The sequence below is a fragment of the Sander vitreus genome, chromosome 10, assembly GCF_031162955.1.
Source record: "Sander vitreus isolate 19-12246 chromosome 10, sanVit1, whole genome shotgun sequence".
In the NCBI taxonomy this organism is placed as follows: domain Eukaryota; kingdom Metazoa; phylum Chordata; class Actinopteri; order Perciformes; family Percidae; genus Sander; species Sander vitreus.
The window spans coordinates 23,514,193-23,658,371 of record NC_135864.1 but is presented as its reverse complement, the minus strand read 5'-3'; the positions used below and the strand labels follow the sequence as shown (position 1 = coordinate 23,658,371).

Sequence of the window (144,179 nt, the reverse complement as noted above, 5' to 3'; positions counted from 1 at the left end):
TGTTGTCCTGTTATTGGTCTTGTGCGTGTGGCCCATGAGGATCCTTGACGCAGACGTGCACATCCATCATTGGCTACCACCTGGGCTGTTGGTCCGGGTCTGGAAGCCGTGGTTCATTTCAGCACACTGTGCCAGTGTGGGACATGAGGAACATGTTTGTGTCACACATGAAATGCACAATGTCCAACACCCGGGAGACAACAGTGTACAACAGACCATGTACCAGCCAGAAGACCACCAGGAGCAGCTCCATATGTTGCACCCAGCCGTGGGTCTTCTCCCTCCCGAGAAGGGCCATCAGGGCCTTATATGGCAGGTGTTCAAACTGCATGTCTGTGGATGGATCTGCGTAGATCTGCACAAAGGGGAGATGCATGTCAATGTAACAGCTATTTAATGCAATCATAGTAGTCATAGCATCTAGTAGTATAGTAGTATATATAGTATAGTAATCGTAGTAAAGAGTGGACAGGAGGGTGAGCATGAGAAACATTTCTCATTGTGTCAACCATTTTGCTTTCACATGTGACGTTGTTTTCATTTCCATTCCGAACCTAGTAATTAACTAATATTTTCCAGAATTTGTCCAAGTTTATAGCCTGCATAAAACAACACGGTGAGAACCCATGGGGCAACGTATCCAGAGATTGTGGACGCTTTTTGTAGTCCATCTCCATAACATTGTAGTTTCACCATGGCTGTCCCACATCAGTAACATCCACCGTCGCATGATTACATCATCTAGTGGAAGGGCAGTCAGATTCTCTGAGCGCTGAATTCTGTCTATCTATCTGTCCTTGACCTCATTTTCATCAGGGTTAAGGAAAAGTGGTTAGTAGAGGACATAGGAGGTACTTCTTATGACTGTTTTGAACGCAGCCTTTGTACTTTACATTGCGTCATAATGTTTTGTTACCTTAAACAATTTAATGTGCGGACAACCTCTCCTTTTCTCTGTACAGCATGCTGCTTTTTTACTGCGTCTTTATCCAGCTGGGGTTGCACGTGCGCTGTCCATTCTATGCAGCAAACTTTGTGAGACCAACATTAGGTCTATTTCACCTTTAAAAAGCCCAAGTAAGTTTTAACTTGGTTCATAATTCAGTACGTTAGCTAAGTTAAGTAAAACATTCACAAACAGCAGAGGCTTGAAGGATTGAAAGGTTGAGGACGACTTCACCACATAGAGGAATTTTGTCTCTGTGTGTTGAGCTGCCTGTCCCAGGATAAAGTACAGGTGTCTGGCACGGATGGAGGACTGCTGCTTTGTCAGCGCCACAAACAATATTTTCAGACAGCAAAATGCTGCATTATACAGAAGCTTATAGGGAAAGCAAAATGCTGCCGCCATACTGCTGACTTTGATTTTCAGCTGAGCAATTTGTTTTAGTTACAGGCCGTGTCTGTCCACACACACACACACACACACACACACGCATTCATGCTCACCTGATAGAAGCCGGAACTGAGAAATAAAAAGTGAGCCTTTACTTTCAATATGTTGAGAAGACATTTTTAATCTTGTATCCAAAACATTGCATCCGTAATTAGATCATATGGTTAGGCTTATATGATCATATGATCATAAGCATTAGTTTAGCACAAAGACCTAGAGCCAGCTCTGTGGATAAGTGAATAAATACAGCTTCAAACAACTTCAATGCTGTCTTATTTACAGTACATGTTGTATTTTATGTATTGAACATAAATATACGAAATATATATGTAAAACCTTTTTTCAGAGCAGTTAGCCAGCCAGTTTGAACAGGATTTTAAAAGCGCTGTCTGCATCGTGGTTTTCAGGTTTGAATGCTGTCAAATGAGGCTTGGATGGATTGGGCAGTAGCTTCTTAGATAGCAATGTAAAATAAGTTGTCGGGCAGTATATTTTTGGTGTCATTATGTTATGTGAGCAGTTTTCCTCCCGGCTGCATCTAGTCTCTGTGCTATGCTAGGCTAAACACACCTTCACATCTTACTGAACACACAGATAAAATGAATATCAGAGTTGTCAACTCTCACTTCCACCTTCAGTCTCACGCTCTCACGCTGCCCAAACAATTCTCACGCCAAAACCCTGCGACAGCAACAGAGACAGGCGAACGTATTATGATCACAATCTATCTGGTATTGTACTGGTCAAACCAAGCAAACGTATTATGGTTACGTACCGTAACCCCTGATTCTACAAATACAACGATTTGGTCTACGATTAGGATGCCTTGCCCTGCGTATTCAGGCAATAGCCTTAAATCTTAGACCCAAGCTCCTGCCTAATGTATAAGATGTATACTTTTTATGAACCCTGATGGTGAATTAAGTCAGAAAATGTGTATGTGATTAAGTGCATGTGATTTAGTCCATCATTTAGTGAGAATAACAAATAAATTGATAGACAGAATAAAAATGTTATTCCTTAATTAAAGCATTATTTTGAAAAAGGTATGTTGCAAATATGCGGTGGTGAGTAGAGACTGTCAAGAGTGAGAGTATTGCAGCCAACACATTCTCACTCCCATCGCGTAAAATACGGATGCTTGGTCATGTGCCTTTGGCGTTTGCTATTCACGCTAAAAGTCTCCTTTAGCGTCGGGACTCTTGATGTCACTTTTCACGCCCTGGGTCGGGATGTACGTTTTAACTGACATGCAGCACAAGAACGGGACAGTCAGGTTTAGAAAAGATGGTGGGTTGGGTTACAAAATGTACATTTCAGTTACACGCGAGACAAGAACGGGACACGCTTGAAGTGGAAAAAAAAGGTGCCGGTACTCTCTTGCATTGGCAAATCATTATGACATTTGAGATTTCTACAGTGAAAAACAAAACTTGGAGATATTGCTGGTACAACAACAATTTATTATTTATTAACAACATAAATGTATGTATTTATTTAAACAAGTCGTGTGTGTGTGTGTGTGTGTGTGTGTGTGTGTGTGTGTCAGTCATTCTCTTGACAGCTTTACTCCCCTCTCTGTCTGGCCAGCAAGTGATGGGATGCTGCTACATGTTTTGCAGCCCCGTTTGTTATCTTTAAAAACAAGCCAGCTGTTCGTGGAGCAAAAATACATAATTTGGTCCCTAGACCAACAGTCAGGCCATCCATGTGTTTTGTTACTCACGTTATTGTTGACGTCGGTGTAATTGACTAAGGGAACGTTAAGGTTGGCAGCTGCAGACTCCTCATTAACGCTAGCTGTTCCGCTCACATCAACATTAACGTTAGTTTGAAGCTCATGAATCGTACCTGATGTTTCTGGTTGGACTTTGACCTCTGTTGACGTGTCTGGCTCTGGCACATGCATTCTTTTAGTACCTCTCTGAAGCCAGGTTAACATAACGACTTACAAACTCGACACACTTCTTTTTAGTTTCTAGGTTTTCAGCAGTGAAAAATCTGTTACGGTTAGGCAGCAGGCATCAGACAGCTTTTCCGAACTAGCGTCCGTGGCTAAACGAACTTAGCCGACTGCTTGCCTTTACGTGATTCGTCAAGATCTGAGGTAAGTCACGTAGTGCCCTCTGGGTAGTGTAGTTTATTTAACGTTAGGGTCAATCTCTCTGACACTGACGCTTTCTCTGTCAGTGGTAGAGTACCGGCTACATGCGAGAAGTAGCGGTATGCAAGAAAATGTGCAGGTACGCTTATGAGTAAAATGTAGAAGTGCCGGTACTGTGTACCGGTGAGTACCGGCCCACTTCGAGCACTGATACTACGTCATCTTACAGCGCCAGGGTCGAGCTGCTGCTCTGCCCGGAGCGTTTCATACAGACGCTAAAGGCAGATTTTTGTGTTGGTATCTGACGCTGAGAGACACTGACCAAGCATCAGCATTTCACAAGTTGGGAGTGAGAACGGGTTGTTGCAGCAGGTGTCTATCCAAACTTGGAGGTAATTTGCTCCATAATTGAAAAATGATCATCTTACCTTACGAACTGTGATGAGTAAAATGTTTTCAGAATCCTTCAGCCTTTAGTAAATATTCTTCTCAGTCAGTTCAGAAAAAACAAAAAACAAAAGAAAATCATCATCTTACCTTACAAACCTTGAAGAGTGAAATATGTTCAGAATCTTTCATCCATTTCTAAATATTCTTGGTTGAAAATCTGGAACGCAGCCCAGTTTCAGTGTTAAGAATAAAAAGAAATTGTGAAAAAAATAGTTCATTCTTCATGAAGCCGTTATCACATATGATCTCCGGAGTTTGCCTTTCACAGCTGTAGCGCAGAACAGGAGATTGTGGGTGGATCCCAAGTCTCTTATTTGATATCTCCTCGCTTGAAACGGAAGTTGTACTGTCTCAAAGCTCTGATTCCTGCCCCGAGAAGCAAGGATGGAGGAGGGATCTCTGAGGAGCTATGGGCGAGGACGGATCTCTGAGGAGCTATGAGCGAGGATACAGAGAGTAGCCTTTCTTGAAGCTATGCAGCTGAAAGCCGTTGATAACTCCGCCCATACAGCTGACGAATTAACGTGACGATTCAGAGGAAAGGATGTCTCATCCCTCTTAACACACATTTCCTTGTTTTCTATCTCCTCACAGGATTTCCTTGTGTCCTTTCCATGCTTCCTCGGTGGGACGGAATAAGACGAGGAAGGGAAGGGAAGCAAGTGAAGGAAACGTAGATGCAATTTAAATACCTGGGACGTACCTTGTGTCAGACGCGTTTTCAATTCCTGGATATCCTCTGTTTGGTTTCGGCGGGGGTGGCGCCTTGGTAGAGTGTGCAGGAGGCAGGACATGACTCAGCAGATTACACCGCGGTCCCGGAGCAGCTCCTAATTTTGTCACAAACAACTCTCGCCGTTCCTTGAATCTGTCTGAAGATTTCAGCGTCGGCCCTTACCGACAGAAGTTCTTGAATCTCGTCAACTCTCCAGTTAGACATTTCCGTTGTCATCGTCGTGTAAATCACCCTTCTTCTTCACCGTCGGAAGTTTGTTATCTTCTACTTTTGCGCCAGCTGCCTGATAGAAACGTCATCAACACGCCCACTCGCTGACTGTGAACTCAAAGTCGGACATTACACAGACTTTGTACTTTGGAGCTGGCAGGGTAAAGACCGTTTAATGTCCGCTCCATCTTATTCACACATTTGCGTTCTCAACTCTCACTCTCTCCGTGCTGTTTGCTTGTTGAGTTGATTGTAAAGGCAGGACTACCGTCTTTATTTTTGTTTCAGAGCTGTAAGTAACTTTTGCAGTACTATAAGAGAGGACAAAATAAGCTAGGCTTGTAGTTCCTGACTATGAAATGGGGGTCAGTGGGCCGAGGTTTAAGAGTCGCGGTTCGTTACTGAGATATTGGTAGTCGGTACACAAAATCTCCATGAATGCATTCATCATGCAGCTTTCAGCTCACCACTGAGTCAGTGTAACGTGTGGTGTGAACTGGAAGGTGTACTGCTGTTCATTCAACTCCCCGACACATCTGCACATCAAGGCTCACAGCGCTCCCACCACCCGGCTTCAGCTGGTAAAAAAGTCAGCTTACTCATGTTTCAAATGTTTTATTCTGTACCGTCTGTGCTTGACAGTTGTGTGTGTTCCAGTTTCAAAACACTCCTTACTTCTTAAAGGGTTTAGTTCCACATGGATATAGAGTTAGGGTTAATCATTTCTAATCTAATCATTTAATGATTGTGTGTTAAATTAACTAGAATTGTGAAAAAGTCGGAGAGATAGATAAAGATGGAAAAAGAAAAGCTAGTTATAAAAATACTTAATTTTCTTTCTAAAATACAAAATACACACAAAAAACATACTTCCTGATCAAAATAGTTTAACTGTTGCACAATTCAAACATCATAGCAAAAAGTATACAATAAAAAACTAGATGGATATGTGCAAGGCAACAAGGAAGTTGTGGGGGGCTTATACAAGAAGCTTCTCAATATGAGAGGTATTTCAAGTTTTAGTGCTCGGCAGAGCCTCCACATCCCAACATTTCTAAACTCAGCACAGTTCACTGGCTGCCTGGAAGGTAGGAGATCAATCCACAAACATATGGTATGGTTTGTAGAATGGTTGGCGGTAAATAGGCCATTTAAAGTTTATGAGCACAAAATATGGAAAAACACAAGCATGGTCCTTCAACACATTGCAGATGGTGGTGTGTCCAGCCAGTGCAGAACTTTGCTACAGGGAAACTTTACTTCTGTGAAGACCAACAGAGCAATAGGGACCCTACATGCAACCTTATTGAGTATGCACAATAAACCACAATAGCAATGCAGGATAAGGACCTTAGAGTTGTCCAGCAATTAAGCATTGTGCCGTAGAGTTAAGGAACTTTCAAGAGACAGATTAACAAAATAAAGTTGCAGAGTTGATGCAGCAGAGGGAAATCCTGCCTTTTCAGAGCCTGGTATGACTGAAGATTAAAAAAACAGGATCCTACACTTACCATAATGCAACTCTATTGCATCTTTGGTTAGACTGCGACTGTGTTAACTTTTTGATGTGTAGTTTTGTCATGGTCTGTCATGTGCCTTTACCTATTTACAATAGTCATGTGACTACTTACTTACCCAAACTGACCATGTGACTACTTGCCAAGACATAAAAGAGACGTATCTTGGCAAGTTCATGATCAGCCCCAACATGTTCTCACTCCCAAGTCGTGGTTTGTTACATAACTTAAGTGACATACTTCAGTTAAAATATTCAAGATTGACTTTTGGTTTCCCATGAACAGCAGTCCCCTGGGCGCAAGTCCTGTTTGTTTGACCCATCCGTCCACCCCAACCTCGTCCTTATGCAGACTTTGTTATGCTACATCCACTGATATCCTCCTGAGAGGCAGCCCTGCATGTTGAAAACCGATGCTAAAGGGGAACAAAGTGAGTTACAAAGGGGCACCAAGGAGTCCTGACCGAGTGTTGGAAGTGAGAACGTGTTGACTGCTCCCACAATGCAACTCAATAGCCTCTTTCATTAAGCCCTCCTTGGTATTAGTATTCCTAAAGTGTCACTTACTTAAATGCATATTGTTTTGGAATTGAAATGGCATTAAGAAACACTTTACTAGATTGACACACTGTTAAGTGAAGCAGATATAGACAGGTTTTAAATAGTGCTTTCACACCCTAATAGTTGCATCTTGGCGCAGATCTGCATGTTTCAGTTAAGCCTTTTTTCATTAGCAGTCGCAACAGAGAAGGTGGTAAATGTCTTTTGATTTTATGAAGAGCATGAACACATTCATGTGGCCTTGAAAAGCCTGCAGAGTGGAAACACCGTGACAAAACAGGCCCCAAGGGACCGTTTCAGGTGATCCGTGTAAGTGATGCAAGTGTATAGATAATGTGTGTGTGTGTGTGTGTATGTGTATGTGTATGTAACTGTTGGTTTTCCTGTTTGTCTATGTGTTCTAGGTATTCAGTGTATTCTATCAACAGCTATTCACATAAATGTTTGCCATAGGATTAGGAATTAATTAGTAACTGTATAGTAGAAAGTGCTGCTGGAAAGTACATTTCCTCTAGAACTGTACTTTAAGCTGCTATAGTTGATTTTTCAAATAACAATGGACCAAATGACAATATGAAAACAATGTGAAATGGGCCACTTGAGTGATAAAAAGTACAGACAACTTCCAGCTGAATCTGCAGCTCCCCTCATCTCTACAGAATTTTAGTAAACAATTCAGCCATAGCCTGTTAAAATAATGGATGAAGCTTCCAGGCCTGAACAGTGAAGTCAAAGCCGAAACTCCTTTAAGCTGCATTCTATCTAATTTCCAGCAGGGGGTATACAAAAAATACAGGCTAAATCAGGAGATGCTTTAGGATCTGTCAATCAGGACAGAGGCTTAGCAATGCTAACCATGCTTACACTGGGGACATTAAATTAGCCGTGAACTTGTTTTTGGCTGTTGTCCGTGATTTAATCTTAAACTTTAACCCTCTCACTGTGTTTTCACTTCAGCAAAGTTGATTGGAATTGTTTAGCATTTGGTAGCACCTTGCCAACCAAAGCTAGCTAGCATTAGCTGATAACTTAAGGTAAAGTCTGCTGATTTTCTGTACTGCTGTACATGCAGATGAATGGCTCCAGTACCCGGAGGTCTGTGCTTATCCACTGGTAATTCTCCGCTAAACGACTCGCGTCAGAAGGGTTGAAAACTTTCCCTCTCTAGCATTTAGCGTAGCGGCATTGCAACCATAAGCAACACTGGCTTAGCTCTGTCTTCCTCCCAAGCTTCACCCTCTCGTCAAATATCATCACAACCCGTTGCAAAAAAAACCAAAATGGTGGCCGTATCGCCAAACTCAATGCTTCAAAACAACAGTCGGAAAACCAATGGGTGATGTCACGAATGCTACATACTAGTGTTGTTTTTGGCGGCCTGTTTTAATTTTAGTTTTAGTCTAGTCTTTGTGTCAAGCTGTCATTTTAGTTTTTATTAGTTTTAGTCACGTTCATACTCTTTTTAGTCTAGTCAAGTTTCAGTCGACTAAAAGTCTGAGCATCTGACGAAAACTGATGACATTTTAGTCTAGTTTTAGTCGACGGAAATTGATGACATTTAGTCTAGTTTTAGTCAATGAAAATTGTATTTTAGTCTCTTTTTAGTAATGCAATTCTATTTAATCCAGTCAATATAAGTACCTAGTAGTATAGACAACACCAAAATGTTGGCCAACAAGGGATGCTTAGTACACACGGAGTCAGTCAGGTAGGAACTAAGAACCCACACACTCTCTCACACAAACAAATACACACACACATACACACACACACACACACACACACACACACACACACACACACACACACACACACACACACGTTTGTCTCAGTCGTTTTCAGCTCCAGTGGCTAAAGTCTAAAGCTAACGTTAAAATGAGACACATTAACCACAGCCTCATGAGTTGACATTAGCTTTTTAAAATAGAAAGTAATGTTACGTTAATGTCTTGACTTACCTCAATTTCATTATGGAATGACTTGAGATGTCTCTTAAGGTTCATGGTGTTTTCTCCTGTGATTTTGTGGCTGCATTTCTACCCATTTTTTTCCACAACACATTCCGTTTTCTTTTCCACTTCTATGTAATGAAAGTTTTTCCAAATGCCATTTATTGTTTTACTCCCAAAGACGAACTCTGGCTGCCCGGCCACAGTCCCAGCGTTCTCTGTGTCAGACTTAATTTTATTTGTTGTCGTTTACGCTCGTCTCACTCTCTAACTCACCACTGCATCTTCTAAATTAAATAATGCCGCGACAGGGCTTGAGAAATGTTATAACGAAATAACGTTATAACATTTTGTCTCGTCTCATTTTGGTCAACGAAAATGAAGAGACATTTTAGCATAGTTTTTATTTTGTAAACCACATTTAGTCTTGTTTTTATTCGTCAACAATATTGCATTATACATTTAATTATAGTCATCGTCAAATGACCAGCATTTACGTTGCGTCTCGTCTTGTTTTCGTCACGTGATAAAGGTTCGTTGACGACAATATTTAGTCATAATTTTCGTTGACGAAAACAACACTATTATTATTATTATTATTATTAAAAAATAGTTAGTTAAATAACAAGATATGATGTATTAAAAATAGTTAGTTAAATAACAAGATATGTGTATGTATATATATATATATATATATATATGGCATTCTGTTTAGGAAATTATTATATATGTGAAGTTTGAATATAATGAATGAAACTTATTCAGAATATATTGAATGAAAGTCTGAATATATTGAATGAACCTTGAATATATTGAATGAAAGTCTGAATATATTGAATGAACGTCTGAATATATTGAATGAACCTCGAATATATATTGAATGAAAGTCTGAATATATTGAATGAAAGTCTTAATATATTGAATGAAAGTCTTAATATATTGAATGAAAGGCGTGTTGATGTTAGCCTGAAGAAAGGGACCTGCCTGACCAAATAGGTTCCTTTCATTTGGTCTTACATGATGAAAAAGTGAATAAACTTCTTCATTGGGAAAACGGTACTGGTACCACCACTGGTTACCAGTGTTTTGGCCCGTACATGCATTCGCCAGTGTGTTAATAATCTCTTCATTGCTCAAAATTGCTGACACTAGATTTCTTGCTGATTCGCTCATAGTGTCACACTTAGGTTAGGTTAGAATTAATAAGACAATGATGTCAGATTCCATTTCAACTTTCATTCAATATATTCAAGGTTCATTTAATATATTCAGACTTTCATTCAATATATTCAAACTTTACATACACTCACCTAAAGGATTATTAGGAACACCCTACTAATACCGTGTTTGACCCCCTTTCGCCTTCAGAACTGCCTTAATTCTTTGTGGCATTGATTCAACAAGGTGCTGGAAGCATTCTCTAGAAATGTTGGCCCATATTGATAGGATAGCATCTTGCAGTTGATGGAGATTTGTAGGATGCACATCCAGGGCACGAAGCTCCCATTCCACCACATCCCAAAGATGTTCTATTGGGTTGAGATCTGGTGACTGTGGGGGCCATTTTAGTACAGTGAACTCATTGTCATGGTCAAGAAACCAATTTAAAATGATTCGAGCTTTGTGACATGGTGCATTATCCTGCTGGAAGTAGCCATCAGAGGATGCGTACATGGTGGTCATAAAGGGATGGACATGGTCAGAAACAATGCTCAGATAGGCTGTGGCATTTAAACGATGCCCAATTGGTACTAAGGGGCCTAAAGTGTGCCAAGAAAACATCCCCCACACCATTACACCACCACCAGCCTGCAAAGTGGTAACAAGGCATGACGGATCCATGTCCTCATTCTGTTTACGCCAAATTCTGACTCTACCATCTGAATGTCTCAACAGAAAGTGAGACTCATCAGACCAGGCAACATTTTTTCCAGTCTTCAACTGTCCAGTTTTGGTGAGCTCATGCAAATTGTAGCCTCATTTTCCTATTTTTAGTGGAGATGAGTGGTACCCGGTGGGGTCTTCTGCTGGTGTAGCCCATCCGCCTCAAGGTTGTGCGTGTTGTGGCTTCACAAATGCTTTGCTGCATACCTCGGTTGTAACGAGTGGTTATTTGAGTCAAAGTTGATCTTCTATCAGCTGGAATCAGTTGGCCCATTCTCCTCTGACCTCTAGCATCAACAAGGCATTTTCGCCCACAAGACTGCCGGATACTGGATATTTTTCCTTTTTCAGACCATTCTTTGTAAACCCTAGAAATGGTATTTTCCTTTTCATAGTTTTATTTAGTTTCTGTCTACTTTTTTTACATGGAATCTGGTGGCTTTAGCGAAAGCATTTTCACGGATGTTTTTTGTTAGAAAAAGTTTCTTACTCTTTAAAAGAAAGGTTGACCTGCTTAAAAATCCTTTCCATAATGTTGTCAGACACTTAGAATATTAATCTGAGTCTGTCAGTGGTAAAACGAGCACTTTTGTGAAGGTAAATACAAGCTGCACAATTGTCCTATTAACTTACATTGTAGCTTGTTTTGCCGCTGCCGACTGCAGTGACCTTGCTTAATAATGGACCAATGTCAAAGATTATTGTTCCCATCAGTCACTTAGACACAAAAACATAGGAAAATAGGGTTAAAGGTAAAAAAAATAAAAAAATAAAATAAAATCCCGGTAGTTACTTTTTAAATCCATGTGCTTATGTGAGAACTGTCAAGAAAGCAATAACCTAAGCTCGTGACATCATGCATTTCAGCAACTGGGAAGTGCTCATCTTTAACTTCCTGTAATGGGAATGTGTTGCGTTGTGTAGATTGACATTGTGATCATCATCTTTACCTACATTTGATCAAATATTTATAAACTAACGTAACAGCGGTCAGAAGGTCATCAGATCACTTCTGCTGCACAATTAGCTGGTCATGTTCCTGTGAGGTATCTGTGCTGGTATCTGTGTTTCATTATGTATTTATAACACTATGATAGTATCTGCTAATATTAAAACTCAGTGTCACAGTGAAGACTCATCTGGTTTTAGTTACACACAGTCCAGTGTTATTATTGTATACCAAAGCTATTCCAAGTAAAATATACATTATGTTAGATAGCTTAGGTATAGATAGATTAATTCATCTAAATCAGATTCCAGATTTGTTTCTGACGACTGCAAATAAAGTTAATAATTCAATAAGCTGCATCATCATGCTGATAAGAGCTGTTTGAACTTTTCCCTGTGTAAATAGTTACTTCACCACACAGTAAACCTACGTTTTCTACAAATTGTCTTTATAGTCTCATCTCTGTGGTGTCAGGTTGTTCAATTCATTTCAATATTATGTACAGTGTCAGAATGAGAATAACGTGTATGTCATCTGCATAGCTGTGGTAGGAAAAGCCATGTCAGTGGAAAACAGAGCCAAATGACTGGTGTACAAAGAGAAGAGGAGGGGACCCAGAACAGAACCCTGAGGGACCCCAGCAGTGAGGCTAGGATCAAACACCAATCCTCTCCAAGTGACCCAGTACAAATGTAAAAAGTGTACAAATATTCAACGGACATTTCTTTCCACAATGTTCCTGTTACTCTCCACAGGACACACTGCAACTACTGTATGAAAAAAGAAGAAGACACACTGTCTTTGGTAGAAAGAAGTTCAGTGAGTTTCCAGAAAGAGATGTGGCTGTTGAACTTTTTTTTCTTTACTTTTAGCAGCACAAATCATTACATTTTATGAAATCATATTGTATTGAGATGCAGGCAGAAGTCTCAGTCGATAACCTGTGTGAATAAAACCAGAACGATCTGCACCGCAGGGGATTTATTTGACCCAGGCCTTTCAATGATAATGTAACATTCAGAATAACTGCCACGTGTGTAACTTAATGTGTGAAGGAAATAAAAGTATTAATACTATAGAGCTGACATAATGTGCTCTCTGAGCAGAGTGCTGCAGAACACAACAGCTGAAAGAGCTTCACACTGAAGATGGAGACACTTTCAAAAATAATAGGCTCTGAGAGAACGATCACTACTTTAACACCAACTCATAAGTAAACGCTTGACACAGTCAAACCCATTTGTATCACTTTGCGGAGCAGCTATATGTTTCAGCCTGCACTGCTTTGTGAGGCACCAAGGCCTGTAAAACGGGTCTAATTCAAAGGCCAGACACACACTCGCTGGCACATCCACTCATCAACTATCCAGCACTCACACAGCTCTTGGGGGAAATTACAAGGCTGTCACACAATGGACTGGTGTTTGTGTGTGTGTGTGTGTGTGTGTGTGTGTGTGTGTGTGTATGCTCACTGGTGGCAATGAAAACCTTTTGATGTGAACCTGTGGCAGAGCATCTTGGCAACGACCTGAAAAGAGCAGGAATTAAAAGCCCCCCCCTCCACACACACACACACACACACACACACACAGAGAGAGCCACGTAAATCCAACCTCTCTATATTTACTCCATGGGGACCCTCGGATGGTCAATAAAAATGCCCCAAGACCTTGATGCAGATCTGGTTGTCCTGAAAGCGGCCCGGGCTGCTTATCTGCTGCGTGGAGATAGGCTACAGTAATTCACTTAGATACAGATCCTTCAGATAGACTCCTCTGCTGGGAACACAACAACAACAAGACAGACATGGCAGGAGGAAACACCATATTCCCAACTCAATATCCTCCCCCTCTTCTTCCCTCCTTCCTTCTTCTTCTCGTCTATCTTTTCATCGAAGTTCCTCTCCGTCGCCTTTTTAAAATACCTTCCCCCTCCCTCACTCTCTCTTCTCTCCCTCCTCCTCCTCTTCCCTCTCATCTGCAACTTTCCTTCTCCCCGCTCTTTTTGGCACAATGAACCACGCAGAGCACATCCTGCAGCTAAGGCATTATCTAAAAAAAAAATCCATAAAAGTCATCAGTGGTTTTGTTGTTTTTCATTTCTGAACCCGCTGCTTCAGCGAGCTGTACCCCCCGATGAAGCCGGAGAGAGAGAAAGGGGGTCAGCTGATCAGTAAACCTTCAGAGCAATGCTAGGGCTACGTCTTCACAAACACACGCAAATGCACACGCACATGCACACGCTCTTGGATCTCGGTACAGTCAGGGTTTCGCACAGCTTGCTTTTAATTCTGTCCTAATTAACAGCAGTTTGCAGCTCAGCACACATTTCACTCACTGTATTTGTGAGGACTTCAGTGATGGAAGAAGTACTCTTTATTTAAGTAAAAGTACCAATATGAATATACTTGGTTATAAGTGAAAGTCCTTTGTTCAAAATCCTACTTATGTAAAAGTACAGTATTATCAGCTAAATGTGCTTAAAGTATCAAAGTAAAAGTACTTGTTCTGCTGAAAAATATGTTATTAGTATGATATGACATTATTAGACATTATTACAGTATTAGTCAATACTGGTGCATCAGCAACATTATACTGTTATAGCTGGTCAAGGTGGAGCTACTTTAGGAGAAAGTGAAAACTGTGATGTCAAGCATTTCTCTATAACAGTAAATATAAGCCACAAACAAACAAAAATTCCTTTAAAAAAATCCTTATTATTTATTAAGAGTCAACATGCAGTAATAACTCATCAGGACTGTGTGGGAGTGGTTCGATTAGATTTGATTGAAAGTTGCATTTGATTGAAATCAGCAACAGGCTGAAAAAAACGGTATAGTTACCCTTTAATGTAATAGTAGTTAGTAGTAGTAGTATTTTCATTTCTTGCTAAAAGCACATATTCACTACTAGTTATGTGCTTTGCTTTCACACCACACCTGACTGAGAGCTTCCTCTTTTAGCCTTCTTGGTGTTGTTTAGTCTGCACAGGCATCTGATTTGACTGCTTAGGTACCAGCCTAAAATAACCCTTGAAGACGTATCACAACCCGATCAAAGAGACAGGAAGCTTGTCTTGTAAGTCACAAACTTTGGACCCACGGTGCTTACATCACCTGACTTTAGCAATGCGTGCTGAACTGTGATGGAAGGTTGTGATCAAGAAGTTAGTGACACACTCTCACCCTCTCTCCTCCTCTGTCAGCACGCTGTGCTATCCTGCATTTCTCTGCAACACTTACACTCTTTCTCTGTGTGTATGTGTCTGTGTGTGTGTGTGTGTGTGTGTGTGTGTGTGTGTGTGTGTGTGGGTGTGTGTCGAGTTGTTTGGGGTTAGCTCATCATCATCGTCATGAACGCTGCAGTACATTCTCCACTGGCAGGATGTGAAAAAAGTTTCATGAGCGTCTTGCGTCGTCTTCCTCAGAGTCAAATTAGTTTGTGAAAATCTGTCAGTCTGTCGCTAAGAAGTGTCAGCTGCTTAGTGACAGCAGATCCTCAGCCGCAGGGCCGTGTCTGACACACACACACACACACACACACACACACACACACACACACACACACACACACACACACACACACACCCTTGTGCAAACACACACACATACACAGACCAAAACTGTCAGAAACACACGATTTGCCATGAACCCACTTCAGATTGTGTGTGTGTGTGTGTGTGTGTGTGTGTGTGTGTGTGTGTGTGTGTGTGTGTGTACATGTGTATACTGTATGCTTCTCACCCTCCCCCCCCCCTCACACACACACACACAGCTGTGCTCTCTGCCTCCCTCGCCTCAACATCAGCAGGGGTGATCTGTCTTTCCCGGTCTCACCTGAGGGCGAGCTGCGAGCGCCGGCAATCTGTCCCCTGTCACTCTCCATCACTTTTCAATCCTCATTCCCTCCGATACACACGAACCAGAGCCGGCTGCGACAACTCTTTAAAGACTTTGAAATCAACTTGAGTCATCTGACTGCAGTTCAACAGCTGCTCACTAATGGAGGGACCTTGATGATGGGGGTTCCCAGCCCTGCATGCTCTCCATCTTTTTCCTCTTCTTTGTTGTGTTAGTATCTCATTTTTAACTGGATAACAAACTGTGAGGAATTGTGGGTGTCTGAATGGTAAACCCAAGCCTAGATTGTATTGATGTCGAATGTTTTTCTCCTTTTGAAACGTTTTTAAGCCTCTGATCAAGAAAATAAAATTGTTTTTGAAGTATTTTGTGGAAACAGCTGGTCTTAGCGCTTACGAACATCACCACGTCCATAGATTATTAGGCATTGATAATTCAACAACATCAAAATAGGTATCGTAAAAAATGAATTCTATTGACAGGTAACTGTTTGATACAACACAATGAAAAGCAAATCACTAGTTCAAATTGTAATCCCTGCTCCTTCGCACAATAACTTGTTATTGTATCTACTTTTTTTGACTTCGCAAAATTGGAATTCTTATATCAAGATAGACAAGACAAGACAAGAAAGCTCCTCGCAATGCATGGAGGGTTTCAGCCCAAGTCCTGAGATATACACCAAGCAGAAAGAGGGTGGCGGAGGACTAGTGAGGGTCAGCGCCACTGTCCAGGATGAAACAACGAAAGATCCAGGAGTACATCAGGAAGACAGCTCCAACTGATGACCTGCTGAGTGAATATCTCAGGCAGCAGAAACCCAGTGATGAGGAGGAACCATCAGGGAAGGACAAGCCCCTGCACAGCACGTGCCACCAACAGATAGAAGAAGTAGCCAATATCAATAAATCATTCCAGTGGCTGGAAAAGGCTGGACTGAAAGATAGCACAGAGGCACTAATCATGGCATCACAAGAAGAAGCGCTGAGCACACGATCAATAGAGGCCGGGGTCTACCGTAGCAGACAGGACCCCAGGTGCAAGCTGGGTAAAGATGCCCCTGAGGTAGTCCAGCACATTACAGACGGGTGTAAGCAAATGGCTGGCATAGTGTACAGAAGTGTCAGGGTTAAAGTGGGAGGCTCCTCCAAAGGTGGCAGAGCTAAGATCGTGTGGGACTTCCAGATCCAGACTGATAAAATGGTGAGGGCTAACCAACCGCACAGTGTGGTGGTCTACAAACAGCATAAGAAGGCACTTGTGATAGATGTAGCAATCCCAAGCGACAGCAACATCTAGAAGAAGGAACATGAGAAGCTTGCAAAATACCAAGGGCTTAGAGAGGAGTTAGAGAAGATGTGGAAAAGGAAGGCAACAGTGGTTCCAGTGGTAATTGGAGCACTCGGAGCTGCGACCCACAAACTGGGACAGTGGCTCCAGCTAATTCCAGGAACAACATCTGAGATATCTGTCCAAAAGAGTGCAGTCCTCGGAACAGCTAATATGCTGGCAGAGCCCTCAGGCACCCAGGACCTCTGGTAGAGGACCCGAGCTGGGAGGAAGGAAAAGGACTGCCCAGGATGGGAGGAATGGGGAATTTCTTCTTCTTCTTTTTTTCATACATTCAACCTTTAATCCTATAACCAAATGGCAACCTCCAGTGCTGAAAAAAATGAAGCTTTGTTTGTTTGAAAACGTTGTATTGGATGTTTCTGTCTAATGGAGCTCAGCGCAAATTCTTTCAGGAAGACTTCTAAATAACTTCAATCACCACTAGCTCTTCCTAAAACTATTCTGCTGTTAAGAGGCGTTCACTTTTCAGTAAACCAACCAGAATTGGCCACGAAATGCGTGATCCAATCACAGCATGACATCCTGCTTTAAATGTCTTCTCTCCTTGCTATCAGCTGTCTTTTCAGGCAAACGTGCAACCCTCCTCCTCCCCTTCCACCTCTGGTCATCTTCACCCACGGCAGATGGCTCCTTCGTTCGGTCTCCGGGTTCTTTCTCCACCATCACCAGTGTCTAGGCTCCATCGGGGTGAATATGTCTTGGCTTCTCTACCCCTGTAAAATATTTTTTGGAGTCTAATCCCCAAAGACTCACACTCACTGTACATTTCATATTATCCATATGTACAATAAATCTTTGCGTATCTGCAACGAAGTCTCTCCTGATTGAAATACTCACCTGAGTTTGAAAAAGACAAGGCATTATGTATTTCCCTTTATTAAATGTCTGTTATGAAAAAAAATATTTGAGTCAGACTCATCAAGGCCGTTAATTACAGCCCCTAATTGATGGCCAAATATTGCTCAAACAGATAGGACTGCATCTGTATTTCTAGTAAAGTAAGACATAATTTCATTTGACAGAAGGCTGCAGCTATTCAAAATACAGTGTTGTGATCATTTGCATCGTACAACAGTTTTGAATTGCTTTAGAAGGTTTAAAGTGATGATAGGAAAGAAATGATTTGAAAAGAAAGATTGTCTGACCGTACTTTTCCATCAGGATACGAAGGAGAAGCTCAGATGGACGGAGCAGAGGTTACACATGGAGGTAGGGCTTTACGTTCTGCTGCTGCACATATGCAGCTGTGGTTTGAACAGTAACAGTATGCTTTCTATATTCAGTGTTATACATAATGACTGTCAGCTTTAAATACACTTGACAGAGACATTCCAATGAAACCCTGCTTTTCACTGATCTAATTAGGAACCCTCCAGTTGGTTTCAGGAAAAGGCAAATTGGCTTTTCTTTCCTTTTGTAATGAAATTAGTTAAATCTTTTAAAATACAATTAGGCTACAGCAACAGCAGTTATGAGGTTGTGCACACAAACACAACATGTTTTTTTTTCTTTCAGTTTCCCTTTATTACTGATGCCACTGGCTTATCTTACAATGTAGCGACATGAAGATACATGTAGGCTACTCCTTCTCTTTGCTCTCTGACTTCACAGTACTTCCCTTAGCTCCTTTAGTTTAACAGATCTTTCTACCTTCATTTAGCCACCCGCCCCACCTATTTGTTTGCCACTCTGTATCGAGACACATCTTGCTCAGACTGCTCTGTTCACTTGGAAATGATAAGCTCAATGAATCCACTCAGGGAACCTGCAAGGTTCATTTTAAAGGGTAACTGCTGTTTTTTTTTCAACCTGGAGCCTATTTTCTTATGTTTTTGTGTCTAAGTGACTGATGGGAACAACAATCCTTGGCATTGGTCCAGTATTAAGCGAGATCGCTGCAGTCGGCAGTGGCGAAACAAGCTACAATGTAAGTTAATAGGGCAATTGTGCAGCTTGTATTTACCTTCACAAATGTGCTTCTCAGATTAATAATAGAGATAATAATAACTGCGATGGAAATTAAGCATGCCTGCGGCAAGAAATTGAGACCGACTCAACTTTTGGAGAAACGCAACCCCACGTCACGCTGTGGTTGCCAATCATGTAACCGGAGATCAGACAGTGAGAGTCCCGTACAGGAAACAGGAAACATCACTGCCTCTATCGCTGCCACAAGAAAGTTTTAAAACACCAAACACAAGCTCTGAACTGCCCGGGAGTTTGTGTAAAAGCTGAATGTTTCCTGCAACAACAAAGCCCTATGTCTCACTCCTCTCTTCTCTTTCGCTCTCTCTCCTGTGAAATAACGCTGCCTTTGAGTGCGGTCGGAAACGTCAAAATCTATAAACGATCTGACGGAAAACAGTAATTGTGAAATATAAAGTCTATTTGTGCTTTGGAACAGGATGTCATACGAATGGGCCACACAACCCTGCGACAAATCGCCGGATCGCTTTTCGTGGTGTGAATGCCCACTCATCTGCAGGTCTTGCACGCTCAGTGTCGTGTTCCCAGAAAGCTAGTGGTGATGGCACAGCAGACTCTCAGATAGAAGTGTTCAGTATATGTTCGACAAATCTTTAACAGACAACCTTCTAACTGAAGTGACTCTACGTTGGCCGACCAGGGTAAACGTACAGCCCAAAACACTTCCATTCGACATCCAGAAACGACTCAAAGTAATAAAAAAAACACACACAAACCCCAAAAGCACATGCAACAAAAAAACACAGTATGCAAGAGCAATCGGTGTCCCTCTGGCTTCTATTAACCCACTGGATTAATGTGGTTTGACTTCCTATCATAGGCGGCACAATGGACGGGCTTGGGGTGTGCTGTAGCTACCCCTAGGATTCCTATAGCACCCCCAAGAAACTGCTGTGGTTTATTTATAAAAAAATATTTTTGTTAATGTGTAAATACCATAAGTTATATTTGAAAGATTAATAAATACGTTCATAAAACAAACCGATGTTTAGACTAAAAAACATGAAGCAATCACAGGTGATGATATTCGGCCAATGGGTGCAGCACACATTAAACTTTTGACCTTATTTCAGCAGTAACGTACTCACACAGAAGAAAAAGAGTGCAATATTTGGAGCCGTTAGGATTAGCGAAGTGAGTGTAACGTTAGTAAGAGTTGTTTTTTTCGTTTCTTTTTCTCTAAAACTCCCTAAACTTTAACGTGTGGAGACTTTATCCAAACCTGTAAATGAGACGAAGAAAAGCGGCCGGAGGAAGATGACCTGACCGCGGCTGTGATTGCTGCTGAGGATGCTTAACGTCACCCTGCTGCACATGACATTAGACCAGGGGATCGCACAGCCAGGCCACAGTGTCTGAGTCAGCTGATAGGGGTCCATGCAAGAACGTTACTCTTATCTCTGTCTCGTAGAAGAACATTACAGTAAACATGTGTTTTACAGTACTGTGAATAAATGGATCACCGAATCCAAAGTTATACAGCACACTGGACTTTGGTTTATTTTGAGGCCAGAAAACGTGTTCAAGTGCATTCCTCTACTCTTATACTTATTCTCTACGCTATATGAGAGGTGCAGTAATGATAGTTTAAACCTGGCTTGTTGGCTGGTATTTGAAATATGTTTGGTGGGCTAATCAGAGTTTTATGGTGCTGTTGTATCGGCAACTTTAGTGCATAAAAAACATAAATAAATCCCTCTATCCCTCTTGTTTGCTCACGTAGTAAACCGTGGCGCGCGTTAGGCTATGTGTGTCAAGGGAAACTCTAAATTTCAGAGCACCCTCACTGAAACGTCGAGCAACCCCAGAGCACCATCAAAAGAAAATCTCTGGCACCGCCACTGCTTCCTATACATACACATACTGCTCTAAACCACATTTACTTTAAACCTTGTGTTGTCTTTGGGTCAAATTTGACTCATTTTCAAAGTTTTGGATCAGCGATATGGGTTTCTTTCAACTAAATTGCCCAAACATAACTTGGATGCGTATGTACGTTGTATGGGCGGCCTTAGAACATTCTCTACAGGTAAAATGAATGATTACTTCCATTGAGTTTTAGGTGTTTTATTCAATTATATAGCATTCCAAAAAAAATCTTTAAATGGTTTCAAAACCGTATCCTGACTTAACGTTGACATAAACCAGTCTGTGATTATCCCTCAACATCCTCTAATCTTAACTCAAAGTCAAAATAATTCATAATTTCTAACTCTCTAACTTTCTAACTCAAAAATTAGGTATAATGTCATTTAACTTAGGTTTATTGACCATGAATTTAAAAAAAGCATTGAAAAAAGTGACAAAAACATTTAAAAAGCGTCAAAAGCATTGAAAAAAGCGTCGACCAAAACATTTGAAAAAACATACACAAAAGTTCTTTTTCAATTTTACCCGGAACGACAACAAGTTCCTGGTCGGTGGGAAGACAGCACAAGGGTTAAGGTATTTGGTAGCCGAGATCCCTGAATTCATTTACCCATTTAGTGGTCCCCTAATACTGCTATGTGAAGTCTCTTTATATAGGCCTTAGTGGTCCCCTAATACTGTATCTGAAGTCTCTTTTATATAGGCCTTAGTGGTCCCCTAATACTGTATCTGAAATCTCTTTATATAGGCCTTAGTGGTCCCCCTAATACTGTATCTGAAGTCTCTTTTATATAGACCTTAGTGGTCCCCTAATACTGTATCTGAAGTCTCTTTTATATAGACCTTAGTGGTCCCCTAATACTGTATCTGAAGTCTCTTTTATATAGGCCTTAGTGGTCCCCTAATACTGTATCTGAAGTCTCTTTTATATAGACCTTAGTGGTCCCCTAATACTGTATCTGAAGTCTCTTTCCCGAAATTCAGCCTTGGTGCAGAATTACAGCCACTAGAGCCAGTCCCACAATGAGGATGTGCCATTTCTGTGTCTGTAGCTTTAAATGCTATTGAGGAGGAGAGAGGGGGGGCAAGGTGGAGAGTGGGGGTGTAGCCTTGACCAACTGCCATGCTTTGCTCGTTTGCAAGCCATGATGTCTCTCTCTCTCTCATGGGTGGGCCAAATTCTCTGGGCGGGCAAAGCAGAGAAAGGGGAGGTAACCTTTCCCCTTATGACGTCATAAAGGGAAGATTCCAGATCGGCCCATCTGAGCTTTAATTTTCTCAAAGGCAGAGCAGGATACCCAGGGCTCGGTTTACACCTATCGCCATTTCTAGCCACTGGGGGACCATAGGCAGGCTGGGGGAACTCATATTAATGTAAAAAAACCTCATAAAGTGACATTTTCATGCCATGGGACCTTTAAAAAGGCAAATCCCAAACCCCTTAAAACCTCTTTTAATTAACACAATTAATTACAAAATGTTTCAAGCATTTCAAATGAATGTGTAAAGAAACACCCTAGTGTGGGAAGGTTTTAGTGTGAGTTCAGGGATAAATTAAGGATAAATAATCATAAGTGACAAAAGGCCAGCAGTGAGTGCTTTCGTACATCTTTGGTTAGCTACCATATGACAGCGCTAATCCCCTTTTCTAGGTCTTCTTATCTGAAAATGGCAGAAAAAGACTAAACCTAAAAAGGGAAATGAGTATCCTTTAAAAATACAACCCAAGCTACAGATCCAGAGCTGTGTCCATGCTGCGCAGCTGCTCTGTCCCTGAGCTGTGTTGGTGATCCGTGTGACAGACGGAGGCTAATTCATCCAGGTGATAAGACGTGTCATTGGCTCTTTGTGCTCTGCGCCCGGCGCTACTGTGCTTAATTTGACCTGCTGCATGTCGCCAGGCACGCTGGTCAATATTAGCTCGGCAGCCACTGACTCAAAAGGACATATTTGTTCACCCAGCACCCCCCCCTCCACCACAGAAAACAAACAAACACACACACACACACACACACACACACACACACACACACAGAGTGGTGATAGCAGCAGGGAACAGTCACTCAGCGACAGCTGAGCACTGCAGAGCCACACGTTTGATAAAGGAGAAGTCTTGGTTTTATGCTTCACATGGTGCTGACAAGTGTTTTGTTTCTCTAGATTATTTTACAGTTTTTTACAATCCCTTTGCTACTAATTTCAGAACCTTGATGTCATTTTTCAAAACTCTAGACACAAAACTCAAAACGGTCATCACTTGTAACACCGGCTGTCCAATGTTCAAAACATTGCATTGTGCATTCATATCTTTAAAGAAATATTGGTTAAAAAAACAAATTTATTGTGAAATACCATTGAAACGTTACTTTAGATCACCCACACACAAGCTACCCATAGTTTCACTGGGTCATCTTTCGTACAATCATTGAATATTATAGTACAAAATAGGTGATACAAGTTTCATTATGGTACTACATATAAATATATCCCTGTAAAAGTACTGCAGTAGTAGAGAGAATACTACAGACCAATGTGGTACGAGTATATATATATATATATATTTACTGTATTTAACCTTTATTTACAGTATCCAGGTAAGTCGATTTAGAACAAATTCTCATTTGCAACGACGACCTGTCACATTCACACAGTTCCACATTCATACCTGGAAGCTGTCCAGTACAACCACAGTCTGATCTGCTGGCCACTGAGCAGTATAAATATATATATATATATATATATATATATATATATATATATATATATATATATATATATATATATATATATATATTTATATATATATATTTATATATACAGTACTTTATATATAAAGTATATACCTCAATCATCATAGTGGCAGAATTGGACAAGCAATTCCAAGGGCCTGCATCCATTACAGTGCAGTACTGTCAATACTGTAACTAGTCTGAAAAGGTGGTACATGGGACCATAGGAACAGTGTCTGATAAACAGTAGTACATTACAGTAAAGAATGATGATGAAATATTACATCCATAGATAATGTAGTCTAATTGGTGACAATGAATCTCGTTATCTTGAAACTCTCATGATCTAAACATGGAATATTGTTATAATATTGGAAATATGTCTGTTTCCATACAACTATGCATTAAGAGTAATGCAACAGTTACTTATCATTTTGAGCAGCTGTATCAATTGATAGTTAGATCATTGTAATGAAATTAATAGACAATCATCTGAAATGTAATGTGTGAATTGCCTTTTGAAATTAAGTAGTACTTTGATGTTAAGTTGTGTCATATTGAACAGGTGATCTTTGTTAAATGTAGTGTATCCAAGCAATTGAAAAAAGTGTTAGAGTTATGAAAAATGTGTATTTTGATCATTGGTTGTGAGTTTTGTGTCTAGAGTTTTGAAAAATGACGTCAAGGTTCTGAAATTAGTAGCAAAGTGATTGTAAAAAACTGTAAATACTACTTCATGCCAACATTCTGCATTACAGTAAGATAGGCACTTGTTGCTGCGTCAGTTCTCTATGATTTGTAAAAGTGCATCCATCAAACAAAACAAAAATCTTAAAAAAACAAAACAAATCTTCGATATATGTCCCCATGAATACACACATTACAGTTAATAGAACCAAGGAAACTATTTACACATTATGCATTGTATCACTGTTTAATTTTCCTCAGCAGCATTAGAAATGATGCTGCGATGCAGGACATTTAAATGTCTCTCAGAGGAAATATTTGTTAATCCCATAGTCCCTCTCTGAATGCTGCCCTGAAAACAATGAAATTAAAATCCCATTGTTTCTTAAACATTCAAAGTATCAAGCCACATCCTTTGAATCTCCCTCCTAAATACTGTATGTACCATCTTGATGCAGATGTTTAAACTATCCCTAACCCAATATCAAGTGAAAAGACCTTCAGGTCTTTGCATAATATATGTCATATATACTGTAGTCCGATTGGAGATGTCTGTCCCTTTAAACAGGATCCACGGTGCTGTTACCTTTGCATTTCACTCACAGAGCTAGTGATTAGGTGATTGCTGTTCTTAGCACTGATTCTAGGTCTTACAGTAATGTTATTTCAACTCCCGCCGCTCCGTCAGTGTTCTAAGTACTGTTAGGAGTCTAGCGAGCGTTCCTAGATCCAGATGTGCTAGTGGCACATGACTCAGACAGCAACAGGTAGTCATGTGACCTCAGCAGTCACTGAGGAGTGCTGAGCTCACAGATCAGACTCCAGCTGTTTCTGTCTGGCTGTTCAGGATCAGCACACACTATCTGAAACTGTAATAAACAATGCTGACGTGTCACAGTCCCCTGGAATAACTCTTTGGATTATCACAACTTGATCCATTCGGACCAATAAAATGAGGAAAGCCTAGAATATTGCTGTGTGGTTAAATGATTTATTCCATTGCTGTAAAGTGTGCAGTGAGCCAACAGGAAGTGTAGTGCACATGCTCTGTGGAGCTAAAGCGCAGAAGCCAAGTCAAGGAAGTCCGTTGAGACTTTTTCGGCACAAACGTCCAGCGAGCAACTTTTCATGGAAATAAATGGGATGCCAGGACCGGGGGGTCCTCAGAGTCAATGCAGGGGGGCCTCTAATTGTTAAAGGTTTTTTTTTAAAAATGAAAAAGTCTTAAAGGACAAATCCAGCGCAAAATGAACCTAGGGGTTAATAACACATGCGTACCGAGTCGACCGTTTTCTGGGATATGTTTTCATGCTAATCGAATGTGACCCGTTTTAGCGCAAACCGCTAATTAGCTTATAACGCTAGTCGTCGGGGCACGGGATAAAGTAAAAAGAAATCACTATTTCTATACCACTAACAAGGCTCAAAATAGCACCACACTTCCACGGTAGCATAATGAGGGTCCCTACATGTAAACCGAAGCATTGAGAACTTTGTAAGTGTACAGACAGTTTATTAAAAAGATAGATTATAAAGACAGTACCGTTCACGTATACAGTTTGTTGTTCGACTGGTCACAAGCAACGAACGCTGTGCAACCAGTAACCTGTAACATAGCTCAAGCATGGTGTTCGTTGTGACTGTTTTCCCAAGATGGCGCCCGCCTGTGTATGTGAACGGTACTGTCTTTATAAACTATCTTTTTAATAAACTGTCTGTACACTTACAAAGTTCTCAATGCTTCGGTTCACATTCGATTAGCATGAAAACATAGCCCAGAGAACGGTCGACTCGGTACACGTGTTATTAACCCCTAGGTTAATTTTGCCCCAGATTTGTCCTTTAACATGAATCCAACATATTTTTACCAAATATAAATCCCCACTGCTTACTGGCCTATAGGTAAGGTAGTCACTAAGGCCATCCACAGATACAGTTCATCCTAACGATTCACTGTTTAACATTAAAACATGATTTATAAAACCATGCCAACAATTATCAGGCTATTTTAATAGCTTAGTATTCCATGCAAAATATGTGTAAAGGCTTTAAGCCGCCCTACACGTTATTGTAGGCCCAGTTTAATATGCAACTTCATTCTATACAATATCAGTAGTAGGGGGTCCCTGCTCCATCTCTCTTTCAGTTAAGGGGTCCTTGGCTTAAAAAAAACGTTGCCTTAATACATCCATGGTTTGAATGAAAGTTATATAATCCTGTGTGAAGCACATCATTTAATTCTTGTATAGATGGAAAAGCCTCTAAATCAGCATTTTGACCATAATGGGACACTCTTTACTGAATCTCAGCATAATAATATATAATATAACATTTAATAACATAAAAATCAAAATAATATTGCTAGAATTATTTCAAAAACATGTCAGCAATAAGGAATCAGTCAAACTTAAAAAAAAATGAAAGGTCCAACAATAGCTGATCCCTCCACACTGTGAATTCAAAGGTTCAAAATGACTTTGTGTTTGTCGTTACAGGTTGTGTGTGTGTGTGTGTGTGTGTGTGTGTTTGAGTGTCTCAGTTTATACATGAGGATTGTCGGTGGGCGGGCGGGGGTGGGCTGTGTGAGTGTTTCAGCTCATATCCTGTTTGTTTCGACTCTGCAGCTCTATGAGGGCAGTAAGGTAGCGCCTCACTGGCTTTAGATTGTTTGTCATTTGGCATCTCAAGTGGAACTAACAAGCCTATAAAATGGTAACGAGAGGAAGACGGGAGGAGGCGGAGAGCAACCTGGAGAGGAGAGAGAGACATTCAGAGGCGGAGGGAGGATAAGAAGATGAAGGAGGAAAGAGGTGGAGGAGTAGAGACAAAGGGTACGAGAGAAGATGAGAGGTGTAGTGTTGAGAGATAAGGTTGAGTGGGAGAAATTTTATGTGCAATTGTTTGTGAGATTTGGTAACAATTTGTGGTCGTTTCATGCTGTTGTGGATCTGCAACCCCTCCTCTCTGATCCTTTCCCTTCTACGCCCGAGCACCACTGACAGGATGCAGCTGGTGTGCTGAAGCCAACGCTCAAAGAGTTGCCAGAGTTTCACTGTCAAAGAAACACCTTCTAAGAACTCTCCCTCTGGAGCAGGGGTCAGCAACCTTAGGCACATGTGCCACCATTGGCACTGGGTCGCTTAACCAATGGCACACTAGCAACAAGTGTGCAAGAGTTTTTTTTGGAAATGTTGAAGTGTCCTCTCATCCGCATGCCAAATGACGTCTTCCACAGGCTTTGGCAAGAGCACAGCCTATTATGTAGTTTGATTGACTTTTCCCCCATCCACATTCCGCAAAGACCTAGACCTGCTTTTGTTTGGTTAGTACTTGTTGCATCCTTCACAGAATGCGGCGCAAAGGAAAAAGAATCTGCCTGAGCGGGCCCAGTAGATGATGGCAGGCTTAATGCTGATATGGCCCACTGATTAACAAGAACATTTTAAAATGGAACTTCATATTAAAAAGGTTGCCGACCTGTGCTCTGGAGGGTCAGGTACCCTTCCCCAGACCGCCAAGACGTCAGCTCCTGTCTTCTCTTTAAGACTAGACTCTACTACTACTGCTACCTACTCACAGAAAAAAAAAGTAATGATCATGGGTTGGCATGCATAAATGCAAAGTGATTGATGTTAACATCAATCACTTGGGGGCAGTGGAAACATATTATGACAAATGATCACCTTATTAGTTGATCTGGCGAACTTGTTAGCAAACACTTACAGTCACAGATCAACATTATCATTTATCATTGATTTGGAGATGGGTTAGTGTCCACCTGATGAATGTCAGTCTAATAGTCTCTGTTTCAGCTCTGGTTTTGGTCTCCACCATCTTGTGAGGGAAATCTCTGTCTCTTGAGCTGCTCAATGCTCCACTATGTTCACCAGCTCGTCTCTGACTGTGTCTGTCTGCTCTCTGGAAACAGCTGCCTGCTGCAGCCAAAAGCGACACTATGCGAGCGCTGAGAGTAAACCAGAACAGTAGCGCTGCAGCCGCACGAATAAACACTGAGCTGAAACACTTTATAAAGCTCTCCTTAGAGATGAGGGGAGCTGCAGATTCTGCTGATAGTTCTCTGTAGGTCCCTCACTACCAAAGACACCTTTCACATTGTTACATTATTTTAATGTTGCCATGATTCAAGATGTAAATACTGTCATTTGTATGCATCCAGCTCATGACTGTCATGAGAAAATGATAACTAGTAAAAAATATATAAAAAATATGTAAATATATATATATATATATATATATATATATATATATATATATATATATATATATATATAGTATATTTCCCACATGATAAATGCTGAAACCTGAAAAATTAGAATGGAAATAAATTGCACATTGTACATTGTTATTATATATTATTATATTATAATAATTATAAATATATTGATTATAGCCGCTTTAAGTTCATTGGCATTGGATGTCTTGGGTCCAGCAGATGAGGAGGAGGAGTTGGACCATGAGCATGACCCTGTCAATATGACTGTTGGGTCCAGAGGGAAGACATCTCCTGGAGCCAGCTAACACCACTCTTCGACCCTTGAACCTCCGGTACGAATCTCTTATGACACTTTAAGGATTCCTTTATGGAAACCAAGAAAGATTGGCTCACGACGCACAGCAAGACCAGAGAATCTGCTTTAGGGGTCAAGAGACATCCAGATGCTGCAGGATGTGAAGCGTGTGTGGTGGCCATTAAACCACTTCTTAGTCTATATTCACGACGGTCCACTTCCGGGATTGCTCCGTTGCCGCCGGATTTCCCTCTTTTCAGCCGGATGTCCGTCACCTTCCTCTTTCTTTGTGTTGGCGTTCTAAACTCCGGTGGATTTCTGAGGACTATGGTTAACTGCTCCTCAGATCTCTGCAGGGTAAATCCAGACAGCTAGCTAGACTATCTGTCCAATCTGAGTTTTCTGTTGCACGACTAAAACAACCTTTGAACGTACACATTCCACCAAAACAAGTTCCTTCCCGAGGCTATTTTGCAGCGGAACCACGGCCAAGACGATTGTGATTGGTTTAAAGAAATGCCAATAAACCAGAGCAAGTTTTTCTCCCATCCCGGAATGCTGTGTGGACTAGCCAGACCCTCCGCCACAGTGTTGTGGAGGAAGGTCTGGCAAACCGAGACTAACCACTTCTTAAATACCTCTCCGACAATGGCATCAGAAACCCCCTCCATGATACACAAGGATTGGACCTGCACTGCAACATATCAGTTTAACAAATTGTCCTCATACCTAAACGACAGAATGAGTCGATTTCCAACACTTTCTCACACCCATCTTGTAAAATATGGACGCTTGGTCAGGTGCCTTTGTCGTTCTTATTGACACTAAAATTCTCCTTTAGCGCTTTAAGTAAACGCGCTTGATCAGGACTATTGCCGTCCCTTTAGCGCTATAAGTAAACGCGCTTGGTCGGGACTATTGCCGTCCCTTTTGACGCAGTTATGTTAAGGAAAAGGTCGTGGGTGGGCTTATGGTTCCATGACACACGGGAACTACAGGACGGTTGGGTTTAGGAAAGGGTCGTGGGTGGGCATACGGTTCTGTGAAGGAGGAAAGAAAAAAAACGACTATAGCAAGCGTGACAAGCGGGACGCAAACCCCGCTCTCCTGGGTGAAAGTCCTGTGTTTGACCCATCCACCACCCTAACCAACCTCCTTACGCAGAAATTCGCCCTTATGTACTACTCGCTAAAGCCTATCTAACTGCTGCTCTGCCGGGTGCGTTACACAAACACGCTGAAAGACGCATTTTTTGTCGCATCAGACGCTGACAGCCACTATCCAAACGTCGTTATTTTACGAGTTTGGAATGAGAACCGGTTGCGATTTCCAATGATTCCCAAAACGACATATATGGGCGTTCTTTGTACTGCCGCACAGTGGCCGTTTTTAACTTGTTACTGTAACACGTGACCGCGGTGCCAGTTCGGATCATGTGACCATTTAACATAATGGCCGTTGTTTTTAACTTTGTGAAATGGAACTAGTTAAGTTTAGGCAACAAAAAAACGGAGGGTTAGGAAATCACCAGGGATTGGCTTTAATATGTCAAAAAAGTGGTCTAGGCTGGAATTGAATAGTCCTATTTGGATGTCATAATTATACTGTGTTGTGACATATCTACAATCTCCCATCCCCTGCATTGTGAACTAAACAACAGCAAAAGAAAGAAACATTTGTCAAACAATGCAAATGGTTCAGGTAAAGAATAAAGCTGCTCCAGCAACTCAGCGACGTGTCAAGCCATGAACACTTCTCACAGGTACAATTAGGACTTGTGAGCAATTTTTAAAAAAATCACTTCCTGTTTGTGTCACAAACCTTCCTGCTGCTGACTTTGTCACAGCCAAAATGCTTGAGTGTGACAGAACTACAGGAATGTTCACAGTCTGCAATATGAAGCTGTTATGAAGCTGCCTTACACTGTCAAGAACGAGTCAATTATTGTAATTAATGCATTTAGATTACATGCTGTCGGCTGAATGATTCTTGCTCGCTTTTACATGTCCTGTGGCGTAAAGCATTTAAACTCACAAACACGATGAAGTGGACTGTAAATTATGGCGAGCATTTCTTTGTTTGGCATGAAGCTTAGCAGGGTAAAATACTGAGGACTATCCTAACACACTTCTTTTCACGTTAGACTAGATTTAAAAAAGGCCTGAAAAATATGTTTCTGGCAACTGGTCAACATAAGAAATCTCAGGAAGAGAACAGCTTTAGAAAAAAAAGCAGCTGTAAGATATTCATATTGAGAAATATTTGAGAACCTATTTATATGCTTGGCAATGATGATCATGATTGGTCATGATTGGTTAAAATAATGTTTTTTGGTTAATTCTTTCACCAATAAATTAACATTTCTTGTCATAGCATGTCATGACTAACTTCCGGGCCTGAACAGTGAACCCAAAGCTGAAGCTCCTTAAAGCTGCATTCTATCTAATTTCCAGCAGGGGGCGACTCCAATGGCTCCAGAAAGAAGTCTGTTTCTATAGAAGTCAATGAGAAAATGAGCCTACTTCACACTTGATTTATTACCTCAGTAAACATTTTCATAATGAGTTTATGGTCTCAATCAGGGTTTAAAATAGAGGATAAAGCAGGGGATGCTTTAGGACCTGTCAATCAGGACAGAGGCTTAACAATGCTATCCATGCTAACACTGTGGACATTAAAATAGACCTGAACTTGTTTTTGGCTGTTGTCTGTGTTTTCATCTCTCATTGTGTTTTTTTTTACTCAAGCAAAGTTTATTGGAACATTTTGGTTGCCTAAAAATTTCTTTTTTAGTGTTTGGTAGCATCTTGTCAACCAAAGCTAGCTAGCTACCGCTAGCGTTAGCTGGTAACTTAAGAGAAAGTCTGCAGATTTTCTGTTCTGCCGTACATGCAGATGAATGGCGCCAGTACCTGGAGGTCTGTATTTACCCGCCAGTAAAACTCTGCTGGATGACTCGCGTCAGAAGGGTTGAAAATCAGCAACTTTCCCTCTCTAGCATTCAGCTTAGCACAGCATCATTGAAACCACAGAGACACTGGCTTGGCAGCATCATCCTCCTGTCCTGCCCATTCGTCCAAATATGGTCACTTCTGGCTCCAAAATACCAAGATGGTGACGGCCAAAATGCAAACTGCTGGCTTCAAAACGGCAGTCCACAAACCAATGGGTGACTTCACTGATGCTACATCCATTATATTTACAGTCTGTGGTCAAAGTAACTCGAGAATTTATATAAATGGTCAGAAATCCCTCCGAAATACCACATTAAGACATCAAGACATCGAGGAACACCACAGAAAACCCCATGCTGTGATTTGAATGAAACACTTTTGACATTTGGAGATTTCTGCGAGAATTGCATTTTTCAGCATATCTGAGAGCCAGGAAAGGTACATGTAGAGGTTAAGGAGTGATGGGCTTATGAATACATTTTGAATTTATGCAAGATTCTTAACTTTAGGAGCACATATCTGCATCTCTGTATGTCCTGTGGCCTACTTCGGCTATCCTTGCCTACAGTATAAAACCACTTGCCGACACGTGACCAAAGTTCCGTTCTGAGGTCTATTTATGACTCCGGAGCAGGTTCAATTTCCTGAAGGTCATTAATGAAGTAGAAATCCTTGGAAGTGCTGCTAATTGAACCTGTAGTTCAGAATATGTTATCACAGATATTAAGGTAGAAGTTTAGACTGATTGTGGTGCTGCTGAACCCAAAAAGTCTGAGCATAATTATTTGACTGAACTCCATCAAAGTGCTATTTTTTTTTCATAAAATTTCAGCAATGTTTACATTGGCCTGTCATAGACCCAGACAAAAAGAACCAGACAAAGCCTCCAAAATGAATGTGAAAAAAAAGAAAATCAACAGTGTATTTGATGTTGATAACTTTATTCGGCTTATTGTCTGCAGCAGAAGCATCATCTATTTGATCAGTATCATCAAACAGAAGGCTTGAGAAGGAGCAGCAAACAAGAAGCTGTGTCACAGCAGAGGAGGAAGATCCCTGTTGGGAACATTTGTTTAGAAGTTTTGAGTGGGTGGCATGTTTTATAGATAAACCACATGAAATAACTGAATATCAGCGCACACGTTGCATAACTTGTCTTTCAGTGACCCGACTGCTAGCTCATAGATGTGGGGAATTTTACATCACTTTGATATCAAATTTTTCCATTCAGGCTTATTGAGTTGCAGTCACTCCAGCAGCAATCACTGTAACAAGCTGCCATAGTCTGGATCCAGCCCAATGAACCGCTCTTCTCCCATTAAAGCCATATTTGTTTGCTTATCAAGAAAAAAAAAAAGGATGAATTCAGTAATACATGGACTGTGGTTTCCATTCAGCTAGCAATTCAAGCTACATCTCTGTAATTAGGCTGTATCCTGTAATGGGACCAATGGTTTGTCAGCAACAGCCTGAGAGATGAACAATGACGGATTGGATAGTCTGATTACGTCATGGTTAACATGTGTTAATATGTGTAACAGGTAATGAATAGTTAAAGGTAGTGATGGTGAGATGAAGCCTCATGAAGCATTGAAGCTTTTTGGCAAATTGGTTCGCAAAAGGGTTAATTTCTCACAACACCACCTGTTGGTGTAAAACAGGCACATATTTTACAGATGATCTATGTGATCTGTGATACACTGTGTCAGAGATGGTTTTTGACTGTATTTTGCACCGGTAGAGACTTAGAAATAACGATGGAGAAAACATGAATTTCCACATAATCCATTTATATCAATATACTGTGCCATTTTTTGTGGTGTACTATCATTATAATAACTGTATAATAAACGGATATCCTTGAGATGAATGCGGCTATCAAACGTCATGATATAATAATAGCGGGAGGGGCAATATTAGTATTCTACAACTGGAAAGTGGCAGTGCTTTAACCAGGCAGAGGGCGGTGAATGGGCGCGTGTAGATCATAGATGTAGAATAAAACCGTGTAGATTGGAACCACTTTCCGAACCAGTCACGTGGTACGGACGGGCAGCAACGCTTCTGATGTCATCAATATCGTCATTTGTCTAAAACAGTACAAGCCTTGCTACACGCTTCACGGACAACTTCCGGGATTTCTCGACGCACGCTTCTTAGCCTCAGCACAGAATCGCTAGTTAAAGGGCCTTTCAGACCAAATGCTGTTCAAGTCAAAGCACTCAAATTACATTCATTTCTTTTTTTAAACGTTTTTCTGTCCTGAAGTTTTAATGTGTCGCAACATTTCAGTTTATTTGGTGTTACAGTCAGAATAGTGACATGATACAAACTGCTTACATAACTGCTTACGTAGCCTTTGTGTTTTACACGTGGAGTAGGCCCATAATGACAAGGAGGCTATCCCTGCTTCACTTTCATTTACTTCACTCAGAACTACTGTAAGCCTGCCCAACGGCACATGATCCCACAAGCAATGTCCAAAATGTATTACTGTGTGCTCTTCATTCTTTCTTATTGTCTTCAAATGGGGTGATCCTTTAGGGGCCAGTGTACTACATCCAAACTGCTTGCTGGATGGTGGAATAGATTTGGAAACTCCCTCATCACTTGCCTGCTCTAAAAATGTTTTATATTATGTCTTTACTTATGTTGCTTGCTTGTAATTGCATTTGGTAATACACCATAGAACTACTATTTCAGAGAGCTTTTCAGTGACTATTTATTCATCAGCAGTGTCATTTGCGGAAGGTTTATTTAAGGACCGGAGACAAGTTAAATATAGTCTGTGAAATCTTTTCACCATCCGAAGCTATGCTTGCTCGGCAGTTAAAAATGAGATTGTTTGAGGACAGCAACATCGTCATCATTTATAAATATGACAAATACATTAAAATAATTGCATAAAATAAATTGCAGATGATTGCATTATTTGTGTCAGTGGTTACTTTGCTGTACTGTGAGTATTCAAGCAACGTACATGGCAATGTTGTTTCAGAGACACAACTAGGCCAATGGCACGAGGTAAACCGGCACATTTACACTGATTACGCTGACTGGATTTCAGCAGAAACTTTAGCTAAGGACAGGACAGCTTACTGTGTGTCAGGAAACTTAAAATCACTCAATATCTGACTTTTACTTATGCACAACTAAACTTCACCCACCCTGTACACTCCAAAGACATTTTCACTGAGCTTGCACACATTATTTTTCTGCCTTATCTAGGAGAAAGCAAAAATTAAATAAATACAAAAAAGTTGGGAGGATGGCCCAACATTCTAGTAACATATTGTGCCAATTTTTTCAATGTATTTGAACGATCAATTTCTTAATTCATGAGGAAAGTTTAATAGCTTTGTTGTCATCTTGTGCAAAACTTGCAACACAAAGAAGCAGGGCAGTTGCCGTAATGAGCTAAGCACATTCATTTAAATCACTGTCCATTTAACTAAAACTGAAATGAAGCAAAAATTGAATAAGATAGAATGCAGGATTAAGGAGCCTCAGCATACGTCCACTTCTTTTATACGTATATGTTCATTCATATGTGTTCACTATATTAGTTTAGCTTGTTAGTATGCTAACTGTTTAGCCGAGACTGATGGGACTGTCACTAGTTTTGCAGGTTATTGGTCACAAATCAGTATTGGACAAATTGAAATCTGACCTGATGATGGCGCTCGATCAAAAATCACAGGATCCCCAAAGTTATACTGATGATTCCGTGCAGAAGGTGAATGTCTCAACTAAATGTCTGGTGTAATTCGTGTTGCCTTTATGTTGTATAGAGCCAGTTTGGCAGTAGACCTCCATAGAGGAGCCAGATGTGGTCACAAAGAGACTCATGGTGCCAGTGTAGAGCCTCTATTGTGATGTCACAGTGGTTGTTGGTAGTTGTGATGTCAGTGCTGTTCACCATATGTCTCTCCCTGGAGAGGAGGCTCTCCACTGATTAGCAGAGCAGCTTGTTGCCCAACAGGCCATGAGGTTGGATGACCTCTGGGGGTGAAGAGCCATGTAATCTACTTGATGGGACAAGGTTGTAACACTTCTGTGTGTGTGTGTGTGTGTGTGTGTGTGTGTGTGTGTGTGTGTGTGTGTGTGTCATTAAAATGGACTCACTGATTGCAGTTTGCATTTTGTAAGTGGAGCTGAAAAAGCTGTAAATACATGAGCAAAAGCATTCTGCTGTCATTGTGGCTGTGACCTCCCTGGCTCTGCTGTCTATGATCTCATGCTTATGATTCTGTGCAATAACAAAGATAGTTTGTCTGAAATTATGATTTTATTATCTTGTTTCTCCTGCTGTTAGTTGTTACTGAGACTAATCTAACACTCAGGCATTAGCATTTTGCAGATGCTCAGCCATTAAACTGTGTGCCATCTCCGCTGCGTCCATCACCAATTATAGAAATTGCATGTGAGGAAATTTAAGCACACAGAGTGTGTGTATTTGGGTGAGTGTTGATGCATGTGTACTTGCGCTTTGCCTATGTGTTAATGCTCTTTATGGTTGGCCAGCCATTAAAGTGTCTCCTCCAACTCCTCTCTCCTCCATTTATACAATCATCCAGTCCAGCAGTGCACACACACAGCTCCGCTCGACACCTGCAGACCTGCACTGAATCCAGACACCATGCACTCCCAGCACTGAAACCACTGCTGAGCAATAGGCACATACAAAATACACATAACACAACACACATGAAGAAACATCTTCACCAATTTGACGACACATGCGCAGCATTTAGAAAACAAGGCTCACGACACAAAAAAACTGTTTCCAGGGGAGACTAAAATGTGACGCACATGGCTGAAACGCTTGGTGTTTGTGGCTTATGAAGTTATTGAAGTTGGCTATCTGTCATTGTGATGCCATGATTCAGATATTATCAGTGATGTCCAAATGAAGCGTCATGAAGCATTTCCTTTATTTTCTGAGCCCATTATCTATTAGTGGGCTCAGAAAATAAAGAAAATGGTTCCCAACGCTTCATTTGGATATCACTAGATATTATAATACTGTAATAATAAGCAAAAGGCTTAACAGCAGATATCTGCAATAATATCTGAATCATGCCATCACAATGTGATGCCAATGTATCCAGATAAAAAAATCAGAAAATGCAAAGATGAAGAAGCATTTCATCATGCAATTTCAAAAAAAAAAAATGAATATACTCATTCAGATGAATATAATAACTGCTTATCTTGTAGGAAACGTAGACTGACACACTGATTTTGTTGTGGTGTAACACATTCTATAGTGTCCGAACCATTACACATGCTATGCCAATAAACTGCTGGGAGGCAGCCAGATTCTTAAAAAAAATCTATAAAATCTCTGGGTTAATGGCAACACACTATAATTATAGGGAATGCAAAATAGCTGGGGTTCTATTAATAAAAGTGAGAATGAGTATTGCTACTGGTGCAGATTTCAAAAGAAGAAAAAAAATCAACCTAAAATATGGGACTACTCGGTTATGAAGATAGTAGGGCTGTTCATCCCTTATACTGTCCCTAAAGGTGATACTGATGATGATGATGATGATGATGATGATGATGATGATGATGTTGACGATGATGGCATGAGAAGAGAGACAGGCAGAGAGACAGACAGAGAGAGAGAGGGCGAGAGAGAGAGAGAGAGAGAGGAGGGATATCGCCAGTTACTAGCCCCAGCCGGCCAGCCAGCCTCCTCTGCCTGTCAACGGGATGATCGCACCATGTACCGGGACCCCGTTCCTTCCCAACGGAGCCGCGTCGTGATGACTGACCGCGGGCACAGCTGCAGCCCGGTGACTCTACACATTTCCTCCGTCCAGTAGCTGATTTCTCCGGCGCGGCGGCGCGGTGTGGAGCCGGAGCCTTGGCGCACGCATCCACGCTCTCACGCACTCACAGGCTGCCTCTGTGGCGCGCACTTTGCTCCGACACATTCTTTCGAGACGTCTCCGATCTCGGTCCTTTCTTACCTTCTGGGGATTTTGAAAACTTGAGCGACTTTACCGTCGCAGGCAGAGAACAAAAGGCGAGCGGACGGACAGCGTCGGTGCGGTGAATGTAGTCTGCAGCGGGGCGCACAGCGGTGCTGCTGGACCGGCCGAGGACGCACCAAGTCCCGTCCCACTTCCCCGTTTCACCCCCGGTGTCCCGAACACGGCCAACATGATTGTCCTCGGGATTGTGCTTGCTCTTTTCGTCTCAGGTACGTTCAGTAAATTGACTGATTACATTAAAAAGGAAAACAGGCTTTCACCACTCAGTGTTTGTCTCTAGATGGCCCCTGGCTCGCAAGTTGGATAGAGATGAGGATGGAGAGTCACACAAAGTAAAGAGCCTCTGTTTTGTCATCCCTCCATCACTCCGAGGTGCTTTTTCTGGCTCGTTTGGTCAATTTTCCGGTCTTAGAGCCACGGGGATAAAAATAAGTGTGTTTTTATTTCCTCCCAACCTTTCAGCAGAGTAAAAAAATAAAAATAAAAACGTCTCATATGGCTGTTATTGACTATTTCAAATATAATTTGTATCTCAACAATAACTCGTTTTTCGGCTGCGGTGCTGTGTCTCAGCAGGCTACGCCCTTCCAGCTGCACGCAAACTTTCCAACATGCGGACTGAAAGCTGTCAGACCCTCAGAGAGACATATATAGAAGCTCCAACAGTTCCTCTGATCGGTTTTTATTTTTAATTTTACATATCCAATGTTTGAAAGTGTAGAAGAATATATCGTGTAAGAATAAAATGTCCTGTAGCCTGAGATGGTCTCGCTCTCTCTCTTGGCTGGCATGTGTAAGATAAGACATTTGCAGAATTACTGGAGCAAAGTGCTCTTGATAAACAATTTTGAACAGAATACACCTAATAAAATATCTTATAGTAACAGACAAATCTTTGGGCTATGATTGTATTACTTGCAATATCATTTATACTAAAGGTTGTTATAATTGAACTGAGCGAATCCTGAGTATTGATTTTCTGGTCAACCAGTCAATGAGCACAAAACGTAAAAGGGGAGCTTGAAGTGACCAAGTGGAGTCAGAAAGACTCTTAACTTTTGAGCCAGAGCAGAATCGGTCACATCAAATCCTTCAAAAGTGAACTTGTTTTAAAATCAGTTTGTAGTGCTGAAATAATCTCTCTTTTTTTTATATATCATATGGTGTCCAATTTGCAGATGAAACAAGGAGTTTAAACAGAGTTGGACCAGAACACAGATAGTTAGATTGATAGATAGATAGATTTGTTTTCACAGTCTGTTTCATGCACATGGCAATATACACGGACAAATACATCAACAGATAACATAAAGACAGGCACAAGACACATAGAAACAAGCACATTTACAACAACGATACCGTATCTATGCAAAGTCAGCGAGATAGTTTAGCAGACATGCAGCCCTGAATGCACCTCGGTCAGTGTGATGATCCGGGTCTCTTTATTTCAGCTGTATTTAAGCAGCTTGTCTTCCAGCAAACTAAGGAGAAAATTGGGTTTCGGGTATGAAGTTGACTGATTTTAGAGTTGCCTACAGGTTAGACACCCTATCAGATGCTCAGAGAGGTTTTCCTTGGTTATTGTAAATAGAGGAGCTGTACAGAAAATGTATCAATTTACAGTGAATTAAATTACTTACTCTGGACTGATAGTAGACCTTTTTTTTTTCCAAATATATTCCGTTCATTTCATTTTTTTTTCATTTATTGAATGAAGACGATCCATCCTGTTAGAGTCGTGACTATTATGATGGCGAGAGGATGCTTGAATTGCTCCTTTATGTATTCAAATAGATATATAATATGATAATAGCAGCTGAAAATGATTTTTAAAGATTGAAATCACCTTAATGCCATGAAAAGTTGTGTTAAATGGTTTCTTACATACACACACGCACACACACACACACACACACACACACACGCACACACACACACACACACACACACTGAAACACTTCGCTTACCAATCTCAAACCAAATGTAGAATGAACCTTTCTTACAATTCTGAATACACGGTGTTGTTTGACATCCATGCTGCTGGTAGATGATCACTTTGTAACTCAGTGTGTGTGGTGTGAGCGTGGAACTGTTACCTCTCTTCCTTTGTCTCTGTGTGTGTTTAGTGTTCAGGAGCCTGTGTGGCCGCTCAAAGCTTGTAACTTTACAGCTCCATAAACGTACTCGGAGAGAACGTCTCTGTTGTTTACAGCACAATAGTGAGCCATGTTGTGGTGATAAATGGCTGAGTGTGTTCAGAGTCACGGACAGGTGTCAAGGGAGTTTTAGCCAAAGAGCTAATGTGGCATTTTAACGAGTGTCCATGGCTCTTTTTTTGTTTTTGTTAAGATTTCTTTTGTGTGTGTGGCATTTTTATGCCTTTATTTTGACAGGACAGCATAGACATGAAACGGGAGAGGAGGAATGACATGCAGCAAAGGGCCGCAGGGCGGAACTGAACCCGCGGCCGCTGCGTCGAGGACTGAGCCTCTGTACATGGGCGCACACTCTACCAGGTGAGCTGCCCAGGCGCCCAGTCCATGGCTCTTTATCAGACATGGGGACTCGAGTACGGGACGCGGACTGGAGTCACACTTGAGTCGCACACACGATGTTGTCCTCAAAAGATTTCGGACAACATCGTCGACTCGGACTCGAGGTGCGGGACTCGTGAACAATCCTAATTTTTAGGAAATGTCTTGATGAACTGAATGTTCTTCCCCTTCCTGCGTAATTATGTGGTATTAAGATAGTAGATAAAGGATTCTGGCTCAACCACATCTGATTTCATCAGGTACCTGAAAACACACCCTGATAGGATAGCAATCATGTTTAGCTCAGCATTGGCCATGTAACGTTAGCTTGCTTTGTGCTTTAGCCTCGACCTACGGAGGTAAACTCCGACTGACGTTCGCTAGATGTTATGAAGAGATGAATGAGCGTTTGTTTGTTTGCCAAACTTGTGGTAGTCGATTTACGTAATCATTTAGGTTTATTGTTGATCATATAACACTACAGTTTTATTTAGTTCACGTTACACTGGGTGTGAGAGTCTGGGGGATGTGATGACTTACAGTAGTTCATAGGCTGTCATTAGTTGTAGACGCAGTGCATATTACATGGTTGTGCTCTGTAGGCTTCCTGATACCCTGAGTACCTCAATATTTGGTCTGTACTGTACTGTACGTTCATGTTACAAGGCAAGTACAGTTATTAACTTATAAGTAAAACATTCTTGGTGGGGTTTTTTGTCATATTGCAATAGCCTGTTTACACTGATTATATCCAACAACTAGCTGATTCTGTATGCTAATAGATAAAGGAGTCATAATAACATTTTACATGCATTGAATTCCTTAAATACAGTATAGCTATGCAGTGTTCTGAGCAGCCTGGATTGAACGCAGCAGGTAATACAACACTCATTATAACCACCAGGGACCTGAGACTTGACTTGGACTCTGACTATGACTTCATTAGGTTACATATTACAGATAGTAGGTACGGGTCACTGTATAGAAGCAGATTGATCCAAGCTGGACTAGGAAACAAAGAGTGGTGCGTTGTTCTCTGACGTTTGGAGAGATCGTGACTGAGCAGAAGGAAAACAAACTGCTAAATACTTGTTACCGAAAATCACAATGGTCAGAATAATGTGGATGAACCATGAGTGTGAAGGGCCAGGTCATTGGGCCAGACACCTTTATGTCACCTACAATAAAGAAGTTAAGGCCTGAAGATGGGAGATTGGTCAACACATTCTACACAATGTGGGTAGGAACGGAGGTTTGTGAGAGACACACGTATCAAACAGAATTCATTGGCACGGTGGATCAGTTGTTAGCACTTCTGCCTCACAGCAAGTTGGCACTGCAGACTTTGATCCCCGGTCTGGGCAGAGTTGGATCCCCAGTCCGGACAGGGCCTTTCTGTGTGGAGTTTGCATGTTCTCCCTGTGTTTGCTCTGGTTTCCGCCGGCTGCTTTGGTTTCCTCCCACAAATAAAGACATGCATGCTAGGTTACTAGGACTACAGTTGAAAATGAACCGTCTGGCTAACACTGGCACATTTACAGAAATGTTGATTAATGTGCATAGTCCTTATAAAATCAATACATTGTAATCTTTAATCAATGTCCACGTTAAATGTAAGAGTACACACAGAGAGATGTGCCAGCTCGTGGCGCTCCGATCGAACTTTGGTCTTGTCTGGTTGTGAGGCTTCATCAGGGCAAGCCTAGTCTCGCTAGTTCCTCCACAGCGCTGCGGAGGAAGGTCTGGCTAGTGCACACAGCATTCCAGGATGGGAGAAAAACGTGCTCTGGTTTATTGGCATTTCTTTAAACCAATCACAATCGTCTTGGGCGGTGCTAAGCTCCATACAGAGCCACGGTCCCTCTGCTAAATAGCCTCGGGAAGGAACTTGTTTTGGTGGAACGTGTACGTTCAAAAGTTGTTTTAGTCGTGCAACAGAAAACTCAGATTGGACAGATAGTCTAGCTAGCTGTCTGGATTTACCCTGCAGAGATCTGAGGAGCAGTTAACCATAGTCCTCAGAAATCCACCGGAGTTTAGAACGCAACACAACACACATCCAGGCGGAACGTCGTGGATATAGACTAGGGCACGCCCAAATCTAGCTGCTGCTGCTGGAGGAGTCACCTGACGTAGCTTAAAGGTGGAGTCTAACAGGATGACTTTCATTTTCAGTTGGACATCACACGCCAAAACTGTGTTGCTCACTCTTATACAGCATGTGCTCAGACTCAGGTTGGTGGCAGATTGAGGTGTGTTTAAACAATCTGACTCACCTCTAAATTCCAACGGGTGGAAGCTGCTCTCTGCTTAAAATTCGCCCTAGGCCTATTTCTTTTACGGAGCCGGAAGGGGGGCGTTCAACAGGCCGGGCATGTAAGTGCTACGGCTAGAGCATCTGGTCATTTTTTTAAATAAACTGTGCAGACCCGATCGTCACATCACTACAAAATGTTAACAACTGAAAAGCCATACATATTTGATCCAATCTTTGATTGTCAACTGGACTAGATGGAAGAAACCATCAAACTGTGTAGATTACTTAGTTTTATGGCAGAAGCACAAATCCGCGCCTGGTCCCGGTAATATAGTTGGTAGATTACTGTGACAGTAAATATACTATAAAGATGCATCAGTTTCAAAGCATATTTATGTGTTTATTTTCTTCCTAAACACACATGTGGGTATGTATTATCAAGTGCTCATTTGTCCATATCAGCTGAGCAGCTCCCAGCCCCTCAGCAGACGTTCCCTTGGTTGGGAATGCGTGGATTCTGTCCCTGCTGTAGCAGCACTAATGAAATTCCCTCACAGTTGTTTTTCTGTGAGGCCGGTTTGTGCTGCAGCACGACCCGCTGTGTTCATTAGCCTGTTAATGGTTGTCCAGCTTGTAGTGACACCGTAATGTTGAGTGACAGGCTCATATATCTCACTGTCTCTCTGCCTCAGGTTTACCCCCCCCCCTCTCCCTCAAGGCTTTCAGATTGTGTCTGATTTTCCTTTTTTTTTTTCAATCTCAATCTAAATTCCCCCTCCGATTCAGTGGCGCGTCAGAATAAATTGTTCTCGTCGTTCAATGAGGAAGTGCAGTCAACCGACGCCGGTGTGCAAACACATTTGGAGCAGCGGGGGTTGACGTCTTATCTGTGCGTAGGCAGGTGTGCATGTTTGTGTGTGTATTTTCAGGGATGGGAGGGTGCGTGACAGACGCCACTACTGGCTGTTTGAAGACTCACTGATACTGATCCTTTGGACTGGTGGTGCCCACAGGAATATTTACCTTCTCCCTGAGATCTCATACAGTTCCCCCCTTACCCGTCTCACTCAGCGTCCCACTCACACTCAGTGTTCGGGTCTTACATACAATACTATTCTCAGCCAAAGTTAGAATAGTTATATACTTATATAGTAATAATAATAATAATAATAATAATAGTTAATTTTTTTGTCCGCGTTCCTCTCACTGCTTTGAAGTGGATGGGACTCTGTATGTATTTCCATGCACCAATCAGCATTTAGCAACATTTCAGCAATCAAATGGAGTCATTGGAATGGTAATATGACTTTTTTCGAGTTGAATGGTGGTCGTCTTGCTCCCTCCTAGCGCCTGTGAGCATCAGGAAGTATCGCGTGATATCAGGTCTCGCGATGTATCGAATTGCTTCACGGCACTGCACAGTTTGAGTGAGTGAGTTTTTCACACCATATCGTCATGGCTGAGCTGGCAAAAAACATGCAGAAAGCTAGGAAAGAATTCTCGGAGGAACAGAGAAAGAGGAAACGGCAGACGGAGTCAGACACGAGTAAACATAGGAGCTGCCAAATATCTATTCAGAAGCTGTAGGGGGAGCTCTATAGAGAGACCTGCGAGCAAAAACCGAGAAAACAGCGAAGAAATGGCCAAAAACTGAATAGCGCCTCTTTAAATTCAGAAACATCCTCCTGTCCCACAAACTCATCAGTATCAGCTGCTTCTAGCTCTTCATTGAAACTGTATGATCTTTATGTTGAGGGAAACCTGAGGAATGGCTTCACAATGTTATGCACATGGACACATTTCTCCCAAATTCAGCAGACATATTTGGTATCTTTGGAATATCATTGATCAGTGTTTGTTATCCTTTGCCAGACAGAAAAAAGCTCAGACACAGGCATTCTGTTTCAACACAAGTCAGGTGACACAGGATGAAGACAAGGCCTGCGTAGGGACGACGTCACGGTGATGGACGGGTCAAACAAACACGGGCCTTTCCCCCAGGAGACTGTTCGTGTAAAACCAAGAATCAATGGTGACTCTTTTTAACTTATGTACGTAACACGCTTATTCTGCTGGCACGTAATATGGTGTAAAGAGGTCGCGGCCATTTCATATTTTTCTTTTTACCTTCAGAGCAGAGAACTGGTCCAGAGCCACAGACGACGTTCAACAGCTGTTTACACAGGTTGAGTCACAATGAACTCAGTGCATGGAATGCTCCTTTACATAAAAAGAAACATTGCTGGCTGATGTATTGATACATATGTAATATTGGTCTAACTTTTGAAAGTACCTCATCTACACACACACACACACACACACACACACACACACACACACACACACACACACACACACACACACACACACACACACACACACACACACACACACACACACACACACACACACACACACACACACACACACAGGTGTCAGGTGTTTGAAAGTGTATCTCACTGTGCTCACATATTGCTGATGATTCCACAGCTCTGCAGGTGGTGTGCTTTGAACAACAGAAGGCAGAAACAGACAGAGAGCTAGAGACAGAGAGAGAGACACAGACAGAGAGAGAGAGAGAGAGAGAGAGAGAGAGACAGAGATTGTCTTATCTGTATTGATCTCCAGTGACAGACGATGACGTCTATGAAGAGCAATGAGGCCAGAGAAATGAGCATCATAAACCTGCTTTGATGATGAGTGTAAAAAGCTGCTCGGAAGCTTGAGTAAGAGAGAATGAGAGAGAGAGAGAGAAAGAGAATGAGAGAGAGAGAGAGAGAGCGAGAGAGAGAGAGAGATGGAGAGGATTAGAAGTGATGTGGATGAGCTTGGTGAAAGGAGTGAGAAATTCATCTTCCTTCTTCTGTCACATTTAATGAAAAATGAGCAGCTCACCTGGCCTCCGTCCACCTGGTTACATCTAATACGGGTGGAGAGGTGTGTGTGTGTGTGTGTGTGTGTGTGTGTGTGTGTGTGTGTGTGTGTGTGTGTGTGTGTGTGTGTGTGTGTGTGTGTGTGTTCTTCTCAAAGGGAATGGTGTATCCAAGGGGGTAGTTTGGAGGTCTTCTGTGTGTTTTGTTGATAACTGGGATTTGGAACTCAAACACAGGAGCGGCAGATGGTGTGTTGGCTTCTGCTTCTGTGGCTGAGTGTGTGTGGCTGAGTGTGTGTGTGTGTGTGTGTGTCAAGTGTGTGAAGGCGTTAGATTGAGTGCTGTATGCGTGTGTGTTAGTGTGTCTGACAGCAGACAGCGGTCCCTGAAGGAGCTCAGAGCCAGGGCTGATCCCAGGTCAGTTGCGGCATGACCTCAGGCCCATCTGCTCTTATGATGACAGATGTGTCAGAGACTGGCTTCAGATCTGTGGCTGCACCCACAATCCCACAGGCGGTTGGCAGGAGGACCCCTCCCACACATTTAGTTGGGTTCTTCAAATCCTAAATATGTTGGGAAAGAATCAAATGTGTTTCTACTCTTTACTTTTGCTCTGACAGTAGGACGGAGTAAGAGTCAAAGTCGGAAAAACCGAACCATGTGATATTCCAAACCTTCTGCGGTTGATAAACGCATGGCACGTCCATGGAATTGTTTTTTTCTAATGCCTTTATTCATATTTCAGCGATAATACAGCCCGGATGTTGTATGTGGTTTGGATATTGTCGGAATTGGCAGAATCTTTGCTTTTGCGTCCTTTCATTACATTACATGTCATTTTGCTGACGCTTTTATCCAAAGCAACTTACAGTTGCTACATATGTCAGAGGCTGCACGCCTCTGGAGCAACTAGGGATTAAGTGTCTTGCTCATTGGTTGATGTATCACAGTGGGAATTGAACCCAGATCTCCCACACCAGGTCAGAAGACGTTTGCCCCTTCACGATCCCCCCCTTGCACCACTACAGCCGTCTAAGCCTTTGAGACAGGCATTGGCGTCCTGTTGCGTCTCTGGAATATGGGTTCATATGTGTGAACGGAGCGTTACAGTCTGTCTTAAAGCCTGACATGACAACCCCCCAACAGTTATCCTCAGGGCCTCTTCTGACTCTCTCTCTCTCTTCCAGCCTTTTAACGGACCACAGTCCCACTCTGCACCAACACAAGGACTGGAGGCAGCAGCTGCTTTAGTGCACCAGGACATGGCAGGAGTTCCTTTTGGAAAGTGGGAGGCATTCATCACTGTCTCACACCTTTGCAACCATGCGGACATTATCCATTATTTTTGCTCTGATCACAATTACACTAATTATGGCTCCTCTGTTAGGTCAGTTCTTCAGTGAGGGAAATGGGAATGTGGAGCGTAATGATTCAAAGCCTCTGAGTGGCTGTGAAATGTGCAGGTGACACGCTGACTTCTCTTCTCTTCTCAAATTATTGTGGTTAATTTCGTATTCGGGTATAAAGTGGCAGAGAGGAGAACCGAAGCGCAGCTCATATCCCTGATTTTCTGCTGCTGCTCCACATGCTGCTCCCACATATTTTTATTATTAGATTGGTTGACCTACCCTGGTGCTGCAGAACTAATTTGACCAATATGACGACGGTTTTGCTCTGATAAAAGGTCACCCAGACCCCAATGATTGACTCTCAACTTAAGCTGTTACTAAGGAAGGAGAATAGGGAGCGTTAGATGTCCTCTGATCACACTCTGCTGCAAGGCATACTGGGTCATGTTAGTTTCTCTATGGCTGTCCAACATCTGTAATGCAATAAAACAAGTTGATATTGCTTGTTTTGTCCTTATGTTTTCTAAAGAAACCCAAGATGATGACTCAACGCACCCCATTAGCTGTGATTTTGAGTTAGAATTGACATTAGGGGTGTCACTTCTCTAATACGGAGAAGTATCATCACGCACAGCTTTGTCAGTTTACCAGAATCTGGTTCAAACCGAAGAAAAAATAATTTGTTGATGAGAGAAGAAGGAGAGAGATTTTTACGTTGGGAACAATTTTTGCTGTTTTTAGAAGCTCGAGAAAAAGCAGTGGACCTTGACTTAGGATCAATTTGTCAAACTATGATGTTATTTCTTGTTATTAATGCAAACATAATCCATGCAACCTAATTCTTGAAATACACTGTAGAACTGACATAGTTGTGTCCATTGCAGTGGCTTCTTGACGTTACTTCTGAAATGCAGCCTGTTGAGTTAAAACTTGTTTTATTTTCAGCCTTTTAGCATAGTTGCTTGTTTCCTCCATTTATTACTTCATCAAAACAGTCCAAATGTACTTTTTAGAGCACACATGTCAAACTCAAGGGCCACGGGCCGAACCAGGCCCCTCGCAGATTCTAATCTGGCCCGCATATCAATTTAGGTTCACAATAACTTTATTGTAAATAAACCCCAACAAACAGGAAACTGTTTTTCAGACTACAATTACGCGACCCTCAGAGCAGAATTTGCCGACTTTGAGACTCAGAAATTCCCCCAGAAGCAGAGAGTTTTCATATTCAGGCTGTTAAACAGGTTGCTGTGAGTCGGCCTACTTTTTAAAATTTGATCTTTGTTTTGCTTGATTTGCTGAAATCTATGATGGTTAAGGAACTTTTTAGCTGACTTTTGTAGGGCTTTATGTCAACAACAATGCGACAAAAGTCGAAAAAAACGTCATTCTGTAATACAGTCAAAGACATTTTACTTTTCTCAATAAAAGCATGTCAATAAACTATACATCTCTCTCTGGCCCTTGATGTGATTCTCATTTTCCAGAGTGGCCCTTAGTGAAGTTGGGTTTGACGCCCCTGTTTTAGAGCTTTGAACTGCATCTCCTTCATCCGCTGAGGAAGACTCTGCTGACTCGCTTGAGTGAAAAGCAGATGACAATTTGTGTTTGAAACTCCATTTGCTGATGAAACCGTGAAAAAAGCTAGTCTGTGGACCTTGAGTCGGGATCATTTTGTTATTTATATCCCTAGTTTATTGACATGAAGTAGATAATAATAATAAGAGATCAGATTGACGTGAAGAAGGAGCCACAGCCTGTTGAGTTATACTTTGGAATTTTTATTTGCTCAGACTTTTACATTCTGTCACGTTAAAATGGTTTAAATTTTAAATGTAAAGTGACCATTCTAAACAACAGGAAATAGATAAACACACACACACACACACACACACACACACACACAGCTTTACAGTAAAGTGCTAATTAATAATTAAACTAGCTTCCTGTTCCTTTGCTGTTTACCGCAGTCCCAAAATGTTGACTCCATCCATCTGAAAGTGACGTGTGATTTTTAAGTCACAGTGCGTGTTATTATGTCTTTAGTCTCTTTGATGCAAACACTGCTCACTATACTTTTCTTTGTTGGATGTTCAATGTGCGTTTGTATCGATGGCTGTCTGTCCATTCCACCCAACAGGAACTCCTCTCTTTGTTCCAAACCAACCAACAATGTGAAACGCATCACTTCCACTCCATCGCACCATTTCCTCACCGCTGGATCTGAGTCTTTCTGTGGCAAATATAAGAGATAGATCTTTGTGACGATCAGAGCAGTGTGTTGTGACCAGGTCAGGCAGTGACACTGTGCAGGTGTAATAATAGAAGGGGATTAGCTGCCGTGGTGCTTTGTGCTGTGAACTAATCCAGCAGCTTTCACAATAAATCCAACCCTGTGACACTTGCTGTAAAATACACTGCATCTCTGTGTGTTTATGGAGATTATATTTCCATGTGAAGATGATATATTGATACTGAAGTGCGTCATTGTTAGACAATGAGCTGGTGTACCTGTGATAGTACCCTCAGGTGGTGCTGTGTTCACCTCTGTATCACACTTTATTGCTCCCAAGTTCATCTGTCTGTCCATCTGTCCTTCACACGTAATGTATCAGAGTGCTGAGAGATTCGTTGCGGGGAAACTCTATGTAATTTCCTTTTTTTCAGATTTGCACTGACCCAAAGAGGAGACTACAATTACTGGATCTAAAGATAAGATGAGATCATCTTTTATTGGTCCCACGGCGGGGACATTCGTAGAGTTAGCAATAACAAGAGGCAGCAGTAAAAAGACAAGATATACTAACTAAGTAAAGAGTAAAACGCAAAATATCAGTAGTAGACTGAACGGTTGAATTGTTGCACATAGGAAATATTGATATTGCACAGTTCATATACATTTTATATGGATGGCTGTCTGTTAGTTTAATGGATAGAGGGGCATCCTGGGACAGAGTTGGCCTTCTTCATTAGTCTGTTCAGTAAAAGATGGCATATAACTTTTGTCAGGTGTGTGTTTTAGTGACATTTCTCAATGTGTGTTCGGAATGAACACTAAGCAAATTTGGACTTTGTATTATTTTGGAGTATTGGACTTCTAAGTGTTTGAATTTGCTACGGTAGCAGCTGCACAGACGCTAGCTGTAGTGTGAGTGAGAGGAAATGAAACGTCTCATTTGCCTCAAACTCTGGAACACTTGGTCAGAGACGTGACCTGCACTCTCTGGATCGAGTCCATGGCAAACAACCCAACGTGTTTCATCAAAGACTCTTGTGTGTATCACACAGTGGCCATGTGCAGCAGATGGCACACTCTATGTTCATTGTTTTCAATGGGAAAACAATGAGAAACTGATGGAGAGTGCTGCCTGCCGCCTGCAGACACGCTGTGTGTTCTTCCCTTCTGCTGTCTACAGGTGACAAACAGTTTTATTGGAAAATCTACCAAAATGGAGGCACGTACATTTATTTATCCACATGCACTCCTTGTTCTCCTCCAGAGAAGATACATCAGTGAAGAGCTTCTTCCTCTGACTGAATATGTAATCTGGGACGAAAAAGGCTTACTGCCAACGTTAGCTTTAGCCATAGTCCCCCCCCACAATATTTAGAAGAGGCAAAATTTAAACCGTAAACCCTAAAAGAGGTAACTGTTCAGGGGGCTAAGAACATGTATATATCCTTACTTGTAAATATGTTTCCCAACGATTTCAGAAACCCCTATAGTGGACCGTAACATCCTAACCTCTTTCTCTTTCTCCGTGAAATGAAGCTGCCTTCAAGTGCGCTCGGAAATGTCCACATCTATAAACGATCTGACGCAAAACAGGAACTGTAAAATATAAAGTCTACTAGTGCTGCATTGGGGGGGTTAGAGAACACAACAGGGGTGCAGAAAAAAAAAATTGTTGCAGAAAAATCACCAGAATGAAGGAAATTAAGTGTTGTGCCCCCCCCCCACCCCAATGTTGAAACAAAACCTACACCCTTGGCTTTAGCTAGGAGAAGTTCATTTCCATGCTTGGCCCTTTGGATTGGCAACATGCACACTGGGGCTCAGACTTCCTGCGGGAACACCTCTTGAGAAACTCCTAAAGGGGCCTACGACTACAATTACTAGGCAACAGCAACGCTGGCTACCTTATTCATTTCAGTGGGACTCACTTTGGTTCAGTGGGGGTCGGTCACACAGACTGTGACTGTGTTTGCCTCTGTAGCATTCATTTGCTTCTCACTTCACAAGCATTCAGATGGAAAGGAAATTATAGAACGTAAGAGCTCATTCAGATTACATGATCAGATGTAACAATGCAAATGACTGAGCGTACTCAGTGGGATAGTGTGTGATTCACTCCATTTGTCTGGATAGGAATGGTACTTATGGTGTTATATATAGGTTGTTTTTGCAGTGGATGTACAGCACATGGTTCCTGTACTTTCCTCAGTGTATTCCAACCGTAACGGCCAGCAGACAGTGGCGGCTGTCTGCACTGACATAGCCAGAGTCACTCGTCTGTGTAGCATAGAATGAAGCTGATTTGATTAGTGTCACAATATAGAAATATAAATGTCAAAGTATTACATGATCTATCGCGGATACATATCCATAAATGAATAACAGTAGGTCTTTTTTTTTCTTCTGGGTTAGATATGTTGGAAATGAACATTTTTATATTTTCCTTTACTGTTAAAATGAAAAACGAGACCTATAACGTGTTCATTAGTGAGCTGTGGACGTGTTGGTATCTCTGGACAGAGCCAGGCTAGCTGTTTCCTACTGTGTCCAGTCTTTATGCTAAGCTAAGTTAACCAGCTACTGGCCCTAGGTTCATGTTCACTCTACAGATATGAAGGAGGTTTGAATCTTTTCATCCAACTCTCGGCAATAAAGCGAATAAGCATATTTCTTCAAATGTCAAATTCCTTTAACAATCCAAGGGAAATGACACAACCGTGTTCATGCTGTCACTGGATGGTTTTAATTGTCCACCCATTTTACACATCAGAGTGTCTGCAGGTGTCGAGTTCTACTGCAAATGTGACAGAGGGAGCTGTGAGACGTCTGATAAATGTCCACAGTGATGTCACCTGAGTCAGCATCAGCCTGTCTGAAGACTGCAGGTTTGAAAGTGAAACAGGTGTGGAGTTGATCTCTGTAGCTCCTTTAGTCATTTGGTATGATGTTTGCTTTTCTGTCCTTTTTTTTTAATTATTATTATTAGTTATAAAAAAAAATCATTTTTAATTTATTCTGAATGCCAGATGCATATTTTTGAAGCCTTATTTCAAAATGTCACCTGAACCGTGCATTCAGTTTAGCAACCTATACCCACAGTTGATGAACGTGTTGACTCGGCTGAGCAGCTGATCTCAGTACTGTTTCTTTATTCAAACCACTGCAGAAGTGAGGTTATTGGACTTTTTTCGCGAAATCAAAAACACATTTTGCCGTTTGTCTAAAAGTGCACTGGTGTGTGTGTGTGTGTGTGTGTGTGTGTGTGTGTGTGTGTGTGCTTCTGGCAGGCAGTATGTGTGTGAGCCGAGCTTGTCATGAACCCACAGGACCATTGGGTTTAAAGGGGAAAAAGCAGCGTTTCCTGTGCAGCAGAGATGGAAGTGATTGTCCGAGTTTGATGATGCCACGCTGAGCGCTTGCTCTGGTGTGTGGACAAAGTGAGTTGTGGCGGAGTGTCGGGATGCGGCGCTCCACAAAGGCTGTTTGTTCAACCAACAATGTTTTATGTATGTGGTTAGCTCTTCATCAGCACACTCAGTATTCAATTTACATACTGTCTACTGATCCGGCACTGAATGTTAAGCTGTTTATGCTCTCTCAGCCACTTTATTCTGACACCGAGACGCGCATGTGAGTATGTGTGTGGAAGTCTATGCGAGTATGTGTGTGTGTGTGTGTGTGTGTGTGTGTGTGTGTGTGTGTGTGTGTGTGTCTTAGACAGATTGCTTTGCCCCCCCCCCCTGTGGTTGTGCAGTATTGTGTTCTGGTAGTAATGATGGGTTCTGTGCCTCCCAGTCTCCCTCCCAGCAGGACACACACATAAAAGCGTCCTTATCAGGGCAGACATGCATGTGTGTGTGTGTGTGTGTGTGTGTGTGTGTGTGTGTGTGTGTGTGTGTGTGCCTGTGTTTTTTGTGTGTGTGTGCATATGTGCCCATCTATGTGTGATTCTAAGAACATCATTTTCAGGCGGTGCATGCTGATTGTGCCCCATGCTGTGCGCGTGTCCAACCCATCACGGTTCGCATTGGTTCGCTCACTCTCTGTCTCTGCCTCTATCTCTCTCGCCCTCTCCTTTGCTCCCACCTCTCCATTTTTCCATCCATCTCTCCGTTCCCCTATTTCTCCTCCCCGTATGACATTTCTGCTGTCCTCACACAACTCCTCTGCACTTCCCCTGTGCGTAGCAGCGATTGGATTTTACCAGGGGAGCCTCTCATTTCTGCGGTTGCAAATCGAAACAGCCACTCTTCAGAAAACAACAGCTCCTCTTAGAGAAACTTTATGTTCCACACAATCCTAAAGGCTGTGTGTAATGAATAAAAACTAGCTTAGAACGACGTCCACGGCTGAATATCTTGGCTGAAGAGTATCTATTGTAGTTTGCTACAAAAGAAAAGGAAATAGAAAGGTTTACAATTGGATAAGTGGAAGCCCTCAGTCTGGCCCTCAGTGTTCTCTGACCTGTTTGGCAACTCTGATGTGGAACAACAATCACAGCCAGAATTCTTAAAAAGGAGAGTCTCGGTCTGCTTCCAATCAAAGATTGAATGAAGCTCTATCAGAGCATGAATTCATTCCTAAACTACTTACTGCAATCTCATCATAAGAATAGAAACTGTAAAGGAAGTAATCTCGTAAGATTTAAGATGTTAGACCACCTTTTTATTGAATTACACCCTGAGCGAGACCACCTTTGAGAAAAAATAAATAAATAAAAATAAAAAAGAACTGACATGAAAAGACCAACGCTGTCTCCCAACATTCCTAAGCCCATTCATTTCTACTGAAAACGTCAATCTTTAACATGCGTATAGGATGTGTTTTGGTGGCCTGGGAAAATAATCAAATGTGTGCACTTGCGACTTACAATGACTTACCAAGATACGTAACATCTACAAGTGTATGCACTATACAGGATTTACCCTATTATACTTTATCAACAGGAATTAATAGGTCAAACTGCCACCCACAAATAGTCCTTAAACAAAGCATCAGGCTGTCAAGCTGCCAAAATCTGCTACTACCTGTTCTGTAAGATTTAGGACTGAAGCTGGAGACGTTTGTAGACAGCAGAGATCACAACAAGAAAGATGGAAAAATGACTTTAGAAGAGAATGTTGGGGAGTTTGATGGACATGGACGGCACTCAAATATAATGCTTGTACATTTTTATGGGAGCTATATTTATTTCTGTGCTCACAAAGTAATCGTTTAACTAAAAACGCAGAGGTTTCAGTTTCTCAGAGAAAGTGCTGTAGTGGAGTCAATGGGTTTAGGAATGTGCATCATATAACGCATCATTTGTTCAGAAAAGAAATGCTGAATAGGGATCGACCGAAACTGGTTCTTCAAGGCTGATACCGAATAAAACCGATACTTGGAACCAATATGCATTTACAGTGAGTAAGTCAAAATTACGATTTTGGAATGCCACAAACTCCAACACAAAACTTTGTTTAAATGCTTTAAGCCATTATTTAATAAATGAGAAACTTTCAACATAATACCCAGTAACTGTCATGGGGAAAAACAGCGAGGCTTGGACCCAGAATACAGAATTTATTACCAAAACTACAACAAAAAGTAATACCAAAAAGCAAGCAGGCCAGGAAGAAAAACCACAGGAGCACGACACGAGCACCACACGAACAGGCACGACAGAACACGACACCACAATCCAAGACAGCACAGAACAGAACAATGATCCGACAAGACACAAGACAAGAAAACACAGAGACTAAATACACAGGACAACGAGGTAAAACAAGGGACAGGTGACACAAGGGATAGGAACAGGTGTAACACATCAGGGCCAACACGGTCTCACGGCAGTTTGTGTAATTGTCACGTTATTTTTAATCTATTGATTTGTGTACAACAACACGTTTATCTCGTTTTTTTTCGTGGTGCCCAGCACGAAATGGGAACCATGAAAGGACGCCTCACACGGCGGGAGACGGCCGCGGGGGACGCACGACAATAATGGGATGGCGGAGGTTGGGTTTAGGACAAACACAACCGGGAAAGGACGCCTCACACGCCGGGAGGTGGCCGTGCGACAATAACGGGACGGTTGTGATTAGGAAAACAACGGGGAATCAAAACGCCACACGCGGGACGCGATCCCCGGTCTCCTGAGTGAAAGTCCTGTATTATTTGACCCATCCACCACCCCGACCAACCTCCCTACGCGGATTTTTGGCTTTTCAATCTACTCACTACCGTAGTCGTGCTGTGATCATGACATATGCTTCCCATTGAAATACATTTCATATCAACATAGCATTTTCGTGCTGGCCACCACGAACAAAAACGAGAAAAACGTCCCCGTGAACACGAATCAATATATTAAATAACGTGACCATTTCACGAACTGACGTGAGACTGGGTTGTCAGGGCGGGGCAGACAATGAAAAAGGCGGAAAACAGAAGGCAGGATGAAAACAAGACAAGACAAGGGAGAAAACAGAATACTACAAAATAAAACAGGAAACACTACACAGACACTCACAATCGTGACAGAGAGTCAAATAGTGTTGTGGACATGAAGTCAGACTCAGTGGTGAGTGAAACCGATGCAGAGGGACAGACACAGAGCTGTAGCCAAGCCAAAGTAGGGCACTTTTTAATTCATTGACTTTATCGGTTATCAGGCAAATAATCAGCCAGGGCCGATAATCGGTCTATCCCTAATGCTGAATGAGCAACTGCATACAGAGCGGCCGTGACGTCATCGAATGAATAAACACAGTAAAGTACAGTTTAACCTGCTGTCAGTAGCCAGGATTTTATTGGATCGCCACCCGTGGGTCCATGCAGCGCTGCTGATGCAAGATGACATCACCAAAACCATCCAATGAATGAGTTGACTGTCAGTCCTTGTGACTTCATGTTTGCTCCTCTTGGTTCATTTGTAAGTTAATGTGATGCACACATTAGTATAGTATTGTAGGGCACCATAAAAGGTTACACGTTATTTTAGGCCTAGTTTAATATGCAACTCAATACAATATATGTAGTAGGGAGTCCCTGTTCATCCTCGTTCAGGTTAGGGGTCTTTGAAGAACCCTGTTCTAGAACGTCATATGTCACAAAGACCACTTGCTGGTGTGACCATGAAGGCCTAGACACCGGGTTTTCTAGATATGTTGCCCGCCCCCTCCCTAGACTTTAAACTAGTCTCTCTCTGTCTCTTCTGTCCTCTCCTAGGTGTGTTGCCAGCCTCAGCACCGGTCTTCCCCTTCCCTCCCTCCCCCACTGACTGCGTTGAAGCACATCGAGTGTGCTCCGCCGACCTCCGCTGTGAGGCATTGTACCGGGGCCTGGAGCGGTGTGCGGACGAAGCAGAGGTGTCCCCGCTGGGGGAGCAGGCGGCTGCAGAGTGTGTGGAGAGACAGGACGCGTTGCTGAATAAACACCCCGCTCTCCTGGCCTGCAAGTGCCAGCGTGGCTTCCGCAAGGAGGAGCAGTGCCTGCGCGTATACTGGAGGGTTCGCCTGCTGCCAGGTCAGTCACGCCTCAGCTTCAATGGTGGAAGAAGTATTCAGATCATTCACTTAATGAAACGTACTAATACCACAATGCAAAAATACTCTGTTACAAGTAATAGTCCTGCATTAAACATTTTACGTAAAAGTATATAAGTGTTAAGTAAAAGTATATAAGTATCATCAGGAAAATGCAAGTAACGTATTAAAAGTAAAAGTACTCAATGCAGAAAAATCCTCCTATTTTAGAAAGTGTAAAAGGTCCAAACAGTTGTGTGTTTAATGGTCTAATCATTTCAGCTTGTAAGCCGTTATATTGTTGGCTAGTTTCATTTATAATAAAACATCAGATTTTATAAACTACATGTGTTTTGGGCGCAGACACTTTAATGTGTAAAGTAACTAGTAACTAGTAACTTAGCTGTCAGATGAATGTAGTGGAGAAAAGTCGAAGTAGAACGTGACATGAAAAGAAAAGACTCAAGTAAAGTACAAGTATGGACTGAAGTATAATACTGGAATAAATTAAGTACTTACATACCACCACTGCTCAGCTTTACGGAGCTTTTTAGCATCTTTCAGCTCAGTGTTTTGGTTTAACGGCCTGTAACTTTTGTTGCTCAGGTACTCTGTCTATCTGCTCAGGTACTCTGTCCTCTACCTTCTCAGGTACTCTGACCTCTACCTGCTCAGGTACTCTGTCCTCTACCTGCTCAGGTACTCTGTCTTCTACCTGCTCAGGTACTCTGTCCTCTACCTGTTCAGGTACTCTGTCCTCTACCTGCTCAGGTACTCTGTCCTCTACCTGCTCAGGTGTTTTGTCTTCTACCTGCTCAGGTACTCTGTCTTCTACCTGCTCAGGTACTCTGTCCTCTACTTGCTCAGGTACTCTGTCTTCTACCTGCTCAGGTACTCTGTCCTCTACCTGCTCAGGTACTCTGTCTTCTACCTGCTCAGGTACTCTGTCTCTACCTGCTCAGGTACTCTGTCCTCTACCTGATCAGGTACTCTGTCCTCTACCTGCTCAGGTACTCTGTCCTCCAAAACAGCAGACAGACAGTCAGAGAGCAGCTGGTGAACACAGCGGAGCATCCAGCAGCTACAGAGAACAGATATTTCCCTCAGGAGTTGGTGGAGACTAGAAACTGCTAAAAGAGAGAATATTGAACTGAGCTTCATCAGATGGACCCAAACATAACTAATGTTGCTCTTTGTCGGCTGAATGTGTGAATAGTTAACTGTTTGCTAACAAGTTAGCCAACTCACACCAACTCCAACATGTGCACAATGGAAAAAAACAAACATTATTAACAGTATCAATGCAGCTTTAACGACGAGACACTGAAATAATCCATCTGGGCTTCTTTTTTATTTTTTTAAATCCCATATAAAAATACCAAAACCAATAATGTGTTACTCCATTGTTCGTTTGTGGCTCTCAGTCCCAAACCTCATATTTAAAAAGGGTTCAGTGATTAAAAACCCTCATACAGATGCATTTGTTGATTAATCCACATTGGTGCTCTAGTGAGTACTTGTTGCAGCAGGACAGTGTGTGAGGGATTGAGTCAAAGTAAACTACAGTGTGTGTGTGTGTGTGTGTGTGTGTGTGTGTGTGTGTGTGTCACCCAGTGCAACGGTGTATCCGCTGAACAGAAAATATCTGTTTGTAGGATCGATTTAATATTTTGTTGGTTTCGCTCACGTTTGTTGACAATAAGAAACGTCATTCTCCATCGCTGTAAATATCTAAAGTTGGTGTCCCCTCATTTGAAAAGACGCCTTGTGCACATTATATAGAAAACTATCTGCACAGGTGTACTGAGGAGCTCCAGACGCTGTTTGTTGCGCTTATAGAGAGAAACATCCTGCATCAGATGAGAAAACCAACCTGTGATCGTTTTTATAGCAGCACAGGAGCTAAACACTTTAATGCAGACCTGCTTCATTTCTACGTTAGCCATAAAATGTGTCATGATCCCAAACGGGCCTCATGTAGAAGTGAGGTCCAGGCAGAAGACCTTACTATGAACACACACACACACACACACACACACACACACACACACACACACACACACACACACACACACACACACACACACACACACACACACACACAGTAAGTAAGCTAACAGCAGCCAGCGGACTGGTCCTCCCCTGTGGCCTATTAGTCAGCGGAGCATTAGTGTAATTACACACTCTTCAGTTTCTAACGCTGCTAGGCTGCTCTAGCGTGTCATTACCATAAATATATCGGCTAGAATAGGATTTACATACATAAACACTTTACATGCCATTACATTCTTCATTGAGTTTGAACTTTTCAGTGTGTTTGAATCATTTGAAGCAACAAACGGCTCTCACACGGCTCAATCAAGACTCATGGTGATTTGGGGCTTGGCCCACCGACAGAGGTACTGTAGTGTTGTTTTCATGATGTATGAGATTGATATTTTCATCTTGTTCTCTGAACTTCTTTTTAAATGAGAAATGAAACAAACTGAAGACTAAAGCAACCCTGCGCTGCAGTCATTATTGACCTTTAGCATCCACACACACATAACACACAGCACTATGCAATGGTAAAACTGTCCACTATCTCGGAAGTTTCATTAAATAATAAGCGTAAAATGTTATCCAAGATTAATTACGTTGCCCACCTGAATATGTAGACTGGCTCTGATTTCAGAATACTGGATGATAGAGGAGGCTGGCCATTTGGGCTGTTTTTAGCTACATTAGTGGTGATAAATCCTAACAGCGTTGGTGATCCTCCTCACTCTTCATCTCAACACACATTGGATGGATTGGCATGAAATCTGCTGCTGATATTGTCCGCAGATTTTCCCCACAGGATGAAATCTAACCACTGGACAAGAAACCCACCAACACCTACCAACATATGTCCTCTCTGTCTGCAGTGTGGGAGGTTACAATCAGCATTCATTCCCAGGAACACAATGGCTCTGCAGTAGTAACGGCTCCAGCTCAGTGATGGAAACATCCGGGTGGAAATGCTAATTTTCGTCCCTTATGCAGTGCAATGCTACGACACTTGTCACCTCGGTCGGTAACTTCTTCTGACCCTCACCCCTTTATTCCACTAGGCGCGTCTCACAGCCACTCTAGACAATGCCTGTGATTCCAGCTCAATGGTGTTTTAAGCCCCCAAAGTGTCCTTCCAGGCAGTGCTGCGATCGTTGACCTCAAGGCACCTAACCCTAACCTGAACCTTAGGGCGATGGCACAACTGTTTTATATGCACATTTTAAACTCCGTGGCTCTCAAAATGTTCAGAGCATGGGCCTGGAGAGCAACACAGCCTGGACCACGGCTCAGCGTCGGGCGGCAGAGAGGCAGTGGATCAATTTTTTAAAAACCATAGACCCCACGGGTCTAAATGAAAAATACTGAAATGGATCCACTTCTCTTTTTAATCTAAGTTTTACAGGGTATTTTTTTTAGAACTAATGACCTCCCACTGCTCTGGTTTCATCTCTCCTCAGGTTTTATCTGGACCTCCTCTGAAGCGCATCATACCCAACCCTTGCATGCTTTCTTTTCTTTTCCTTGTTTTTCCTTTGTTTTCTATTTTATATGACTTATTTTATTGCTTTAATCCATATTCATGATTAATAATAACTGTATTTGTTGCATGCTTCTCAGATTTTATTATTCTTTCCTTTTGGGGGTTAATTCCTACCTGCAAAGGGGGTCCTACCTAATATGTTAATGTTTTACATTTTTTCTAATAAATATTTTAAAGATGCCTTGGTTGTCCTTTATAACTTTTATTCTGCCTTATCTATATTTTAATAATTTGATTGTGCTTCTTTCTTTATTACTAATATTTATTATTATTATTATTATTATTATTATTATTATAATTATTATTTATTATTACACATTGAATTACTTGCCTCAAGATTTTAACATGATAATACACATGCCATTAGTTGTATACATTTTACTAACAGTGTGGTTTTATTCTATGATGTATTTTAAATTATTTATGGTTATTTATTGTGTGGCACTTTTTACTTTTTAAAGCACTTTTAAACACAGCATTTATTACAAATTTTTAATGGTATGTGTATTTTTTACCTCAAGGGCAAGTAATTCAGACAGTATTTTAGACCTTTTAAATGTTTTTATTTTATTGTTAATAATATGTCTTTAATATTGGGTTATAATTTGTTTTGTATTGTGATGCCGGGCTATTTATTTGCATAACTCTCTATATATATATATTTTATTTATTTCAATTATTTGTTTTGTAATGTCTCCAGAAGAGAGACCAGGGCAGGTGTGGAGGTGACCTATTTAAAGTTTTAATCTCCTGCTGTCAGTCCTGTCCATTGGTTCTTTTAACCTGCTTTTAATATCTGGCCTTCTTTTAAACAGCTTTTATATAACCAAACCCGTTTTTTTAAGGAGGTTTTTAAGTGTTTTAATGACACCAGTGGTCCCCTTGTGCCCGTGCCCCTTGCGGCGCCCATCCCGGGCATTGCGTTTTAACCCAAACCTAACCCTAACCATAACCGTAACCATTGCCTAATCAACTTCAAGGCAGCGCTGCGACTGTTGACTTCAGGGCACCTAACCCTAACCTTAACCCTAACCATAACCATAACCATAACCATAACCATTGCCTAATCCTAGTGCCTTCCAGGCAGCGCTGCTGGAAGAAGACGTTGGTGGCTTAAAACACCGATAAACGTGATTCCACCGGCAGTGACGCAGTGCGGCTCAGAAGTGGAGAACAATACCCGCTAGGTCTATTTTTGACGGAGCAAAGCAGCGTTCAGACATCGTTCCTTATTGTTTTGCACTGAGTTTGAAAGAGAGACTGAATAAGGAACCGATACAAAAAAGAAGTAACCACTGTAACGTTGTCACTGGCCTCCATGCTGCTTTCTGTGTACTAAACCTGTTTTCTGGCATGTTCGTGACGTCAAACTTGACTCCAGAAATAAACAGAACGGCAAGCTTTTCCACTGGCAATGGGAAAGGAGGCTATCGCCTATTCTTACTGGGTTTTCCCGCGTTCCAAAAACCTGTATATACTCGCTAGTTTGGGTGGAAAAGGGTTTAAGAAGGCTAACATTTCTGAATGTGCAAAGGTTAGGGTGGTTTTACTTCACGGAGTCCTCTACACAGCAGGGGTTTCAGGGGGAGGCCTTCATCTTTCATCAGGTTTTTTTTAAGTAAATATGATTTCAATACAGTGAACTGTTAAAATGCACTGACAACTTCATTTAGACATGGAATAGAAGGTTGATCACAGAATCATTTCCACAGAGCAGCATGATAGTGGGGCCAGTTATCAATTAGTTATGACTGCATTATAATTTTGGGTGCTTTGAATGTTCTGTACATGTTGATGTTGCAGATGACTCATGTTTACACCCATGATCTTCATATAATTGCAGGATTTTCCACCACTTTCATATCTCTTTCCTGTATCACGTTTATTTACTCTTCTGTGAGTCATTGCATACTCGTACCTCCATAAAGTCTTATCTTTAATACTTGTTTTCAGGGACATTACCAACCAGAGACAGCGGCTTACATTAAAAACTGGGTCTCATTTTTATTTTCTGCAGTTTTAGCTAAATACTTGCCCGTTCATAGTCGTACATCTTGTCCATTGCTGTGTATATTACAGTCAATCATAATCTATTTACTCAGAGGTTTGAATTGTGTCTCGAAATCTTGAGCACAGTTTTAGACGGGTTTAGATTTTTAAGCAGCTACCTTGTTTCCCTCAGGACAGCCTGGTCTCACAGAATTCCGTGAAATTATCACGAACTGTTAACACCGCATTACGTGGTGGTGGCACGGAATGTGTGAAAATTCCGCGTGTCCACCACGGAAAACAATGCCAATGTAAAGTCAATGAGAAGCATTAAGAGCGACTATGGTAGCGAGTAGTATGAAAGCCCGAAAATCCGCATAGGGAGGTTGGTTGGGGTGGTGGATGGGTCAACCACAGGACTTTACCCAGGAGACCGGGGATTGTGTCTCGCGTGTCATGTTTCCTAAACCCAACCGTAACTGTCCCATTCTTTTTTCCTAAACCCAACCATCCCGTTGTTGTCCTGCGTGTCATGGAAGCGTAAGCCCACCCATGACCTTTTCCTTAACTTAAGGAGCCATGTTCATTTCACGGAATTCTTCCATGTACCCATCACGGATTTTTTTGCGATTCCGTGAAACTGCCACAGATTTTGAGTTAAGGGGCCGTGTTCATTTCACGGAATTCTGTGAGATCAGGTTGCTCGGGAAGTTCTGTTTTAGGAGAGTAAGTAGTTGTTGTGCTGTGCCACAGAGATTTAGTTGTTCTCCAATTATTTAAGCAACAACTTTTCAAAAATGACCTTCCAGTGGTAGTTTGGACAATACCTTTTTTTTTATTTACCGGCTTCAGAGTGAACTTATTACACCATTTCTTTCACTGTAGAAAACGTTTCAAATCATTGTAATGGCCTCATTCCAGATATTACATTCATAACCTCCTGCCAGTGCATTTCAGGAGGCCACATGGAGTTTGATTGAGAACATTGTCTACATTTGTCCATTTCATTGAGCTACTGTGAGTCACATGGTAAGTAATCACTCAGTTGTTTGCCAATGTTTGTGTGTTCCTTTTCTCCAGGGGAGGACGAGCTGGAAATGTCTCCCTATGACGACACAATGATGGATACTCGCATGGCTTCCTTAGTTGCAGGTAAAACACACACACACACACACACACACACACACACACACACACACACACACACACACACACACAGTTTGTCCATTGGACGTTCATACTGGTGGTGCTGGGTAACCTGGGACTTTCCAACATGCTAATATTTTCTGATTGTCCTGAAACAGTTGATGTGTTAGCTAGCAGCTTGTTCAGTTGTGGGGCCAGGAAATATTAGTTATTAGGTTCTCAGATGGATGATTTAAGCCATGGGCTGGATATGAACACTGCAGACCACTAAGCTACCTGGTTGCCTACAATCAGTCCATTTCTTTTGCCCCGGGATGAATCATCATGTTTGTGACTCTCTCATCCACCGCATGGCCAAAGTTTCTTTGACCACATGGTGATCATTTTGGTCAACATCTGGCCTTTTCTCTGACTTCTTTTTTGGGTATCCATAAAGTTGACCAGATCGTTGAACCCCGTTTCCATTTTGGTGAGTTGATGAGTTTTTCTTTACCACCGTCCTCAGGACAAAGTCAATTCTACAGTTTATTCCCAATACTGGTAAGGTTCCCGAGATATCTGGAGGCCTCTGCCAGGCATCTGCGGATGGAACCAGGACTTATTTATGTTCGTCACCTCAGTTACAGTTGTTTTGAATGATTTGGTAATGCAACTATGTGGTACAATTTCAAAACTCTTAGTACAAAACTCCAACCTCATCACACTTGTAACACAGCCAGTCTTTTATTCAAAACTACCATTGTGCATTCATTTGGATTGTAAACATCTCTCGCCGCACGAGCATTGATTTTTGTGTGAAATGTCATGACAACACATGGTTTAATCAACAGAACACAACATAATATCTTTTCAGTTTAGTCATTTTAACTACCAGTGAATCCAGTGACTAACAATGCAAGATTTCACATCATCACTAGAAGTGGTGAAAGTAATACGCTACAGTAGTGTGAAATACAGATTTCACATTAGGTAATACACTTACATTACCCAGCCTTTACAGAATCTAACATTTACATAATATCTATCCTATGTGTAATCAAGTTATGATAAATGAAGCCATCCTCTACAAACATTTGGCCAAATGTGTTTTTACAGTATTTACAGTAACTTCTCTGGCCTCACTGTTGTTGAGGATACTGCTGGGGGATCCTTCTCTTCCTAATTCTTGCTGTCTGTCCTGCTCCATGTTGAAGGAACCCCCCCCTTTACTTTAATAGGGCGACCAATTGTGGTTACCACTAGCTGAAATCTTTTAGCAATAATAAGTAAGTAAGCAACGGTTGGGTTTAGGAAAATAAAAACAGGAGGGTTGGGTTTATTAAAAGAAGAAAGCGACGGTTGGGTTTAGGAAACGTGACACACGGGACACGATTCCCGGTCTCCTGGGTGAAAGTCCTGTATTGTTTGACCCATCCACCACCCCAACCAACCTCTCTATGCAGATTTTCGGGCTTTCATACTACTTCCTACCATAATCGCTCTTAATGCTACGTCATCTTCTCATTGAGAATCGTACTGTGATCACAAAAGAAGCTTCCCATTTGAATACATTATTTTTAAAAACGTGCTGACCATCACGAAAAAAACGAGATAAATGTGTTCGTGTACACGAATCAAATAGATTAAATTACGTGACCATTTCACGAACTGCCGTGAGACTGGGTTGAAGATGTTCATACATACACATATGTTATATAGCTGACAAACCAATTTAAAATCTATAGGTTTAACAAACGCTTCTGTGATTAACTATTACTGTTAGAGCAGCTGGATTAAATGTTGGTGAAATGTGTTAATGCAAATCAGAAGAGAAGCATATCAAAGGTATTGTGAGCGTTACATTGTAAAGAGTAACAAGAGAGTTACTTCACATGAAAGGTTTTGTCTTTGATGACACACTGATTAGGTGCGGTGAAAAAGTCATTGTGTTATTCTGTGTGTTGTACTTAGTCAATGGAATATGTGATTACATGTTTGAAAAAACGAGCCATCTTGATGATCTGCTTTGAGTTTTGTAGTAAGAGTTGTGAGGTTTTACCACCTGCTTGCGATAATAGTACCAAAGTGATAAAACTACCTGTAACTTAAGAGGATCTTCTTCTAGGATTGCTTCTGTTACCCAGTCTGCAAAAGGTGAATTTATACCTACTGTATAGCACCCCATTGTGGTGTTAGAATACCATTCTATACTTTATTCCCTTTTGTTCAGTTTATTTTAGTTACTGTGTGTGAGATACTTCCCTCTAATCTTCTTTGGGTCCAGTGTATTGTATGGAGGAAGCATGATGATCATCAATAAAGTGAGAGGCTATAGTTTTTAAGAAAAACAAATTTGAAACAGCTCACACACAAACACTGAGTATACATCGTACTTTAAGATGTTCTTTTGGAGCAACTATTGGACGAGGCTTGGCACCTCAGTTTCCCTCTTCACAACTCTCTGCACACACAGGTGTTTTGTGTTTGGCTAACTGGACTCTCCCCCCCCCCCCCCCCCCAGCCTCATCTTACATGCAGCTGGATGGTGAGAACCAGTGTCTGAAGGCGGCACAGGACTGTGGCCTGTACGAGAAGTGTGGCTCTCTGCGATCAGAGTACGTGCTTGCCTGTACCAAACGGGCTCCCGGGACTAACCGGTGCAACCAGCACAAGTGCCACCGGGCCCTGCGGCGCTTCCTGGAGCGGGTGCCTGAGGAGTACAGCTTGGGAGTCCTGTTCTGCCCCTGCACCAACACCCTGTGTGGGGAGAGGAGGAGGAAAACCATCGTCCCATCCTGCTCCTACCAGGAGATGGAGGGGCTGCAACCCAACTGCCTCCACCAGCAGAGCTTCTGCCGCCGGGACGACCTCTGCAGGTTAGACAAGCAGCCACACAATTGGGTTTTAATCATAAAATCAAATTAAATGACACGGGGCAGTTTGATTAGTTATCTTACAGTTGACAGCAAAGGTATGTAACATTGCACGGTATGTGTCTGTGCTTCTGCATACATAAACAGACAAGCATACATATTAAACATGAATAGAAAATAAGCAATGAATACAGAAAAACAAATATATACATACAAAATAACTGCTGTATATCCTGAACCCAAAAACAGTTGATATCCTGTTTTTGGGTCGGACATTAAGATATTTGCTCTGGTTAACATCATCCAGCCACTGAACGCCTTTGACCACAGATACATGTGAACAGAGTTTTTGGATCAGGTGTACATGACTAAACTGTAAGTGGAGTTCATCTCTGGTCACAGCAGTGTCTGCGGAATAGGCAGTGCTGGATACTTGAGGACACATGAGGCTAATGTTGAGGCTAATGGAGAGCTACCTCAGGGGGCAAGCTAATGTTTCAGACCTGCCGCACAAGAACAAATAGTTTAGAATGTTACAGTCTAGATTGTTATAAAATAATTAAATCATAATATTAATTATTTTCTAACACCATTTGTGGAGCAGTTAAAATTCTCGTTTTACTCTCAATTTACTTTTCTACTGTGAGTGAATTTATGGATTTATATTGCATGCAATGAATAGACTTCACCTAAATTTCACTCATGCTTGTATGATGGGATTTTTATGATGATGATTGCTCATGAAATCTAGTTGTGAAAACAGGGATACTTGAAACAAATTGAAGGATATAACAAATCGGCACAAAATGGCAAGCTGGTATTTGCCCTTGTGAATGCATATACGTCCCCCAGTCTTATATACATAAAAAAGCTGAAGGAGCAGTGCGTCTAAAGCAAAAGTATCAAGCAGAAAGTAATGATGAAAGGACAGAGAAAAGGCAATATGTACAAGCACTAAAATGGGCCAGTACTTCTTTAAACAACATTGGTGTTGGACTGAAGCCCTACGAAAACCCACATTTACACACACACACACACACACACACCCAACACACACACCCAGATGTCCTGCCCACTTCTTATGTTTGATGTTTGTTGAGTTGTTTTCTGTGTCGTTGCCAGGTCCAGACTGGCTGATTTCCTCAATAACTGCCAGCCGTCTCCTGCGACGGTCAGCGGCTGCCTGAAAGACTCAGCAGGCCTGTGCCTCCGAGCCTACGCTGGACTCATCGGTACGGGATGGGGGGGGGCAGTTGGGAAAGGAGGAATGATGAGCATGACATGAAATAGAAGACTGCATTTTACCTCCACCAGAGTTTTGGCATGTTATCCAGTTTGTCTGTAGGACATTTAGAACTCGTAATTCAGTCCCCTGAAATTTGACAAAGCCTTGGGCATTTGACCCTTGTGTTGTCTTCCCGTCGACCATGCAAGTTCAACATTTTTTAATCAAATCTTTTTTTGCAACCTTTTTTGTAACACTTGTTACTTTTCCCGACGTTTTGTCACTTTTTTAAAACTTTTTTGATGTTTTTGTCGAATTTTTTCCTGCATTTTTTAAGCTTTTTCAGACATTTTTTAAGCTTTTTTCAAATGCTATAAAATTGAATAAAACACCGAAATTCAATGAAACTAGTGAACTGATCATTCATTTTACTTGCGCAGAGTGTTGAATGGAACCATCCACCTTACTTTTTTCGACAATTTGGTTGAAAGAAACCCACATTTCTGACATAGAAACTTTTTGAAAATGGGTCAAATAACCCGAGAACAACAGGAGGCTTAAACTATGGATTATAATTAGGCAGTCATTTTGATTTCTGATCAACATCTGAAAACTGGGCACCATGACCAAGTAGATCAAAGAAAACATAATGGTAACCAATCGAAAAGCCAAGATGGCAGCATGAAAACATTGTTTTAAAGGACAGAATAGTGATCACAACTGATGGCCGTGCTCCACTCTAACCCCACGGTCACTGTCACATTCAACCAGGAATTAAAGCATGATGCTGTTGGAGCCCACTGGCTGATTTACTGTAGACCAGGCTACTGCCGTGCGCCACTGAGGGCATGTAGTATCAAGAACCGATAATAATTTATAATGGAGTAAACCACCAACAAAGCTCAAGTTCTAAGTCCTTTCTGTTTATTTCAATCCATTTCTTCATGTTGTCGTCCACCAATCAATGAATAGCTGCATGGAAGATATTCATGTTAATCATGTATCATCAAATTATCAAAATGGTAAGGCTGGACTAATCAGTCTATCATCACTAAGTCTAGCTCTTGTGCTACCCGCTGAGCTACTAGGCTACTAAGGTATGTCAACAATACATCCACAATAACCGTGGTCATGTTAGCTAACGAGTTAACAAGTTAAACCAGGGCCAGATCATTACATGGAGGTTGTGTAATTTGTATTTAGTGTATTTGGACTTCAAGCTAGATTTTATTTCACTGTTTTTCCCAATTCTTTTATGTCATTAATAAACGTCCATACCATCAATGATACTTGTTGCTGTAAGACACAACATGGGGATGCTGATAAAGAAATGTACTCAAATGAAGAGAAAAGACGAAGTTTGGGTTAAATCTAAAATGTGCGTCATGAGTGACAGCTGTATGAATCCAACAGCAAAAAAGAAAGGTTGAATAATTATATATTAATGTCCTAAGACTCTCTCAAACAGAGCTAATAATGCACAAATCTCCAAATAAGATGTACATAATGGAGTGGAGTGGGTGGGTGGAAGGATAGATGGCCGGAACAGGGGAGTGATGGGTGGAGAGGCAGAAAGAGTGTGAGCGAGGTGATCACACAGCAGAAGAGGAGGAGAAAAAGCAGCAGCGAGATAGACGCAAGATAGACGCATGGCAGCTGACACAGATGTGGATAGAGAGGCACCGAGTGGCTTTCTGCTCGCTCTGACAATGATGGATGACTTCTCTATCAGGATCATAGCTTTCTTAAAGGAACAACTTGCACAATACATATTTACAAAAGGGTAGCTGCCAGAGGTAATCAAATGAATGAAATGTGAATGCAGTGAATGTTTTCCTGAAGGAAAAACTACTGGTAGGATTTCTTTTTATTTGGTGCCCTACAGGTGAGTTTGTGTCATCTCTGTTTGTGTACGGACTAAACTAATGAGATCAAACATGTTAGTATGTGAGCTTTATGTTGGCCGGTGTATTTTCTAACTTTGGACAGAGCCAAGCTGCTTGTTCCCTCTGCTGCCAGTGTTTATGCTCACACATGAGAGGAATTTACTCATCTCCCCACTTGGAAAAAACAGTATTTACCAAATTGTGGAACTGTTTCTTTAAGATGTAAAAGTGGGGTGTTTTGTGAGTGTGTCGCACTCAGCCATGGTGTTTGCTACCTCAGCTTCATCCAGGCTTCAACGTATTGTCCAAATTTGGGCTTTCTGCCTTTAAAAGTTGCCAGGTTGGCACTGAGCAGAAAAACACCAAAATGTCCCTTCAGCTCCCCGAGGAAAAGTCAGAGTCTGCATCAAGTTTTTCTACAGGCTGTGTTTCTGCTTTGTTTGAATCCTCTGTCTGTGCCGTGCCATAAAGCTAGCTGATTTCCTCCCAAATTGCTCAAAGTAAAAAGCAAAGTAGTAGCCAGGAGAGGCATCCAGGCTTTTTGGCCAAATTTGTTTTTTGGAGATCGTGTTAACATCTCTGAAATACTGTGATAAACATTAACATTTAAAGTAAAGCATGTATGTGCTTTGACTTGTCCAAAGCTAACATGTGCCCTCTCTGACCCTCTGACCTGCAGGTACCATCATGACACCCAACTACATCAGCAATGGCTCTGCAGACGTGTCGCTGTGGTGTAACTGTGAAGGCAGCGGCAACCAGTGGCAGGACTGTCTGAGACTGCAGCGCATGTTCACCCACAACAGCTGCCTGCGTGAGTGCACACGGCTACATCTTTGCTACACCTCCGCTACACCTCTGCTACACCTCTGCTACACCTCTGCTACAGTGGTGTAGTCTAATGTATTGTAGTGGGTATACTGTACCTTATATACAGTGGGGAGAACAAGTATTTGACACACTGCCGATTTTGCAGGTTTTCCCACTTACAAAGCATGTAGAGGTCTGTAATTTGTATCATAGGTACTCTTCAACTGTGAGTGACGGAATCTAAAACAAAAAATCCAGAAAATCACATTGTATGATTTTTAAGTAATTAATTTGCATTTTATTGCATGACATAAGTATTTGATACATCAGAAAAGCAGAACTTAATATTTGGTATAGAAACCTTTGTTTGCAATTACAGAGATCATACGTTTCCTGTAGTTCTTGACCAGGTTTGCACACACTGCACCCACTCCTCCATACAGACCTTCTCCAGATCCTTCAGGTTTCGGGGCTGTCGCTGGGCAATACGGACTTTCAGCTCCCTCCAAAGATTTTCTATTGGGTTCAGGTCTGGAGACAGGCTAGGCCACTCCAGGACCTTGAGATGCTTCTTATGGAGCCACTCCTTAGCTGTGTGTTTCGGGTCGTTGTCATGCTGGAAGACCCAGCCACGATCCATCTTCAATGCTCTTACTGAGGAAAGGAGGTTGTTGGCCAAGATCTTGCAATACATGGCCCCATCCATCCTCCCCTCAATACGGTGCAGTCGTCCTGTCCCCTTTGCAGAAAAGTACTCATCCTTCTTCTTCCTCCAAACACAGCGAGTGGAGTTTAGACCAAAAAGCTCTATTTTTGTCTCATCAGACTACATGACCTTCTCCCATTCCTCCTCTGGATTATCCAGATGGTCATTGGCAATCTTCAGACGGGCCTGGACATGCACTGGCTTGAGCAGGGGGACCTTGCGTGCGCTGCAGGATTTTAATCCATGACGGCGCAGTGTGTTACTAATGGTTTTCTTTGAGACTGTGGTCCCAGCTCTCTTCAGGTCATTGACCAGGTCCTGCCGTGTGGTTCTGGGCTGATCCCTCACCTTCCTCATGATCATTGATGCCCCATGAGGTGAGATCTTGCATGGAGCCCCAGACCGAGGGAGATTGACCGTCATCTTGAACTTCTTCCATTTTCTAATATTTGCACCAACAGTTGTTGCCTTGTTGCCAAGCTGCTTGCCTATTGTCCTGTAGCCCATCCCAGCCTTGTGCAGGTCTACAATTTTATCCCTGATGTCCTTACACAGCTCTCTGGTCTTGGCCATTGTGGAGAGGTTGGAGTCTGTTTGATTGAGTGTGTGGACAGGTGTCTTTTATACAGGTAACAAGTTCAAACAGGTGCAGTTAATACAGGTAATGAGTGGAGAACAGGAGGGCTTCTTCTTATATATATATCAAAGTGTGGGGTCTGGGTGTCCTCCCCCCAGGGTTATTTTGAGTGTCAAAGACTTCATTTCCTGCATTCTGATACACTTTTATGTACCAATTTATGGTGGGAATACCTTTATTTATCCTATGAGAAAGAAAACACAGATGACATTCAAAATATATCAAAAATATAATGGAATATAAAGCAGTAAGCAGACTTTCACATCAGTGACCTAAGCCTGGATCACAAAACTTGACCCCAAAGCAACGAGGGCAAAATACAACAGGCTACTTATATTTGTCCTCCCTAGTGCTCAGGTACTTTCCTCATTTTTTAGTGTAAACACTTAATCTTGCAAACCGTATTGTAAGACATTTTTTTTCAAATACTGCTTTCGCCATCTCACAAGCCCATTCTTGCATTGAAGATCTGACCAGTTTGATTTATTTATGTATTTATTGGCCCTTCAAAGTGAACAGATTCAGTGATCACAATTTGATCAGATTTTAAGAGAGTTTATTACTTTTTTGATTGCAATGTAAGAAGTATTTGCAGTTGATGTTGTGTCCAGCAGGAAAATGAAACCGCTTTGCTCTGGCTTAGCCCTGGGCCCCGAGAGGCCACCTAAGCCCTTGGTTCATAGTGTGTCAGTTTGATTGTGGTAATTGGAATTATTGCACATTTGTTTTGGAGTATGCATTAGGACAATAAATCTGCATTAAATCAAATGACCACATAATCATGTATCCACGACCCTGGGCCAGGAAGTATTTCAGGAGAGGAGAACTGGTGGCTGTCTAAAATCCAATTTAAATGCCATGGGGACTCTTCTATATGTGTACTGCACTGGTTGGATACTTGTGTACACTGATTCACATAGACTGGGAAGAGCGGGGACTCAATAAGGGCCCTCGCTCATTTCTATCGTTGCTGTTTTTATTGTGAAGTTATTAAAATGTCCGGTGGAAATCAGACATAAAAAGCCACATTGCACTGAGGAGGTTAACCTTTGGACATGAATCTAATAATAGAAACAGAACTACAAAGTAAAAAGTGCAAGTGTTTGAGTCTTCAGCAACAAATGTGATGAGAAATAATGGATACGACACATGGCACATGTTCATTCTGTTGGTCGATGTAAAAAGGGAGTGAGTTGATGTGTGGTTAGCCTAGCTTAGCATAACAACTCGCAGCCTGGCTCTGCCCAACATTCAAAAATACACCCAACACCTTTACAGCTCACACATTTTCTATTCTGTCTACTATTTTAGAGGGCAGAGTTCTGTGCTGGAACTATTTTGTGGCAAAAACCAGCTGGGCACTGTGATTGTGCGTAGCTTACCACAGTCTTGTTATTACTGAGGTCTCCAGATTTGGTGTGCTCAGCAATAGTATCTGGCAATGCACACTGCAGCCTGAGACAGTGCGACAAAGGCGCTGCATGGATGATTAACCGTTGTTCCTAAGTTTTTTCATCTGTTAGTGTAGACATAGTCTCGCATTGCCAGACCTTCCTCCACAGTGCTGTGGAGGAGGGTCTGGCTAGTCCACAAGCATTCCGGGATGGGAGAATAACGTGCTCTGGTTTATTGGAAATTCTTTAAACCAATCACAATCGTCATGGGCGGTGCTAAGCGCTGGACGGAGCCACCGTCCCTCTGCTAAATAGACTCTGCAAGGAACTTGTTTTGGTGGAAACGTGTGTACATTTAAAAGTTGTTTTAGTCGTGCAACAGAAAACTCAGACTGGACAGATAGTCTAGCTAGCTGTTTGGATTTACCCTGCAGAGATCTGAGGAGCAGTTAACCATAGTCCGGCCGAAATTAATGAAATGGAAGTGGAACTTCGTGGATATAGACTAGTGTAAATATTAAATAAAAGAGAAATACCATGGTAATCAGAGAGATTTAGAGCTGATGGTAGCTGTGGTAGCTGTTTCCCCCTGGTTCCAGTCTTTATGCTAAGCTAACCGCAGTCGCGTGAGCTGTAGTTCCAAGACAACCTGTAGGGGGACCAAAGTGGGAAAAGTTACATAGTGTTGCTTTAAAGACGTTTCCTAAGGAATTAGCTTAAGTTAATTTTGTGCAACCAATTTTTCTAATTAAGAATATCCTAAAATGTAAATCATTTTTTGATAACTATATAACTGTTTATGGTTTCAATTCAATTTTATTTATAGTATCAAATCATAGCAAGAGGTATCTCAGTACACTTTAGATATAGAGTAGGTCTAGACCACACTAGACACAACAATCCCCCCCCAGAGCAAGTATTTGGTGCCACAGTGGCGAGGAAAAACTTCCTTTAAACAGACAGAAACCTCAGAAATAACCAGGCAATTGGTGGGCGGTGAGGCACAGAGACACTGATACAGATATAGAGAAATATGATTCATAATCGTCATAGTGTCATTTTATGACGAACAGTGGGCGTTGGCAGGGTGCCAAGCAGGACCACGGCGGCAGCTGCAACCATGATTAAGGAGCCACCCCAATCCAAGGAAAATTTCATGACATGTTACTTTCCCATAATGTCCTGTATGTGCTGTCAGATGCTTTATACAGTACCTCAGAGCACTTTGGGGATTACTTGGAATTTCGATCACATTCAAGGGTAGACACTGCATTTTGATAGGGAAACTATTGATTGGGAAACTATCCACCAAACATGAGGGCATTTTGGATATCTGTTTGTATCACTCCATAAATCAGAAAATACTGTCAACAGCCATACAATAAAAATCTATTTTCTGCATGTTTTTATGAATAAATGTTATATAAATCAGGCTGTGAGTGATATCTGAGTGTGTTAAAAGCTTCAGTTAGGGAAAAGATTTCAACTGACAGATATCAGCATGAAACTTCCCCAGCTAACATGTATAATGTTTTTTATTACAAGTTTCCTTAAATTGTATGTTTATATTATGCAAATGAGGCATTATCTAATGCTAACTTTTGGTGAATTTAGGAGAAAATCTACACATCTACATTATGGAAGATAAAGAGCCCAAAACCTTAAAATTGAAGACCACCAACACTGCTATCCACATTGGTTTTGTAAACCCTGTTTTAAATAATTTAAATCATCATTTTAAATGAAAACAGAATGAATGTGTCACCATCAAAGATACTCTGAGGAACAGCTCAAAGGTATAAAAAAAAATGAAGAAATGTATCGGACAGAATGCCTGCTGGATGTGTCTGGGTGGCTGCTTCCTGCAGCGCTGTTCCCAGCATGAACCCAACTCTACCTCCTTATACATATGTCAGCTACATGCTTCAGCCTCAGCATTCACACCAGCCTGACAGTGTGTATCTGTAGCTTCAGGTAAGGCCCTCCAGCTGTCACTCGATCACAGCAGCTGTCAATACGGCTGTCAATACACACTGAGTCTGTATGTCCAAACACTAAAGCGTGGATCGATGCGTCGATGCACTTCCCATAAAGCTTGGTCATTTATCAAGCTGCCGACAGCTCAAACAATAAAGCTGCCAAATAGATATGTAGGTTTACGCCCACTAGATGCACACACGCACGCACACACACGCAGGCATGCACACACAAACGCACGCACACACACACACACACACACACACACACACACACACACACACACACACACACACATACACACACACACACACACACACACAGAGGCAGTGATGGGGGCTGTGTCTCCTCTGTGCAGGTAACTCTATCAGCTGGATGGGGAGTCCCGGCTCCCTGCCGGCAGACATCACCCCCCCACCTGCTCCCAGGCCCTCCCCGCTGGTTCAGGAGAATGAGCTGCTGAGCAACAACCACCTGCCTGAACACAACAACATCGTGAGTACACGCTCATCGCTTCCACACTTTAAATTACTTTTCAGACTTCTATCCCCCGGCCTTTTCTATTATCTTTGCTTTGGGCTCATCTTGTCACTGTCACATAGTGTGCTGTTTATTTATTGTGTTGGTTTTATCTCCATTGCTGGCGCTTTTTGTCTGTTTCATTATTTTACCGTTACAGTTCACTTTTGGTTTGTGACAACACGATGGAGTTTACAGATATTCTTTGTTTGCCACGTCTTTCAAATTTTAAAATGTGTCGATTAAATGTAATACCAATAATCTACCATGTGTCCTCTGTCCCACAATTATAGCTTTGATATTTAGATTAATATATATATATATATATATATATGTGTGTGTAGTATTCATTTATATTTATAATCTTTACTTGGGCATCTGCAGCACGCCAGAGACTTTACATTGGGGTGACCTCACAGGTTTTAAAATTGATTTGCTCAGCTCGAGGGGAGTTTTTTTTTAAGTATAAAAGAAAATAGAAATATAAAAGCTGTGTAGAAAAACTGGGAATGTTATGAGGGAATTTGCAAGTTTTAAAGAGTGAAATGTATTTATTTTCAATGATGAGTTGAGTAATAGTTTTGATTGATCTGGCTGTCACTGTTGACATCCTCATGAGGCGATCAAACCTCTCATCAGTGGTAGAAGAACACAATAGTGAGTCAGCAGAGGAGCAGGAGTTATCAGAGCACTTTGACAAGCCTTTGAAAGATTCTCCAGAGGGTTCCATCCAACAGGAGCAGTGTTTTCAGGCCCAGATGATGGGAGCCTTATGAATCCAGTTTAAGTTATTCACAACTAAAAACAGCGGTAACCTGGGCAATGCCTGATATAGAAATATAACAATGGTTTGACATGTTCACAATCTTTCAACAACAGCTGAGAGAAGACCAAACTGGTCATCCAAACACACAGTGCAAATGAAAACTGGAGCGTCACTGATATTTACTTGAAACACATTTTACGTCTTACAATCAGGGCCCAAGTCACCTGTGAAGACCTGGTAAAAGACTCTAAAACTAGAGGATTCTAGTTTCATAGCGCTTCACTGTCATTAACGACATGACATTTCATACATCCCAACTGTTTCCATCAACATACACTACCGGTCAAAAGTTTGGGGTCACTTTCCATTCCACTCCATTACAGACAGAATACCAGCTGAGATAAGTTATATTATTTTTTTAATCAGGGCAGCAGTTTTCAGATTACATTATGTGCTTACATAATTGCATAAGGGTTCTCGACTGTTGTAGAAAGAAGTGGCTGATCGTTAATGCAATATCTACATTGTACATTATCAGCAACCATTCATCTGATGTTCCAAAGGCACATTCTGTTTACTAATCTGATATCATTTTAAAAGGCTAACTGAGAAAACATTGGAGAACCCTTTAGCAATTATGTAAGCACATAATGTAATCTGTAAACTGCTGCCCTGGTTAAAAAAAACAATGCAACTGATCTCAGCTGGTATTCTGTCTATAATGGAGTGGAATGGAAATTTCCAAGTGACCCCAAACTTTTGGCCGGTAGTGTATATAACTGTTTAGTGTCGACATTCAGAAAGGAGCATATACTGCATCCAACAGCTGAGTAAAAGCAAAGACAACACTGGACAATACAATAGGCATGGTTATGGTCAATGAAGCACACAAAGCGACTGCAGAACTCCCACAACAACAGGAATTATTTAGATATTTGCATGTCATTCAATGCATTGCTTCATTTTTCTGTGAAGTTTAAACATATGACTAATGCTAATTAGACCTCTGCTCTCTGTACATGGTGCTGAAAAAACAGATCACTGCTCTCTTTAAGTTCTGCATGACACCCAAACAACAGGCGTCGTGAATGTGAAAGAGAGCTATATGTCTGTTCAAATAGTTAGTAGTAATAGCATAGTAGGTCCTTGACGTCATGTCACATTGGCATACCTGGGCTTTTGCTGAGACAATAGTGCTGGCTTTACCGCCCCGACACGAGGACCCAGCGGCCACAGCTGTTTGTTCTGCAGCATTGTAGGCCTGCCTCATTCTCTCGTTTTCATTTATTTATCCTGCACATCATTTCATTGATTAAGTTTGCTTACTGACCATTTACCGTTACTATGACAACAGGTGATGCTAGCTCCAATAGCTTAGCTCAAAACCTTATGAACAATACAATTGTAACTGTTAGTGATGTTCAAATGAAGCTTCGCGAACCACTGTCTTTATTTTCTGAACTCACTAGATGGCGCTCTCTGTTGAAAACACACTGAATTGCCATTCCTTTAACCTTTTTCTTTGAACAGAGAGCGCCATCTAGTGAGCTCAGAAAATAAAGACAGTGGTTCGCGAAGCTTCATTTGACCATCACTAGTAACACACAGTGCAATGTGAATGGAAAACCACTGCTATCAACTCCACTACTAGAGATCTTAACCGTTGTGTACATGTCAGATTAAAAAAATTAAGACAAAATAAAAGCTTAAATTCAAATAGCTCACCTTACTGTACTGTGTCAACAGTTAACTTCATGTAATATTGTATGATAAGTTTTCTTTTGCAGGGTGCAAATGTTTCACCAAACAAGTTCCTTCCTTCCTGAGACTATTTAGCAGAGCCACCGTCGCTGCGTCCAGAGCTTAGCACTGCCCAAGACGATTGTGACTGGTTTCAAGAAATGCAAAAAAAAAAAAAAAAATCCCTCCTATCCTCTCCTATCCCAGAATGTATTTGTGGAGTAGCCAGACCACCCTCCGCAACGATTTGGAGATAGATCTGGCAGTGTGCCACTATAGTCGGGGGAAATTGTACCATTGTTGAGTAGAGTACAGAGGGGGGAATGAATTTGCATGCACAGCTTCGCAGTCTGAAAACCTCTAGACGTTGTTTTTTTACACATCATATTCAGATTGAGCCAGCTTAGGTTTGAAAATGTTCCAATCTCAATCAATTTTAAAAATGTATTTCTATAGCACATTTCGTACAAGTTAATATAACACAATGTGCAAAAAACTAAAATATATCTAAAATATATACAAAACATGTATAGAACATGCACACACACTGACACACACGCACACACACACACACACAAACCAAGGATTAACATTGAACAGCGACAAACTCAGTTATTCATAGACTTTTGTAAGAAGCAGGTTTTTTTAATATTATTTTTTGGGGCTTTTCCCTTTATTCGATAGTGACAGTGGATAGACAGGAAAGGGAGAGAGAAAGAGAGGGGATGACCCGCAGCAAAGGGCCACAGGTCGGACTCGAAACCGGGCCGTTGCAAAGGACTCAGCCTACATGGGGCGCACGCTCTTGCTGGGTGAGCTAGAGGTCACACCAGAAGCAGGGTTTTTAGCCTGTTTTTAAAAGTGTTCAGTGTGGAAGCCTCTCTCATTTCCACTGGCAGGGTGTTCCATATCATTGGGGCATAGACACAGAAAGCAGCCTCTCTCAAACAAGTGATCCTTTAATTCATAATCTAGAGACGTGTTCCTGCTATTTGGTTCCTAGCAGGGGAGTGGCGAGGAGATCAGGGTCAGACCTTCAACCAAACAAATGTTCCAACAGTCCTGACCAGCCAATCAGACTCCACACAGCCTGTAGCACGCAGACCAGTCCTGGCCCTGCAGTGTTCTGATTTCCGTCCTGTTGGACCGTGTCAGAGTCTGCCAGCTCCGTAATGTGCAGACAGCAGACACGCAGACATGCTGAAATCTGCTGTCAACACATATGTTCTGAGAGCTGCATAGCTCCTGGCTGCCCTTGTCCAACACTGACCATTAAGTGTGGTCCAATCCAATCGCTGTCCTGGCTACTGTAATCCTGGCCAGACCACAATCTGCCATGGCTGTGGCTCCCTCGCTCCCAGCATGCCTCGCTGCCAGAGATAATCTGGGCCGCCAGACAAGAGGGGATTCCAACTCTCTCTCCTCCTCAGTTGCCCTCCGCTCTCTCTCTCTCTCTCTCTCCCTCTCTCTCACTGTGTCCATCTGTGGCTCTCTCCCAGTGAGCGGATTAGATGAGGTGTTGGTTGGAAGCAGTGCATCAGTCAGGCTTCATTAGTGGGAATTTATTCATGCCCGTATGTGCCCCCCTTTCTCTTCCTTCCCCAAATCTCCCACTTCCCTTCCTCCGTCCGTTCCTTACTTTCTCCATCCTACCTTTTTATTTTTTTTATTTGACTCATTAATTCCTTTCTTTCTGTTCTTGTTTCATTCAGTCTTGCATCCTCTAGCCTCAACACCCCCCGCATCTCCTCAGCTGTTGTCTTGTCTCTCTGAGGAGCTTCAGCTTGTTTATCTCGAGTCAATTTTCCAGAATTTGGAAGTTTTCATTTCACAATGCTGAGTACCACCCAGGCCGCAAAACAAAAGTCACATTCAGAAATACAGATGACTGCTCTTAGTTTCCCATGTTAGATTTTAACAAGGAATGCAGTCAAACATGTAGCGCGGTGGGATTTTATTGTGATTGTGAATACCAGTAGTTTGTTCATTTTCCCATTTGGAGACATTTGTTTTCGTTTTACTGCCAGTGTGCTTTCCAGTCAGTTGGAGAACACATGCAAATTACATCATTTAGAGTATAAAAAACAACAATGGCCTTTTTGGTTAAGTTACAGTAATTCTTTGAGATGTGAAGACAATCTCTGATCCAGTCACATTTACATTGCAGTATTCTGTTTACATTAACATAGATAGATAGATAGATAGATAGATAGTCTATATTGCCCACTGGGGAACTTAGTTTTCACAGATCAGTATCTACTGATCGCATATTAATACCTACAACGAAATACAGTACTAACAGCTCTATGTATTCTTATTAGAGCAACTGAACATGACAACTCCCAACGCATTAGCAATATCCAACGTACTGTAACAACACTGTATATAATACATATGTTTAAGTTCCCTGGACAAGTGCTGTTCCTTAAAATACCCCAAGTCTGTCTTCTTCACTCCAATTATCTTCAAAGAAATATTAACAATGTGCTTCAGGCTTGTTCTGCCCACCACCAATGTGTTCTAAAAGTAGCAGATCAAAGGAAAGGGCACACGACTCTCAGCACAGGATAGTCACTCAGAATAACTGCAGAAAAGTTTAAGCTTTTGAAAGAAGGTGCTCTTAATTTTAACATCCCATTTTAAATGATTGTCAAACATTGCACACCATACATATTAGAATGGGTTTCAATACTAATGAACAAAGTTATTTTCACGTCACTTTACAAAAGTGAGAAGAGCCAACCCAGAATGGGTTTGTGTGCCCTGAAGGGGAGCAAGACAACAGCCGTGTTTACGGCGACTGCAACTGTCAGACTAGATGATGAAAAGTTCAAAATAAGTCAAAAAATGTCAGTCACAAAATGGCAACAACATGAAATGAGCAGGTATCGGAGGCATTATTTCAACCAAATGACAGAGTGCCATATTGTTATCGGTAGAAGAACAATCTGCACACAAAAACCCAGCACGGGCCTTGGGCTCCTCCAGATGTTGGTGCATATCATTGAACCGGAACATCTGGGCGTCCTCACCATTCATCAGCAATAACACTGCAGTGAATCATATTCATCAACAGCTTTGAAGTTTTAAATGACGACTTCAAAGGGCTCACACATGATACGTTTGACATCATGTTTAATAGCAAGACAGACATTTTAATGTGCGTACTTTTAGGAAAATACATGATCACACACTGACATGTAATAAAACACATGACATCTGTGGGTATATCCACCATTTCACTGGAAAACAACAGCAAAGTGGTCTCAGTCTCAGCCAGAAAATCGCCAAACTGGAACAAAGAATATCCATCCTTTATAGGGTTAATCTCCCCATTCTCCCCCCCAAGCTCACAATTCAACCCAAGCAAATCCAAACAGCTCTGGCTCGAGCATAGTTGCTCCACAACGTATCAAATCCAGACCGAACTTCCCGACCTCATCGGCTAAGTTCGGCTGGCATCCAGGCTAGTCCCGCGTGTCACTGAAACGTACATTTTGTAACCCCACCCACCATCTTTTCCTAAAACGAACTGTAACATTCTTGTGCCACATGTCAGTTAAACCTATGTCCCGACCCGGAGCACCAAAAAGTGACACAAAGAGTCCCGACTAAATGTGTGTCTAAATATGACGCTAAAGAAGACTTTTGGCGTCAATAACAAACGTCAAAGGCACCTGACCAAGTGTCGCTTTTTGACGCCATGGGAGGGGGAATGTGTTGGCTCAGACCCAGCTCCTTCCCAGGTCGGAGGACCCTCAAGCAAACTAGGTGCTAGACCGAAGGCTCCCGTTAGCTCGTGGGCCACCGTCCGTAAGAGCAAACCTTTGTCAAAAGTCCTTTGTTTTAATGTAAGCTATCTTTCATAATGATAATATACTTTCCATACAAATTACAAATTACTAACTAAAAACAAAAAACAAATTGCATGTACATATCGTACTTATTGCTCCTTTTAGCATGATACTTTATTCTCTTCCTTCTGGTGGTTTTAATATTGAGTTAAGGGTATGTTGAGGGTCAAATCAACTTTGCTTAGGGATCCCAACAATACTTTGACTCGCCATAAAGAATGGCTTCACACCATGCACCATGAATCGCTTTTAATAGTATAAAGTATTATTGTTAAGAATTTATGATGAATCGGTTGAATCTCTGCTCACAGTGTCTCCGAGAGATTCATTTACACCACCTACATTTAATTCAATTGGTTTCTCCTTTTAATTTTTAATAAAAGTTCATTTTAAATTCAGATTAATTAATACAAATTCTGTTTGGTCAAATTCAGCCTCAAACCTTAATTTCAAATTCTAAAATACAAATGAATTACCAATTTTTAACCAATTTCTAATTTAGCTTTTTTTTTTTACTTTTTTATTAACATGAAACATTTCTCATGCAAGTTCAATTTTCCAAAATGATGTAATGCAAATTTTAAATTACCAAATTTGATTTAAGTGTCTGGCACAAATATCTGCCCAAACAATTCAATCTTGTTTTTCACTATTTACCATCTGAGAGTTTGGGTCAACACTTCCGTACCGTTGTTAGACGCTTGTATCAAGGGATGTCTCTATCGGAGTGGGAAGTATCGGATCGGAGCCGATATTGGCACATCTAACCGATCGGGGATCAACAGTCAACCCGATCACCTTACTTTGATAATTTACGTCTTTCAATTCTGAAACATTCTAAGTAGAAGTTGATTTTATGTCAGTTTTACAAAAAATGCTAGCAGCACTAAGTGCAATGTATTAAGCTGAAGACATCTTTTGTTACTTTGTTAACTTAGTTATTTTTGGAAACAAAAAAAAAAGTGCTATTATCTAGGCATCGGAACGGGTGCCTAGATATCGGAACGGGACTTGGTTTCGGCAGATATTCAATTTGTTTTCAAAAAAGGGATATCGGGAAATATATGTAACTGCTGTTTTGTTTTTTTAGCATTTTTAATTGTGAAAAGGTGTAAATTGAGAAATGTTTTACTAACAGCGTCTTCTCCCTGTCAGCTGGTTGAGAGTGAGGAAGAGGAGGAACTGACCCAGACAGAGGAGGAGGGGAATGAGGGGGGCCAGTTTGACGTCATCCCGCTGTACTCGGAGAGGGCTACCGTCTCCAACCTGGGCTCCCCGGGGACAGCCGGGGCTGCATCCGTAACCGCCGGCCCTCCTAACGCCGTACTACTGCTCCTGCTTCTGTTGGCCTCGCTCAGCTGGGGCTAGAACCCAGGACGTAAAGAAGACACACACATATACACACACACACACACACACACACACACACACACACACGTTCACGTATGATGGACCTGCCAACAATCCTGGACTGATCGCTGTAAAATCATAGGACACAGTGAAGAAATGGACTTCACATTTTGTCAGTAGCATCCTCTTGATTCCTCACTTCTGTCCTTGCTTCCTTCCTTTCCTCTTTTGAAAATGGCACTTTGTACAGCATAATGTGATTGCAGCTGCAGCGGTGTATTAACAAAAGGCCTAGTCATGGTAGGTGTCATATGCAGCCATCCACCAATGAGGATAACGTAGCAGCTCCTGTCACAGGCTCAGAACAATGTTCATTTGCGTGGCTTGCTCAGTTGTTAGCAGACAGACAAACAGGCCAAGGTGTGTGTTATATTGGCTTGTCATATCATACACATATTAACTGCTGCGGCTGAGTAGAAAAAAAAAACTGCTCACATCAGCCTCCTAATCATCAGAAGTGAATATATATTTCTGACAGCAATGATATCTCCCAAAGAAACAAACTGGTGCCAAAATGGCTGCAATTGCTGACAATTCAACACAATAAAACACATAATATTAAACCCGACGCAAGTATTAAAAAAAGAGCTGCATAGCTTGCGCAGTTAATGTGTGTTTTAACTTGATAGCAAAAGGCTACAATATGTACCATAGTAACAGTAGTACAGTGCAGTCGGACTTTGTTTTTTTAACTCAATGACTACGTTTACATGCACAATATTCTTTTTTTTGCCCTTATTCTAAAATGAAACTATTCCGACTAAGTTGTGACATGTCTAATGAAAGTAAATATGCCACTAATTTTCCCGTTCATATGCAGCTGTGGAAAATAGGATTTTTCAAAGTGTTCCAGCAGTGGAAAACTTTGAAACCAGCTTCTAGAAAAGGTCGGCTCATGTCCAAAAACCTGTTGATATCCAGGCCTTTGATAAAGTTTAAAAGTAGCTGTGTTTCTCCTTCTTTTCTTTTGGCCGTGCATCTCTACCGCAGCCCTGCAAACTGTTGGCTGATTGGTTTGTGTACAGTAACCATAGCAACGCACAGAGCTCACCGTAAGCTGTAAACAGGCAAGAGGCCGTAAACTGTCACAAACTGCAGTAAAAACCCTGACTGAGACACAGATTCTGAATGCGCTGTATACATGTCCAAAGAATGCTTCTAAAACCTGAATAATACTGACAGATCTTAATCTTAATCAGAAAATGCTATATTCAGAAAAAGGCCTTATTCTGAATATCCAAACCGAATATGCTGTTTACATGACCTGAATCAAATTCGGAATATTGTCATATTCTGAATATTATTAGAAATATTAGTGTGGATGTAAATTTACTCATTGATGGATGATGATTTGTCCCACTGGTTGCAACCAACCTGTCTCTGGGTCAACCTAACAATGACTGAAGGGAGAATGGGCATTGATATATGATGCATCAGTCTAACTTCATCAAGGTGATGAATGGAGTGATGCTGCCATCCCTGTTCTACAGCCATGGCCAATGACAAATCACACTCTCATTGTTTAATGAACATCAAGTGCCAAGTGGGTGATGTGTGTGTTTGTGCGCGCGTGCAGGGATCAGGCAGAGAGACTGTAGAGAAAATTGGGTAAAGCTTTTTGTTATAATTTGAGTTCCCAACAACGTCAGCATAGCCACACACACACACACACACACACACACACACACACACACACACATTTGCACACATACTTCCTGCCATATATTGAGCCGATGCAGCTCTTTCTTGCTTTATTGCTCTATCCCCGTCCCTATCTCCCTCCCCGGTGACTCGGGCTCAGGACCCGAGCTGCCACAGGCAGCGATATGAATAAAGCCGTCATAATAAAAACAATACAGCAGAAACAATATGAGCTCTAAAACGGCAGAACAAATCAAATAGCTCCCCAGCAGGCGAAAAAACACGCGCGCTACTTCTGACACCGACACAGAGACAAAATGAAAAGACTTCGATAAGGAGTGGGAGTGAGAGATGAATGGAAGAGAAATTAGGTAAAAGAATAAGGCCAAGTCCCCGTGTGGTCTTTGTGTGTTTGATGTTTTACTTGTTTTTAGCACGGAGGCTGATAATCAGTCCCTGCCAACATCTCTTTATCAACTGACAGGCTCCTCGGGGGGAGTGTTCGTGTGTGTGTGTGTGTGTGTGTGTGTGTGTGTGTGTGTGTGTGTGTGTGCGTGCGTGCGTGCGTGCGTGCGTGTGTGTGTGTGTGTGTGTGTGTTGGGTATCAGGCAGTGATAGAAATGCGCTATAGCGAGAAGAGAAAAGACCCTGGAGCACAAACAGCAGAGAGAATCACCGGCTCCGATTCTCTGTGTCTTATAAATCTTTTGCTGACACTCATTTCTTTTCTTTCTCTTTCCAATTTCTTGGAATTTGGAAAATCAACTTCCATGTAGAGGGGCGCCTGTGATGGTGGAGGGCAAGAGACAGAGGAGGGAAACGATGAGAGAGAGAGAGAGAGAGAGAGAGAGAGAGAGAGAGAGAGAGAGAGAGAGAGAGAGAGAGAGAGAGAGAGAGAGAGAGAGAGAGAGAGAGAGAGAGAGAGAGAGAGAGAGAGGGAGAGAGAGAGAGAGAGAGAGAGAGAGAGAGAGAGAGAGAGAGAGAGAGAGAGAGAGAGAGAGAGAGAGAGAGAGAGAGAGAGAGAGAATGGAAAAGAAAGCATGATGAGATGAAACAAATAGGAAAAAAAGAAGCGAGGAGGCATGAAGGACGTCAAAGTAGGACATAGATATATAAGAAAGCTGCAAGGAGAAGATGATGAAAGAACAGGAAGAAGGAAAGGACAGAGACAGAAAAGAGGCCGAACCAAAGGATGAAAAAACAAAAGAGAGGAAAGAGAGGGATGGAAAGAGGAAGGAAGGAAGGAGATGAGAGGGAAAAGTAGAGGAGGGGCAGAAGAGAGGCAGAAACAAAAGAGCAATAAGAGAAAAGGAAGAATTCATGGAAGGAAACCAAGAGAAAGTGAGGGGAATGAAAGGATGAAAGAAGGATAAATAAGGAGCAGAGAGAAAGAGGAGGAAAATGAGAAACAGGAAAAAGGAGAGGAAAAGGAGGTTTTCTTTGAAGCCACGGAGGAAACAAACTGCAGAGAGAGAGAGAGGTGACAGGTGTGCAGTGTACTATGACCTCTCTTTCTCTTTTTCTCTGTCACACACACACACACACACACACACACACACCTGTCTGACAAAGTGTCTGTCACTCAGTAAAACAGAGATAGAGAGCGAGTGAATACACTTCTTTGAACATTTGGCAGTAAATACTGATGTTCTGTGAGGAGGAGTTTTAACTAAGCAACAAACAGCAACCAGGCACTGCAGTCTAACACCAGACGCTGATTACAATGAAACGTTCATTCATAGTAATGACAAAGTCAAACATCTCTGTTTCTCACTCACTAAGCTTTACAGAGAGCGCTCCTGCACACAAGAGACACATCGAGCACCTTCAAATATCCGACCGAAGTCATTTGCTCTCTTATGAAATGGATAAATTGAAATTCTATATATATATATATATATATATATATCCCATGATGTTCAGACCAGAATTAACAGTGAGTGTATCCCATAACAAGTGTTGTGTGTGTATCATAAACACACATCAGTGCGTCTTTGCATTCACATGTACCTTCCTCACCATGAACACACACTCTGTAGCCAGCCAGGCTGTTCTCATGAACCATTCCTGCATAGAGCTACCGAAAGTAATGCACTGTAATGTGTATGTAATCAATTTATTTATTCCTGTCTGCCCCACTTTAACTGCCGCTGTAAGGCAGAGACTGCTAGTGGCCGTACTACTTATGACCGGAGAGCGAAAAAACTGCAGGGAGGAGGTCAGGGGGGTGGGCTGAGTCCTAAAACACAGGACGTTCAATAGTGTGGGGGGGTGGAGTACATGTCCCGGGAGTACTACAGTACTTAAAGGGTAATTTCGGTTGATCACTGTGAGATCAATGTTGTTGTCAGAACACTTTTAATTACAATCTGAGCCGGGCGGGCTTTACACAATGATGATAGCGCAGCGATGTTGAAGCGTCATCTCCTTCATCGCTCTGATTGGTTTTAGGTCTATACAATTGCGCCCAGAGGCATTTGAGGGGCGTCCTTGGTGACGCCCCTTTGGAAATGGACTGTGAATGAACCTTCCCCAGACCCGAGTGGGTCTGGTGTCAACCAGGTTAGTCGGTGGCAAAAAAAAAACATTTTTAGTGGACAAAAATCAAGGATACACAATTGCCCCATTAGGTTACATTGCAGCTTGGTTAGTCTCGCATTGCCAGGCTAGTCCAAACAGCATTCCTGGATGGGAGAAAAAGGTGCTCTGGTTTATTGGCATTTCGTTAAACCAATCACAATCGTCTTGGGCTGTTCTTAGCCCTGTACGGAGCCACGGTGCAAAAATAGCTGCAGAATAGCCTCAGGAAGGAACTTGTTTTGGTGGAACACGTGTACGTTCAAAGGTTGTTTTAGTCGTGCAACAGAAAACTCAGATTGGACAGATAGTCTAGCTAGCTGTCTGGATTTACCCTGCAGAGATCTGAGGAGCAGTTAACCATAGTCCTCAGAAATCCACCGGAGTTTAGAACGCCAACACAAAGAAAGAGGAAGGTGACGGATATCCGGCTGAAATGAGTGAAATACGAATTTCCAGCGGCAACAGAACAATAAAACAAAAAAAACTGGCTTTTCCTTTTTTCTCAGTCCCACCAGGACTAAGGACTAGGGGTGTAACAATACATCAATCTCGATCGATATATCGATAAAATGTCCCACGATCCAATGTTGTCGATACAAAGTGAAAATATCGATACATATCGTCTGTAAGATGCCCCTTTATTTTAGATTCCCACTTTTATATTTGAGACGTTTTTAACTTTAAATGTCTAGAAGAGCTCAGCAATAACAATTGTCAAATCATATTTTAGTCTGTTTTTTGAGTTGATATAAATGTAACTGTGTTAAAGTGATAAACTGTGTTATCTGATATCGTCTCATTTTGATCACAGGCCGCTGAATTGAATAGAATCGACATCGTATTGTGACAGACTTTAAGATATCAGTATCGTTGTCCAAAGAATCAATATAGCATCGCATCGTGATAAAACTTGTGATTTACACCTCTACTAAGGACTGTTGCCTAAACTACCTACATTTGCTACAGCTTTTGTGAGAATTATTATTGTGAGCTCACTAATATTCATAAGTGATTAGTTTTATAGACATCATTAGCTAGTTTCAAGTCAGCAGTCTGGGCTGAGACATAAAATGGTGACTCAGTGGAGGAAACAAAACAGTTTGGTGAGTGTGCTCAGGAGAGTGGTCAGGGATGATGATGCCTGAGGTCAGCTTGCTTTGGCTGATTGAACCACTTTGTGGTGGATTCCAGTACCTTGCTCAAGGGAAGTAACGGTGTGATGACAGTATAAAGAATCTCCTGGCGACTGGGCTCTGTCTGTAACGGTGAGCACAGTGCAGTACTTGATGATGACTCTGACCTCAGAATCTCTCCTCCCTGCATTATATAGAACTAGATAGCCAGGTCAGAACCCCCAAGCACCCCCGCCTCCTCCCAGCCAATAGCGGGGGTTAATTGAGATCAGCAGGGGAGGGCCTTTCACCAGGACCCGTTGTTCGTTTTAATTGTTGTCTCGGCTGTTTGTCGTCAGGCCGACACCCGGTGGCAGGACGACAAGAGGGATGGACAGAGCGAGAACGGGAGACAGCGGAGGGAGAGAGAAGAGGGAGTGGATACCCATGATTTACATTAATATGTGCTGAAATAAACAAGCAGAGAAGTCATGCGTTAAATCAACTCAGAGAGAGAGAGAGAGAGAGAGAGAGAGAGAGAGAGAGAGAGAGAGCCTGCAGGGTAATAGAGGAATACAGAAGGATGATGTGTGTGTGTGTGTGTGTGTGTGTGTGTGTGTGCTTGGAAAGAAGCATTCTTTTTATTGTTCTATTACCATGCAGTAGAGCTACACCCGAAAGCGTGCACACACACACACACACACACACACACACACACACACACACACACACACAGCATGTCACATTTGAGCGTCTGCTTTCTCTCTCCAGTATTTTAGTATTCTAATCCATCATTGGCCTGACACGGGGATGCTGTCTCTCCCCATGCTGCTGCACATACACAGCATCCAAACGGAAGATAAAGGCAGAGCAGGGGAAAACAAACTCCACAGCAGGGAGAGCTTTATCCAGGGAGATAAAGCCGTTGAATAAAGCGGCGACGGAGAGATATAGAGGAAGTTTAAGAGATGGAAAAGAGAGGGGGAAAGAGAGGAAGGAGCAGAAGAAGAAAACGAGGGGGAAGGGGATGGAAATGCGAGTGGGAGAAGCAGAGAAGGAGAGGAAACCGAAGGCAGAGAAGAGGAGAGAAGAGGAAGACCAGGGGTTGGTGGGATGGGCGAGCAAGCAAGAGATAGAAACAGAGAGATGTGTGTGTGTGTGTGTGTGTGTGTGTGTGTGTGTGTGTGTGTGTGTGTGTGTGTGTGTGCGTGCATGCGTGCGTGTGTGTTGCTGTGTGTCGCAGCTGAAGCCTGAATCTCCCTGTTCCATTTCACACTCTGTAGGTCCTGACGCATCGGCCCACACGTACAGACACACACACACACACACACACACACACACACACACACACACATACACACAAACAAACACACAAACACACATTTTTCAGTCATGCACGCAGATAAACAAAAATCTGCACAGTCAGTCTAAACTAAAAGTCCTGCAGCTTTTGCCCTCGACTCTTTCAGGCTCCTTGGATCCCTGCTTTCGATCTAATACACTGGATGCAAGAAATATGAAAGAAAAAGTCCGCTCCAAAACATGTAAATCATTTTTAAAACAGCTCTGATATGAAGCATTTAACTTGATGCCTCTTCGCAGATATTTGCACCAATGGCCATCTGATAGAGTGAGGAGTCAGTCAGAGAAGCGCAGCGGTGAGTCAGGTCGAGAAGCAGCTGATACAGAAACTAAAAACATTTACAACAGGATGTACTGAGTGGAACGCTTCATATTTGGCTCCAGTGGTACAGTATCAATCTAACAGACAGATGCATGCTTTAAGATATTTGTCTCTGAGATTCCAGCATTCAGCCCAGTACAATAAAGGGGAATACCAGTCTGATTGTACCAATGAAAAATGACATTTAAAGTGTCTATTGAGAGGAAAAACCTGATCATTTTGGATAATTGTCTGAGGTTACTGCATGACAGATATCTGAAAACATGAGGAAATAAACCTATAATAGGACATTATTCCTGAAATGTCAGATATATTGCCATAACAGTGACCCTAATACCAACTTATTTATTTAATTTATTTTGGTAATTTTCTGTTTCAGATCAGAAGTTGTTACTGTGTGTTACCATTTTATGTGAAGGAGCTGCTTGACAGTTGAACCTGTATTCACTTTCTGCTGTCATTCAGGCTGTTAGCCTAACTTAGCAAGAGACTGCATGCTAGCTTCACTGAACCAACACACACTTGTGAATGACTCATTATTATCACATGTGGTGTTTATGGAACCCTCACTCTAAGAAATATCTGTGTATTAACAGTTGTATGGCTGTATTTGTTTTTAACAGAAATTGTCCATAGAATGTGATTCACAGTTGTATTCCTGGTTATTTACATTTCGAATTGCATTATGGGACCTTTATCTGTGCTCCGACAACATTTGGCAGCCTTGGAGGCGAAAGCAACACAATTTCATCCGTCTGCATTTCAGCAGTAAGTTATTGGATTAGCCAGCATCAAAAGTGCAAAAAAAAAAAGCATTGAATGCATCAAAAGCATAAAAAAGCGCCAAAAGGGTAAAGAAAAAACAACTGTTGAAAAGAGCATCAAAATAAGCTTGAAATTATTCGAAGAACAGATTTCTTTTTTTCGAACTTTACTGAGCAGCTTTGTATGAGATAGGTTAAGATAACAGAAAATGTTCTGTGTTCTAACTGAAGCTACACACAAAATGTACGTTGTTTTAATCACAGGGACAAAGTCTGGGTAATGAGCTGCCAGAACTTTTTCTGTTCTTTTACGGATTTATTTCTTAGAGTGTGAAAGTGCTATCAACAGGTGAGCATCTCTAAAGTGCCGTCGTCATGGTGGGGTTTGTTACAGTTTATTGTCATCTCTATTGACCTGTTGAGCATGCTAACACATGCTAACACCACCTGGGGCTCCACAGAGATACTGGACTGTTTCATAAGCAGTCATTGGACAAAGACAGCTATTCTCCCCAGCTTGGTCTTTGAACTCGGCACAGAAACTATCACGGGGCACGCACACTCTCCACTGAATGAAGTAAGACCACTTTTGCTTAACAGTGACCACTTCATCCACAAGCAGCATTCGTGGGATAATGCTAATTGCTAAAACATACTGTAGTGTAACAGGACACGCACTGAGTCAGTAATGTCAGTTACACAGCGATAGCTATATAAAGTTAGCTAACGTCAACTAACATCGGCCACTATAAGCTTCTGCTCAGACAGATCAAGTGAGGCTGTAGCAGCACATCCCCCTGATAGGACTGAAGTGAGCGAGGGTGTATTTTTGTCTCATAAATTACATTTTTCATTGTATGAGGAAGAAGGTATTAAGTGGTCTTTCAAAAGGACAGACGGCTTTAAGTCTGTTAACATGAGAGAATGAAAAGACATGTGGTCAGACAGGAACCTCTGTCATTTTGGAGATGAACCACACTTCCTGACTAAAATCTTCATCACTTATTATATTATATTTATTATATTGGTCAAGAACTCTGAAAGACCATCAACAAGAGCTTCTTTCTGTTTCACCTCTTTATGTTCAGTTTGAAGCAGCAGTATCTTTTGTTAAACGGTGTCTTAATGTGTGATGTCTCGTCATTTGACAGTTCATTGTCAATGTTTTCTATTACTCCCAACTCCCATTTGAGAATATTATAACTGTCTCATTGGTACTCACTCTGACTGGGATCCATTTAATATCTAGTGGATGGATTGTTCAGGACATCTTGGAGCTTCCTCTCGGACCCCCCAGGGACCCCCCAGGGACTCCTGGCCTCTTTGAGAACCACTTTACTGCATCGCACATCAAATGATGTTTCCCATGTTTCTGCACAGTGAGCTTGTATCCAGCTGAATGTTTTTCTCCAGCCGACACGGATGCAGACGCCTGTCACAGTCGGCATGCGTTGCCATGGTTACCCTGGTCTCACCCAGGTTGCTGCACCCTGGGTGATCCCCAAATGGTAAATGGAGCTGAATAATCATCGTAAATGTGATTCTTTTCAATACACCAACACCTGGTGAGGGTGCGTCGGCCATTTTGATGCTTTTTTTCCTCCCCTGCTTGACTGATTGACTGAGCACCCCAGCCCCCCCCCCTTCCACCCACCTCCCCCGCCTCTTATCCCGGCAGGTGCATGGCTGAATGGGACATCATCGCCATGGAGATTGAGGCGATGACACTCGCGCGCACACACACACACACACACACACACACACGCACACGCACACACACACACACACAGAGTCACAGACTGGGAAATGAGAGTGGCTTTCATGGCCGCGGATGCTCAGTCTGACTGGATGGAAAGTTGTCTGTCGCGGGGCAGATTGAGCTGTCACTCGAAGGGAAGTCTGCTCTGCACACATGGACGGGTCTCTCTTCCTCTCTCATTCTGTCAAACGTAAACCTTTCCTTTGGGTCATTCCAAAGTAAAGCCAGGAGACAAGCAGCCGCAGGTGGAGATAAATGCACTCCATTTAAAGACGCTGACCAAGGCTGAACCCCACACACACACACACACACACACACACACACACACACACACACACTTCCTGTCTGTAGCATGTCCGTGTACAGTGCCAGAGTGAGGGAGTCAAATCACCACAGCCCCCCTGCCCCCCCCACTCTATCATGTCGGTGTGTGGTCCTTTGGTCCTGTGCTTTCTGCCTGTCGGAGTGTTGAAGTCCACTCCCTCACACACACAAATCTACGTAAATAGAGACGGGCGGTTGATTGGTTTAACACTGTGTAGATGACACACTCTGTCTCTCTGGGGCCATATATGGGGCCCCGCATTAACTATTTCTGTTTCTGATCAGTGATTGACATGTTGCCCTGCTGAATGTGCCCCGAGGGGAACACTCCATGCCTCTGCTGTGTTCACCTGTGAATAATAAAATAAATGTACGAGCTGACATTTCCTTACCTAGACTCCTAGTGTGTCTCTTCTTCTCTAAAGCAGTGAACAGTAAGGAGCTGAGGGATTGAAGTTGCGGCAGATGTGACAACGTGGTTTGACATTACCAGTACCTTTTTTCTTATAAGCACCGGTATAAGGTCTCTAAATAGAGTGTAATTTGGTATAATATATTGTCTAGATATAGCATATTTTGAGTTTAAAACGGCAATATATGCGTTTCTAGTTACAGCTTAATTTAGGTGTATAGTTTCTTATCAGCGTCTAACTGTTTGTTTTCTGTTTAATAAAGACCAACTCATTTCTTATTTTGGTCTAATTTGATACGGAGTAAGGCTTATTATATCTTATTTATGTACTAATTACAGCATAATTTAGGCATTTGGCCTTTATTTAGGATATAACTGTTTGTGTTCCGTCTAAGAAAATGGACATTATTTCTACTTTTGGTCTAATTTGAGACAAAGTACGGCTTTTTTATGTACCGGAAAATAAAGTGTGACCGAAACTTTATTATTCATCACATACAATTGTACAGTACAATGTAGTGAAATTGAATCTCTGCATTTAACCCATCCTTAACATTAGGAGCAGTGGACAGCTACATACAGCGTCAGGGACACTTTGAGTGGTGGCCAGGTGAGGCCAGGATCAAACCGCCAATCTTATGGTTGAGGGCCTCTGATCCACACCCACCCAGTTAATCACGCACCCCCCTGGACTTATTTTCATAACACATGATCAGTGTGAAATTCTAATTAGGATAAACAGGAAAACATGCTTCAATGTCTATATGAACACAAACTTGTACAAACGTATCTTTATTAAGTACTAATAATAAAAAAAAAAGTAATCATATATTCACCCCCTTCGAGTCAGTTTGAGAGCACTTGTCTTGCTCACTCAACTCAAGGTCCTTTTACTATTTCTTCATACTTCAGCTGGAAGAGTTCAATTGTCATGGAACAATTTTGGAAATAGTTTTATCAACAAAACAATCTCAACTCAAGCAGTCTACAAAAACATAAAAAAAATGTCAAATCGATGCAGCAGAATCAGAGATATAGTCTTTTTCCCCCACACTTTTCTCTTGTCACAGCCTGTGTCTAATAAGCCTGGACTACATTTGGACGAAACGGCATATTAATGACTTTATGTATCATGCTGTATTGGCCTCTTTTCCATGCTACAGAGTTAGTGTGGGTTTAAAGTTGAGACAACAACACAGATATGGAGGATTTTAATTTCTGCCTACTTTCCCAGATGAGTGTGTACAGAGACATCCCGATACAAGGTAGGTATAATAATGGGCAGGGTCATGATCCCTCACCAGTGTTGGGAAGGATACTTTCAAAACGTATTCCGTTACAGAGTACAGAATACCTGCCCAAAAATGTAATTTGTACCGTATTCGTTACGTTACTCAATCTGAGTAACGTATTCTGAATACTTGGATTACTTCCACATTGAATTGCATTTTATAAATGTAGGAATGCGGCCATCACATACAGCTTACTAAACAGGCTTATTCTGGTGTGTTCTTCTGTTCCAACTGGCTGAATGTGTACCTAAACAAGCAGATAGGTTTTTGTATTTGTAGTCCCGAACTGCATACTACAAAAATCTAACCGCAGTCTAAGCTACCATGAGCTAATTTTAGCTAATGTTAGCTAACATGTCAAACGGGGCTAGTCTTTCCACGGCTCTGGGGCTAGTAAATCAGCATGTAGGAGAATGTAAAGTCGCACGTCAACTATAAAATAGCAAGGTGACCAGTAAAACTACAACAGACGACTACCCTTGGCTAAAAATAACTTACTTTAAGATGCTTCTTCAGGTTGGAGGTGGAGTAATTTGGACGCTGAAAGGAAGTTGGTTGCTGGCAAGAAGTTGACTGCAGTGCACAGTTATATTTCGTTCTCTCTTCTCTTTCTTTAATGTGAAATGCTGTTTGAATTTCCAAGATAGAAACGCATTCCTGCCCTGGCTCTGTTGTGCCGGTTCCAGCTCCATCTCTACCTCTATCAGTGATCACGCAAATAGCAAATTTTTTTGTTTTCATATTGGGGCTTCTGGGAAATGCATGGAGTTGCGAGAGTGAATAAACCCGTGAAACAGAGAAGTATCGTCATGTAATCCATTGATTTCAACAATGTAACTGTATTCTAAATACCAACTATTTAAATTGTAACTGTAACGGAATACAGTTACTCATAATTTGTATTCTGAATACGTAATGCCGGTACATGTATTCCGTTACTCCCCAACACTGTCCCTCACATCCAGGTATGTTTTATGGGCAAACAGAAGTTTCTTGACTTACCTCAGTCCAACTGGGCACCTCTTTTACTGAAGAATCCTACACTGAAGGCAAACATATGACAGAACCTGCTGACAGGGCTGGACAGGGGTAAAAAATCAGCCCTGGACCCAGACCAGCCCGCCACAATCAGCCGTACACCAACTGTCCTTGCACTCCCCTTCAACACACAACACGGTCTTCGGCAGTTCGTGAAATTGTCACGTTATTTTTAATCTATTGATTCGTGTACAACAACACGTTCATCTCGTTTTTTTCGTGGTGGCCAGCACGAAATGGGAACCATCTATACGGAGGTTGAGTTTAGGAAAAGATGAACGGGGAAAGCAAACATCACACCCTGGGACACGATCCGCGGTCTCTGGGGGACACGCGACAACAACGGGACGGCAGAGGTTGGGTTTAGGAAAAAGAAAACAGGGAAAGGACGCCTCACACACTGGGAGACGGCCGCGACAATAATGGGACGGTTCTGATTAGGAAAACAACAACGGGGAAACAAAACGCTAAACACGGGACACGATCCCCGGTCTCCAGGGTGAAAGTCCTGTATTGTTTGACCCATCCACCACCCCAACCAACCTCCTTACGCGGATTTTTGGCATTTCATACTACTCACTACCGTAGTTGTGCTGTGATCACGACATATGCTTCCCATTGAAATACATTAATTTACATTTTCGTGCTGGCCACCACGAAAAAACCGAGAAAAACGTCCCTGTGAACATGAATAATAGATTAAATAACGTGACCATTTCACAAACTGCCGTGAGACTGGGTTGCAACACATGTACGTACCAGCAGGGTTTAAAATAAGCCAAATGCTGGTAGAATATGCAAGTGGCTGGCAGATTTGCTTCAGTCACCATCCAAAAAACCATCACCGGGAACCATCACCTTATCGTGGTGGAGAGGTTTGTGTGTCCCTATGAACCTGAGGGCTGTGTTGTCTGGAGCTTTGTGCTCCTGGTAGGGTCTCCCAAGGCAAAGTGGTCTCAGGTGAGGGGCCAGACAAAGAATGGTTCAAAAATCCTATGAAAAATCGAGGAAGGGATGAAGTGACCCTGCCCGGAGGAAGCCCGGGGCCCCCGTCTGGAGCCAGGCCCAGATGGAGGGCTCGTCAGCGAGCGTCTGGTGGCCGGGTTTGCCACGGAGCCCGGCCGGGCACAGCCCGAAAAAGCTACGTGGCGGACATCTCTCCATCCCATGGGCCCACCACCTGTGGGAGGAACCGCTGGGGTCGGGTGCGCTGCCACATGGGTGGCAGTGAAGGTCAGGGGCCTCGACGGACCAGACCCGGGCAGCAGAGGCTGGCTCTGGGGACGTGGAATGTCACCTCTCTGTGGGGGAAGGAGCCGGAACTTGTGCGGGAGGTGGAGTGCTACCGGTTAGATCTGGTGGGGCTTACCTCTACGCACTGTCTTGGTTCTGGAACCATACTCCTGGATAGGGGTTGGGACTCTTTTCTTCTCCGGAGTTGCCCAGGGTGTGAGGCGCCGGGCGGGTGTGGGGATACTCACAAGCCCCCGGCTGAGCGCCGCTACGTTGGAGTTTAACCCAGTGGACGAGAGGGTAGCCTCCCTACGCCTGCGAGTTGTGGGGGGGAAAACTCTGACTGTTGTTTGTGCATATGCACCAAACAAGAGTTCAGAGTATTCGGCCTTCTTGGAGACCTTGAGTGGAGTCCTGCATGGGGCTCCAGTCGGGGACTCCATAGTTCTGCTGGGGCACTTCAACGCGCACGTGGGTAATGATGGAGACACATGGAGAGGCGTGATTGGGAGGAACGGCCTCCCTGATCTAAACCAGAGTGGTTGTTTGTTGTTGGACTTCTGTGCTAGTCATGGATTGTCTATAACGAACACCATGTTCGAACATAGGGATGCTCATAAGTGTACTTGGTACCAGAGCACCCTAGGCCAAAGGTCAATGATCGATTTTATAATTGTTTCATCTGATCTGAGGCCATATGTTTTGGACACTCGGGTGAAGAGAGGGGCGGAGCTGTCAACCGATCACCATCTGGTGGTGAGTTGGGTCAGGGGGTGAGGGGAAGACTCTGGACAGACCTGGTAAGCCCAAACGGGTAGTGCGGGTAAATTGGGAACGTCTGAGGAGGCCCCTGTCCGACAGACTTTCAACTCACACCTCCGGGCGGAGCTTTTCGTGCATCCCTGTGGAGGCTGGGGGCATTGAACCCGAGTGGACAATGTTCAAAGTTTCCATTGCTGAAGCTGCGGTGAGGAGCTGTGGTCTTAGGGTCTTAGGTGCCTCAAGGGGCGGTAACCCACGAACACCGTGGTGGACACCGGTGGTCAGGGAAGCCGTCCGACTGAAGAAGGAGTCTTTCCGGGATATGTTATCCCAGACGACTCCGGAGGCAGCTGCAAGGTACCGAAGGGCTCGAAGGGCTGCAGCCTCTGCCGTGAAAGAGGCAAAGCAGCGTGTGTGGGAGAAGTTCGGAGAAGACATGGAGAAGGACTTTCGGTCGGCACCAAGGTACTTCTGGAAAACCGTTCGCCACCTCAGGAGGGGGGAAGCGGGGAACCATCCAAGCTGTGTACAGTAAGGATGGGACGCTGTTGACCTCAACTGAGGAGGTAATAGGGCGGTGGAAGGAGCACTTTGAGGAACTCCTAAATCCGACTAATACGCCTCTATGGTAGAGGCAGAGCTGGAGGATGAGGGGGGGGATTGGCATCAATTTCCCTGGTGGAGGTTGCTGAGGTAGTTAAACAACTCCACAGTGGCAAAGCCCCAGGAATTGATGAGATCCGTCCCAGAAATGCTTAAAGCTCTGGGTGTGGAAGGGGTTGTCTTGGTTGACACGCCTCTTCAACATTGCATGGAAGTCTGGGACGGTGCCTAAGGAGTGGCAGACCGGGGTGGTGGTTCCCTTTTTAAAAAAGGGGGGACCAGAGGGTGTGTGCCACTACAGGGGTATCACACTTCTCAGCCTCCCCGGTAAAGTCTACTCCAAGGTGCTGGAAAGGAGGGTTCGGTCGATAGTCGAATCTCAGGTTGAAGAGGAACAATGCGGATTCCGCCCTGGTCGTGGAACAACGGACCAGATCTTTACTCGCAAGGATCCTGGAGGGAGCCTGGGAGTATGCCCAACCAGTCTACATGTGTTTTGTGGATCTGGAGAAGGCGTATGACCGGGTGCCCCGGGAGATACTGTGGGAGGTGCTGCGGAGTACGGGGTGAGGGGGTCCCTTCTCAGGGCCATCCACTCTCTGTACGACCAAAGCGAGAGCTGTGTCCGGGTTCTCGGCAGTAAGTCGGACTCGCTTTCAGGTGAGAGTTGGCCTCCGCCAGGGCTGCGCTTTGTCACCAATCCTGTTTGTAGTATTTATGGACAGGATATCGAGGCGTAGTCGGGGTGGAGAGGGGTTGCAGTTCGGTGGGCTGGGGATCTCATCGCTGCTTTTTGCAGATGATGTGGTCCTGATGGCATCATCGGCCTGTGACCTTCAGCACTCACTGGATCGGTTCGCAGCCGAGTGTGAAGCGGCTGGGATGAGGATCAGCACCTCTAAATCGGAGGCCATGGTTCTCAGCAGGAAACCGATGGAGTGCCTTCTCCAGGTAGGGAATGAGTCCTTACCCCAAGTGAAGGAGTTCAAGTACCTTGGGGGTCTTGTTCGTGAGTGAGGGGACAATGGAGCGGGAGATTGGTCGGAGAATCGGCACAGCAGGTGCGGTATTACATTCAATTTATCGCACCGTTAGACGAAAAGAGAGCTGAGCCAGAAGGCAAAGCTCTCAATCTACCGGTCAGTTTTTGTTCCTACCCTCACCTATGGTCATGAAGGCTGGGTCATGACCGAAAGAACAAGATCCAGGGTACAAGCGGCCGAAATGGGTTTCCTCAGGAGGGTAGCTGGCGTCTCCCTTAGAGATAGGGTGAGAAGCTCAGTTATCCGTGAGGAGCTCGGAGTAGAGCCGCTGCTCCTTTGCGTCAAAAGGAGCCAGTTGAGGTGGTTCGGGCATCTGGTAAGGATGCCCCCTGGGCGCCTCCCTAGGGAGGTGTTCCAGGCACGTCCAGCTGGGAGGAGGCCTCGGGGGAGACCCAGGACTAGGTGGAGGGATTATATCTCTAACCTGGCCTGGGAACGCCTCGGGATCCCCCAGTCGGAGCTGGTTAATGTGGCCCGGGAAAGGGAAGTTTGGGGTCCCCTGCTGGAGCTGCTACCCCTGCGACCCGACCCCGGATAAGCGGATGAAGATGGATGGATGGCTGGACCATCCAAAAAACAATGGTAATCTATTGAGTGGCTGGGAAAATTTGAACGTTCACTAGCCATTTGGCTGGTGGACAAAAAGTTAATTTTGAACCCTGCATACCAGCCGATACCAGCCCCTAATACTGTCACTTAGCTGAGTGGTAAGTAAGATAGGATGATAGTGTACGTGACGTGAGTCAAAAAGGCTGCCACGATCTTGATGGTCAAATGGCTAAAGCTTGAGGCTGGAGCATGGCTGTCCCGATGTCTTGTAACGTTATAGTAAACAGGTGAAAAGTCTGTAAGTTAAACTAAAGTGTTGTGTTATATTGCAATGTGGATCAATCAGAAAACTCTAGTATTATATTTGCAAGTGCCTTAGCTTGCTAATACATAACTAACATTAGCATAGAAACAGCTAACTTGTCCTCTCTGGTAGACAAAGGGTGCTAAAATAATCGTTTTATATGCTTAAATCTCATGTTTTTAGCTAGCTACCGGAGTTATTTTCGCCATCGGTGGGGGTGGGACTTAAATGCACTCTTTGTCTACGGTATAGGTTGGAGGTGGGCCGGAGTAGGATGTGATTGGCCAGTGTTCAGATGAGAGACAAACCAGTGGGGCAATCATGTGATCTCTCTCCTGTCTGTGGGCCGGTCAGCCAAAGACCAAGGATGTGAATGGCCAGTATTCACATGAAAGACACGCAAATGGGCCAATCATATGATCCCTCCTCTTTCTCTATGGGCCGATCAAAAAAATTTAAAATATAAAGCTTTCGACCAGTGTGCAGCACATGCAGTCCACACAAATAGACTGGCCCACAGGGAATTCTCCCGGTAATCCCAATGGCCAATCCATGCCTGCCTGCTGATGTGTCTACAGACAGATATCTGCAGATACATTTAAAATAAAAGCTAATAAAAAAGCTAAATTGTTGTCAGACGATCGCCACTAAGTTCTGAGATTCTTTTGCTCTCAGCGGACACCAAAATCTTTGTCCCGTTTTCTCCAGATTCTGCATTTGTATGCAGATATCTGTTCATAATAAAGTCATTGACCAAACTGAGTCGGGCTGCTGAACTTTGACAATGCATATGTCACATAAAGCACTGTATGAACGGTTTCATGTGAAAAGCTTGTATCTCCAAATTGTGGTGATTTTACTGCTTGCACATGAGCTAGAGAAAGATTGTTTCTGGGAAAACTGCTCAGCCCCATAAAAATGATGTGTTTTTCTGCACTTACTGAAAAGCTGAAAACATGTAAATACAAGGACTTCAGCGAACAAAAGCGATATATTACACCTGTGGGATAATGAGATTGACACACTAACTGTTGCTTTGAACATGTTGGTGCATACAGATGGATGACGAGGAGTAAACATTGCTATGCATCTGAAAGAGGCTGCGTTAATCAAGTTTCCTAACGGAGGAGTGATATTCACACTCGCTGGGGGTGTGGGGGGGAGGCATTTGCACGAACATATGGCCATAGTAATAAGCATGCACATACATAATGATGCACTCGTACTACATGCAGGGATCGCTATAATTTGAATCGACTTTCAGGCAGATTGATTTTCCTTCAGGCAGTAGTTTTAAGTACAGGACAGATTGCAGCCTGCACAAATGGCCTGATACAGCAAGATCCAAGCCTCAGCAACAATACCTTCATTCCCGCATTCAGCTCACTAAAACGTCTGCTTCTGAGAAACTGAGAAAAACACTGCGGAGCTGTTTATGCAACTTCATACAACTGCTGTGAAATATTTGTCCTGCAGCATCTATTTACCGGCTAAAACCTGCAAGATAATATTGGCCTGGCGTAGTAAACACAAAATATGGTAAAATTGTATAGGCTATGTGTTAAATTCTGTCTGCTCGCCTTCTCATCATCCTGCTTGCCAGTCAAACTGTGATGAGAATGAGTCCACGGGTGTTTTTAATAGAGCCTGTCAGTGTGGGACTGATGAGAACACACTGATATCTGAAAACTCATTTAATGTTGGCACAAAGGAAAACAAGCGTGCATGAACACACACACACACACACACACACACACACACACACACACACACACACACTGACACACACACTCACACACTCACACACACACACACACACACACACACACACTCACACACCCATGCACACACACACACACACACACACACACACACACACACACACACACACACACACATACACAAACACATTGCTATACTTGAAAGGACCTGTCATTGATCACATTCCCTCCCTAAACTGCCTTCAGCCATTGAAGTCTTATGTTGGTGGCTACAGTCTGGTCTGAGCACTCTCTACTACTGTTTCAACATGAACCTTTATCCAGTGATTGGCAGCCAAAGTTACTCAAGCTTGCTTGCATTTGAATATCTGCTGATTCAGAAACTAACCTGAGCACTAAGGACACTCTATACAGCTGAAATCACAATTAGTCATCCCCATATTATTAAACATTATTATTACAGCATCATTTTCAACGACACAGCTTCTCAGTTTGGTACTTTTAGTTTGTTGTTTTTGGCCTCAAAGGTATTTCATCTTTAGTGTTGATTTTGGTATTCTAATGTTTGGTTGCTGTAATAAATCTCAAATGGGAATTTATATAAAACGCACTTGTTATATGTGTATATATATATATATATATATATATATATATTGTGTGTGTAATATTATGTATTTATATTTTATCAGTGCGCACATACCTAAATATATATTTCTGTTGATCAACCTTACCGAGGATATTTTAAGTTGTAAGTTGAACATTGAGAAACTTCGATAAACTTTCATTTCCCACAGAATTGGGACAGGCAGGAAAAAAGAATTTTTTTCATTTTCTGTAAATTTCTTTCAGTAATAAATATGTCACATGGATTTTGTTTATATTTGTATCTCTTATTAAAAAGAAATTGGGCCTTTCGAGATGGATCAACGTGTTGTTAGCACTGGTGAGGAATAAGGAAGCCACAAATTAGCATCTAACCTAGTAAATGATTCAGCTGTGTTTATCATGAAACCAAATAATATGAAACATTCATTTCTCCCTTTTGGGTTCAGATATGTTCTCAAAAGAGAACACATGTAATGTATGAAGCTAAATGTATCTGTAGCAGAGAAAAACACTCAGTTAGACTTGAATTGATACATTATGTTAAAAGCTGCTAAGCATTCAGCCCAGAGATACTGACCTCATCCTCTATTAATTCCCATTTGCTACATTGAGCAGCGGTTGTGTTACGGCGAGAGCAACACAGTAACTAAATGTTCTGTCTCATCAAAAGAGAATTACTTTGAAGTGTTGTGGCAAATTTGCACACTCTTCTGCACAAGGACACTGGTGTCCAGCTTTGTCAGATGGCTGCACTTTGATAGGGGAAGAACAAGGGGTGAAATGATTGGTCATCACCGCACCAGCTGCTAATGTATTCTGACTAATCCCATACTGTTTGTAACTCTGCTGCAGTTATGCTGTGCACCCCAGGCCACGAATCACTTGCCACACCCCATGCTCTTGTGCTGTGCGCCATCGGTTGACAGTGAAAGAGCCTCAGGTGTTTAATAGCTTTCATAAAGTGGGTCTTGGTTGAATCACTATTGTGTTGTAGCAATTTGTGATGAAAAGAAGAAAAGTGAGCATTTATTTATATGTCATGGGTTATTAACTTGACTTTAAAGCCTAAAGACCAAATGCCAGACAGGCTTTTAGACAGGCTAATACATCGCCATTGCATGGTTCTAAAACCTGAACAGTCCTTACGAAGATAGAAAAACCTGAATACACACACACACTGAGCTCAGTGTGAGGTCCATTGTAAGGCCTATTAAATAATCAGACGGGTTTCTTCCCCACTGGCAAAAATCAGAACCAATCGCCTGTTTCTCAGCAAACTATTGTGTGTGTGTGACAGAAAGAGAGGTAAACATTCAAGTGTGTAGCTGTGCACGCACAAATCCAGACATCAGTTGTTTGTGTGTGTGTGTGTGTGTGTGTGTGTGTGTGGGGGGGGTGCGCACGCACTGCGTCTCCTCTATTGCTGCCATTCAGTCTCTGAGGAGCAGCTCCAGAATTAGTGCTGTGTATTTCCAGCCTCCATGGCTCATCTCTCACCAGTGACCCTGTTTGAATCCAGGTCTCAGCTTCTCTCACCTCCATCCCTTTGATCTCATACCCCCCTCATATCTCCCCCCACACACACACACACACATATCTCTCATTCATTCCCACTCTTTCAATCTTTCAATCCATTCTGTGCCCCATTCCTCTATTCCTCTTCTCCTGGTACAGTTTGACTGATAGCATTTATTTTCAAGGTTGACAATGATACTTCAACACTGACAATGCAAAAAGCTTCTATCCATCTATGTAAAATAACACAAATGGGTTATGGGAATAAGCCTATTCTTCTATATTTGTGATGTGGACTTCTTTGGACTTACAGTATATGGACTGTTTCTTGTTGGCATACTGTGGGAAAATACAGTTCTGAGTCATTAATTCCAACCCTATTGTTTGACACTAGCTATGTTTCCATCCACACGTTTTTATCCGAATTAAGTGATATTGAATGAAAAATGCCTTATGGAAACAATAAAATTCGATTGAATTTCATTTCACTCAAAAGAAATACGTTCAGTCTCATAGGATTTTATCTTGATCGATATACGGCTTATGCGATAAACGCTGATGGAAACGTTATTTGCCGAATAAATAATGAATTGCGATTAAGTTTTAGGTCATTTTATGGTTGCAACCCGCCACAAAACGAAGAAGAAGAAGTTTTAGTTAATTTCCGCCCAGTATTTCCGCTCTGTTTGCACATAAGTTTGTGTCAACAAAGACAGATGGAAGTGGACGAACAAGGAGACGCACTACCGGGAGTGCCGACACAAATGTCCCTTATGATGCAACGATTGTCTACCGCAGCCTGTAGTACGATTGATGGCCAGCCCTTTCTATTGACAAAATCCCTGTAGCCTTCAGCAGGGGGTCTAATCGGGACGTGAGTCCCGTCTATTGCGCCATACACCTGTGGCACAAGGTGTGCTCTGGAGTTACGCAGCAAGATATAATGCGCCTCATCCACTCCAGGTAGGTATATATACCTTCGCATCATCCTCGTTTGTATGGCATTGCACACGGCATAAACACACCGGTGCACGGTGGGTTTTGCTGACTCTGCGCATGTAGCCAGTTTGTAGAGCGCAATGGCGATACGCTCCTCGGTTTGAACCGGAGGGCGATAGCTTGCGACATCTGGGAAAAGGGACGGGCCAAAAAAATTACACAACAGGTCAAATGTTGTCTTGGTCATCTTGGTCATCCGAAAATGCTTCAACCAAAGGATTTCCGTGAAGTGTCTCTGAACCACGATCTCCCAGAACTGTTTGGAGCGCTGTCGTTCCGACACCACAGGCCGCCTCCGTTGTCATCGGGCATTTACGTGCATCTGCATCATCATAGCAATGTGTTGATAGCGTCGTTGTTTTCTTATTATAGCTTGATATGTCGCTATCAGCTGGCACATAAGCACTATTACAACTTGTGCAATGTTGATCATTTGTTGGTAGATGGCGCGATCCATTTTGTCTAGCAAAACTTTGGTCGCAAATGAATGGAAACACCTTAAAATGTCTAAAATCAATACGATATAACAATTTGATTGCAAAACAGCATGTGATTATTACGCTCATTACGCACAGGTTTTTATCTGCTTTAAAGCCGTTGGATGGAAGCACACTTTCATCAGCTTTATTCGCATGAGTTTTTTTACCGAACTTTAGATAATTCAATTGACAAGTGGATGGACACTTAGCTTATGTTTACATGCACACAATATTCCGGGTTTTGCCCTCATTCGGAATCAGACAATACTCTGACTAAGAAGAAGATTTTGTCAGTATTCCAGCGGTGTTGGACTTGATGGAGTGTGTGAACACAGCCTCCTTCTTTCTTTCCTTCAACCACCTTCTGTAAAAGGTCGCAATGCGATGTTTGTGCATATCCAAAACCTGTTGGTCTTTCATAATGTTTAAAAGTAGCTGTATTTTCCTTCCCACCAGAGATGTGGGCTTTTCTTTTTTTGGCATTCATCTCCAACCATCCATCCATCCATCTATCTTCATCCTCTCATCCAGGGTCGGGTCGCTGGGGCAGCAGCTCCAGCAGGGGACCCCAAACTTCCCTTTCCAGAGCCACATTAGCCAGCTCTGACTGGGGGATCCCGAGGCGTTCCCAGGCCAGGGCGGAGATATAATCGCTCCACCTAGTCCTGGCTTTTCCCACCCAAGGCTTGCAAACTGTTGGCTGGTTGGTTTGTGTACAATTACCATACCAACGTCAACATTTAAAAAAAAATCTTACTTCATACAATATCTTGGCAAAGACTGTACACTGTAAGCCTGGATAAGTTGAATTTACTTTAAACAATTGAGGAAACCGGTTGCCCTAAAAAATTAAGTAATGTGTAATGAAAATTTGAATGCATTTAACTTAAATGCTTGAAAGGGTGGAATTGTTATTTTAAGTTCAAAACACTACTCACTTACAATCTTTTGTAATATCAATTGCCTTGTCACATGAACTTGAGTTTGAATGAATTTAAACTCAAACAACATGAAAAACATGAATTTAAGTTAAAGTGACTAAACCTTTTTTGTATTCACTGAATGTGCTAAACTAGAACATTTAAATTGAGGCAAATATGCAATACACAAAAGTCATTCTTTTTCTGTTTTATTTGAAAACAGCATGAAGTTACAGGTTGGAGCCCCCCTGCTTTAACAACCTTGAATCATAAGCCTTAAACTGTGGCAAAATGTCTGTCATTCATGTCCTGAACATTACATAAAACTTGAAGTTTTTAGTCACAATCATGCCTCTATCTTAAACACACTTTTTGTGCTCAAGCATGTGTACATCATTATCACAAGAAATCACATTAAAACTGTATTATAGCTTACACTCCTGGTAGGGAAACATTTTTTAGTTGAATATTCCCATTTACATGACTAAACATGACTAAAATATCTACTTTATATATCTTTAAAATCCAAAATGCACCAAGACATTTAGCCATTTAGGCTTGTTGGCAGTAGCTTCAGAAGGGGATCTCCCATCAATGTAAGTTTATTTGTTCATAACATGCAATTTTGTCAAGTCAAACAGGTCCCCGCATACCAAATATTTTGCAGACTATTAGCAGGACTGGAGGAGCGTTACAAGTAATATTTGGCAAAAATCATCACAGATGAACTGAAAAAAAGAAAGAAGACTTGTCAGTAGTAATGGCCAAATGAAGCTTCATGAGGCTTTGCGAATCATTGTATTTATTTTCTAAGCCCCTAGATGGCACTCTTAGTTTAAAGAAAAAAGGCTCGAGGAATGGCAATTCAGTGTGCTTTCAACCCTTTTTGAACAGAGAGCGCCATCTAGTGGACTCAGAAAATAAAGAACACCCTCCAGTCCTACAGATACAGTCTGCTGAACTATCAGTAAGCGGGTACCTGTTGACAAAATTGCATGTTTTGAACAATTTAACTTACAGTGACGGGTGATGCCCGTTCTAAACCTACTGCCAATAGCCTAAATGGCAGAAGTCTTGGTGCATTTTGGATTTTCAGTTCGTAATGCAACTAAAATATCCAACTCATTTGAATTAAATGTAATCAAAGCCTGTCTGTCATGGACTCTTGTGCAAAACCATAAGACACATGTATATATACACAACACAAAAGTCCAACATTACAAACTGGGGCAAACAAATCTGGAGCAGTAGTAAAGCCATTTAGAACCCTGTTTTACACTTCCAGCTCACTTCTACCCAGTTTGAGCATTACCTACTGAATAAAGTTGAAAGTGTTATTCATGCACATGGGGTAGTCCAGGTGCAGGGCATAGATCAGTCCGAAACAGTCCGAAAAAGACACTTTACTGTCACCGGTTGAAACTAATGTTAATAAGTTAGTTGATTAATGGAGCAACCAGAATCTAACAAGCGCACTCAGAACTCCCATTTCAGTTAAAGACCCAAAAACATTTTCACAACTTCCAACTGGTGACAGTAAAGTAAAACAAACAAAGTGGGCAATGTAAAAGGATTCATACAACCTTAGTTATGGTGAGCAAGTTTCTAAATCTTTTCAATAGGACTGGGACTGAAAGTGGGTAAGCTTGTTTGGCAATAAAATAGAGACTTAATGGAGGCCCTTAAGGAAACACTGAATGCTGATCAAATAATAAAAAACAAAAAAAATTATTAACTTACAGAGCATGTCTTGAAGAAGGCAGAAGAATCATCCGCCAAGAGGAGAGGCAGTCCCCGAAGACATAGGCACCTGATGTGTGTTGGCTCAGTGGTCTGGAAGATAGTGGACACAAGAGTAAAACACATCTTGCTAAGGTTAATCGCATTTATTTATCAAATAAATTCCAGAAATTCCCCACAATGTTTATGTACAAGAGGACAAAGGGAGAGGAAAATGGAGAGGACAGAAAAGAAAATTAGGATATGAAGAGAGGAAAGGAGAAGATTAAGGAAGGGAGATGAGATGGGAAGATAAGGATAGAGAGCAAAGAAGAAAGAAAAGACATGAAAGAAAAAAGAGATGAACAGAGAGAGGAAAGAGAGGTAGTAGACTAATGTAGTCAAACCCACCTTTGTCTGACATAGCACAGCCAAAAGCTGGCCGGTCAGGCCATTATTTTTCCTAAAGAGGTCCATCATCCTTGGAGAGAAACGGTCAAGTTCATCAAAGAAATTGTATTGCAGACTTTTCCCCACCACTCTGGTGAACTCGTAACACACCTGAAACAAAACATAACAAAAACGAACCTTTGAGAGAAGGCACAATATAAATCAGTGGGTGCACGCGTGCTTGCCATAGGTGCGCTCCGGTACGTAACTAGCTAAACAAATAGCACTACAACCCTGGTCATTGTGGCAACTTATTCTTCCTGGGCAGGCCTCCCAAGTAGAACCTAGGCTAAGAAAAAAAACAATACAACGTGGTCGCTAACGCTCCTCTTCCAGCCTAGTGCATGTCCCTCGTTCGCAGCGGCGTGGAGGTTCAAGTCGGGCCGTGTCGCCAAGACGCTACAGGTCAAAAATGTCCCGATAAACTGGTTAAAATGACGGTTTTCCATGCTCACAAACAAGGCAATTTAGCTGACGTTGGCTAATTATCTGACCCCTACTCACCACATCCCCTTGAATCCACACACAAACACGGAAACATTAACTTGTCTGACTCCTCAGCAGCTAGCGATAGCTAAACAATGGACAACGGGAGGGCGAGATCAAAGCTAACGATACTTACCGTCTCTGGCGAGTGTTAGCAGCAACTTGACTGTCTGGCGGGCGGCGGCAAAGTGACAGCTTCTCAGCAAAAAGCGGATTGCAGCAAAGTAACGGCTTTCACGTTCCCATCGTGCATCGCATGAAACAGCGGAGCGTCTTCACGGTGGCTCATGAGTACTGTAGTAGTGGTGTTTTTAGACATACGGAAATAACAGAAAAATGTTATTTCTCTGAGACTAAATTGACATTTAGGCTATGGAAGTTATGGCCCTAACATAACCATACTTTTAGTAATATAATTTATTTATCCACAAAACTCCTGTGAATTTGTGTTAATAAATAAAACTAGCCTATTGCCTAATATCTCTGTTGTTACGTAAAACTCTAAATAGGAACAATAGCCTGAGTCCAGATCTTGTGGAATCATTGCAACTTTATGTAGCCTAGATAAAGAGATGGTCATGACTAAAACTTGGGAATTTTAAGCCATTTCGCTTAAAGTTATTCACAGACTCAACTAGGTCTACAAATTGGTATAACATTCTTACATTTGCTAGTAATGCAATCAAAACTTAATCGATTTGAATCATGTAAGTACATTATATTTGAAATGTTTGATTAGATATGAAATCCGGGTTTACAGTGTATAGTTAAGCTTTGGAAGATTAGTTATGACAAATACACCATGGTTAAGGTATTAGGCAACTACAAGATTTGGCAAAGATTAGGGAAAGATCACGATTAAGGTTGATAAAAAGGCCAGTGATAATTACATGGCTTTATTGGATGTTGGTACTGTCACCAATTCTGATCGTGATTGTCATGAACAGAATCTCTAAGTACAGCTGAGCAGTAAAGACTTTGTTGACAGCAGGATTTCATCTCTGCTTTTTGGAGATGATAGAGTCCTGCTGGACTCATCAAACTGTACCCTCACAATTCAGCTGAGTTTAAAGCAGTTGAGCTGACGGTGGGCAACTCTTATTCTAAAGCCACAGTATTGTGCCCCCAAAACAGTGACATGCATCCTTCAGTTTGGAGTGGTGTGATTGATTCTGAATTCTGATTAAAAACATTCCAGATTAGCAAAACATGGATTTGCAAACCTCTGACTCTAACTTTCCCTTGCTCAATATAATAGAGCAGTAGCTTACAAAACATTCAGCAGCTTCTCCTTTTCTTCTCCCTTTCACCTGTAAAATCATTTCAGCTGCTCATGTTAACCCTTGTGTTCTCTTCACGTTGACCATGCGACCTTTTGTATTTCTGGGTCAGAATTTAAAACGTTTTTGCCGTCTTTTTCGTCACTATTGCTTTTTTTTTGTTGACATTTTTGTTGTTTAAACAGTTTTTGAAGCTTTTTCAGCCATTTTTGTCACTTTTTTCAACATCATTTTTTCTTCAAATGCTATAAAATGGAATGAAACCCAAATTAAATTAAAGCGGTAAACTGATCATTTATTTTACTTGTGAAGAGCGTTGGATGCAACCATCCACGTTACTTTTGAACAATTTTGGTTGAAAGAAACCCAAATTTCTGAATAGAAACTTTTTGAAAATGGGTCAAATTTGACCCGAGGACAACAGGAGGTTTAACTTTGTAAGTAAGGTAAAAGGTAAAGGTACTTTATTGTCACATACACATACATGTAGTGAAATTCATTCTCTGCATTTAACCCATCCCTCAAGGGAGCAGTGGGCAGCCATTTACAGCGCCCGGGGATGCTTGTAACTTGATTGATTGATTGTTTTTGGGTTTGTGTTGTTAAAGTTGTGTCGAGGTCTGTTCCCCTAGTTCAAACCCTGGTTTACTCTCACACCTCTGAGCACAAGGCTAATCACTGCTTGTAGTAGACTTTCCAAGGTTGCAGTGGTGTGCAGGGAGAGGGTTTCTGACACTATTGGACTCCAGAGAAGCACTTCCTTTAAAGCATACAAATCCTATGGGGGTGACAGTAATGTGGAGCATGAGGTTAGATAGATTTGTGCAGTGTCTACAGTGAAGTTGGTCCTTTAGCAGACCTTTGGCCCTGATGAGACTGATCAAACTGGTTGTCAGGTTTGGATAGAAATGGGTATCTGGGCTCACATTCAGGGACTCAGGGACAAGATGAGGACCTCCAACATGGCATCATGACTTCGCATAAATATACACGCCAACTTTCTTAAGCCAAGTGGCATGTTATCTGTACGCTTTTTCAGCAATCCGCGTGTATGTCTACGCTGTATAGAGCGGGTGTACACATATACGCCACTTGGCGTGTTATCGCGAGAACAACGTGTTATCGCAAGAACAGCATGTTATCGCGAGAAGAAAGCTACGGTTGAGTTTAGGAAAAGAAGAACGCGGGTCACACGCGGGACAAGGAAACGTCACACGAGGTCACATGCGGGATGTGGTCTCCTGGGTGAAAGTCATGTGTTTTACCCATCCTCCACCCCAACCAACCTCCCTATAAGGATTTTCGCTCTTTCATACTACTTGCTACGACGTAAACTCACACGGAATTGCAAGGTAATGTTAGTCAATGGAGGCCAAACGGCGTTGATAAACACGCTAAAAAGCGAGTATGCGTCTTTATAACACACCAATAATGGCATACGAATTGGCGTGTCATACATACGCCATTTCATGAGATCAGTCTGGGACCTCAGATATCAAAAAAGAGAATGTGTGCGGAACTTTGAAAGGAAGCAGTTCAGGTGGTTCGTCATCTGATCAAGAAGCCTCATGGAAGCCTTTGTGCGGAGGTAGAGTATTCCAATTGGAAGGAGACCTCAGGATAGACCGGGAGACTACATATCCCATCTAGTCCTGGAACGCCTCCGGATCCCTCAGGATGGATACAAAAAGCAGCAATATAATCTGTTGAAACAGCATTTAGACAGGGAGACGCCCAACTGCATCGATAAAAAGTAAGACTTTTAAACATTACAATTACTACCAATACTAGCAATACAATGTATTCATACTTATGTGGTATTTGTTCAAATTATCTCTCTAGAATCAATGAACAGCTTCCAAACCTACAATCACTGCGTCATACCCATTGTATCAGCCGTAAAGAAATGGATCCAGATCTGACCTTCAATAAAATGACTTCATCAGAATTATATTTTCTTTTTTTTCTTTCGCTCTTTCACAGTCTTGTTTTTCTCTCCTCTTCTGTCTAATCCTTTCTTCATTGCCGTCATCTACCTAAACAAAAATGATTCTCCAGAGCCCTGATGGACAAACGCAGAGGGAGGGATGATGGCGAGCGAGGGGAGGATGAGTAGCAGGCGGAGGAAACAAAGTAAAGCTTTTAATCTGTAAATGGAGAAGGGTAATGGTCATTTAAGCATTAAGATATCCCCCCTGTCCGTCTGCTCTGTTTGCATCCCCTTAATGCTCCTTAAACATTTATGAAGGCTGATAACAAAGAGAGACCGTAGCTACGCAGAGTAATCAAATCACTGCTGGTTATAGGGCTCTACTCGGAAGAGTGAGGGAGGGGGAAAGGGAACCAGCGAGAAGAGGGAGAGGCTGGGAATTAAGGAGAGAACACAGAGTGACAGTGTGAGAAATGGAGACAGAAAGGGGAGAGTACAAAGAAAAATATATTAGCTCTTTAAATAGTCATCTTGCAATGTGCAGATAAACTGCAGCGTGTTCCTGTCAAGGAGAATATAGCACAATGTATATTCCACTTTCCTTAAACACATCGCTCTATCTCTCTGAAGGGTTGCCTCCCAAACACCATATATCCTTTTTATAGAGTGTGTACTGAAATTCATGACTTGCTATGTTCACAACTGAAAATAGTAGGATTTTACAAAATAAGGTTTTGAGGTAGCTATTAAGTTAGATAAATCCCTGTGGTAAGTTTTATACTGTTTTAGCTTGTAGTAAGTTTTAATATGATAGTGTCAGAGCAGTGGTGTTCAATCATGTGTCGTGAAGGCCAAAAAGAATGAAGGTTTCCATTGTTTTACTTAACACTACAGACGACTTTGCTGGTTGACACACCTTTAAGGTTAAAGCTGTATATATATATATATATATATATATATACTGTCAAAATAATGCGTTAATTTTGATTAATTAATCTGAGAAAAAATAGCACGTTAAAAGAAATAACGCAGATTAATCCATTCCATATTGACGTTTGATCCCGGAGCCGTTCTAGCCACCATTGGACTGTAAAATGAAGGAGGGAGACAAGAATGTGCTGCCTGGATCATTGATTGGAACATTTACTTGTAAAAATCTTCTTCTTGCCAACCCTGGCTACCGAAATCTGGTGCCACTGATATGTCTGCGCTTCTCTCTGATGCTCTGAAACAGACGATACAGGCAACACAAACCCCACTGTACGTGACGCTAGTTAACACTATACTCGACAGCAGCTAACGTTAGCCTATCGCTAGCTAGTAGCTGGATTAAACACGGTTAAAATGCTGACAGCTAACGCTGAACGGTGTAAAGTTTTACTGTGTTTTACTGTAGAAGATTCAACACCAGTATGTAACAATCTGCAGCTGCCGTCGGAAAAACAACACAGACAGTGCATTCAATGAAACTGGTAAACTACAGCCTCGTGGCGCATTTGAAGTTATTGTAAATGTCCTTTTCCCATCTGGTGGTTGTTTTTGTCGTTCAACAGCAATTTACTAGTGAAATAAGTTATTGTTATTGTTATACATTATTATTAAATCATTTAATTTTGACCATATGGCCTTAGCGATAAACAAGCCGTTCTTTAATGTCACCGACTGTTAGTACCCTTCTTTTTTTGGCTCAGGCACCGTTAATTATGTATGCGATTAATTTCGATTGATTAATCACAGTGTATGTAATTAATTAGATTACATTTTTTAATCGATTGACAGCCCTAATATATATATATATATATATATATATATATAATTGAGAGTAAGTTATGTCATTATAAATTAAAAACATGGTCACACTTTATAATTATGGTACATGAATTATCATGAATTCATGCATGACTTCATGCATGAAAAAGCATGAATTCATTCATGTAGTTGTGATGTTCAAATGAACGGGATGGTTGGGTTTAGGAAAACAAGAAAGGACGGTTGGGTTTAGGAAAAGAAGAATGGGACGGTTGGGTTTAGGAAAAGAAGAACGGGACGGTTGGGTTTAGGAAAAGAAGAACGGGACGGTTGGGTTTAGGAAAAGAAGAAAGCAAAGGTTGGGTTTAGGAAACGTGACACGCGGGTCTCCTGGGTGAAAGTCCTGTGTTGTTTGACCCATCCACCACCCACACCAACCTCCCTATGCGGATTTTCGGGCTTTTAGGCTTTTAGTGCTACGTCATCTTCAAACACTGTGTAGCTGTCACTCTCCCTGGTGCGCTCTACAAACAGGCTGAAGGGTGCTTTTTTCAATCAAGTTTCCGACCGCAAAACAGCACAGAGACTCCCCTAGTAAGAGGTACCAATGATATTCTGATGAAGGCTGATGCAGGTGAATGCGCGGTGCTGGTTCTGTCACTTTTGTCATGGTGGATCATAGCATTATTATCAAAAGGTTGAGGTGAAAAGGTGGGCTGATATAACAGGGACTGCCCCTCAGTGGTTCTCTTCATACTTTTCTAACTGAGTCTATTGTGTCTGTTGATTGCTTTACCTCCTCTCGAGCATCATCTATGTATGGAGTGCCTCAGGACTCCATTCTACAAACTATTTGATTTTCTATTGATTTACTCCCTTTGGGGAACAATATTTAATTTCATTGTCACACAGATGATACCCAATTGTACTTGTCTTGCAAACCATCTGAACTAGCTAAGTTATCTTCCCTGCTTAATTGACTAGCTGTGGTTAAGGATTCGATAGCAGAACATTTTCTTTAAGTCCTTCAATATGGAAATCCATGATAGGCCCTGAGCACACTTTTGGCCAAGTTCTGCCTGCTCTTGACACTCTAGCTCAACTTGTTGTACCTGCTGTTAGAACCTTGGTGATTCAAAATCACATGAGTGTTTTTTCCACTTATATCTTCTATCACTTTTATTAATCTTAAAAGAGCTATTTATGCTTTTATCACGTCTCGTCAGGATTATTGTAATGGACGTCTCTTATCAATGAGTGGCATGCCATACAATAGGTTATGGAAAGGTGGGTGTGAGTGTCCCACAGAAAATGTACTTCTAAAAACAGCGCTATCATGGCATGGTACCAATGTGTTTTCTGCCCTCTGGCTGTGTGTACATCCTCAATAGATTGTAAAATGGAATCTCTTTCTTTTTGGGACCGGTCAGAATTTGGTTATAAATGATCAGTTCAGCATGACTAATGTTAAATCACCCACAGTCCCTGGAATATTAATCCCCTATGAATATGACAGCTGACAGTGTAGGTTTTTCTACATTTAGGAATGAAATCCACCTTATCATACTATTATTTTTTACTCATGGCATTAGTGAATGGATCTGCAGCTGCACAACAACAATCTCTCTCCAGTATCTCACTTTTTTAAAAAGTGAAATATAATAAAAATTACATGTTTGTAAAATCAGATGTGGGTGTTGGGGGACATGTGACATAACTGTATACGAATAAATGTCACATTTTCCACGTGATGATCTTAGTTTGGAATAATTTCATTAGTAGCTCTCTCTCTCTCTCTCTTCTGGTTCTTCCTCTTCTCTCGCACCACTTTCTCAATTTCTCTCCTCTTATCCAAATCTCCTTCTGTGTGACCAGTGATGGGTTCTGGTTTGTGCTGATTCACAGTAGATGTGGCTGAGACAGCATGGCCAGGTAACAGCGACTGGGTCAGGACAGATAAAGATGAATTTCCTTCCAAAAGCAGGTAGAGATAGCAGCAAAAGTGCACTTCCTCATATAGGATCTGTACTGCCTATAGGTTGGCAGCAGCTGAGCCAGTCATCCAGCCGGCTGGCAAAGAGGTGGGGAGGGGAGGGGGGTTACTCAGGGTTAAATAGAGCCAATCACAGACAGAAAAACAGCATTACACACCACATTAGGCATCATCTCTACGCTCTCTCGCCTCCTTTCTCCCCTTTCTCTCTCTCCCCCTCTCTTTCTCTCTCTCCAGGTGTGCAGCCAGCTGATAGTGTCGGCTCTATTTGCACATTAACATGAAATTCTCCAGAACTAATAGGTTCTACCAGATTCAACTAACTCAATACTGCTGATCTGCAGCTTATTGCAGCCAACCAGCCAACTAGCCAATAATTCAACCAACCAGCCAACCAAGCGAGAGAGCTGCAAATATAATATAGACATGAGGTCTGCATCTGGAGTGTAATCTATAAAGTCAATCCTTTACTATTGTTTTACGATGAGCTGAGGCAATGCAGAAAGCATTATAACATCACCAGCACGACTGCCTGCCACATGACACACACTCTATCTCAACAACATGTATTCATCTTGTGTATTGCTGGGGTCAGATGAACAAATCTTAACCTTTACAATGCAGAGGGAAAGAGTAAGTGTAAAGAATGGTATGTACTTCTAAACTAACCCTAAACCTTCAGTACAGAATTCATGGCTCAACACGTAAATTAAGTCACACATGAAAATCCATGTGTGCTTTTTAACTGAATTAACAGTGTGCTTTGGTGCACTTGTGGTTTTTGGAAATGTATTGTCAGTTTATCTCCAAAGCTACAGTTGCAAATATAAGAGTGGATAAAGCCGAGCTCTGAACTTTGAAAAGAAAAATTGCATGGAGATACATATAGCAGGTAGATCTTGATATGAAATGATTGTGTTTTGCCCATGGGGAACCTAAACCTGCAAAAAGCTGAACAACTGTTGTAGTAACAATGATAATGATAAAGAGGCGACAGTGCATACAGATGCAGCAGCCAGTGGTCCAATAAATTTGTAACATTTTTGTTTGAATGTGTTGCCTTATTGCCTTTATTACTGGAGCACACATGGCCTGTGACAGATATACACTCATCAACATTTGAAAAGGAAGCACAGGGATTGGATGAAGGGTAGCAGACCCTGAGCCTATCACTGTCCACAACATCTTCCTATAACCCAGCCAGATCAAACACCAGCGAAAGCCATGCAACTGCCCCGGGAACAGAGCCAGAATAAGAGCTAAACTAACCCACCTTGGACATAAGGCTACTCCACTACCCAGCCTACTCCTGGCCAATGTCTGGTCGCAGGAATCAGAGACTGTTGTGCCCAAATCTTTCATACACAAACATTCCAGGCAGCTACTAAGCCCTCCCCTGCCCCCACTTTGGACAGCCAGACCACATTTCCCTGCTTATCCTGCCTATTTAATCCCAGCTGATTAAACATGTGGACAGATGAAGCTACACCAGCTGTACAGGACTTTGCACAGACTGGAACAAGACTCAGTCTCTCCCTTCACCCTAAAGCACTGCCCTGATCAGCTCTCTCCAGTGTTTGCAGACATGAAGCGCAGCGTAAATTCTTTCAGGAAGACTTCTAAACTTCCTCCACCTCTCTCTCTCTCTCCTAAGACTGATCAGCTGTTTCAAGGTGTTCACTTTTCAGTTAAACCAACCAGAATTGGCCATGAATTCCACGAGCCAATCACAGCATGGCATCCCTGCTTTAATTCTGTTCTTCTCTCTGCTGCTGTCAGTTGTCATTTCAGGCAAAGTGTGCAACCCTCCTCCTCCACTTCCACCTCCAGTCATTGTCACCCACGGCACCCGTGTTCCTCCTCCGGCTCCTTCGGTCCGGTTTTCGGGCTCCTTCACCACCACCACCACCAGCGTCTAGACTCCATCGTGGGGATATGACTTACTCATGGCTTCTCTAACCCTTATAAAATTATTTTTATAACGATGAGGTCTAATCTCCAAAGACTCTGTACATTTCATAGTATGCATATGTACAAATAAACCTTTGCATATTTGAATTTAAATCTTTAACACCTCACTGGAAACATGCCACGTACCAGCCTGCTTCAAGTCCTCCACCAACATCCCTGTCCCCAAAAGACCAAGGACCAGAAAACTGAATAACTAGACCCGTCACCCTGACCTCTATGGTTATGAAGTCTTTTACTGTAAACGCCTTGCTCTGTCACACCTAAAAACGCTCACCAACCCACTCCTGGACCCCCTGCAGTTTGCCTACAGGGCCAATAGGTCTGTAGACATCCACTGTACGTGAAAAGCTACTTGGCAAAAAATTCTGATCATTCAATGATCATGGTCCTGTTATTAATGATTTTACCAATCGGCAAAAACCAAAGAGATGGCAATACATTTCAGGAAAACTCCTACTGTCAGCTCTCCTGTCTTAATCAGTGATCAGGTAGAGGAGTGTGTTCACTCGGATAAATATTTTGGGACCGCCTTGGATGAAAAATTGGGTTTCATGTTGATTAGGTGTTTAAGAAAGCCAACCAGCACTTGTATTTCTTTTGTAAGCTTCACATTTTAACATTGATGTAAATCTGATGGGAATGTTTTATGGTTGTTTGTTAAAGTTAATAACACAGCTATATAGTTTTTGAAGTACTATTTTGAGACATTGATTTGTATTCATAGCGTGTAGGATTGTTTAGATTGTATAGCCAAAGCTAATTGTACAATATTCTGAGGACTGAACTAATTACCAGGCAGCAGAGCCAAAGGTCAAAGTATTAAGCCAAAGTGTTATTAACAGCTGCGATGCTGGTATTGTTTTCACCTTGTGAGTTTGTGTGTGTGTGTGTGTGTGTGTGTGTGTGTGTGTGTGTGTGTGTGTGTGTGTGTGTGTGCAACTTTACAGTTGTGTAGTTGAAATCAAAATTAAGGCCAAGTTCAAAGATGGGTGTGTACATTTTATATTTTATACAATTTCTTATTAATGTTAATGTAATGATTTACTTATCCTAAGATTCTTTTGAAAATATTCTATTTAGTAAATATTGTTTGTTTATAGCTCATTATGTCCTGTATAATAGGTCTATTTATTTTTGCAAACCATTTTAAAGGAGAGAGAGAGATTGTAGTGGGAGCACTGGGGTGACTGTGTGGCAATAGTAAATGGTTTACATGGCTGGCGGGTCCGGTAGGAGGGCCCCTTAACACAATTTTGCTTCGGGCCCCAAAGAGGTCAGTAACGGCTACGATGAATGTGCTTTAACCTTCCACTAGACCTCTAGAATTGTTTTAAGGGGTGCCAGTGGATCAGTTGTGGTTATTCATTTCTTTCAAATATTTTTATTATGAAGCTTCATTTCATAAATCAAGTTACAAAATTGTTTTTACAGTGCTTCTTTTTTATATAAACAAAAATAAGGAAAAAAAAACAAGAGGCCCTAATCCCTATCCACAACAACAACTCTCAACTGCCGTCGAGATTTGTCTTGTTCTGCCAGATAAGATTAGCCTGGGAAAACCCTGTTGAACTTCTGGCAAATTTGAGAGTTGCTCTGCAAGTCCATCTGGCCAAGAGCCCATTCAAGCCCATTTCCAATTTTTCCAAATTGAGGCACCAATCACAACCGTTGACGTGGGCTTTACACAATGACGATAGCGCAGCGACGGCAAGCAGCTTTTTGTTTACATTCAACATGAAGGCCACCGAAGTGCAGCAATCCGTTGATGCCGCTGTCGCTGCTACGTCACCCGGATCGTTGGTCTGATTGGTTGAAGGACTATCCAATTTCGCCCAGACGCATTTGAGCAGCGTCCGTTTGTGATGCCCCTTTGGAAATGGGCTGTGAATGAACCTTCCCCAGACCCTTCTCAGTTACAACTGAGAAGGGTCTGGTGTCAACCAAGCTAAGATAAGATACCAAAGGTGTCCAAATTTTCTCAAAGTCTTTTAGTTTGTGAGCATGAACTTCAGTGTTGGGACTTCTTTCTTTTTCCGGAATAAGTGGATAAACTTTTTTGCAGTGAGAATTCCATTTGCCAAGATGTGCCGTTGAGCCAGTGTCAGTTTCTTTGCTTCATTGGATATCCCTAAAATTACTAAACCTGGATTTGGGACAATTTGAATATTTAACACCTTAGACATGAAACTAAAGATATCACTCTAGTAACCGTGTATCTTGCAACAAAGAACATACAGTGGGGAGAACAAGTATTTGATACACTGCCGATTTTGCAGGTTTTCCCACTTACAAAGCATGTAGAGGTCTGTAATTTTTATCATAGGTACACTTCAACTATGAGAGACGGAATCTAAAACAAAAATCCAGAAAATCACATTGTATGATTTTTAAGTAATTAATTTGCATTTTATTGCATGACATAAGTATTTCATACATCAGAAAAGCAGAACTTAATATTTGGTACAGATTAACATGATATACTTAATGAAACACAATGCAATCTCTTAAAGGTCCAGTGTGTAACGTGTTTAGTTGTTCATTATCAAAATCTGTGTTGCCTGTTCACAAACTTGTCCTTTTTCATGAATCTTATACCACCACCATCAATTCCAAGTACTCCTTTTGGCTTGAAATTTTACATTTGCATTTGATGAACTGGGGTAGACGCTCCATATTCATGTGCCATCTTGAAATATGTTAGCCGGTAAGGGACATACAGGACATACTGCTCTGCTTTTCGCATTTTTGCTGTCACATGATAAACTCACAGGTGCTGCTAATGCTGCTAATGGGTATCGTAGCTTCCCAGCCCTGGCAAGTTTGAAGAAGGAAACATGGAGGACCACACATATTCAAAATCCAAATTTCAGGAACAGGAGTCTTCTTCTTCGCCCAGAAAAAGAAAAAGGATATTGCAAAGAGCAAGAGGCTGTCTTTTTGAAGCGTGAAGGCTACCGTAGTTGTAATACGTACTTTGAATTGCGTGATGCGAGAGAGTAGATTGCGATGATCTCAACGCTAGATGGGAGAAATTCCTACACATTGGCCTTTAAAGAAAGTAATTAGTTGTTGATGAGATTACTTCACTTCAGAGGTCATTGGCTGCTGAGTTTCCTGTTTGGTACTGCCATTGTCTAGCTATGGCTGTTTGACATCTTTGAATTTATATAGCAATAAAGCTGAATGGACTCTAAATTTGGCACCAAGACAATAAGTCCAGCTCCACCATTAGTCCAAGCTCTAAACCGTCAACAGTGTTCAACTCTCATTTGTCCTAAAACTCATGAGACTTTTCATGTATCAATAAAACTCTTTTTCCTAAAGTTGCATCAAGTTGAGCCCAATAGATTTGTCAATTCGAGCCAAGTCATTCAGCTGCCATTCTGAATTTTGCCAAAAACAAATGGTTTGTGTCTCATCCCACTTATTTGATCCAATCTTCACCATATGTGAAAGAAAGCATCTTTGGATGCTTAACTCTTCAGCTGTGGCTTGCCAATGGATCTGGCAACAGAGGAAGTGAGCTGTATTGCTGAATTGTCCTTCCCGATCAAAGCCGCAATTGCTCAGCAGAAAAAGAATCCCAAATGTATCTCTACACAGATTTCAGCAGTCCTTTTAGAACCCTTTGGCTAACAACCTTCCACTTATTTAATGCATTAAATAAAAGAAGATTCAGTCAAGTAAATATAGTGTGGTTAATTTCAGTCAATGAATTCTAGTAGTGGTAGTGTCTTAGTTTTAATCATCAAAGAGGACGTTTAGTTCAGCATTCCTACAAATTATGTTCATATCTTCAAACAAAATCACTATTATTGCGCTCCTTAACTTTGTGTTGCCTACATTTAAAATGACATTCGGGGCTAAAGTCAAAACATTCGGGGCTTAAGCCCTGGAAAACAGACCTGGCAACGCCGATGGTGTGTGCAGCTTTGATCCTGAAAACCGATGTCCAATCAGACCAACAAAAAACATTCTAGACAAAAACATACTTAAAGGGAATTTTCTGTATTTTTCAACATGGACCCTATTATCCCATGTTTTTGTGTCTAAGTGACTAATGTGAACAGAATTCTTTGAAATTGGTCCAGAATTGAGCGAGGACGCTGTAACCAGCAGCCATGAACCAGGCTACAATGTAACCCTATAGAACAAATGTTCAGCATCAGTTTCTATGTACTAAAAGTGCTGTTTGTGCCGCTGACAGGCTCAGATTATTATTCTTAGTCTGACTACAGTACATACAGAATGTTTAAGAATGTCAACAAAATCTGATGTTTTATAGTTTCATCCAGCCTCAAACTTCTGTGTGGCAAATGGGTTGGACTTTTGACAATTTAGCGAGGAATGTAATTCTAACCCATTTATGTTTTTTAGGTGTGATACTTGTTATCTGGGTTCCAGGTCCAAAGCCCCGGGTAAGCAGGAAACGTTCAGTGACAAGTGTGTACTTTGAATTAAAACTTAAGCCATGAATGTAAGAGGGGTTAATAACATTTTGAGTTTGTGACCGAATAAATACTTTGAACATTCCTGTAGTTCAGTCACCTCAGGCCAGTTATTACAGAGCATTTTGGCTGTGACAAATGTGGCAGCAAAGACAGAAACAGGATGTGGGCTATATCTCAAAGTTGCTCAGTAGGTAGACAAGTCCTAATTATATCTGTGTGAAGTGTGCAGGGCTATTATAAAATGTTACCCGCGCTTTTGCTTGCCACCTTGCAGCTATATTTGCTACAGATGCAGGTGCACTGCCTTGGCATCCATTGCACTAAACAGCACATAAACATTCCAGCTGCTGTCCACAATATTACTTTAGTCCTCCCCTGTAGACGGTATGAGTGCAACCTGTGAACAGATCCCTGGATTCAGTGTGCTCTGGGTCCATTCACATACACTTTTCTGTCTGCATCATGGTGCATTCACTGCTGGGAGCATAATAACCTAGTCGTCACTTACCTCACAGAAACCACAGTCTGTCTTCTCACTTGATAATTCTCAACATGATTCATCTGAGCATTTCTTAAAATATAAATGAAGGCATGGACCTGGAGATGATTAGATCATGTTAGATTGGCTTCATTAAGTGACTATATATATAGTATACAGTATACACGAAACAAAGCAACAGCGTGATGACTTAGGCCATAGTTTTGTCTTGCAATGGATCTGTTGGACAAAAAGTGACACAGAACAATAGGAAACATAGGTTAAACATATTAAGTTAAAGTACTAAATTAAAATAGCAGTGTAAGAGATAAAACAAAAGCCATACACATGTAATTCTAATTACCACGCACTGGGTAGAGTGTACAATCAGAGTGCATTAATAATTTACTTATAACTATTAGTGTAGAGAGCACATTAATGATTTCCAAGACATCCGTGAGAGTTTTAGCCAGCAAACTGTAGTGATGGTTGTTGGGTGTTGATCATCTAACTTCTGGATGGCCATGCAGTGGAGAGATACAGTATTCATGATCCTCAGAGGATGAATCCTACTGACTTTTCTTCCAGGAACATCAGCAGTTCAAAGATTTCACTTACCTGGTACAATACCTTAACAACGGCATGCACACCACATTTCATGGTTGTTAGACATTGTATCCCTGTGCCTTTATCAATTTGTCCTGGTTTATGATCACATACCGGCAAACATGTCCCTGTACAATGAGGGCTAGATAGTGACATTCCAGGTGCGCTCAGTTTGTTAAACCTTTAAATGTAGTGCGTTAGATGATCTGGTTATATCCTGTTTGATGTTGTGATTGCCCTATCTGACTTTGTACGCCCAATGTAATCATGACTGATTTCTAGAACCTGTTATGGATCATGTTTTCTGCAATTCAATACTTTAGTGTCCGCCTATGACACTTGTAGAGTAAACCCCCTGCTGTTTTTCCTTTAATGTGAATTACTAGACATAGACTGACACTTCCCCCAAAAATTGTCCAATGGGATCACCTACCCGTTGTATATATTATCCAATCAAATCATAATCACACTGCCAGTGGTGTATTGTGCTGCTGATGAGACACAGTAGCTGTTGAAATGGCGTGTTGTCATAATACAGGCTTGTACATTAATCAGTGTGTTCCAGTCAATTAGTCCTTTCAAATACATGCCGTAAAGTGAACTACCTCCAGCCAGATGTTGGCTATTTATGTTGGTGAAGAGAGTGATGGTGACAACTGACAGCTGAGTTGTGTCAATGAAGAAAAAGTTGCGCATGACTAAGTTACCTCTAATGTTTGAGACAATATGTTGTCGTGACATTGTGCCATTTGTTCTGTTGAGGAATGGAGTGAGAGGAAAGAAGGAAGGGAAAGAGAGAAGAGAGAACAAAATACGGAAAGAAGACATGGGTGAAATTTGAAGAGGCAAGGATTGCAGAAAGAGAAAGACTTTGGCAGGAAAGGAAGAAAAGAAGGCAAGAAGAAGGCTGCAAGAGTAGGACATACACGAAAGAATGAACGGAAGGAAGGAAGATGACACAGAATAAAGAAGTAAGAGAAGAAAAAAAAGGAAAGAGGGAGGTGCAGGTATGAAAAAGCAGAGAAGAGGAGGAAGAATAAATAGAGAGTGAAGACAGAGAGGTAATGAGGGGGACAGCAGAGAGAAGGACGACTACAACGCTCATTAAAGAGGAGAGCTCCATTAACCAGCAAACTGTCCGTGTGTGTGTGTGTGTGTGTGTGTGTGTGTGTGTGTGTGTGTGTGTGTGTGTGTGTGTGTGTGTGTATATGTGTGTGTGTGCACGTGTATGTGCAACTAATGTTTGTGTGTTTGTGCACTCCAGTGGCTGCAGGGCTGTTGTCTGTAAGTATAATGATGGCACATAAAAAAACTTCATGGAATTACACAGACACACACACACAAACACACACACACACACACACAAACACACACACACACACACACACACACACACACACACACACACACACACAGCCGGTCCAGACTGCAGTGGCTCCTAGCCTCTAATTACATATTGATACAGCAAACAACACAAAGCTAGTTTCATAAATGAAAAGAATTAATGCTGTACACTGAAAGAAAATGGGATACACACACACACACACACACACACACACACACACACACACACACACACACACACACACACACACACACACACACACACACACACACACACACACACACACACCAGCAGTGCAACTATTATAATGCACAAAAATTAATGAGCTGAATTGGAACTGTAATATGGATATGGCTTTGCATCCTGACGAGAATCCATAAAGCAGCTCCTTTATTATGGTTTTATGAAGAAGTGAAGCATTGCAGAAAACTTAATAACACTGTTTGGCTGACTGACTGGCTACGTGCCTGACATCTTAGCTGCACTGCAAAAAAAAGGGAAATTTCTGATTGAACTACTTGTATTTAATCTCAAAATCTTTTTTTTCATTTCCCCCTATAACAAGTGAAGCAAATTCAGAGTAAAATGCAGCTGTGACACAAGTTTAATTTCTGTGATGTCGATGGATCAAGGCTTAAAACAGGCAAAGCCTTTCATATTTTTCTTGGAAATAATAATGTGATTGCTCATCATGGATCAAATGTTGGCGAAAAGACCCCACTGTGGGCAGTTCAGTCGATAGTTATTGGTTGATGACACAGCTGGATATGCTTCATATTATTATGCCGTAAGAACATTTTAGGTTCTCTTGTTCTTTAAAATGCATGCCTTCCATTCAGTGAGGTTCAGAAACTTTTAATTAGTTTGAGTCTCTCCTCTACTTTGTCTCTGCCTCCACAGCTGCGGCTGAATCTGCCTTAAAGGAACAGTCCAACATTTTGGAAACACATTTAAGCAGGGATTCAGATCCAAAGCACCGCAGGGGGCGATTTTGTTTAAGGTACCGCTGATACGCTCAAAGAAATCTAGTTTCAAAGGTTTATCAGATGCAAACATTGGTTTGGTTTGGTTATCACTACTTTATCTTTTGTTACAGCGATCACAAGGTAAACACTATAAATACTGTGTCCATATTACAAAGTACTTTTCCAGGAATGGGCACTTGAATGTATGTGATTGGCCAACACTTACTGTATGATGTTGTGTTGCCTTGCAGCAAAAATTGAGTCAGGTTAAATTTTTTTGACAGATGACTCAGTGTTTTCTGTCCATAACCTCCTGCGTGTGCACGCTTGCTCCGCTGCTGGACAAGCTCCATTCAGTTGGAACGCGGCCAGCCATAGTGGCGCTTTAAGCTTAAGCATGTTAACATGCTAACAATGATAGGGGGTGGGGGGGGGGGGGAAGAGAATGTGAAGTATAGAAGTCTTCCTGAATGCACTTACGCTGAGCTTTATTTAGTTAAGTACAAGTAGCAATATCACTCTGTGAAAATACTCTGTTGATGCTAAGTCTGATGTTCCAAATTGTACTAGTACTGATCACAAATAAACAGACTTGTTTTGCAGCGTGTTGCACTTCAGTACAGTACAGGTCAGTAAATGTACTTAGTTAAATCCTACCACTATTTATTGCCACATGATGTTATATTGTGTTGTAAGAGATGTATACATGTGGACTATGTAACAACATGGACCTACTGACCCAAAATCAGTTTCATTTAATCAGTACAGAGATAGATCTTGAACCTGATTAGCCTAGCTTAGCAAAAAGACTGAAAGCAGCAGGAACTTGCTCGCCTAGCTAAGATGAAAGGGAAACAATACTCCTTCCAGCATCTGCAAAGCTATGTTTCTGCAAGCTCTGCCAATTGTTCACAGCACTGAGCTCTATTAGCCTGGAGTAACACAAAATAAATGGCTACTGTAATCTTCATGCTGGGTCGTCTTTTCATCTCAGATATAACTGGGATCCCCACATTCTGCAGCTGCTTGTACCCTCGCTGGCCCTCTTAGATCTCCTGCTTCTCAAAGAAGGCATTAGTAGTGCTTTAACTCAAGTGCACTGTGATGTAATGAGAGCAGATTAGGACCCATTAGAAATGGGCTGACTTGTGTTACACTATAATTACGAGGCAAAGATCAGAAAATTACATCTAATTTGGTAACATATTATTAACTATACTGGTGTCCCATTATGTATTGTGACTATTATCATAATCAGGGACTCACAATGTACATATGATGCATTATAATGCTGCATTTGTGCTCATTGCAAAGAATGTTAAAAAGGGAAAAGAAAGAAAATTGACAGAAGGTAAGGAATATAATGCAGGGTGTTGAGGTGACTGAGAATGTAGATGTACAGTATATAGATATACAGGTTACTGGATCTCTGGAAAAACAATTCCTTACAGGCACAATACAAAACTAGCCCTATTTATACCGGTCATTTCAAGTGTCTCGTATCCAGATCAAGTCCGGAGGAGATTTAAAACAGTTGCATTTACACACATGTTGGCCTAATCATTCATCTGATTGCAATCACTCTTATTTTCTGGGTTCCTCGTACATCAGGATCCAGACGAAGGTGGTGATGCACCTGAGACTGTTTGCTAACTGCTAGCTTTCCTTGTTTCTTTTATGAGAACAATGACTAGATTCAGTGTCATTCACTGTAACTTCACCACAGGGACATAGGAGACAGACAGACAATCAGACAGTGAGGCGATATTTCCACAGACTGCTTAAGCTTGATTTGGTTCTGCGTTGAATCTACGCCGTAGGTACGCGTGGCTACGGACCCTACACCGTTGCCTGACGTGTACCTTCCCAGAACGTTGAGGCGATGCAGACCGCAACAACTATGATTGGTCCGCTTGGCCCTGGCTTGGTAGCGCCACATTTCCTATTATTCATTTCCGAGTTCTCCTTTTCCGTAAACAACATGAAATCAAGGAGAGGGTTAATCTTTCTCTCTTTTTTCTCTCTGCGTAGTACAACCATAAAGCCTGAGTCCAATAAGTCTCAAACATCCTCCAGAGGTGCTTCAAACAGGCAGATTTCAATCCGTCTTGGATGCATTTACACTTAGCTTTTTTATAAGATCATATAGCTTTCTGATCCGGCAAGACGCTTGAAGTGAGAAAGTGTCAATGGGGTCATTGTCTCAAAAACTTAGATCAGTCTAAGAGTCTGAAGGATACACTGAGGATACACTCTCCAAACATGTTTTCTCTTATTTCTTTCAGTCCAAAATCCACCTAAGGAAAACATTTTAAAACCACTATTTAAACTAAGTACGAATAATTGTTTATTTGTTCAACACTTGGTTATCAATGTAACAAGTGCCCACATTATATTAAAAGATATAATAAACTTCAAAGAAACATGTTCAGGCATAGTGTCAGCTGAACATATCTACCTCCACACTACTAGCCAGTCGCTGTTTGAGGTGGCCATCAGTGTTGGGAGTAACGGCGTTTAAGTATGACGGCGTTACTAACGGCGTTATTTTTTCGGTAACGGAGTAATCTAATTAATTACTTTTCCCATTGTTGCAACGCTGTTATCGTTACTGAGAATGTAAAGTGGCGCGTTACTACAATTTGGTTGAATGAAGCGCGAGGTGTCAGGCTTTGTCTACACTGGAGAGAGCAGGGGTGGGGATGATGACACCGTTGCAAAATGATGACTGGCTGGGTGGGCGGATGCCCTGCTCACGCTGTCTCACTGCACGCTCTGACTACCACTAAACACAAGACAGCGACAATGGCGACGAGCCAGGGAAATTCAAAGGTAGCGTTCTCGATCTGGAAGCACTACTTCTCGCTCATTGAAATTAAAGGCAAGAATGTTTTATGTAACATGCACGCTATGCCCAGGAAAAAATACTTTATCCACATCTGCCTCAAACTCGAATCTTATGAAGCACCTCACATCAACACATGCTAACACGACACTTGTTGCTGCTGCTAACCCAACCCCAAGCCCAAATGCAGCTAGCGTGAGCTCCAGCGAAGGAGACAGAGCCACTCTGTTAAAACAAGCAATGCGCGATTTTTCTGTATATAGTGTTTTTATTCTTCAATCAGTTAATATAAACATCTTTGACGTTAAAGATGTTATAGAACGTAATAGTGTTATAGAACATAAAAAATAACGTCACAGTTACTTTGCTGAGTAACTAATTACTTTTACAATGTGGTAACTGAGTTACTAACTCAATTACTTTTTGGGAGAAGTAATTTGTAACTGTAACTAATTACTTTTTTAAAGTAAGATGACCAACACTGGTGGCCATACTTAGTTTTGGAAAGTTAAAACATTGTCTCCTAATTACGATGTCAGAATGGTGTTGGGGGAAGAGGTTGCAGATGCTATTGGATGTGGGAACATGATAGTATTGTGACTTATTGAGATGCTATTAAGAAGTGTAATGAGAGGATAAAATGCATTTGGTCATGTTTCAACACTTGAATATAAAGACTTTAAACTAATGTTAAGGGTTCTGCATGGAACACTTCTCACTGATTTGGCTCCTATTTGTGAAAACAGTCTGTTTTTAACTTCATGTTTCTTGAGCACACAGTCATGTGTTAAAAATGTCCTCTCACTGAAACGTATCTGGCTGAATGGCTGTTCTTGAGGAACAGCAGTGTGTGTGAGTGGACGGATAAGCCATGCTGGTTAAACTGCATGGATTTATCTTTGTTCAGATTCGTGAACAAAGTCTGGCACCTCAGGCTGTTCAAACTATTTTAAGTTAATACAAGAATTGTCTGAAGGCTGTGCAGTTAAATACCAACTCAATGGCCAGAGTGTAATTTGTTGCTTGGAAACAAAAATAATTAACTAGAGTAATTAAGCATATCAAGAACCAAGGCCAAGACAAGTCAGTGTAAAAAAGTGATTCATTCCAACTTGCATTAATATTATAAACAATACTACAAATCACATCATCACTCTCGCCACATTATGCTACTGTTTTATGCAATGTTGTTTTATTCTATCTGTGTGTACTATGTGTCACATCAAACACTAACTTCCCACACACTGTGATGGCCACTAAGTTTCTCTGAATCTTAATTCTGAATCTGAATAACTACCATACTGCGGATATTTAAAGATACATGTAGAATGCAATATTTAATCGGAACTTCACTGAACTCCTTTGATGCCATTTCTTTCTCGTGGCAGAGTTTTTCCCCACAGGAGACCATCTGGTGTGTTATCTCCCAGTCTTAAATCATGAGTCAGTGTGAAGGGATCATTGTGGCAGGGGGCTTAGAGCAGACGACATACTCTGGCACTTCACTATCTTTGTTTGCTTGCAGGGATGCAAGCCGTCCATTTTAGAAAAGCACTCCCTGGCTTTGTTATAGGATTAAATTGTTCCCCCAAATTGCAAAGTTCACAACATTTCCCATAATTGGCATTTGCGTTGGGTTTCAACAGTGGTGGAGTCAGGCTGTCTGAGTACAGAACAAAATAAAAAATAAACCAGCTGCATGCAGTGGGGCACCACCACGCAGAACGTTTTCTAGCATATAGGGCAGCCTATATGGAACTGTATCGCATTTTCTCCATTTAAGGGCCCCCATGGGGAACTTCATCGTGTTTAATATACAGGGGCATCTTAGACGGCACTTTTGCTGAGTTTTTTACTCTCATGGCGGCACCAATGGGGGCGGTCATAAAATAACAGTCGCTACCTTGGAGGACATTTGGGGATTTATGTTGTGTGGTGTTTAGGGCATGCACCAACAAATCTTTACCTTCAAATCTAGAAAGTCAACTGAATAACCAATGCTCCTGACCCAATAAGTAGCCTTGAGCAGTGAGCTCCACTCCCTGGTAACAGAGAGCACCACCGTCAGCTCAGCTGTGATTCAAAGTACGCAACCTCCTCGTTGTAAGCCAGCAAAAGGCACAGACACAATCATAATATGATAACTGAAACCGAATGAGATAGTCGGGACTGGCACCTGCCTTAGCAGACTACTCCACTGAACAGGAGGCAGTCCGAATCGGCGCTGAACATCGCAATGGTATTTACAGTGATGCATTCACTTACTGATGTACATACTAAGCTGATGTGGCTGCTTAGCTCAGGTGAACACCCACGTAGTCAGTGAGAGCTGACATAATGAACAATAACTTTACGAGATCAAGGATCCGCAGATGCTCTTCACCCATTACAGGACCTCTTAGTGCACAATCTATTTTCATTTCTTTGTGTGGCACTTTGTGTGCCACCAAAGTGGTGGTCTGACTGACTGAAACTGCCAATCCTAAAGCAACTAGTGTGGAGAAAATGGATTAAAGTGACATTGTTCTGCAATCACCAATGTGACCAATCTATCACAGAAAGATGATAGGGTATAAGGATGAAGGAAAAGAAAGAAGAGAGGTAACAGAGGGAATGAGGAACGACAGGAAAGGCTCTAGGACAAACAGTTGGTTGAGAGATGAGGAAGAGAAGTGGAGACGAACAAAAATGATAGGGAAGGCATAAAGAGACCATAAAAAGATGAAAGTGATGTTATATATGTAGACAGGCAGAGTGTGTGTGTGTGTGTGTGTAAAGGGTGTGGGTCAAACAGAGTGGAAGATGGGATGAGTAAATACTGAAATGAAGAGGAAGTGGGTCCTTAGCTAAGTCAGCTGGCATATACTGTAAATCCCCTGGACCTGTAAATAATTCATAAACACTTCTTTCCATGCTGATGATCGCTTTTATTTTATCACTCACGTCCACTACAGACCGTCTACTGGACTTTTGAACTTAGTGTAGCACAAATACACCTTGCTCCTCTTCCCCACACTACCACCACCACCACCACCAGTCTTCTTCATCAGTACTCTCTCACTTTATTGTTATTGCTTTATTGATCTATATTCCACTGCATGTCTCTTTGAATTTCTCCTGTTTTGGACTCAACAAGACAAGACATGACTGAACTGATGCTTAAATAGATTGCACATGACTGGGCCGGACTGGGTTGGACAGGAATTAACTGGAGACTGAACATGGTTTAACTAAACAAATGTACAAGTAAACAGGTCCTGGAAACATCAAAATTAAAAGGGTTCTTCCTTAGGGGACCATAATTGGGCTTATAAAAACTTCATGGCAAAGCTGTGTTTCTGAACATGAAAAATCCAATATTCACTACTCTTGTTGCTCTGTTTTGGTCTCCTTATCTGTCTCTTTAGCTGCTAAATGCTCCACTATGTTCACCAGTGTTTGGAGCTGAGCAGGTATTACAGTGGGTTTATCACAGCAGAAAAAAAGCTGCCTGGACTGTGAGACCACATAATGCGTGTGCCATAAAACCTAAACATTGAGCTAAAAGATGTTGAAAAGTTCAGTAGACCTTCAGCGTTGAGTAATGCTTCTTGGGCTTGTGTTATTGTAGGACCTCAATTCATTTACTTGATAAATATTGATAAGTGAAGCTTTTACTTGGAGCCATGAATACCCAGTGAGACTTTCATGAACCTCTGTCCATTCATTTTCCACATACCCATGGATCAAAGACAAAATTTGGCCGGATGATGGTGTTAAAAAGGAGGTGACCAAAAGCCTCATTTCCACCAAGCATTCCGGTTCATTTATATCCTTTAACGCCCACTTAAAACAAATCTCAAGAACAGCCTTTTTTCACCTGCCTAACATTGCCAAAATTAGGCACATCATGTCTCAAAATGATGCTGAAAAGCAAGTCCATGCATTTGTTACTTTCAATTCAATTCAATTCAGTTTTATTTATAGTATCAAATCATAACAAGAGTTATCTCGAGACACTTTACAGATAGAGTAGGACTAGACCACACTCTATAATTTACAAAGCCCCAACAATTACAATAATTCCCTCAAGAGCAAGCATTAGCGGTAGCTATTGCGACAGTGGCAAGGAAAAACTCCCTTTCGGGAAGAAACCTCGGACAGACCCAGACTCTTGGTAGGCAGTGTCTGACGGTGCCGGTTGGGGATGTGATGAACAGTGGTAGTAATAGTCACAATAAAGATAATGGAACAGTGACTACAATGGTAGTCGTAGTAGTTCATGTCATAGTAGGGCACAGCAGGGCATTACGGGGTGTAATGTGGGACAGCACAGCATGCGTGAACGCGGTAGGACGCAGCAGGATGCAGCCGGACACTGCAGGGAATCGCAGAGCGTAGCAAGGTGTAGCAGGTCCCTAGCGACAGCTGCACCCAAGACCCAGGTCTTGGTGCCATCCTAATCCAACTCCCCAGAGCTAGGTTAGTAACAAGCATTTCTGGGAGAAGGATGCACATAAAAGGAACAAATGAAAAGAGAGATGAAAGAGCAGCTCATTGTGTCATAGGAAGGAAGGAAATTCCCCAGCAGTCTAGAATTATAATAGCATAACTAAGAGAGGCAGGCTAAAGAGAGGTGCCGGATCGGGCTTGAACTCTCCCCTGCCAGAACGGGCTGTACTTCCTGCCCCCTGTACTCTCACTATATTATTGATTGTATGATAGGTAGATCTGATGACTATGAGGAGAAGCAGAGGGAAGCTGGGGTGCTGTGTCTGTAGCTATACACCCTGCCCCGCCGGTCTAGGCATACGCTGCGACTCCTCACTCCCTAACTATAAGCATTCGGTTGGGGAGATTGTATTTGAGGAACGTTGTCGTTTGGCCGATCCAGGCAGTGTAGGCCACCGGACCGTCTGACTACTGCATCCCTCAGAAGCTTTCGCCGCGCGGTAGCAATTCTCTTCTGTGACGACAGCTGGTCAGTCGGCGTTGAAGGGGGGCGAGCCCAGCAAACTGCATCGCCCGCTACCGGTTCCGACTATGGACGTTGGCAGGCGGCTGAGTCCCATGGCGCAGTATCCTGGGAGGCCGTCAGGAGAGATGAGATCCGGAGCGACTGATTATGAGCCACGTCCCTAACTATAAGCTTTATCAAAGAGGAGGGTTTTCAGTTTATTCTTAAATGTGGTGACGGTGTCTGCCCCCCGAACCCAGACTGAGAGCTGGTTCCACAGGAGTGGAGCCTGGTAGTTGAAGGCTCTGGCTCCCATTCTACTTTTAGAGACTCTAGGAACCACTACTAGCTCTGAGTTCTGGGAGTGCAGTGCTCTAATGGAACAATAAGGTACTAAGAGCTCTTCTAGATATGATGGTGCTTGACCATTTAGAGCTTTGTAGGTCAGGAGAAGGATTTTAAATTCAATCCTGGATTTTACAGGAAGCCAATGCAGAGAAGCTAGTACAGGGGAAATATGGTCTCTTTTTTTAGTTCTTGTCAGAACACGTGCTGCAGCATTCTGGATCAGCTGGAGAGTCCTAAGGGACTTATTTGAGCATCCTGATAGTAAGGAATTACAGTAGTCCAGCCTGGAAGTAACGAATGCATGGACTAGTTTTTCAGCATCGTTTTTAGATAGGATGTTCCTGATTTTGGCAATGTTACGAAGATGGAAAAAGGCTGTTCTTGAGGTTTGTTTTAAGTGGGCGTCAAAGGATAAGTCTTGATCAAAAATAACTCCTAGATTTCTGACAGTAGTGGTGTAGGCAAGGGCAATGCCATCTAAGGTAGCTATATCTTTAGATAATGAAGTCCGGAGGTGCTTGGGTCCCAGGACAATAACTTCAGTTCTGTTGGAGTTTAACATCAGAAAATTGTAGGTCATCCAGGTTTTTATATCTTTAATGCACGCTTGAAGACAGATATAATTGGGTGTCGTCTGCGTAGCAGTGAAAGTTAATTGAGTGTTTCCTAATGATATTGCCTAGAGGAAGCATATATAAGGAGAATAGAATTGGTCCAAGCATCGAGCCTTGAGGAACACCATGGCTGACTTTAGCGTACTTGGAGGATTTATCATTGATATTAACAAATTGGGAGCGCTCAGAGAAATAGGACTTAAACCAGCTTAGTGTGATTCCTTTAATGCCAACTAAATATTCCAGTCTCTGTACCAGGATGGTATGGTCAATAGTGTCGAATGCAGCACTAAGGTCCAATAAGACAAGTATGGAAACAAGTCCTTTGTCAGCAGCAGTGAGAAGGTCGTTAGTCATTTTGGATGTAGTATTTTCTATGTAGAAAGTCACATAACTGATTAGCGACTCCTTTCTCAAGGATCTTGGAGAGAAAGGGAAGGTTAGATATAGGTCTATAGTTGGCTAAGACCTCGGGATCGAGGGTGGGTTTTTTCAGAATAGGTTTTATCACAGCTACTTTAAATGACTGCGGTACATAACCTGTTAATATAGGCATATTGATCGTGTCTAATAATGTGGTGTTTACCACGGGTAGTACTTCTTTAAGTAGCCTTGTTGGAATGGGGTCTAGGAGACAGGTAGTTGGCTTAGCTGAAGAGACTATAGGTCTATAGCTGAAGGTCTATAGGAAAAAAGCAGTCTAAGTATGTATCGGGTCCTGTCGTTCTCTCCAGCCCCCCTACGCCCAATATGGGCAATAATACTTCAAGGCTGGACTATTGTAATTCCTTACTATTAGGTTGCTCAAATAAGTCCCATATGACTCTCCAGCTGATCCAGAATACTGCACCGCATGTGCTGACAAGAACTAAGAAAAGAGATGATATTTTTCCTGTATTAGCTTTTCTGCATTTCTGCACTTCCTGTAAAATCCAGGATTGAATTTAAAATCCTTCTCCTGACATACAAAGCTATTAATGGTCAGGCACCATTATATCTTAAAGAGCTCATAGTACCTTATTGTCCCACTGGAGCCAGGGACGGACTGACAATCTGTGCGTTCTGTAAAAGTCGGCACAAAAAAGTCTAATAAAGCGGTATTAACAGCCAACAGCAGGGGGCGCTAATACGATCACGTATATGCTACGTGTAAAAAAAAAAACTGAGGAAGAATAGTAGGCCTACTAGTCTGGCTATCACCAGACCATAACTAGTAGAAAACGTAAGGAGAAAGGTGGATTGGAAAAATTCAAAGAAAAGAGGGCCGAGTCTCTCGAGACTGATGCAGCAAAATGCAAAAAGCTCACAGAACTTTTTGGTTGCAGTGCAACTGTGAGCAGCAGCAGTAATGTTGTAGTCCTTGACGACCAAAGCAAATCTGCATCACTTAGCCAGAGTGTAGAGGACCAAGTGGAAGCTGAGCCTGAGCATCCACAGTCTGGTCATGATTTTAACGAGTTAATTTCACATCAGCAAGAGGTACTGGTAAGTGCTAGGAGCAGGACACATATAATAGGCTGTCTTTATCCCTATCTTAGCGAATTGCATAGTCAGCTATCAACATGGGTGTGCATCATGATTATGAAAATGATTGTGCCATTTAGTGCTGTCAAATGTAACGTGTTTAATAATTTCTGTTAGGTTAATTAGCGTTAGAAATTAATCGCAGGTTGACCGCGATTTCACTTGGTTGTATATGAGAGGTTGGAGTGAGCTCACTTTTGCTGCTAGGATGAAGACTATGGTATTGAATTAAACGGGAAAACATCAGGCATGCATTGGTACCACTCTAAACGTGCTAACAAACAGGGAAGGGGGCTAAATAATTTACCAAATTTAACCAAAAGTTTAACCAAAAAAATCCTTGCTTGCACTTCTTCCGTCTTCCATCAGAGTGCAGTTTTTTTTTGTTCAGGTACAGCAAGTAGCCTACTTTATCTCTGAAAGTGTTGTCAGTAATACTCTGTAGTACTGTTTTATAAGTTTGTGTAATTTGGGGTTTCTGTAGCCAGTGACATTTCATTATTTGTATTTTATTTTCAATGCAGATGTAATGGCATTGTACATTTTTTGTTTTGATTTGAAGACTGAGGCTTCATTAATAAACACAACCCCAATTATCATCATTGGTTTTGAGATGTTACTTGCTGTGAATACCTTGTCTGATAGGCTACAGTATTGTGGCATAGTATCAGGACATCCTGGCTAGTATCTGTCGCTAGGGGCGAATGGCCGGACGATGGGCCTATTTGGGAGAAAGTCCAGGGATGTTTTTTTAGCCCCAGTCCATCCCTGACTAGAGCACTGCACTCCCAGAATGCAGAGTTACTTGTGGTTCCTAGAGTCTCTAAAAGTAGAATGGGAGCCAGAGCCTTCAGCTATCAGGCTCCTCTCCTGTGGAACCAGCTCCCATTCTGGGTTCTGGAGGCAGACACCGTCACCACATTTAAGAGTAAACTTAAAACTCTCCTCTTTGATAAAGCTTATAGTTAGGGAGTAAGGTACATGTCTGTACGGGTTACCTACAGTTCTAATGGTACTATACCAAAAGGTGATGAAAAGGTGGCTAAACATAATGATTCATCCTCTGGAGACCGTAAATACTCACAGCAATATTGAATGGCAAGCTGGCCGGACGGTTGTTGAAGTATGTTGATCTGGACCAAAGTGTTGGATAGATGGACACTCTTAGGCCGCTGTCCCAAGGCCTCGTTGCTGCTGCTGAGTTCACAAAGGACAAACATTACCATTCACTCTTTCAACTTATTGCTATTGTTATATGGCTGCTGTTTTCTGTTAAGGTAGGAGGGAGAACAAGTTCTAAAGTGATACACACAGACAACTGTCTAAAGTGGCTAATGTTCTTTATTTTCCTAAGAGGACCCATCTTGAAATAACATAAGTGGAAGAGGAGGAGGGTGAGAGGAGGAAGGTGAGAGGAGTCGAGATGGAGCCACTGAATGAGTGTTGTGCAGAGAGACTGCGAGGAATGATTTGAGGCCTGCAGGTGTTTTCATATCCTAGCAGAGATCGATATTTGCGTTCATTCTGACGCTGACTGTACCGCGCGGCTCCAAATAAATAACCATAATCACAAAACGCCCCAGATTGACTCTCAATAGAATTATCATTCTTTTCTCTTTGGCAGATTTGGATATTGCTCCTTCAGGGTTCTTAAATGACTCTGTTGTCGAGTGTGTTGTGAGTGTGTGCGAGCACACTTGTTTATCTGCGTTTTGAGGGCATTCAAATTTCATTGAGTCAATGAACTATGGACATTATATGAAGTGTGTGTGGGCAATCTTATGACAGTGTATAGATCCGTGCTCCTGTGCTCCTGTGTGCACGCCTGATGGTGTGTGTGTGTGTCTGTGTGTGTGTGTGTGTGTGTGTGTGTGTGTGTGTGTGTGTGTGTGTGTGTGTGGGTGTGTGTGTAGCCAAGGGCAGTGAACATCAACAGGCCACAGTAATTGAATCTTCATCTGAGCCCTTAAGTCTAACCATTAGACAACGATAACACACACACACACACACACACACACACACACACACACACACACACACACATTGCTCGTTCAGTCTCATTACAGTATCAGAACAGTATAGCAGTAGCTGAGTGCACAGCAGTAGGTTCTGTCCTTCATCATTAAGAGCTGATGGCCCACTGTGTTTGAGCCCTGAGAGATACAAAGAAAGAAAAGTGTTCTGAGGAGGAAAGTGAGGAAAAAGTTGCTAGGTAATGTTTTTATCCTGCTATTAATATGTAATCCATGTACATCGGGATAAGAAAAAAGGCCATTAACGCCAGCTTTAAATGTACACAGCACGTACTGTTATGAAATCTGCCAGAGTCAGTCAGGTGGAAATGCAATTCTCACAGTGTGTTTCCTTTCCATCCTGTGGCAGAGGTGTCATCACTGCAGGGAGAATCTTCATCACCGCAGCTGAAACAAATCATCGTCATCAAGGCTGGACCGCCACAGGTATGAAGCCTGATTGCCAACAACAGCTACAGCTGTGTTCTGGCACAGGGACGGAGCACGTCGGCTCGTGTACTGGAGCGTAGCATGAATAGACCCTGGCCCTGTCCTCAGTGCTGAGTAGTGTGCTGCTGACTAATAATTCGTGGTCCGAGCTGTCTCCTCTGTGCTCTGTAGTCACCACTACTTTAACTGTTGTCTTAATGGAGCTGTACAGCCCCACTCATCCCCGACCTCTCCCGTCTATCACTCCCGATTCTAATTCAGCCCTGCTCGGCAAAAAGCAATGAAATGGAATTGACTGATACCCACAAAATGCATTACAGTTCATAATGGGATATCAATAATAATAGATTAACAAGACTAAAAATCTAAAGCACGGCTGGCGGCCCCTAGAGGACATGGGCTCCATTACAGCCCATGACACGTATGTGTTGGATTCCGGAACAAGATGATTATTCATGGTTCTCTTAAACACTTACCAGTAGTGCAGCAACACACACAAAAGTTAATACAAATATATAAAGTGTCAAATAGTTCCTCTTCCTGGGAGCATGAATGCTCTCAGCCGATTCCATGACACCCTGCCTGTAAAGTTATGATGGGCCTTTTTCTGTCCAACAGCTTCCTATTGAGGTAAGCCCGACTCATTTTTGTAATACTTTATTAATAATTATCCAAGAAAATTGCAAATCTTCCAAATCCTATCATCTTTATTCTCATCCATTCATTTTTTTTCTGCTCATTATTCCCCTCTCTCTCTCTCTCTCTCTCTCTCTCTCTCTCGCTCTCTCTCTCGCTCTCTCTCTGTCTATCTCTCTCTCTGTGTCTCTCTATGTCTCTCTGTCGCTCTCTGTCTCTCTCTAACTCTGTCTCTCTCTCTGTGTGTGTCTCTCTCTCTGTGTCCCTCTCTCCCTCTGTCTCTCTGTGTCTCTGTCTCTGTCTATCTCTATCTCTGTCTCTCTCTCTCTCTCTCTCTGTCTCTCTCTCTCTCTCTCTTTGTCTCTCTCGCTCTCTGTCTATCTCTCTCTCTCTCTCTCTCTCTCTCTGATGAGTTGTATTGTTGTTTTAATGACATTGTGGACTCTGCAGTGCAGCTAGACTGGACTGGATGGATTAAACCTGAAAACAGGTAATGAGTTTCTTGCTGACCGAGCCAACTCTTACAAATTAACAATATCACCAGGAAAGCACTTGTCTCCAGCTGCGTTATGCAGGTATTAATGTGTCCTTTCAGTCTAAATCACCAAGTGGAGCTTCAACAGCAAAGAGTCACCGTCTAATTGAAACTATAATATGTATCCATTACGACACTGAACTGACAAAAACAAATCTAGGAAAGCACCTTTTGTTATTACCCATCAGACAGGACATGATGCCATCTGCAGTTCACTAACATTGTGAGCATGACGTCATAAAATTAGAACCGTTTTGGGCATTTCCCATTTGATATTTCTCTATTTTTTCTTTTCTCAATAACGTGACATGGAAGACCCGTAAACGCTGACCAATCAGAGCAGATTGGGTTTAAAGAGACAGGCGCTCCAACAGACAGTATGAGAAAAATAAAGTGTTTTTTGAACATTAACGCACGTAAACATGTTCTACTAGAAATATGCAAGTATAAACCAGAAAATGAGCATGATAGGTCTCCTTTAAACTCTTAACCAGGTACTTTTGTACATCACACTAAATTATTGTTTGCGTTATTAAAATCGGTCTACTTATCTAATCATCTGAATGTAAATCTGTGCATATTTAATTAGTAAAATACATGACATGGCAGAAATAATAAAGATAGCATGGGCTATATAGTGGTAATTTTTGTTCGGCTGTTCTGTCCTCCTTGCACTGTAGCTTAGAAACTGGGATGAATAATAGGGAACACTGTTATGTAAAAACTCCATCGACTCTGGATACATGAAGAAGGTTCGGGAGACTTTGATGACTTAGACAAAAGCATTTAATGAAATCTCGATCAAGGAGAATAAGGATAAGCAATACATAGTGTAGTTTTGTGTAGTGCTGTCCCAACTTCTAAAACTCCTTTTCCTAAAGCTTAACTACTTCAGGAAGTATAAAAACTCATGCTGTAGGTGTTAACTTTATTTAAGTCTATATCGACAACGTTTAATTTCCAGAATTGCTCCAGTGCCGCTAGAAATTCCGCCGGATGTCCCTCATTTCGGCCGGATGTCCATCACATTCCTCTTTCTTTGTGTTGGTGTTCTAAACTCCGGTGGATTTCTGAGGACTATGGTTAACTGCTCCTCAGTTCTCTGCAGGGTAAATCCAGACAGCTAGCTAGACTATCTGTCCAACCTGAGTTTTCTGTTGCACGACCTTTAAACGTACACATTTTCCACCAAAACAAGTTCCTTCCCGAGGCTATTTTGCAGAGGCACCATGGCTCTGTCCGTCGCTTAGCACCGCCCAAGACGATTGTGATTGGTTTAAAGAAACGCCAATAAACCAGAGCATGTTTTCCTCCCATCCCGGAATGCTGTGTGGACTATCTCACCAATGCGAGACTAACTTTAGCTGAACCTGCAATGGAAACAAAGATATTGCGGGCACCGTAAACACATATGCTTACCTAAATCCTGAACCCAAACACCTCAGCTCAGACTGCAAACAATGTCAGCCTGACCGTACTGTGGATCCTATCCTTTGGTGTGTTGTCTATTCATCTATGTCTTCCCTGTGTGTGTGTGTGTGTGTGTGTGTGTGTGTGTGTGGACGCTATCTAATTTGGGGATCTTGGGGGACAGAGTCCCAGCCACCGCTGTTATTATACAGCTGCTCAGTCTCCCTCAAGTCTGAATACCTACGGCCTGGTCAACAAGTTTTTATGAATTCTCAAATTACACAGCGTGTTCATAGGATGAAAATTCTCTTTGTGGCTGTCTTCAATGAAGTAGAGTTATGTACAACAGAAATATCACAAAGTCAGAGCAACTGATGCTGGGTTAAATAAGATCACAAAAATGACTTCTCTTTTCCCTCTCACTGACCAATCGATTGACTGGAGAGACATTATCCTTGGTTGAGGACGACCTTAGGTTTTACCTCCTGCTTTTCTGCCATTTTTAATCCAAGTATTGGCACTGTAAGGATTGGCTTCCGATAGTTGCTTTGTTGGGCAAGATACCTGAAATCTCTTATTGAACCACTCAACACATTCATTTTTTTAGCTATGGCTGAAGATGAGATCTCATTTATTATATATCTTAATTATTTATAAAGTTAAAATTACATTTGTGACTGGCCAACATAAACTTTTGGCTCTTCTCCGTACGTATTGTCTGCAAGCTGCAAGACGGTTGGTGTCACACCAGGCTCAGACAGAGGACTCAAATGCACGATTCAACCACGGTGGTTTCAGATGAAAAATATTTGATTGTGCAAAAGAGTTGGAAACAAAGGAACAAGTCCAGCACTCTGCTCTTGCTATAGCATCACCGTTTATTTACGAGAAAAAAAATAACATTTCGGTCCCTCCGTACCTTCATCAAGATTTTATTTTATTGTAAAAAAAAAGAGTACAATAAGCAGGCAACATTATCCAAATCACAAGGCTGAGGCTTAGCAAAAAACACAGGCACTGGTCAGAACTCACTCACTGGAACAACAGGAACACTAGGAACAAAGGCTGAAACGCAAGACACAGAGGTACAAGACCAACTGGCACTGAACAAAGGAAAAAAGAGTGATGAGGGAGGAGGGGAGACAATTGGACACAGGTCAATAGGGTAATCACACAAGGCGGTAAGGCAGACAAACACCGGAAGGTAAGTGACCTGCAACAGAGACAGACGGCGAGTTTCAACATAAAACAGGAGGTACACAAAATTCAACACTGAATGTGAGGTAAACAAAAAACCAAAACATGACCTAGGCACGGGAGCTTGATGTGATGAGTTTGTTAGAGAAGGAAGAACACCTTGGCACTCTGTGAGTGCTGAGTCTTCTCCAGATGATGGTGTCACCCCAGCATCAGTATAGGCACAATCCTCCAGGTAAACCTGTATCCATATCACTCCAGCGCCCCTGGTAATAGACAATGATGGAGTCCGACTTAAGTTGCTATTCTCTAAACTTGTGATTTGGACTCAAACTCAGGTAATGGTGACTCAACTCGGACTCTTCTTTGGTGACTCGGACTTGGAGTTGGACTCGAACACTGGGGACTCGAGACTTGACTGTTGGTGACTCGACTACAACCCTGGTCTGTACAGATTGTACAGTCCTCGGAGGCACTGGTGATATTGGGCTGTAATAGAATTGACTTGATTGATTATTGTCTGAACCTCTTCCTCCCTCTCTATAGGCGAGCCCCGGTATACCCAACACAAGGACTCTCATTCTTTCTTTCATGCTCACTCAAAGCTCATGACCATAGGTGAGCATCGGCACATCTATTGGTAAACCGAGAGCTTCACCTTCAGGCTCCGGTACTGCAGATGCAGTAGTAGACTCTTAGTCGTGTTGGGTATTTTCTTGAAGTTAAAGGAGTGGACACCTATTACTGTACATGTTGGTGTACAGGGGTCAACTGTCCCAAAATCTGTAACCAAAACCAAAAGGTAAGCAATGTTCTCCCTTTTCTTTGATAGAGAGTGATTCAAATCTTAATGATCTAGGATGGGAAATAGAAGAAAAAAAAGTAATGATTTATTTTCTGCTTGACTGGCAGCTAATAGCAGCACTTAAACTGAAATGTGTTACAGCACTTTCTTTGAGAGTAGTTTGAGTATTAATGTAACATCGTGCAGGAACGGTAGACACATCACAAGGGAGTTGGTATACAGGTTGTGTTTGCAGAAGGGGTCCATATGTGTTTACCTGGGACATCCAGCCATCGCTCAGTTCCTCTCCTCTGAGACTCCTGCCTCCCCCTCCCTCCCCTTCATTCCTCTTTCCAGGCCATATGTCTCTTTATTTGATGTGTGAAAGTGTGTGTATGCTTCAACAAAGTTGCGCTTGCTCGCACATATGAGTGAGTGAGTGTGTGTGTGTGTGTGTGTGTGTGTGTGTGTGTGTGTGTGTGTGTGTGTGTGTGTGTGTGTGTGTGTGTGTGTGTGTGTGTGTTTATGCATGTGTCTATATTTGGAAGAGGTCTTAATCAGATTGGGTAGCTGAGTGAAATATGAAGAGCTGGGTGATTTCATTAAGGCGGTGGATTGATGGAGCTCATCACAGCTCACCGACACCTCGGATTTCTCTTTATTTATCCTCAACGTTAATCCAACAAAACAATTCACCTAAGAGCCTCTCTATCCTTCACACTCCCACCTCCTCCTCCTCTCTGTATTCCATTTGACTGTGCTATGTGGAACGCTGAGGTGTACGGTTTATGCCTCGGCGCACTTTGGCCCAGTGTGTGTGTGTGTGTGTGTGTGTGTGTGTGCAATCAAAACCCAGAGGAAAGTGAAATAGAGAGCAGATAATGTATATAACCGGTTTGTTTACTTGCACTTTCACTTGCATCATGTTTGTCTCAAAATCAAACTCTGCACACTAGGAGGCATGGCGAGCTCTGACATCACAAGCAGCAGACAGACAGGCAGGCAAGGGGAGATGAGAAAGAGCAGCAGAGTGGAGGATTAGAGTAAAGTATTACAGCCATGCAGAAGTGTCCATGGAGATAGTTCCAACAATAAACGATGATGGTAATTAGTGTTTTTTTTTGTCCGCACGAAACCCACAGCGGAGCCTGGCCTGCA

At 42.1% G+C, this 144,179-nt stretch overlaps 1 protein-coding gene and 2 pseudogenes across 1 annotated transcript; 2 read left to right on the top strand and 1 right to left on the bottom strand.

Moving 5' to 3' along the window:
* The first annotated feature begins 37,397 nt into the window (after window positions 1-37,397).
* On the top strand, window positions 37,398-85,618 carry LOC144524622 (GDNF family receptor alpha-4-like). The gene is made up of 8 exons (XM_078261011.1): window positions 37,398-37,935; window positions 56,187-56,483; window positions 63,126-63,197; window positions 65,692-66,046; window positions 67,166-67,275; window positions 69,834-69,968; window positions 75,037-75,173; window positions 82,713-85,618. The coding sequence occupies exons 1-8, from the start codon at window positions 37,896-37,898 to the stop codon at window positions 82,923-82,925; spliced, it is 1,359 nt and encodes a 452-aa protein (XP_078117137.1). The 5' UTR covers window positions 37,398-37,895; the 3' UTR covers window positions 82,926-85,618.
* A 42,917-nt stretch (window positions 85,619-128,535) lies between these two features.
* On the top strand, window positions 128,536-136,966 carry LOC144524259 (uncharacterized; annotated as a pseudogene).
* On the bottom strand, window positions 133,693-134,581 carry LOC144524867 (uncharacterized; annotated as a pseudogene).
* Window positions 136,967-144,179: the final 7,213 nt, after the last annotated feature.

Bases quoted from the DNA above. Each gene is read 5' to 3' on its own strand.
- LOC144524622 (XM_078261011.1), top strand. From the start codon at position 37,896: ATGATTGTCCTCGGGATTGTGCTTGCTCTTTTCGTCTCAG. The intron at 37,936-56,186 runs GTACGTTCAGTA...GTCCTCTCCTAG, and splicing joins GCTTGCTCTTTTCGTCTCAG to GTGTGTTGCCAGCCTCAGCA. The intron at 69,969-75,036 runs GTGAGTGCACAC...TCCTCTGTGCAG, and splicing joins CACCCACAACAGCTGCCTGC to GTAACTCTATCAGCTGGATG.